Raw genomic sequence first — 121896 nt, 5'->3', positions numbered from 1 at the left:
TCTTAATCAATTACAATAACTTGTAATTATTTTATGGTTGATGTATTTAATTTTATTCTGTCAGTAAATTTCTAAATTAAAATGTACAAACATTTATCATATAGTAGTTAATTTTCTTTCATATTAGTTGTGGATTTCTTCGTCTATAGAGATTAATATCCCAATTTATGATTGTATATTTGTCGTCTCATATAAGTGAGTCACTTTTCTTTTTTCATCCGATCCATCTTTTATTCTCAAAAATTATGTTTAGCCTAGCTCCGCCACATAAAGAGTTTAACCAATTGTTGTCTCTATACCCCATAAAAGCATTTTAGAGACAGTGAAAGCAAAGGTTGAATTCGTTGGTTTGAAAAAACATATTATTATTGATTTAATTTGCTTTATAAATTCAAAAATCGATATATTTGGTAACTGAAAAAAATAACCACCTAGGTACACTCTTTAGAGCCTTGGAACAACAAAGTCTAAACTAATTGGTTCATCAAAGAAGAATTTCGTGGATTTAACCAAAATATATATTCTAAGTTCATTGAGAAATTTGTTTGATAAAAATAGAAAAGAGAGACGAGAAAAAAAGGAGAGGCGGAGTTTTTGAGTATAACTATGATTTATATATGTATGTTTTTGTATGTGTAATTACAAAAATGTTTCTTTACATGGATTTCATAAGCATATCCTACATATATTGGATATGCTTATACAATACAATAATATGGTACTTTTATTGGCAAGAGACAACATTTAGTAGTGTGCTTCTTGATCTAATCAAGCATCTAAATATGTTGTCAAGACCATTCTCAATGCATTCAAAATGAGCTTCCACTCTTTCCAATTTGCTTAGTCCAAATTGGATCTTCTCCATTTCATTAGGATCACACTTGGAAAGGCTGCTTAATGCAGCATCAACACTTTCTATCTCATTCACATTGTCTTGATCTCCACCCTTGTTCACTAATCTTGAAACCAAAGACCATTTGCTAATTGGCTTACAAATTGGAGATGACAAGAAATTCAATACCATTTGGAATACTAAAATACCTATTGTGGCAACTTCTCTTAGGACTCTGATAACAGCTGAGACAAGTTGATCATCAATTTCCATTACATCAACTACTTCCTCGTGATCCATTCTTTTCAAAGCTGTAATTAAACTTTTGGCTTCTTTTTTCATCTTCTTCCTGAATGTGGTGTACTTGTTGATACTCAAATCTCCCTTTTTCCTCCTCAGTGAAGACTGAACATCTTTAACATTTTCTTCTAATTGCGACACGAGCTCCCTTGTTGTGCCACAAATATCAAGAAATCTGACAGATTTATCCAAGATTTCATCGACCCATTTCTTGTTTTGACACTGGGAAAGGGCTTGAAGAGTCGAGGGCAAGTTTAAGAGATCACCCATACACTTATGTACCTCCCCAAAACCAATTAGACCATTATAAACAGCTTCAGCAGTTGGTGAAGCAGAGAATTCCCAAGTTTTAAGCTTGTCTAGCTCCTCTTCAATGTTCTGAGTAGCTGGATGTGATCTGCTTGGCAAACTGATGGATCTTTTATTAGATTTTGATGAAAAACTTGCCATTTTTCCTCTGTTTTTTCTTTGGACTTGGGACGCAAATGTTTGGGAATATGAATTTTCCTTTAAAATTGAACCTATTTATATCAAAAGTTGTGTAGAAAGGGACAAGAAACAGAGTACTCTGTTTTTTTTTTGATTGGCATGTGCCAAAAGAGAATGGGCATTCCCTATTAGTTGGGTGAGCTTATTGTGCCACTTAGCATTATCCTATTGCTTGTTAAGTCACAAAAGATGTCTCAGCAAATACGTGGCTTCTTAATATTGTTTTGGTTGGAAGAGCCATAGTTTGTCAATGACCGGTAACAGCAAAACTCCATTATTAAATTCAGATCAAGATCTGTTATTGCTTATTGAACACCTTTTTCAGAAACTACTTTTAGTAATGTTAGATTACATATTGAAGGGATAAGGAAACTCTAGTGCTACTGTGGCAAAGGTGATACCACTACACGTATGGCTTGTTGGTTACCTTCCTCGCGAGAAAATAAAATTAACAAAGATGGGTCAAAATATCGTTAAACTATTCGAAATAGTTTAAATATATTACTGAATTATATTTTGGCTCAAATATACCCTTTCGGTTAAACTATAGGGTCAAAAATATCATTCTCATTAACATAATATGTTAAACGTCACTTGGATGTCATGTGATATCCACATGGCATGTCACATAAGCCAATAGAATTTCATTTATGCCACGTAGAAAATAAACATACCTCTAAGTTTCTCCAATTTTTTCTATTTCTCTTAGAATTTAGAAACGATTTCACGAAAGAACATAGAACCTCTTTCCCTTAGAACTTATGTATTTTGTGAAATTCTTCTAAGGAAATGGAGAAATGAGGAAAAGGGATTCTATGTTCTTCAGTGAAATCGTTTCTAAATTCTACGAAAAATGGAGAAAATTGGGGGAAATTAGGGGTAAGTTTATTTGTCTACGTGGCATGAGTGGAACTCTATTGACTTATGTGGCATGCCATGTGACATCCAAGTGGCATCTAAATGACGTTTAACCGATTTTGTTAATGAAAAGAATATTTTTAATCATATAATTTAACGGCAAGAATATATTTGAGTAGAAATATAAATCAAAAGTATATTTAAGCTATTTCTAATAGTTTAAGAATATTTTTAATCTTTTTCGTAAAATTAATTAACTGAGTTACTATGATTGGAAGGCCATACACAAATATGTTGCAGATTAATATGTCCATTAACCTAGTTGACCTGTCACATTATTTGTGCAACAAAAACCAATAATTTGCTAATTATTTAATTTGTTCAAGTTATGAGATGGTATGACAAGATCATATAGATGAAGCCACGAGTAAATACTAGGCTCCCTTCCTCCCGGGCATTGCGCCAGTACAACCACCTCATGTGTTAGTTTTTTTAAATAATATTTTTTTCTACAATTTTGTCTGCTACTACATACTTGTCTTAGCTGGAGGAGAGAAATTTTTTGAAACCACAAGGAGACAATTATCGATATGATTATTATTATATTATATTAATCAACTGATCATAATGGAGATTAAGAATAATGAGACAAAATTTTAAATTGTGCACGAATGGAAATTTGGATTTGTTTGTCCATGATAATTAACTTAGCAATCCATATAATATTATATTGTCTAACCTGGAGAGTACAATCCTTTTCTTTATAGTATACTTATAAAGAGTTGGAAACCAAAATAAGCCACAAAAATATAAAAGTTACCAAAATAAATCATTATTTTAGTAAGTAACTAAAATAAGCTTAGTGGAAGAAAAAGTTTCATTATATCCAATAATTTAAACGTTTTCCGTTAGTTTCATAACGTTTATTTTTAATATATAACGGAACTTTTTCTTACACTTTCTAAAGTGGAGTTTTTTCTTCCACTTTATAAAGTGGAACTTTTTATTTCATATTATAAAGTGAAACTTTTTATTCCACTTTATAAAGTGGAACTTTTTATTATATTTTACAAGAAACATATTTTTCACGTCTTGAATAAGCTTTTTCAATGTTGTCATATAAATTATATTGATTTGATATGTCACTACAACGGAAAAAAATATTTCATTACGTATTTTTATTATTTTATTCTGAAAAATCTATTTAAGGACATTTATACATAGTCGGTAGCACCTACAACATAAAGTCTTCTATATTTGTTCAATTCCATCTAAAAAAAATATATTCACAAACACAATGCTAAATATCCAATAAACGTCCGATATCATAAATTTATTTCATCAATTTATAAATGAATGGGTATAAACAGTACGATTATAATTTGATTATAGCCGGAAAATACCCTACTTCATTTTTATCACATGGACAAGTAAATTTTGGAAAGTGAATTATATATAATGACGAATCGTTGACCGACTTTTTAAGGGTTCCAAATTACTATATAGATCAAATCAAGTCAACAATACTTGAAATCTATGCTAGGAAGGAGCCTAAGATTAGTCAACAACGTTCTCCTTTATTAGTCGATGTTCATCCCTAATTAGAAAATTATAATAGCATTGATGAATTTGCGATAACTCAATCTACTGATTTTCCTAAAATGACTCATTACAAAATACTCTTACCGACCGATATGATTTTGATTTAAACAAAACTATCAATGATAGTGATCGGTAATGCTCAATTATTATATTTCAATTATTGTTTGTTGATTTTATCAATTATTTATTAATTTATATTATTTATTATTCTTATTATTGTATATTTTGTAGCGGTTTACCTCAGCAAGATAGGGATATTGCTCCAAGTTATGGACTAAATAATTATTTTGGTTAGTCCTCACATTTTGAAATGACGTTGGGATATCCTCAAATTTTCATGTCTCGCCTACTTTTGACGCAGATGATTATCGCTATGTCTAACACTTATTTTTTAAAATGAATTTTTTATGCAACCATCTTCAAAGTGATTTTTTTTTGGAAACCATGAAAAGAAAAAGGAGAGAAGGTGAAGGTGAAGATGAAAAGGTAACTTTTTATAAAGTGGAAGAAAAAGTTCCGTTATATATTAAAAATAAACGTTATGGCAGTAACGGTAAACGTTAAGAAAATTGGATATAGTGGAACTTTTTCTTCCACTAAGCCTATTTTAGTTACTTACTAAACTAGTGGCTTATTTTAATTACTTTTATATTTTTGTGGCTTATTTTGGTTCCCAACTCACTTATAAACTGCTTAATTCCAAATTAACGCGTTATTATAAATGTATCCCATTTTGTGATGGATGAACTCCTAACTAAGATCACCGATTTCTTCCTGATATTTAATTAAATATTGTTTTAAAGATGGATTTTTATAATAGATTTATTTATATCATTCCAAAAGATTATGGAAGAATATTTTTTTCAAAGAATCAACAAATGTAGAGAAGAATAGGTAATGAGTTATAACTTATAAGTATTTCAAGGATTTGAAATCTAATTAAACAGACGAAGAATCTCGTGATTATATTTTTCACTAATTAATAAATAGATTCAGTGGTTAAGACGAATAACACATACTTTAGATAAATGTGCACGAGTGACTTGTTGCATAGATATTTCCTTGGTCCGTTTAAATACAGCTAATTTCCTTTTTTTAAAAATCAACATATATTACCATCATTCATGAGATCATCATCTCAGCCATGTCCTTTATTTGCACTTCTATCATTTATTAAATGCGTAGGAAATAAATTTTAGAGTTACTTTAAATCATTTTATTTTACGCGGCTCATACAAAAAAGTAATTTTCATTTTTTAACTTATCTAAGTTAGCATATACTAATAAAGATTTTTTTCTTTCTTCCGATATTATAAGTCAAACTCGAATTTCTTAAAAATAATTAAAATAAAGAATATATAGTAAAACGAATCCCTCGAAAATGTCAAAGTTAACTTGAGTAAAATGAAATGATACCACTAGGTTACTTTATTGATGAATCATGATAACTGAAATTCATGTTTTGATCAGTTTATGAGTTAGAAAATTATGTATTTGAGGTATTTTTCTGTTATATATGTGAGGGTATATATACTTGCCAGATTGTTGTTGATGGTAAATTAGAAAAATAGTCAAGAGAAAGACAGGCAAAATTTGTGAGTATAAAACTAGGATTCTGTATGTGTGTAATTACAAAAAAAATTCCTTTACAAGGTTTTCATAAACAATTCCTACAATTACTCGGATGCTTATGATGTACAAGACTATTTTCATTGGCAAGAGACAACATTTAATAGTGTGCTTCTTGATCTGATCAGACATCTAAATATGTTATCAAGACCATTCTCAATGCATTCAAAATGAGCTTCCACTCTTTCCAATTTTCTTTGTACAAATTGAATCTTCTCTACTTCATTAGGACCACACTTGGAAAGGCTGCTTAATGCAACATCAACACTTTCTATTTCATTCACATTGCCTTGATCTCCACCCTTGTTTACTAATCTTGAAACCAAAGACCATTTGCTAATTGGCTTAGAATTTGAGGCTGACAAATAATTTAACAAAATTTGGAAAACTGAAATTCCCATTGTGGCAACTTCCCTTAGGACTCTGATAACAGCTGAGACAAGTTGATCATCCACTTCCATTACATCAACTACTTCCTCGTGATCCATTCTTTTCAAAGCTGTAACTGAACTTTTGGCTTCTTTTTTCATTTTCTTCCTGAATGTGGTGTAGTTGTTGATGCTCAAATCTTCTTTTCTCCTCCTTAGTGAAGACTCAACATCTTTGACATTTTCCTTAAATTGCGATACGATATCCCTTGTTGTGCCACAAATATCAAGAAATCTCACAGATTTATCCAAGATTTCATCGACCCATTTCTTGTTTTGGCATTGAGAAAGGGATTGAAGTGTCAGAGGCATGTTTAAGAGATCAATCATGCACTTATGCACCTCTCCCAAACCAATTAGACCCCTGTAAACAGCTTCTGCAGCAGTTGGTGAAGCAGAGAATTCCCATGTTTTGAGCTTGTTGAGCTCCTCTTCAATAATCTGGGTAGCTGGATGTGATCTGCTTGGCAAACTGATGGATCTTTTATTTGATTTTGATGAAAAAGTTGCCATTTTTTCCCTCTGTTTCTCTTTGGGGAGGAAGAAATACCTCCAAAACTCATCTTATTTATACTAAAAAAAAGAAGCTCCACAGGAAGCGACAAGATACAGAATAGTCCGCTACTATAGCGTTGGGATTGCCATGTGACGAGAGCGTGGGCATTACCTAAGAGTTCGGTGAGCTTATTATGCTTCAAAATAAAAAAAAGGAACTTTAGAAATTAGTGAATTTTTTAATGGATTTTGTCTTCCAGAGGTTGCAACTTGGCTTTACCTAATTGCTTCTAAGAAGATGAAACATGTCTCAGCACATACGTGGCTTGTTGATGTTGTCCTTGGTTCAAAGAGCTTTAGTTTATCAATTGGAAACAGCAAAGCGCCACTATTAAATTGAGATGAAGAGTGATTCTCGTACGACTTTTTTAAAAGATTATATCGAAGGGATAAGGGAAGTCGAGTGATACTGTGGCAAAGGTCACAGTACTATTTAAAATTGTACATTTATTTGTTTGATACTTATCGAAATGGTATTTTTTACCTACTCCTGGTAGTTATGAGATGGGTAATTGGCTGGTTTCTTTCCTCCCGAGTATATATTTCCTACTAGAACATGACTTTATGAGGGTGTCTTAGCTGGAAGAGTGGAACTCTTCCAATATGATTAAAGAAATGAATAATGAAGCAAATTATTTAATTGTGCACGAACTGAAGGCTGGATTTGTGTGTCCATGATAATTACTCTAATTCAGTAACCGGCAGAACTTGTCTAATCTGGAGATTTCATTAATCAATAAAGAGATTCAGTGGTTATGGAGATAGTGACAAATAATACTAATGTTTTATTTAGGTATACACGAGTGGCCTGTTGCGCTGATGTTTCCTTGGTCCGCATCTTCTACTCTGGATATCTGATTAAATTAAAAAAAAAATTATACTATTTAATTACTCATCATAGTTATAATTTGGTATAATTACGGCTTGTGATTAATGTTATACATTAATTATTTGCGTTGTCTTCAAGTTTGTATAATTAGTCACGTTTATATATGTGTGATTCGCCAGAATATATAAATACTATGTATAATATATAATTATGTAATTGATATACATATACAATTCATCTCTCTGCCTTCTCTCACTCGCCTCTCTCTCCCCATTCTTGATCGCCTCTCTCCTTCCTCTCCCAATCTCGATTGCCATATATACAAATGCATATATAATAATATATAATTATTCAACCGATATACATATATAATTCACCTCTCTCCCATTATTTGTCCTCTCTCACTCGCCTCTCTCCTTCTACTCTCGCTTGCCATATATACAAATACATTTGTATAATATATAATTATCTAACCGATATACATATATAATTCACCACTCTTTGCGATCTCTTGCTTGCCACTCTCCTCTCTCTCCCAGTCTGACTCGCTTTTCTCCTCCCTATAAATGTACTACGAATTATAATTATCAAATTATAGCTATGAAGAAAAAAAATAGGCTATTTTTGAGTGACTATATGTTAAAGTTCCTCTAAATTAATGCGTGAATACAGCTAATTTCTTAGTTCTTACAATCCAGTTAAGCAGATGGTCATAATATTCAATTATTATAGGTTGAATCAGTTAATTATCACAAAGAAATACTATTCAACACGTCGAATTAATTGATTGGAAATCCCAAATTAAGTCACCTGAACTCGTTCAGTATAATATCAGGAGGGATGGAATTATAAGGCTTGAGCAATCTTACATCTTTAATTTAGTTTTTGGGGAGTGAATTAGGCACAATGCCTTTGACGTTCTATCAGAGGAGTAATTAGAATGGGTTAGAGTCTTTGGGAATACATTAGCAGTCTGCTTAAAAGGATTCGGACAATCCTAATTTCATGATCTAGTTTTGAGGTTGAGTTACTCCGTTCAACAATAAATCATGAGGATAAAGAGTACTACTGGAATTCATGAGTTGAGTTCGTTGTTTGCTAAGTAGAATGTTACGATGTATTTGAAACAACTCAGCTTCAGCTATATATGTGAAGGGAACAAAAGTTTATCCTTTCATTTTTGTATGGTTAAACTTAATAGAAATATAGACAATAGAGAGAGAGGCACAGCTTGTGAGTACTATAACTTTGATACAACTATCCAGTAAATTTCTCCGTATGAATGTAATTACAAAAATTGTTTCTTTACATGGAGTTCACAAGCATATCCTACAAATATTTGGATATGCTTATGCAATGCAATACATGACCATAGTAGTATTGTATTTTCATTGGCAAGAGACAACATTTAATAGTGTGCTTCTTGATCTAATTAAGCATCTATAGATGTTGTCAAGACCATTCTCAATGCATTCAAAATGGGTTGCCACTCTTTCCAATTTGCTTTGTACAAATTGAATCTTCTCTACCTCATTAGGACCACACTTGGAAAGGCTGCTTAATGCAGCATCAACACTTTCTATCTCATTCACATTGTCTTGATCTCCACCTTTGTTCACTAATCTTGAAACCAAAGACCATTTGCTAATTGGCTTAGAATTTGAGGCTGGCAAATAATTTAACAACATTTGCAAAACTGGAATTCCTATTGTGGCAACTTCTCTTAGGACTCTGGTAACAGCTGAGACAAGTTGATCATCAACTTCCATTACATCAACTATTTCCTCATGATCCATTCTTTTCAAAGCGGTAATTAAACTTTTGGCTTCTTTTTTCATCTTCTTCCTGAATGTGGTGTACTTGTTGATACTCAAATCTCCTTTTCTCCTCCTCAATGTAGACTGAATATCTTTAACATTTTCCTTAAATTGTGATGTGATCTCCCTTGTAGTGCCACAAATATCAAGAAATCTCACAGATTTATCCAAGATTTCATCGACCCATTTCTTGTTTTGACACTGAGAAAGGGATTGAAGTGTCAGAGGCAAGTTTAGAAGATCAATCATGCACTTATGCACCTCCCCCAAACCAATTAGACCACTGTAAACAGCTTCTGCAGTTGGTGAAGCAGAGAATTCCCAAGTTTTAAGCTTGTTAAGCTCCTCTTCAATATTCTGTGTAGCTGGATGTAATCTGCTTGGCAAACTGATGGATCTCTTATTGGATTTTGATGAATAAGTTGCCATTTTTTCCTCTGTTTTTCCTTTGGGGATGAAGAAAGACCCTTCAAAACTCATCTTATTTATACCAAAACTTCACAGAAAGCGACAAGATACAGAATAATTCGCTAATATGGCGTTAAGATTGCCATGTGACGAGGTGTGGGCATTACTTAAGAGTTCGGTGAGCTTATTATGCTTCAAAATATAAAAGAACTTCAGTCATTAGTGATTTTTTTTTATTGATTTTGTGTTCTCACAGGTTGCAACTTGGCGTTACCTTATTGCTTCAAAGTGGATGAAAGATGCCTCAGCACATACGTGGCTTGTTGATGTTACTCTTGGTTCAAAGAGCTTCAGTTAGTCATGAATCGAAAACAGCTAATCGCCACTATTATTATTATTATTATTTTTTGAGATATTAACTCGTCTTTCGTTTTGGGCATTGGCCAGTTGAACCATCTTCCTCTATCATTTGTTAGGTTTTTCATATGTTTTTCTTTCTTTTAGTACTTTGTCTGGAAGAACATGGCTTTCTGAGATTGTCTTAGCTGGACGAGTGGAACTCTTCAATACTTAGGAGACAAGCATCGACATGATTATATAAATAAATCATCTGCTTATAGTTGAGATTAAGAATAATGAAGAAAATTATTTTAATTGTGCACGAATGGAAGGCCTGGACTTGTATGTTTGTGATAATTACTATAATTTATTGTTTAATTCTAAGTCAGCATTTAAAGGATATCAGATCTAATTATTAGAGTTCCTTATTTAGTTAGGTGTGCACGAGTAGCCTGTTGCGTTGATGTTTCCTTGGTCCCTTTTTTCTACTAAGAGAATCCTCAATAATTAATGCTTAACAGCTAATTACTTACAGTCCAGTTCAACCGATGGTCATGATATTCAATTATAAGTAGAATCAGATAATTAGCTCAAATAAATAGTACTTAACATGTCAAATGATCGTAGAATCCTATGCAGGGTGTGACCTAGTGGTCAATGAAATAGTTGAAATTTTAAGGTCTCAGGTTCAAAATTTAGTAGACCTGGTGAGTAGAGTTATCTAGTATTTGATGCAAGTGGGAGATGACAGACATTAATTTAGGTGCGTAAAAACTTTGTTCAGAGATGACATTCATCAAAATATGTTTAAATTCGTCCTTTAATTTTTGTTTGGTTGAAGTTTAATTTTTAAAAAATAAACAGAAAAAGAGGCACAATTTGATATAGCTATATAATAGTAAATTTTGTTGTATGTATGTGCAATTACAAAAATGTTCCTATACATGAATTTCATAAGCATATCCTACAAATAATTGAATAGGCTTATATAATACAAGACAATACTATAGTATGTTCATTGGCAAGAGACAATATTTAGTAGTGTGCTCCTTGATCTAATCAAGCATCTAAATATGTTGTCAAGACCATTCTCAATGCATTCAAAATGAGCTTCCACTCTTTCCAATTTGCTTAATACAAATTGGATCTTCTCCGTTTCATTAGGATCACACTTGGGAAGGGTGCTTAATGCAGCATCAACACTTTCTATCTCATTCACATTTTCTTGATCTCCACCCTTGTTCACTAATCTTGAAACCAAAGACCATTTGCTAATTGGCTTACAAATTGGAGCTGATAAGAAACTCAACACCATTTGGAATACTGAAATTCCTATTGTGGCAACTTCTCTTAGGACTCTAATAACAGCTGAGACAAGTTGATCATCAATTTCCATTACATCAACAACTTCCTCATGATCCATTCTTTTCAAAGCTGTAATCAAACTTTTGGCTTCTTTCTTCATTTTCTTCCTGAATGTGGTGTAGTTGTTGATGCTTAAATCTCCTTTTCTCCTCCTCAGTGAAGACTGAACATCTTTAACATTTTCTTCTAATTGCGACACGAGCTCCCTTGTTGTGCCACAAATATCAAGAAATCTGACAGATTTATCCAAGATTTCATCGACCCATTTCTTGTTTTGACACTGGGAAAGGGCTTGAAGAGTCGAGGGCAAGTTTAAAAGATCACCCATACACCTATGCACCTCCCCAAAACCTACAAGACCATTATAAACAGCTTCTGCAGTTGGTGAAGCAGAGAATTCCCAAGTTTTAAGCTTGGTAAGCTCCTCTTCAATATTCTCAGTAGCTGGATGTGATCTGCTTGGCAAACTGATGGATCTTTTATTGGATTTTGATGAAAAAGTTGCCATTTTTTCTCTCTTTTTTTGGGACTCGATTTGTTTCGGGGATATGATTAAATGCCTTTGAAACACAATCCTATTTATACCAAAATTGTATTAGAAAGCGACAAGAAACAGAGCACTCTGTTTTTTTTAGATTGGCATGTGCCAAAAGAGAATGGGCAGTCCCTTGTTGTGCTTCCTAAAAACAAACCTTTAATGATTGCCCATTCTTTTAATTTTCTTCGTCTTCAATAGGGTTGCCACTTTGCATTACCTTATTGCTTGTGAGTGATGAAGAAAGATGCCTCAGCATATACGTGGCTTCTTAGTATTGTGTTGATTGGAGGAATCATTGTTCTGTCAAGTGGAAACAGCAAAGCGCCATTATTAAATTGACGTGAACATCTTTTGTGGCAGATTTTCATACTACTTTTTTACGCAAAAAAAATGGAATTTTCTAGAAACACGATTGTTGCAGTTTTGGCAAGGTGTATATTATATTTGGAACACGTATGATTTATTGGTTACCTTCCTCTTTTAAATTAATGGTTTAAACCTAATGAATTCTAGTTTCTAATCCATTATGAAAGAGAATTGTCCAGGTTTAGCCACGATATACATATGAGATTATTTTATCAACTTGTAGATATTCATCATCTTTTTATGTTTTTAATAAAATCATCGATTTGGCTTTTTAATATATGATGATTGTAGGTATCACAATGTGGTCATCAAACTGAGCTCCTCATTGTGGGTTATTTGCAGTTTTTCCCTCCATTTTATTTGTGTTATCATTATAATTTATCATAAGTTATGTATGCATTTTTAGACTATGCATCAATTCTAGTAATATAAAAGGTAAAAAAAATTTAAGAATAACTTATTTAAATGATAAAAATTAAAGACGGATGTTTAAAGGACAAAATGTATCATTTTATGCCTAATTATCTTGGTTTGAATGGAAATATTTTTAAGTATATGTATTATACGTTTCATCCCAATTTGAGCTTTACGTCGATCCAAATGTTTACTAATTTTCTTTCTAAATATTTTTCCTTATTTTTCCCATCAATGCACATCCTTCGGAAAAGATAAAATTATTCTGAAAGAAAAATAGATAAAATTCAAACAAAAAAGGCATCTGGTAAAATAATAAAAAACAAGCATAAACTAATAAAGGTATTGTATAATAATAATATTTTAAAAAAAATCATAGGGTACCTAGGTCCCAAGGAAATTAAATAAAAGAGAGATGGAATAGAACAAGCTACACATTTTTCTCCTATCACCATGAAGAAATGCAATGCATAGACAATTGTATGACTATGAGCATGAACAGACAAAAACATTAAACATATATGATTTAAAAAATGTCGAATGAGTTGAATCTGTGTGATGCAAGAAGCAGTACAAGTAAAATTGATATCTATACAAAGAACTTATAATCAAAACACAAGTACACAGCAGCATGTACTCATGTTATTATTATACATGCATGGGAACTTAATGTTAAAGAAGTGAAAAATTGACCATTCACAAATGTCTAGTATGGGTATTGGGGATGGTGGAGCCACAAATTTTATCTATTTCCTATTATAATTAGGAAAACTCAAAAATTGAATGTTTGAACTTACCTAAAGTTTTATATGAATTTTATACAGTAAAAAAAAACAATGTGTTTAAGGTAATTGTTCAACTCTTTCTGCTCGCTCCTCCGTTCTCATACCTATATTAATTACTTATGTGTAGTACTTAATTAATTACATATTGACTAATTTTACATGAAAATGGCTTTTAGTTAACTTCAATTAATCAACATACATGAGGCATGGGCTTTTGGTGGTAAGGGTGACAAAATGGAATTAATATGGACATTATATTGTTGAAACATCACATGAAAGATGGGCTTTGATTTGATCATACAGTTTTACTAGTAAGATACATTGAATTTGAGTATATGTTCAAGTCGATTCTCCTACTAAAATTTCACTATCCCACAATCGTACGTAATTGGCTTATTATTTTTTTTTTCTGGTTCGTATTAATTTTTTTTATTGTCGTTATTTATTTTGTTATAGGGCATTGGATAGTACCAACAAAATCAATATGTTATCATATAGGTTAGCATGGCTGAGTGGTCGACTCAAGTTTTGATTTTGGGTTCAAATCCCACTTCTAACATTTTAGAAATATTTTTTTCCTTTATTAAATTCACAATACTTTAAAACCAATAATCTCAACAATACATTTTTCTTTTTTTTCCTTTATAACTCACAATTTAAAACCAATAATCTCAAAAATACATTTTTCTTTTTTTTTTCCTTTATGAAATAACATTTTTCATAATACATTTTAGAAATATTTTTTTTCCTTTATAACTCACAATACATTAAAACCAATAAATCAACAATACATTTGTCTTTTGTGCTTTGTAACTCACAGTACTTTAAAAACTAATCATCTCAACAATACATTTTTTTTTCGCAATCTTACCTAAAATTCTGTTTTCTTGATGGAATACCATTTTCCATAATACATTTTAGAAATATCTTTTTCCTTTATAACTCACAATACTTTAAAACCAATAATCTCAACAATACATTTTCTTTTGTCCTTTGTAGCTCACAATACTTTAAAACCAATCATCTCAATAATACATTTTTTTGTCGCGATCTTACTTGAAATGTTGTTTTGTTGATGGAATACCATTTTTCAAGAACAAATTCCCTTAAAAGTTAGGTTAACCTATATCATAAAGCCACATTAGAATAATAAAACAATAACTTAACCTATTTCATGAAGCTACATTAGTTTAGAATTACATATACATTAATTTATTCTATATATATTGAATCAGGAGAGCATGTACTTAACAAATACAAAACAAAATGTTCGGCTAAAGAGTAGGATTAATTTGCAATTAGTGCTTGCAATATAATCTCAGTTTTTTTGGATGATGCCATCAGCCATGAGAGTGATTTCGTTGAGGATTAAGTTAATTAATTGGAGAAGATTTGGACAAGACCAAAAGGAAATGTGGGGACATACATTAGCACATGTGTTATGTCTCAAATTAGATGTTACTTTGGCCAAATATTTTTTTTTAGAGAAAATACGTGTTACTCGTAGATAAAAATGTTTACACCAAGATGCATTGTGAAAAGTTTGGTCACACTAATTGCTACTCGAAATGATTTTTAAATTGCGAAATATATCTGAATTTTGATCGAAATTACTGTAATAATATCAAATTTTTGAAAGGACCTTTTACTCCAAATACTATTTAATAATGTATTTCAAATGTATTTATGTGTTCACGTGGACATCATAAATATTGCATCATTATAAATAGTACCTGTCCATTTGGACACATATATACACTTAAAATACACTATTAAATAGTGCAGGAATAAAAGGTCCACCATAAAGTTTGATATCGTAACAACAATTTCGGCCAAGATTGGAGTATTTTTTAGATTCTTTTTCGTTTTAAATTTATTGATCAAACACAAATGATTTCGTGTTTTTTTTAAAAAAAAAAATACCTTTCTGTGCAACAATAGTTGTCCACTATTGACTTACCCACCCTTTAATAAGAAAAAATAAATAATAGGGATAATATTACTATATTATCATTTGATTTTATTAAATTTAATGTTTTGAGAAATTGTTAGATGATAACTAGTATTTAATAGCAAAGGTAAAATAGACATAAAAGATAAATTATCATTTGATGTTCTAAACTGGACAATATTGTCGGCCAACTCTTTTTAATATAGTGGACAACTATGAACGAACTTAGTAATTTAAATTTACTTCAGCTTCCTGTTTACATTTAATTTCGTGATCTGATTTCAAAAGAATCGGTAAAAATTGAGCTGATGAGTTATAAAGTTGTTAGACGAAAAAGATTACATAGAACCAAACAATAGTAGTAATATTATTAGAGTAGAGCAAAGAAGAAAGAGAGCTTCTTCTTTAATTCAGAAACATGAAAACTCTCAGCAATACTCAATACTAAGCAACATAAGCTGCTTCCCTAATTTGAGAAAAAAAATAAACAAGAAAAACTTCAAACTTTTGAAAGGAAAAAAACAACCCATTTGATTGAACATAGGTGTTTATTTGTTTAAGCCAGTCGCATTTTTAACTGCATTAGTCGCATCCTGTGCCTTGGCCTGCATTTGCTGCCCCGCCTATAAACCAAATATAACACATTAGTTTTTTTGGTCTAATAATAAATCAGCTAAAAGTGTATGTATATATCAATGGCCAAATTACCTCCTGCATTGTTTCCCTGGCAGATTGTGCAGCATTGGCGGCCCTGTCCATCATCTGGTTACCTTTTTCCTGATGTAAATATAACAACATATATCACACGTTATCAAGGGCTGAGCTACATAATCTGAATAGAATAGATTCTATTTGTGTTAAATCATAGGTAAATAAGTGAACCATAGTTTTGTTTGTATATACATAATAAATTGTTGCATCCCCTCGATTTGTTATTCTTGCATTTTTTTCCCCAAATTCATTTAGTATTAGAATTTCTGGTTCCATCAATGATCTTCGAGCACGTTAAAGGAAAATTGAATGTTCAAGTAATATCATGTAAATTACCTGAGCTTGGCCCTTGGCTTGGCCAGCTTGGTAGCTCAAGTTCTGGGAGTTATCCATGAGTTTTGGAATAGAAATGGAGAAACTAGTGTTACAGAGTGAGGAAACAAACTCTTTGTCGAAGAAATTATGAATTGCTTGTTGATGTTTTGTTTTAGTAAAACTTTGGTATTTATAGATCTTGAAGTCCATTCAGTGCTCGACACTTGTTAACCTTGGTTGAAGGGTGAGACACATTTCTAGGCCTCAATATTGGGAAGCAGTTAACAAAAAATTAGCCTTGTAGTAATGAAAAAAAAATAATTCTACAAGAATGGGTCTCATTATCTTTTGGATCTGTCATATAGTAAAATATTAATCGAAATGCAAAATAAACAAACTAGTAAAGAGGAATGATTGAACTTTGGTTTAGCATATTTCACTTCCAAATATTACAAAAATTGATGATCAAGAATATATAGGCATATGCTTATAAAAATGTATGCCTTAAATATTAATACTAATGTACAATATCTTCTAAGGAGTAAGGATGTTGAGAAGGCAGACTCTGTTTCTGATTAATAGCCTTGACAAGCACTCTGTGCCAGCCTCAATAGCTTGAAGACCTGTATTTAATATCTGCAGTTTCATCGATACATCAACTTTATAATCGTTGTTGTGAAGGTAAGAACAGAGAGCAAGATCAACACATTCAACCTTATTGATTGTCTTTTCATCTCCCTTATAAGCTATTGATTTTGTTAAAAGCATTTTTGATAGCAAAGACCACCTGTTTTGCTTAGCCTTTGAAGCTGGCGAAGACAAGAAATAAAGTTGTGAACTTTGGACTGAGATGGTCAAGATTGATACTTGTCTTAGTACTCCAAATAGCTTAGATAAAGATTGATCTAAATCAACTTGAGTAAATGATTCTATCTTGTTTTCTATTTGTTTTGGTACTTTGAGGCTCTTGGCTATATCCTTTTTCAATTTTTTTCTTAAACTTATGTAGGCATTGAAGCAACTTTGTGTTGACACTCAATTTTGATCATCCACGATTTGATTAATTTTTAAAACTTCTTAGATCTTAAACAAATGAAAATAATTGATTTTTATCAAAAAAAGTAAAAAAATTCTGCCTTTTCCACATCGTTTTTCAAACAATTTTCAATTTTGCAGCAGTCCCACATCGGTATTTCATCCTTTTTGAAGATTTTTGGATTTCTATATAAACCCACTTCATTCCCTATTATAAGAGAGGAATTTTTAGGGGAAGACCAAATAGTACCCATAAAATTTTGAGAATTCTTGGTTTTATAGTTCAAAATTTTAAAGTGATTTTGTGGTTTTTCGAGTTGAGGAGAGGGAGTCGTCTCCTTCAAAAGCCAAAAGCGTAGTTTCGGTTCGCTGCCCAGTACCAGGTAATTTTTTTTTCTTAGCCTTGTTTTATTTAATTCCCAGTTCTTTTATGCTTTCTATTTATTTGGTGTTCTTAGCTTTGTTTTTGGTTTCCTGTGTTTTACTTTGGTTTAACAGCAGCCAAGAATGTTTTCTGTATTCTCACTGTTATGATTTTTGTTATAAATTTTCCAAGCATCTTAGGTGTTTTGTTTGTGTTTCTTATCCGAGATTAGTTTTAAAGTCTATTGTATTTTGGATTTAGTTCTTGCATTTGTTCTTGTGAACAATTAAGCATTTGGATTCGTATGTGCGCTTTTTTTAGAAATGTCAAATATATTAGTTTAGGTTCTGTTGCTCATGTTCTTCACTGTTGATATTTGTTCAAGTTTTAGGTTGTTAATTTGTTTTGGTATAGTTTTGAGTTCCTTTTGTAATTGTTACTTCAAACTTGTTTTTTTTCAAATATGTGAGTTCCTTGTAGATATAGTTTTGGGAACCATACTATAGATTTTTCTTTAAGTTTGGAAAAAAGTTTTCAAATAACTGCTTCATGAGTTTTATTTTTCTAGAATTCCTAAGCTGACCATTTTGGAAATTGTTCGCTCACTCCTGTTCCCTGTTAAATTTTTCGTTGTTCTCCCTAGTTCTCATATCTTTTCCCTTGCACTGCTGGTCATTATTTCATAGCATATATAATAAAAAGAAAACATAAAAGAGTTGGGAATTAAATAAAACAAGGATAAGAAGAAAAAGAAATTTACCTGGTTCTGGGCAGCGAACCGGAACTACGAGTTTGAAAGAGACAACTCCATCTCCTCAACTCGAAAAAACACAAAATCACGTTAAAATTTTGAACTATGGAACCAAGAATTCTCAAAATTTTATGGGTAAATTGGTCTTCTCCTAAAAAATTTTCCCTTAAAATAGTGAATGAAGTGGGTTTATATAGAAACCCAAAAATCCTCAAAAAGGATGAAATACCGATCTGGAACTGTTGTAAAATTGAAAATTATTTGAAAAACGATGTGGAAAAGGCAGAATTTTTTTATTTTTTATTTTAGATAAAATCAATTATTTTCATTTGTTTAAAATCTAAAAAGCTTTAAAAGTTAATCAAATCGTGGAGGGTCAAATTGGGTGTCAACAGATGCCCCTCTTTGCTTAGGATGGATGAAAGAGATGTGAGGCAAACGAAATTGACAAATCCAATTTGGTCCGACCATTAATTCATTTTCTCCTAAATGAAATTGCCTCTCCCACATCGTTTCTCAAACAATTTTCAATTTTACAATAGTCTCACATCGGTATTTCATCCTTTTTGAGGATTTTTGGGTTTCTATATAAACCCACTTCATTCACTATTTAAAGGGAGGATTTTGGAGGGGAAAACCAAAGAGTACCCATAAAATTTTAAGAATTCTTGGTTTCATAGTTCAAAATTTTAAAGTTTTTTTGTGGTTTTTCGAGTTGAGGAGATGGAGTCGTCTCTTTCAAACTCGTAGTTTTGGTTCGCTGACCAGACCCAGGTAAATTTTCTCTTAGCCTTGTTTTATTTAATTCCCGGCTCTTTTATGTTTTCTGTTTATTATATATGCTTAGCTTTGTTTTAGTAGTCATGTGTTAGACTTCGATTTGACCTTTTAGTAGTTACTAATGTTTATTTTGTTCCTATTGTTTTATTTATTTTTGTATAGTTGAAAATTTCCTAGATCCTTTGATGTTCTGTTCATATTTATCGCCTGTTTTGGTATCAAATATTAATGTGCGTTTCGGCCCTAACCCTTTGCTTGTTCCTATAGTGATAAGAATTCAATTATGTGTTTACACAACTGATTCATACAAATATTGAATGTTAGTTCAAGTCCTCCATTAAGAGTTGTTGCTTCGATTTTGAAAATGGCATGAGTTGTTGTTGGTTTGTCTCTTCACTTATTTTCCGAGATGTTTTTCCAGTAATCTCCCAATTTCATGTCTTTGTTTCTTCATGTTTCACTCTGTGTTTCTTGACTAAAATGTAGACTTCATAGTTAGTGATAAAAGAGGATTCATTAAGATAAGTCTTTCCTTATATATGAAGTTGTCTCCTTTATAAAAATTTTATTAATCGTATTACTAGAATTTTCATTAGTTTACTGTTAATATTCAAGCTTCCCTTTAGAATACTAGTTGCTTATGTTATCAAGGATCTACATCCGTATTGATATTTATTTGTATTCTCTGTTATAATAGTGCATAGGTTAAGATATTTTACTCAATACATAGAGCATTTTCCTATTTTGTTGAAGTCAAGGCAGTGTTTTTTTTTATGTTAGTAATTTTGGTTATTTGGTTTGTTTGATAGCAAATTGTGTTTTGTGTATTTTTGTTTGATAGTAGTTCATTTTTATCTCAGTCTTGTTCAAGACACATGTTATTAATTCATCGTTCAAGGTGCTAATTCTCTTTTATTTGTTTGATTGCATGTGAAATCACTTTCGAGTCCCCATGGACTTCATTCCCATCTCTTGCACTTCTTCCTTGAGCCATAAAGGCTCAAAACATCTTCCTCGACTCGTAAATTCCTTTTAAACAGGTGTACAGGTTGAAAAACAGCAGAAATGCACAGCTGGAAATTGATTACTGGTTCATCAGAACCTGAAAAGTTGCTGGAAATTAATTTACAGGTGTTGAAGATGATGTATACCTGCTGTATACATATTGTATATACTGATATACAGGTTGACAGGCGTACAGGAAGCAAAAATTCGAAATCTGGGTTGATATCCCTCCAGATACACTGCTGAAAAGGAGCTTTCAACTTTCGAAAGTTGAAAAAAAAGGCTGATATACAGATTGTATACACTGATATACAGATATGCTACACCATAAATAGGTGTAAAAAGTGTGAATTGCAGGTTAACATACAGAGACGCCAAATTCATATATAATGCAGGAATAGGAAATGAATACGTGCATAGAATACAGCTCGTATATATTGATATACATCTTTTGGGCAGCGATATACAATTATTAAAACAGGATAAAAAATGGTACAGATACAAAGGCGCTGAAATAATATGGAAAATACAGAGGAATCGCGAGAAATGCGTATTCAAACAAAATACATGGCTCAAAAGTCCAAAATGGAATTGGATGTATATCGTATACATCAGTATACATCATTATATACCTGTTTCTTTTTTTTTCAGGAAAATTGGGCCAGGGCCCTTCAGCAATTTTTAAATAGGCCCAAAAGCCTAATGTTTTTGCAGATTTTAATTAGTTAAGGGGGCCCAAGCCTACATTTTAAAAATCAGTATGGACAGGTGGGCCAAAGCCCAATTTTGATGAATTTGGGTATTTAGCCCAAATTCAAAATGTTCTTTTCTCTTCCTCTTTTATTTATATATTGTTTGAATTAATTAATATTTGGTAGAATTTTAATAATCTCCTAAAGGCCAACCATTTCTTTTATTATTATAAATTTCACTATTTTTTTTACTTAGTTTGTTTTTTATTGACTTTTGTCAAAAGTTTAGGTTATTTCCCGTTAGAAATTTCCTCTAAATATTTCTCCTTATAAATAACAAAAAGAATAAAAAATAGAATAAAATATATAAAACAAATTTTCTCTTTACTTAATTAAAATTTTAAATTTATTTAAGAGTCATTTAGTCAAATCGACGATCAACTGAAGTTAGCGGGCATCCCGAAGGCATAACATCTTCTCGGGATGTACATTTGAACTTTGAACTTTTTTCAAATGATTTTATCTGTTTTGAATCTTTTGAAATTAATTTTAAAGTTTTTCTTGATTTTGTCAAAAATCAAGTGGCAACTCCGTAATTTAGAAAGTTGATTTTTCTTAGATAATAAAATTAATTTATTTTCCGAAACTTAGTCATTTTTACTATTTTTAAGCAAAGAATATTTTTAAACATAAAAACACTCTGTATGCTTTGATTGAAGATCTTGCACTTGCTCCTTCATCATCAAGACTAGTTCCCTCGTCGTGCTACACGAGTCAATTAATCCAACAGAGGCCTCAAGGGCTTCCTCCGCTAATCGTCCCATTTGAATCGCCGGGGACACTAGAAGGTCTTGAACACAATTATACAACTCTGCTAGCCCTACAAGACCTTGTTGAATGGTGTTTAAACTAAAAGGTGTAGTTGTTGAAGAAATTGATGTTGATTCCCATGTTTTGAGCCTGTTTAGCTCAATCTCAACTCTGAGATACTCTGGCTGTGAACGAGACGGAAAGCTAATCGACCTAACATGAGCCATCTCTATATGTTTTCTCTAAAATAGGTTACATTAGGCTTTAGTCCCTTTCTCCTAATACTTATTTTCATATTGAGGATAGTTATATTGGTGCCGCCCCAATCATTATGTGTAACCGGCCTCACTGCCTAAGAGTTGAAATTAGCAAAATGGCATCTTTTAGTAGTTATTCCTACAACAATTCTACAAGTTTCAACATCACTAGCTGGCTTATTATTCTTGCTAGATACCAAAGAAAGCAAACCTAAACATATCTCAATTAGTAAACTCTTAATTTCACCAAGAAAAATACAAAAAATGAAATTACTGGATTTTGTGTTCTTTGAATACAATCTTTCACAATCGTTGTATTGTCTAGAGTTATTCCTATTGCTATTTTCTCAAGAGGGGTGTGTCTTTGGTTCGATTTTTTTTTTTTTATGAAAGGGAGATTTTATTGATGAATATTTGTGTGAAAATCCTATTTATGTCTTAGTTCTTCTCTCTTAAATAATTTTTGAGATTTGAGAGTCGTTAATATGTATTACTCGAACATAGGATAATATGGAGCTTCCTTTGTGTTATATTTGATCGTCAAGAACGTCAGACGCACCACACTTGCTTTGTGTTATATCAGAAGGAACGCTTGATATTGCTCATTAGTCCTCACTAATCCTTTTGGTTAAAAAGTTGTGTACATTATCTTACTATTAATGCATTGATTATTAAATAATTACTTGGTTAAGACCTAATATGATTATTAGCTAGAGCTAGATGATTATTGTAAAACTACCCTCTGAATAATTCAACTACTATCCTGAAACCATTGATCAATAGATCAGTAATTATATAATCAATGTTCGTCTAAACCTTTTGAAGTGTTAATTAAACATCATTAGACATGAATCGAAAACCAATTAGGTGATGTTTAATCAACCGTAAACATTCTTTGTCTTGATGTCTGTCATTATCATGTGATTTTATAATTTAATTATGCTATTTTATTTTGGCAGAAAGGTCGGAAAGCACGTTATTAATAAAATAGAACATAACAATTTTTAATTTAATTAGGTTGACTATCCAGTGTCAGGTGATCGTACATGGCATAATTCTTCTGTACAAAGAATTAATTAGGGACGGTTTTACACCTAAATAGTTGCTAGTATTTCCGGCTAATTAAAAAGAATACGTTGATTAATTAGTGTTAATTTTTTATTATACTTCTTAATAGCATAAAACAAATTAGTCAGCAGAAAATATGGTTTCAAGAAACCATTAACATGATGCAAGGCCATTGGACTGATCATAGTTAATTTGCATGAAAAATAATCAAATACCACAAACTTAAAATAACATAACTTTCAATTAACATTAAAGCCTTTTTGGCCGCCCAATCATATCAATGGCCAAATTTCCTATTCGAAAGTCCAAGAGAGACATATTCTAGCAAGTAGTTAATTTTTTTTTTTTGACAAAAATAGTGTGAACTTTCAAAATCTATAGCTGGCTAATCATTTTTGTTTTAGTACGTAGCAAGAATATACTGAAAACAAATTCAAAGAATTTGAAAGATTTTAAATAGCATGTTAAGAATTTCAATGTGCTAGATTTTGACTAGCTAACATCAAACAATTTTGATTAGGCCCATTTTCTGCGAGAAGATACACATATGGACAAATCCACTGCCACTCATAATATTTTACGATGAAGTGCATGTGATGACAGAAAGGTGTAGCTTCTTCAGGTGACACACTACATTATTTTAAATTCCTATTTCATGGTCCATCACTGAAAAGTTCTACTTCTTGCCATCATTACTCTACTACTAAGGGATGGAGCTAAAAAGATTGAGAGCACGTTTAGATCTATTTCAGTTGTTAATGAAATGAAATAAGAAATACAGGCGTTTTTATCTAACTACCCGTTTTGTTGATCATGGAAATGGATCTACAAAGATACAATTTTGTCCATATGATCAGGTTCAATGTAATTAGGATTGATCACACTAAATTGTGTAGTCATTTTCTTGTCCCTTCATTTAATTATTTCTCCTAGATAAATTCATATAATTAAGACTAACGATGCAGCATTCATCGTAAATCCATGAACCGTAATTTGGACAAGAAAAGCTGAAATAATTGAACATGTTTTTATCAACAATGATCATCTTGTTCCCATGTGATCGTCATTATCATGTGTTTTTTCATAAATTAGTCTTGTACTAATTAAGTACATTGCTAATTGTATTCTCCACTAGACTAGAAAATAATTATACAAAAAAGATCTTGTCTATGGCAATTCAATCTCACATAATCGTACAAGACATAGTCCTTTAGCATGTCAAAATAATAATTAAGGATTCTACTCAAATGGTCACAAATTATTAAAACAGCCAACGCAATTCATGCATGTGGTTTAATTTATCGATGATTATTTGAGCTTAATTCATTGTATTTTGATTATACATTAACCAAATCTGAAGCACTGCTGGCTAAATATCTATCTAATTATTCCAATTATCAGTACACAATTTATTTGCTTTACAGCAGGAATCGATGACAATTATTATTAGTACTTTCAAATTCATGGATCCTGTAAATTAATTATAGCTCATACAATATACTACTAGTTTAAGATATATAAAACCTAAACCCCTTTTTCAGATCATTTTTTTAATCATTAGATTATCATATATGTTATTAATCTAAGTGTTTTAAAAGTCGAAGGCGTGACCACATAGAAAGTTAGCCCATATAGTTTTATTTATCAGATTTTTAAAAAGAATTTTTAAAATAAATAAAAAAGAAGTTAGAAATGCATAATCACAATATAATTTGTGTTATAGATTGGGTATACATCTGAAATGACTAGAAATTATTACTAGCCCGTGACCAATTCATGCTTGGATAGTCCCAACTTAGGAATTGAGAATCGCCACGTACAATAAGGCAGGTTAAAGATAATCGCTAAATATAATTTGAGATAGAAGAAATAGTAAACTAATTAGCTTAGACTTCGTTATGGTAAAAAGATAGAACACAAAGCAAGGAGATGTATCTCAAAGTTTAAGATTTAATTATAACTTTTTCTGAACTATTCATCTTCACTCTAACAAAATTTGTGTATAACCTATAGGTGAACTCTTATATATGTACAAGTAAGAATATGTGTTCTTAAAGCGCTAGAACATTAAGAAATGAAACTCTAGTTTGGATCAATTGCTTATACAAGCTTTCTAATCCAGCTTCAAATCCCTTTATACTTTCATCAAGCATCTGTAATCTCCTTCGTGCAATATTGACATCAACCTCACCATCATTCCTCTTAATCTCTTCGCGAAGATCGCCAAGAGCTATATCAACATTCCCCATTTCATTAAAAAATTGACTACTTTTACAAGAACCTGATTTTGTGATCATCAATTTCGAAATCATTGACCATCCACTAGGCTTAAATTTTGTATCTTGGTAGGATAAAAATACCAAAAGAGCTTTAAAAACTGATCTACTTATTCCTGTTACTTCTCTAAAGTGTTGTTCAGTGTCCAGAAACAGAGTGCATCCAACTCTGTTCTCCATATGTTTCAATTTCCTCAAGTTTTTTCCAATCTCCTTTTTCATTTTCTTCCTTAAGGTTAAATAATTACCAATGTCCCTTTCGATGCTTGAATTTCCACCTTTTCGTCGTAACGCTGATTGAAGATGCTGCACTTGTTCCTTAATAGTACAAAATAAATTTCTAATTGTAGCACACGAGTCAAGTAACTCAAGTGATCCTTCTACTGCCTCTTCTACAAAAGCCCCATTTTGATGTTGAACAAGAGTTTTTTGTGTGCTTGGACACTGAATTAGTTCCTGAAATGAATTGTATAATTCTACAAGCCCAACAATACCAGCCTGAATTGTATCTCCACTATGCGACGACGACGTTTCGGAGTTTTTCAGCTTGTGTAATTCATCTTCAATTTTTAGGCCATTAGGATGTAATCTTGTAGGCAAGCTAATAGATCTAACAGGAAATAATAAACTTTTAGATTTATATGAGATTGCCATTTGTTTTGGAAGAAAGGACTCACTAGTTCTTTTTGATGTAACAAATTAAATGATTCGAGAGTCTATTTATAGGTACATGACTTTTTTTTCCTGGAATTAATTTGTATGTGACAGCTATTAACCTAGGCAACAATTGTTTTTTTTTTTCAGTAATATTGTTACGTCATTAACCAACAATATGCAATTTGTTAGAGAACAATTTTTTATTCCTTGCGTTTTATGGCCTCAGAATTTGCAACGTTTTGACAATCATTAATTAATTGGATGAATTCTAAATTCAATCATTGAGTATAGAGAGCTGTACTATGCCTTGTTTTTCTCCAACAATTTTCTGCAAGATTCCCTTTTTTTAGATTTTAATCGTATACTTGAATTAAAGGATTTTATTTTAACATACATGGGAAATTGTACATGTTTCTGGACATTACATGCATCTGGAAAATTTCGATTGGTTAACACTTAACAGCACTAGTTACCGGTTGCATTGATAAAGAGCTAGCTAGGTATAGGGTTTTTGGTGAACAAGAATCATATAGGCTATAGCTGGATAACATTTTTATGTATATATAATGGGTTTCCCACGTAATTTTGTTCATATTCATTACTCAGGGCTCAAACTAAAAACATCGATGGAGCAATTCCTCTATTGATACCACAATCCGTGTTAGTCAAAATTTGTCTATTTGCTTGTAATGAATGGGTAGACAAAGGATAAGTTTAGGTTATAGAAAATTATGGTATCTTTGAAATTGAGGTGAGGTTGTGTTTAAAGATTATATTTACGTAGGAACAAATAAAGATTTGGTAAGGAGAAGGTCGGCGATTTGTTGGGTGACTAATGCAACAGATGAAAATATAATATACTCCATGCTTCTTGAGTGAACGAACCATTTGTCATTAATTCAATCACAACTTCACTTTTCAAACTTCATTAGACATACAACAAACAAGGGTTCCATGGGATTCAGAACAAATTATATTTTTTTCCATAAATTGGCGTTATTATCAAAAGAAATAAAGATGATGAACCAAGACACCCAATTGGTACACTGAAACCTAAGGATAATAAAGAGAACATGTTATTTTCAGTGTCAGAAAATACAGAGCATAGAACCTTATCCATGTATATGCATATTGTCATTTTGAGAAGAAAAAAAAAAGAGTAAAAAATCATTGCTGTGCAAACAAACCAAGAGACAATCAAGAAGATTTCTTGTTCGCAGATCCCATGAGAACAAGAGACATCAACATGTGACAGAATCATAATCCAAAATTCATGGAATGGAGCAATACAAGATGATGTAGCCTGACCCATTCTAACCAGCCCAGTCAGCCATTTGCTTCAGCTAAACAATTTTTGGGCCTTGAAAGCTGTTTGGGAGTTAAGATATGGTCCAATTTCTATCGTGGAGTCTAGTCTAGAATCGAGACTAAGAGCTACAAAACTACAATAAGCAACAGGGAACCAAACTGGAGAATTGCAGAGTTAAAATGGACTCTCCTGCTTCATTTCAGAAACATTATATCATATAAACTGAAGATGGTCTTCGGTTCTATTCAATCAGCTGCATATAAGGATCCTTCTTCATATAATGGTGTGGTGCTTCCAATCTCTTATAACACACACACAATAACAGGATGGTTCTTTAATTTAGGAGAAAGTTCAATAAAGCTTCTAGTCGGCCAAGCTGAGGAGGCCTTGTGTCTTAAAATGGCAGTCGACCTCTTGGGATCACTTCCTGCCATTCCAACTCTTTGCATTATGAATCAGCTCCTTGAAAGGCCAGTTATTGACCTCATTAGACACCGTTAGGTGCTATACCCACGTTCAGTTCAAAGATTCCAAATAAGAGCACAACTAGACAAGGTATAGTTGGTAAATGCTTTAAACGCTCCCAAGTCATTTGTTCAATCGAGTGTTCTACATTTATTCATTTTCTAAATGAGTGGAAAATAGTTAATGTTCCATACTCTTCTATCTTGAGAATCCTGTTATATTTACAATTAATTCAGACACAGAGTTCCTGCCATATGTATAATAAATTCAAACACTCCTGTGTATTTCATAACATGAAAAAGTACATAAAAAGAATCAAATGATGAGAAGATTTGACTTCTCAAGCTCATAGAGGAGCACTTGGAGAAGTGACAAATCTCGAAGCAAGATTAACAATGCCCATGAATAAGTACAACACTTCAGATAAATCAGAGTACCAGCAATGGAGATCAAATGACAAGTCCCTGCTCTCTAGCCTTCTTAAGCCACTTCAAAGTACTCTCCAATGTTGTATACGCAGCAACATCAGTCAAACTCTTGCTCTCTATTGCATAATCAAAAACTTCATAAGCATCTGCTACTCTGCCATTCCGACAGAGAGCTCTGAGAAAAGTTCCATAAGATCCTGTCTCAAGCTTCGTACCATTCTGTTTCATAACATCATACAGTTTCATTCCCTTATCCAACAATCTTCCCTTACATAACCCATGAAGCAATGTATTATATGTACACGAATTAGGAGCACAGCCCCGTGCTTCCATTTTCTCCAACAAAGCCACCGCCCCTAATGGATCTGCTTCTCTACACATCCCATTCATTAACGAAGTATACGTGACTGCATCTGGAACATGGCCTTCCTCCATCATAACATTCAAAAACTTCTTAGCATCTTTCACCCTTCCCGACTTAGACAATCCATATATCAATGTATTATATGTCACAAGGTCAGGCTTCACTCCTTCCTCCTGCATTTTCTTGTATACACCCAACACTTCACCCCCTTGACTTAACATACAATAACCCTTCATAATTGTATTATAAACATAGCAATCAGGCTTGTAGCCTTCCTCACTCAGAACTCCTAATAATCTAGTCGCTTCCCTAAGATTTTTACTATTACAAACATTGTCAATCATAATTGTATATGTAACAAGATCAGGTTTTATATCAAAACCTTCCCTCATTTCTTTAATAAAGTTATTCATGGTACTCAAAGGCCTGTTCTTGCACAAATGCCTAATAATAAAATTATAAGTATATGTATCAGGGGGAGAGTCTTTGGAGGAAAGTTCTTTCACTAGCTCAATGGCTTGCTCTTCGTGGCCGGAAGAGCAAAGGGTCCTCACAGCAATGTCTGTGGAGACCTTATTAGGAGGGAAACCATTGGTAGTCATAAGATTAAGAACCTGATGAACAGGGGATAAAGAAAGGTCAACAGACTTACAAGATTGGACGAGGAGAACATGGTATGTAAACCTGTCAGGGGAGAAAGGAGGGTGAACCTTGATCATGTGATTAAGGAAAAAGATTGAATCTTGGAGAGTTGAATTGGAGGAAAATGATTGAAGAACTGCATTATAAAATTTGTTGTCTGTAGAGGGGTTTCTGGTACTGGAAATCAGAGAATTGAAAAGGGTTTTAGCATCTGAAAGAGATGTTGAATCAAAGGCTAGAATAGATGATGGAAGCTGGGGTTCAGTAATTGATGTGGGTTTTTTCTTGGGTGATTGTGATTTTTTGGGATAATAATGGGGTTTTGAGGTTGGAGGTGGGGATGGGGATGGGGATGGAGATGGAGTTTTGATGAGAGTGTTTACAGCAAAGTTAGCTGACCTTAAGGAAGGTGGTAATTTCCCCATTTTCTCAGCTGTTTCTTCGTCTTGTTGTAACCACTTCTTCCTTCTGTGAGGACAAAATTAGGGTTCTGCAAGGGTTTATCATTTCGATCTCCGTCATGCCAAAGAAGAAATGCCAAGTACAGATACGGGTCATTTTGGCCCATTGGATTACAAAGGCCCATTTTCCTATTTAATAACCCCTGGCCCACTGGGCCTATCGGGGATTGAAACTTAAAGCCCAAAAAATATCACACAACATATCATACATGGATCAATTTAGAAAAAATGGCACAGCATGATATCCCATTTTACTAATTGGCAACATATAGCCTCCTTTTATTTTATTGATAAAAAAGATTTTCTAAAATCAAATTTTGCAATTAGTAGCCCACATATTAGAAAGTTCTTTTTAATTAAATTAATAATTTTAAAAGGTGGTAGCATGATGTTCTTTTTTATTAGGAAGTGGTTTTTTTCTCCATTTTTTCCTCTTCTATGCCATACATACAGATTCTTTTAAATCATATTTCTTTATTAATTATCTTTTTCATTACTTTAAATAAAAGATGATTTGCTTGCTTGTGTGTTAGTTTTACATATTGAATTCTATAAAAATATTCATTCATAGTTTACTCTTTATCCCTCGCTTTCAAATTCTTGATGATTTGTTGGATATTTATCCATCAATTTTCAACTTGTTAGCTATGTTTAACCCCCTCTTGTATTGTCGTTCGATTTTCTTTTTCATGTTTTTATTTGAAATTGAAGGTTATATCTAATTTAGGTAAAAATTTAGGTAATAGTAATTAATTAATTGTGGGTATCAATAGTCATGTTTAAGAAACTTATCCTATGATTATTCATAAAATTGGAAATTTTGATTCTAATCTTGTGGATTCTCCATCCATAACTCTAAATTTATAATCATGTAAGTTCTTCTCGTTATCTGATTCAGTTTTTGTGTTTACCATTGAGCATTTTATATTTCATCTGCAATCCTCATTTCTGAAGGAAGAATCTGGAATGCATACAATTTTAAGAGAATAAATGCACGGATATGCATACATGATCTTCCTGATTAAAAAAAATTTCAATGCAGTATATACATACTATGAGTGAATGAATACATAAAGTGTTTAATTTTTTAATATGTATGCATTGGACTAGATGACATAGCTATAAATGTATAGTAATGCTAAGTGAATAAATACACCATTATTCTACATATCATCAAGTATACAATTAAATTTTTTATTATCAAATAACGAATAAAAAATATATGAAAATACACAATTTATGATTTTAGGCGGTTATGTATTGTATATATAATTTGGTATGTTTCCGTTAATTTTGTTTTTGAGTGATTTTGGTTATACGGAAAAAAAAACTATAAAAATGTCATTAATTAATTTGGGCCATTTTGTGCTTATTTTTTATTTGTCTATTAAACGCTAATTAATGTTCCGCTATTTATTGTTAATTGTAACAATAAGTTGTATATATATGTCATTTCCTCATCAATTTATAATAAGGGAAATTGTATATAATGATAAACTAATAAATCAAATTAAATGCTATAACCACACTTTGATTTAATGGTGCCCTGTAGCAAAGTGTTTGTCAGTCACCTCTCTCCTTCAAACTCTCGCTCGCCACTCTCCCTTTCTTGCTCAATCTCTCTCTTGCTCCCTCTCACTTTTATACAAACACAAATGTATAAAATGTGTTTTTGTTTGTATATAAAATCTAGAAAAAATTATATATATACATATTTTCGTTTCCCTCTCCTCCCCTCTCCCAGATCTCGCTCGTCACCCTCGCCTCTATCGCTTATACAAAGAGAAACGAAATGTATAAATCGTGTTTCTATTTGTATAAAGCAAGAGAAAATTATATATATACCTGCAAATACATATATCTTCGTCCTATACACTTATAATTATACAATACAAATATTCTCCTGCCCAATTTTCTTTTGTCTTTCTCTATTTCTCGGTCTATACATACAGAAATTATACATTGATTTGTATACAACTGCTTTTTTTGTATATGTATAGTGAATTATACGATTGATTTCTTTGTATATATATAGCGAGTTATACATATGTATGTTTATTATCGAGAGCAATTATGTAAACTTTGTTATATTATAAAATATAAATTTTATATTTTGCTATATGTGAAAATTACTCTAATAATAATTAATAGTAGAGAGAGAAACTACATTTTGTCAAAAAAAAAAAAAAAGAAGAGATTTTAATTGGAAAGCATGTTAGTGCCTGCTATATACGCACCAAGTGGAAATTGAAGAAATACGATAAATAGTGGCTTATTCAATCGTTTAAATTAAAGGTGGTCATCAAATGTATAATATATGTTAATTAATACATCAATTAATGTATATTGAATAGAAAAAAAGTAAACAGTTTATCTAACGAACTATTTGTGTAAACATCTTGTAGAAATATGCACATCATTAGTTTTTTCTTTCTTCTTTTACTATAAATCATATTTATAGAAACGGTTTACTTTTTCAAATAATAAAAAAAAATTCCATTCATCCTTCCTTTATGGAATTAATCATGATCTTCTTTGACCATTTATTGTCTATTTTTCTGTTCATAAGGTCCGTTAATGTTCGCTGATCATTGAAAAAGATAAACTTAAATTATACTATCTAATATTAATTAACATGTAAAGTAAATTCCTCTGATAATATAACTTTGTTTTATTATATAACTTAAATATTTTGGATAACATATTTCTCACCAATCACTATGGCTGGAAGAAGTACATTATTTGACTATGTAGTAGTTTATTTTACTGGCCAAAAGGCGTTTGTTTAGCACAGTCCAAATTGACCCCAGGATTGACTCCAAGTATCTCTTGTAAAACCCAATTCTATTCTCCATTTTTGGATTAGAACCTTTTCCACATTCTATTCCTCCATTAATTATGTTGGTGATTAAACCATAGCCAGAGACACGACCAGCAGACAAATCAGCTCCTGTTGGTCTCCATTTACCAGTAATAACAAAATGGGCCGATGGCTTTGGTCTCTGGGCCGTCATCCAGAACCACAAGGCTGTCTTGAATGAAACGACTGCATCATTTGCAACAGCATCTGGATTGTTTAACAAATCAACTCCTATGGCTCTTCCTGCTGGTCCATAGTTGTAGTTGCTGCATATCACTAAATTCATGAGTTTAGACCCTACTATTATGTGTGGAAAGTAGAAAAAATTAAAACAAAACTTACTAGGATATTTGGATGGGACCTCGACCAAAGTATTTTTTACCAGGAGCACAAGGCCACTGTTGATTTGCAACACAGTAATCTGGTGGGCTACCTTGTTCTTGCTTGAAGCAATATCCCCATGAAAATGGACCATCCGGAGCTGTTCCCCACCCCCCTAATCATCAACATAATTCATACTTTTATATCTCGTATTACATTACTAACAATTGATTTCATACTCGGAAATAACGTTAATTTTATCATGAGAAATTTAGGGGTGTCAAAAGTGAAGCTAACTCGCTCAGAATTTTAATGGTTGGGTTAAAATAATTTGAATTGGATTGATTATCAACTTATTCAAGCTTAACCTATTTGAAAAGATATCTCAATTGAGTCCAACTCAATTTCTAATTTCAACTCGTTTTAAATTTTTTTATTAAGATATGTTCCTATATTGAAGATATGAATGGATTTGTCTATCAATTTGTTACTTTTTTAACAAAAAATTCTTGAGCGGAAATTCAAAAATTGTGATTATAAAAGTTAAATATCAATATGTTAAATTATTGAGATTAATCGGGTCAAATTGGACGAGTCAAGACCCAACCCGTTTTTTAGCCCATTTGAGCTCAAATAAATTTGGGTGGATCAAGACTCAACCCGGTTTCTATTGAACTCATTTAAATATTTCTAATTTCAACCCAAGCCGCTCATTTGACACCCCTGTGTACATGGTTGTGGATGTTAGGTTGCTTAAAAAGTTGTCAATAAGATCTCAAAAGAAAGTGTAAAAATGACTTTTATTTGTTCTTGTAACAAGCTAGGGATAATTACTTAAGAAAATAGTACCGGTTGTTTCAAGAGAAGTTTGTGCCAAAAATGCAGCGATTTCCTTCTTACGAGTGTTGGTGTTTCCAGTAGTTCCAAAAGCAGCAAAGGACCTTGCAGCTGTTATAAAAGCATCATAAGTGTAAAATCCTTTGGCATTACAATTGGCATCATTACGATGCAATAGCATTCTCTCAAATATGTCTTTACTAATAAGAGCACCAACATCTTGTGTCAATCCTCCTCTTGTAGACAACACACAAAACAAAACAAAACCCCAAAACATAATTTTGTTCTTCATTTAGTTTTTACCAAGTTGTGTGTGATTATTTCTGAGTGATGGTAAGTAAGGTTGCTATTTATAGGGAACAGAGAGTGAAATAGGCTTTTCAAAATGAGTAGAAAGAATAAATTTTTGGGTCTGTTTATTCCAACACTTCCACTTAGCTTTGAGTGCAGCATTTGCTTAATTATATATTAAAATCAATTGGATGAATCATTATGGACAAAGTTGGGACTTGGGAGGAATCCACTTAAGCTAGTCTTGGGTAGGATTCCTTACTATGACATATTCTTTGGCATATAACACATAAATATGTCATTTAATTTGACGTTAACTTAAAATTATGTCATTTGCTTATTGAACAAGTAGCACACACTTGTCCAATGTGACATTATATATGTCAAACGTCACGTAGGACACAAAATGTTCATGTAGGAGGACGTCATGTTAGGTAACATATTTTTCATTTTGTAGGTTGTTACAAAAAGAATGACGCAATTCATTTAGCTACAAGAATCACAAACTTAAAGTGAGAATATAACTACAAAAACACTTCTTGCATTATTTGATTTGATATAAACATGTATATATAAACCTTTTTTCATAAACAACATGGTGCACTAATTGAATCTTGAACTATGAAGGTGATTCAGTTCATTCAAGAATAAACTAATTCTATCTTTTTTTTGTACCAATTAGTAGCGTTGTGTATGGATCACAAGTAAACTAGGTGTGTATATAAAAAATGATTCCAAACATCAGGAACTCCAGGAAGGCACCAATGTATACAATCTGCATAACTACTTGGATTTGCCAATTGTTCTTTGGTTAGAGGATCCCAGTGCTTTCTGTATATTGATGAATGACCTTCCTTTCTATATTCAGAAAGTTGAGTAATGTTGAGCAACTCAACTTTGAAACCACTCTTCTCATTCAGTTTCTTGATGACCGATTCCACCAATTTCATCATCTTTGGATCTGAATCTGATCCCCAATACTCTCTATTAGTTATCGGTTCTGTTTCATCGTAGCAGTTCTGACCATTTGCTTTCCCCCAATCTTCTCCCCTGCCATTTTTTATGATTCAAATATATAATTAGTACTCGTACGACTCAATAAACTAATTGAAAGTCAAAATCCAACAAGATGTATATACAATGTATAAAGCCAAAGTCAAAGAATAAAAGATGATTCATGACATGATCTCATATTACACGAAGACTTGTTCGTACTCGGAGCTTGACATCAGCTACAACTTTTTTAATCTTATTTTCATGGACTTCCCATCCCCATGCTTGGTTTCGGTTTACAAAAGGAATAAATAATGGAGGCATTCAGAGATGCAACTAAACAAATTCTTTTAGAAAGGGTTGTTGAAGGCACTAAAGTTTGAAAGGTTCTTCATAAGTGAACTCATTTTGTCAAAACAATGGAGAAGTCCATTATACTACTTTCAAAATAGCTTTAATTATACTGACCATTTGCCTAAACCAACCATTTATCTCCTGATCACGCTTAATTAACACTACACTAATTTGAATAGTAAGAGCAAACTTGAGAAACATATGCTATACCTGTTGTGTGTAGGTGATAAACTAACAAAGAAAACTCGAGTCTTGGAGCGATTAACATGAGTATCCAACCAATCTGCCCATGTCTGTAGCCCCAATTCGTATGTACGCAGCATCCCTAAATATTCATACTTTGCATTTGCACTTTCAAAAGATCCCCACCTGAAATTACACAATCTCCATCATAATTCACGAACATCGATCTTGTGCCTAAAATCTTGAAAATAAGAATCATAATTTTCTTATGAATTGAAAAAGGTTGCAAAAAGTGTACTCACAGAACCTTCAAATTCAATCTCCACCATAGATATGAATTAAAAACTAGCACATCAGCATCATTCCAAATTCTGGCATGTTTTTCTATCGAATCGATTCTCACTATGCGTTCTTCCACACGATGATATGATGGATCGTCGCAATTTGATTCAACTAATAATGGTGCCCAGTAGAAATCAATAGTAGCATTGTACTCCTTCATTAACGTAAAAAAACAAAATTAAACTAATTAGAACTGCAAGCAAAGTTCAAGGAGAAGAACAAGGTAGCGTATTGGAGAAGCAATTTTCGAAACTCACAATAGCTTTAAAGGTGACCAAAGAGCCATTATAGTTAACATATTTGAGATGATTAGGAATTTCTGATTCTAATATGCAGACCATTGAAACCCATTGATTCCTATTGAGTGAATCTCCCACATAAACAACCCTTTTGTTCCTCAACTTCTCCAGCATAGCCGTAGCATTAAATCTTCGCAAAATCAACAACTATAATCAAATACCCAGAACAAAAAGTAGGATAAAATTGAAGAAAAACTGAATAATACTCTACCTAGGAAGGTCACAATCATTGGGTTGCCATTTCCAGTAGAGATAGTCAAGATTCTTTCTCCCAAACTTCTGACAAGCCATTCCATCATCCATGAACGAACAATTTGTCCCATTATACAGAGGGCGAGATTGATTATCAAATACCCATTTACCAGAATAGAAATTACAGCTAGATAACGAGCTTATCTGGGTCTGCTTCTCGACTAACTTTGGAGCTTGACCAATACCTCTGGACATCGACAAAACCGTAAGAACTAAAACTGCAGTGATAGTCACTACCAGCAACTGAAAACTTAGCTGAATACACATTCCCTTGTTCTTTAAACTAGAGCCGAAAAGTACTGGTCTTCCATTCATTTTTTTTTCTCTGCTTTTTCAGGCTTTTGCTTTGGATTTTGCTGTTTGTTCGTCTTTAAAAATGGTGGACATAAGTCATGATTGGCGGAGATAAAAATGGCGAGCTCGTCAAAGAAGCAGCCATTAAGGCTAATTATATTGACCCAAATTTGGGACTTATTTGGAACCAGGTGCTTTTTTTATCTGTAGCAATAACAAATGCCGTACTTCTTTTTATTTATTTTGTTCCATAATCTTATTGAATATTTTATATTAATAAATTTAATAGAATAATTAATTAAGCTATTAAAATTTTATAAAATTACTTAATTTTTAAATCTTGATATGATAATTATTTATTAAATTACGATAAACTAGGAGTATTATTTTAATAATTAAATTTAAAAGTTCACATCAATCAATGTGCTTTTGAACTTTACTGAAAGCGAAAGTAGCTCTCCAATTTACACATTTGTGTAAATTGTTAATGACAAGTGACGACCTAATACTTTGTCGAAGTGGCAATCGACAAGTTGTAGAAGAAGCAGTTAAGGGCAAAATTGTCTTTTTACATTAAGTTAGTTAGGATCAATTGGCTTGCTAAAAGAAGTTATCTAGTTAATTAGAGTCCTAAATGTAGTCAAGCTACTAATTACCCTAGATACTATCTAATCACACCTATGATTACCTAATGTGTAGAGATGTATTAAGTAGAACAATTAGTGTTCTTTTTCCTATTAATAAGGTTTTATTCTTTGATCTCAATTGATGATTACTCATTCTCCATTTGTAATTTTCTTCCCCATTTCATCTTTTTCTGATTTTGGATTTGAAGTTTGAACAAATGCACATTTCAGACCTGTACGTTTGGCAAAGTCCTAAATACACTATTCACTAGTCACGTACGGCTGCTAATTAATTTAGGAAGGCTCTTTGAATATTTCTCAAAATTTAGATGAACTATTGACCATTCATTTAAGTGCCTGATAATAATTAATTAATTTTCTTATAATATTTGATGGTTTATGACTTACAAATCAAAGTTTCTTACGAGTCAATGTGAACTACTACATATCAACCTAACTTTTGGATGAATCAAAGGGAGTCATTACAACGCCAAAACTTGGACGGATAATGATTTTACATGCTACTTTTCAAGAACAAATGAATCCAATTACATTCTTAGTATTTCTGTAAGAACCAAGTCTCATTCTACATGGGTCACAAGTAAAGAAGGTATACATACAAGAAATGATTCCAAACATCAGGTACTCCAGGAAGACACCAGTGTGTACAATCTGCATAACTACTTGGATTTTCCAATTGTTCTTTGGTTAGAGGATCCCAATGCTTCCTGTAAATGGATGGATGTGCTTCTTTTCTATATTCAGAAAGTTGTGTAATGTTGAGCAAATCTGCTTTGACACCACTCTTTTCATTCAGTTTCTTCATGGCTGCTTCCACCAATCTCATCATTCCCGCAGATGATTCCGATCCCCAGTACTCTGCATTAGAAATTGGCTCTGTTTCATTGTAGCAATTCTCACCCTCTGCCTTCCCCCACTCTTCTCCCCTGACATTATATCAAACAACAGTTCTTTGCTTTACATACTTGATATGTTTTACTTGAGTCAAGGGTGTCGAAAACAACATATTCTTTGCATACACTCAGACCCCTACTTGTGGAATTACACTAAATATGTCATTAACATTTGAGTGTGTTTGTAGAATATCTCGAGTCCAAACAGATCTAGCAAAAGATAGATGATAGTAGAAGTTGAAAAAGCTTACAAGTGATACCAACTACTAGTGCCTACTATAGTATATGGGAGAAATTCTGTAGTACGGAGCATTGAAACATTATGGACCCAATGGAAGCATATGTTATTGAGGCTTCATACAATCGACCCTACTAAGTGTGATTGAGGAGTAGCAGTAACTGATATTGTTAAGGCATGTTCAATGTAGGGACAAATGTGGAGAGTCAATTATGAGTTCACGTGATCTCATTAACTTTTCTTCTAGTTCTCGTATACATGTTTAGAAATTAACAAGTATCTATAAATATTTGAAGGACCTAATTATTGTTATAATATATTAACTTGAGATCATTATAGCAACTCATAAACTTCAAATCTAAATGCGCTTCTCAGCAATTAGAAAAACTTTTTTTATAAAGCGTAGTGGGAGAATTATATACCTGCTGTGCGTGGGCGACATGCTAACAAAGAATACTCTTGTTTTGGTGCGGTTGAGATGAGTGTCCAACCAATCTGCCCATGTCTGTAGACCCAACTCGTATGTACGCACCATCCCTAATTGTTCATACTTTGCATCTGCACTTTCAAACGAACCCCACCTGAAATTGCACAAATCACTGTCATTTTATTCCCAAAATCTTGAAATTTAGTACAACTTGTTATGATGGATTTAATGTTGTGTTTACTCACAGAACAGTCAAATCCAGTCGCCACCATAAATAGGAATTAAAAACAAGCACATCAGCATCTTCCCAAAATTTAGCATGTTTCTCTATTGAATCAACTCTCAATACACGATCCTTCACACGATGATGCCAGGCATCGTCGCAATTAGATTCCACCAACAATGGTGCCCAGTAGAAATCAATTGTAGCATTGTATTCCTTCACCAATATAATGTTTGGAAACAAGATCTAAGTCCACAACTTCAATAACCAAAGAACAAACACATAATAATAGTTGAAACTCACAATAGCTTTTAATGTGACCAAAGAACCATTGAAGTGAACTTGTTTGAGATGAGTATGGATTGATGACTCCAGCATGCACACAAGTGAAACCCATTGATTCCTATTGAGTGAATCACCCACATAAACAAGCCTCTTGTTCCTCAACTTCTCCAGCATCGCTGTTGCATTAAATCTTATCCAAAATCATAAATACCCAAAACCCAAATGACAAAAAACAGAAGATAAACAGAAATTTTTTTACTATACCTTGGAAGGTCACAATCATGGGGTTGCCATTTCCAATAGAGATAATCAAGGTCTTTTCTCCCGTAATTTTGACAAGCCATTCCATCATCCAAAAACGAAATGAAGGAACAATTGGACCCATTATAAAGAGGACGAGATTGGTTATCGAATACCCATTTACCCGAAAAGAAATTGCATCTGGATAATGAGTTCAACTGGATCTTATCCCCATTTTCCTTTGGCCTAATAATGGCTCTTGACAGGGACAAAGTTGTGATAAGTAGAACCGCAGTGATAAGTGCTACCATCAGCTGAATGGTTAGCTGAACACCCATTAACTTGTTATTCCAATAGCTCCAGAATAGTATTGGTCTCCCATTCATTTTTTCTGTTTTCAATTTGTTGAAATATGCCATCATTCAAACATGTTCTACTCATACAAATAACAGCAACAACATATTAATATGTCAGTGTACAGGGAGGGTGGTGTACTCATAGCTCTAGAAATTGTTTTGAATATAGATTCTTTTACTTAAATAAATCATAATTTCAGAATTTTTATTTATTTCGCTTATTTTGTCTTTTAGTTCGTTTTTAAATGAATGATTATTTTATTGAAAATCATAAGATTAAAGGATATTTTGAACAAAAAAAAGTTAATATCTTTTTCATTTTATAATTACACGATTCAATTTTTTTTTTTTAAATTCATGTCAAGTCAAAATAGAATAAATAAATTAAAACGTTAAAAATATAAAATCAAATATATATGAAAAGAACATACAAAAAGTGGCATTAAAATTATACGAGAAAATACAATAACAGTAGTAAATAATATAATAAACGAATAAATAAAACAAGAAAATAGTATAAGTATAATTATGAAGTTCCATAATTTTGTTACGCTGCTTCTAATAGTTGAGTGACCTTTTAAAGCAAAATATTAACTTTGGAAAATGACATTTAAGTAGATGTTAACCTTTTATCTTAGATTTCAACATCAATATCGTTCTATATAGGATCACTATTTGAACATGCTCCTACCTGTCAGGATTATAAATAATTTAATATTACAGTAATGGAATCCTTTTTTTGGGGGGGAAATTTCATATATGGCAAACTTATTAGATTAAATAACATTATATAGATATAGTTTATGTAATTATTTTATATGGGTATAGTTTAGTTATTTTAGGTATCTTTAATTTTGTATATAATTTTTTTTTATTTATACAATTATATTTTAAAAAGTGATTTGTAACTGAAGCGTTAAATATGCTAATAATAAATTTAGATAATGCCACAATTTTAGGAAAACGTCCCTTTTTTTAAGCTAAACGTCCAATTCAAAAAAAAATCTGTATATATATATGAACTTACCTTTTTTTTTTGTATATTTATATATGTACATGAATATATTAGTTAAACTCCAATAATAAATAAAGTTAATATATACTAACTTCAATAATTTGTATATAACTACTACAATATACAAATTATAATCACATATGATATTTTCCCATCTATATAACTAAATCCAATTACTTTGTGTACATATGTATATAAAAAAAATAATGAGCCTTTAATATACAATTCCCTACTATCAGCTATTAAAACAGACATGTACATATTAATTTTTGTAAATGTATATAAACTTAATATATACTAACTTCAATAATTTGTATATAACTAATAGAATATACAAATTCTAATCATATATATAAAAAAATTCATCTGTATAACTAAGTCCAATTACTTTTTTGTATATATATACAAAAAACAAAAATAACATAAATATGCAATATACTATATACAATTACTAAACATGCAATTATACTATATACAATATTTAAGTAATATTTTTTTGTATATTGACATCTAATTAACCAAAAAATTGTATCTAACTTTGTGTTTTAATACAGTACCTCATGAATATTATGTTCTTCAGATCCGACAACTTCAGAAGCATTTTCCTCTGATTCAATGTTTACAGCTTTCCTCTTTCTTCTTCCCTGTACTATTTTAATGCATCTAGCTTTGGCATTGTTAATAATTTGTTGAACTGCCGTAGGGTCGTTTTTTTTCTTTGATCTAAGCTCTTCCATTGTTTGTTCTTGTATAACTTGATTTGATTTTCCCAATGACCCTACATCAAACCCAAAATCTTGAGTTAACCCCATTGAAAACGATGGTAAAATGTCAACAACATTGACATGCAAAGGAATACCTCTGGTAATCCTCAAAGATGGAGATAATTCATTCATTGTGTGACCAATTTTAGATCTATGAAGAACAAAAAATCGATTATTTCATCAAAATATATGAAAAAATAATAAACAGAACACATACAAATTTTGAATAAGTAAAAAAAAAGAAGAGGTAAACAACTAAAATTAAGGAGTACTTACGAAATTGACTTCAACTTCGGGAGAGAGTAATCTAATTTTGGACAAAAATTTGAATTTCAAACCGGATAGCTGGAGTATTAAATGTAGGAGAAAAATTTGGAATGTGAAAAGGAGAGAGAAAATTATATACAAAATTAGAAAATAATGTTTTTATACCATTGGTTATATAATAGGTTGTGGACCCCATTAAATATAGCAAACAAAAATAAACTATAACTATATAAGGTAAATAAATTAAATAATACCCCTATAATATAATTAGCTATGAATGTTTGTCATCCCATGTAATTTTCCCTTTTTTTTAATCACTTAAACTGAAATCGTTAAAAGTTATGTTCATCGATTTTCAACCTTGTGAATTGTATTACTACTACTGAGTAATAAATTTAATTAAGTAGGAAGCACATGTGCAAGATTGAAAGGTGACAAAGGATTTGGAATATTTAAAAAGATAAATTAGCTGTAGATGTGGATATATGTGTGTCTTATTAATGGCCAATCAACAACTCATCAGAGCGCCAACAAGAAATTATTCTATTTATTTTTTACTCAAAAGTTCACTGCCTTTTGTGCAACTACTACTAAAAGTCAGTAGAAAGAATACACTTTTAACCCTCTAAATACACTCCCTGTAGCCACTTGAATTATTAAAATTGCTTCCCTCATATACTAGTGCAAATTGTAAATGCAAGAACTACGTAAACAAAGGGGAAATTAAAATATCGATGAGATAATAGTACATGTGGTATATTATGTTATAAGATAAAAGAAACTCTTATTTGTGTAGACAAAATAAGAAACTACATATTCCAAATGGGCATCCAAAATCCCTTATTCATTCAGACATCATCATGACTAAAACACAAAGCTAGGCCTCAGCAAAGTTCCTCTGGTCGTAGCAATCAAGGTTGTCCCCGGGAGCAACATTCAGTATCGTACAATACCTTCTGTAGAATCCAATCCGATCCTCCACTTGTGGATTCTGTCCTTTGCCACATTCAATTCCACCGTTAATTATGTTTGTAATGACACCGTAGCCTGGTTGTCTATTTGCTGATGCATCGGCGGCTGATGGCGTCCATTGCCCTGTGATAACATCGTGGCATGATGGCTTATTGCCTTGTGCGGTCATCCAGAACCATATTGCTGTTTTAAAAGATACAGTTGCATCTGTAGCTACTAAGTCAGGGTTGTTAACTAAGTCTTGTCCAATTGCTTGCCCAGCTAAGTCATAGTTAGATTGCCTGCAAAATTCATTTTATCATCAATAAATTAGTTACAAAATGGAGTTTTTTTCATCTAATATTTCCTAGTTAGAAATGAACTATTTTCCTCTGTTTTACATACCCTGTCAATTGGATAGGTCCTCTGCCATAAAATCCACTTCCCATTTGATTGCCTTCCCTAACAAAACAATATCCTCCGGCAAATGGACCATCAGCACTTAGGCTACCACCTGCAAAATTAGAACCAAATACTTCACTTATTGTAGTGTATATAACGTAAGTCCATTTCTTAAAAACGTTTGATAACTAGACACTTTGTGTTACAATCAGGGGCAGATCTATGTACAATTATGCTAACATTGAAACCAAGCTACTGTTCAAACGGTAGAGCATCTAGAACCTCAAAATCCTGGATACGGTCAGTCCAATTTTGTGTACTTACATGTTGAACAAATAACAGTAGTTTGGTGTAAGAGCCAAAATTACCAGTAGTTTCATGAGAAGTTTGACCGAAAAAGGCAGCAATTTCCTTCTTACGCGCAGTATCATCACCGGTAGTACCAAAACCTGGAAATGAATTGGCTGCAGCTATGAATGCATCATAAGTGTAGAAGCCCTTGGCAGGACATCTATCATCGTTTCGATTCTTCAGCATCTCGTTGAACAAGTCACTTGTCACAATTGTACCAACATCTTGTGCAAAGCTTCCCGTTAGGAACAACAAAAAGACACAACATAATACCATTTGTGATCTCAAAAACTCCATTTCTTTTTTGCTTCTCTCTGTTCTTTCTTATGCATTAGATAGTGTTTACTGAATTAGTAATTGTAGGTGGGTATTTATAGAGATCAAACTTAAAGTGAGCATACACTTCTCCACTGATTTCAACAAAATTGTTGTAATTGTCAAGTTTGCTTCTTCGTTTCGGTCATATACGTGTGTCATCATAAATGGCCGAAACAAAAATAGATGCACAATTTTCTTTTCACCTATAGTAACCTAGAAGAGGTAGATATGAAAATTTGAATTTAATATCTCAAAAATAATTCAACTATGTGAATTTATGTTGTACACTCGTATTAACTGAATTCAAATATCACCCTTAGTTTGTTTGTTTTTTTACGTGGTGAAATTAAACTGAGTTTATCTTGTAAAGCAAAGTCTACTCATTATAATTTATCACTGTACGTAATCCCTATTTGTTACAAATTGTCGAGTTCTGGAATATCAAAGTTGGCTACGTAATGAAGTCGGTACAAGACTTTTCCAACTGAAGTGATTTCTAGTATACGCCAAAGTTTTTTTTTCCCCTCAACGGTATAAGTCAAGTCTTGGGAGCTATATTTTCCGCGCACATTCAGGTGAAAACCATGATGTGATTTCAAATAAACGAGTCGAGCTGAATTTTGTTAATGTTAATTTGAAACAAGTCAGAAAATTTGGGTTGCATGAATAGGACAAAATTGTTTAAATAATGAGTCATAGTCTAATCAAACAAATAGTTTATAACTTTTGCTATTTTTTTTTTATAATTTGTTTCAAATTCTTATTACGAATGCATTTACGTCTTAAACAAATAAAAAAAACTTTAATTATTTTGATAAAATTCCAAATTGGATCAATTTAAACTACATATTCTTACAATTTTTTGATGGACTAAATTATACCGACCAAATTAAATGAACAAGTTATTAATTCGTTCAAACTCGGATAAGTCATCTTTCCTTGCCTAATTTTATGTGTGATTTTGCTATAGAAGTCTTTAGAAGTCAAGACGTTAATAATCGTAGTTAGGCTTTTACTAGTCCTCTAAATAGTTTTCAAAAGTATAATTACAAGTTTGGCAGGTTTGAAAATAGCAAAGATTGTCATAAGTTGACAAATTAAATTTTTCACCAAAACATGAATTGCAGAGAAATTCATGTATCTTTAATCAAAGGTCAAAAAATCATGTTGGGAGCTTTCCTGAACCTTGCAATATGTGAATACATATTTAGTCAGATAATATTGAAAGAAAAAAAATTATCCAATTTTTCCCCTGATTAGTCTAATGATTGATCTTTCCACCAAGATTAAGTCTTAACCATTTTCCCTCCTTCGTAGACCCCCATATTTTCGTACTTTGTTTTGTCTTGTTTAACTTTTATATATAGTCTAATTTATAGCTTCTTGATCACAGAAGTCCTTGCATAATTTATTCTCTTTCTTTTATATGTATTAAAAATATTGGTTTTTACCTATACGGTATGGGTGGGTGTCCATTTATTTTAAACAGGATATGTCACCGTTGCTAATTTTTTGCTTGATCTATCATCATTTGGTTTGACTCTGAATACATTACAATAAAAATAATTATTAGCGATAATTAATTCTTAATTGTCACTAAATATTTAGCGGTATATGTCAATCTTTGTATATGCCTTAAAGTCCTTAGCGACATTGGTTCTAATGACACTTAATTAATGTCGATAATGCTTAAACACTTTTTATTAATGTCAATATTTAATATCGCTAAAAATTATTTTTATCGTAGTGATAATTTTTATAACGTGACAAAAATGATCAACGTTAAGAAGAAGATTCAAAGCTGAAATCCAATCATCTTTGACCATGACTGGAGTTGAATTCGGGAAAACATATTTACCCATCAAGTTTTGAAATTCAACTTAATTTGGAACTAAAATAAAAGTGTATTTATTTTTTTCAATTCAAGTTACTTATCAAAACTAAAAAAGAACAACTTCAATTTTCAAAATAATATTTCACTTCAAAAATAAATTATTATTTTTTAAAAAATAAAATCACAATAATACATGATCAATCTCCCACTAAATGTGTTGGATAGAATGAAGCAAGTCCGAATGTAAATTGTGGCCCATGTAATTAGGTAGTTAATTTAATTAAACTATACATATCTCTACTGGTGACTACCAAGTCTTCTCTCTATACTCTTTAATTCATTAAGACATTTTCTCCTTTTTCACTTCCTACTGCTTCTCATCCTTAGAAATTAGAACATTTTTAATAGTTACTCAGTTCAAAATGATTCAACATAATTTATAACAAAAGATCAAAATCATATAACTTTAGTATTTCTGAAAATAAACTTCCATTTTTCTAAATGGGCATACAGAATCCCCTTATTGATTACATCCAAATATAACTTATAGACTTCACAACGTAATACATAAACATAATTTGCATTCTCTCTCTATATATAAATAAAGACGCTTAGCCCTGGGCGAAGTTCTTTTGATTGTTACAGTCCAAATTTTCACCAGTAGGAACATTCAACATACCACAATACCTCCTGTAAAATCCAATTCGACTTTCCGCTGCAGTATTCGGACCCATCCCACATTCAAATTGACCGTTAATGATGTTGGTAATGACACCGTACCCTGGAACTCTATTAGCTGCTGTATCTTTAGGGGATGGCGTCCATTGTCCAATGATAACGTTGTGGCATGATGGTTTATTATCCTGTTCTGTCATCCAGAACCATATTGCTGTTTTGAATGATATTATAGGATCTGTCGCAACTAAATCAGGGTTGTTCACTAACTCTTGTCCAACACCAATACCTTGTCCAGCTCGTTCGTAGTTAGATTGGCTGCATAAAAAAGAATATTACTAATGATTCCAAATGTTGATATTCTATTGAATTGTCTTACTGTGTCAATTGGATAGGTCCTCTGCCATAGTATCTGTCTGACTGCTCTATTTGCTTAACAAAGCAATATCCTCCAGTGAATGTTCCTGCACTACCACCTGCAAAAGAGCGAATGATATAATTCAATTGTTACCTATAAATTACAATGCTAAGAAGGATGATCCAAATTACCATTAGTTTCGTGAGATGTTTGACCGAAAAAGGCAGCAATTTCCTTCTTACGTGCAGTATCATCACCAGCAGTACCAAAACCTGGAAACGAATTGGCTGCAGCTATGAATGCATCATAAGTGTAGAATCCTTTGGCAGGACATGCGTCATTGTTCCTAAAACTCAGCATTTGTTCGAACAATTCCCGCGTTACAATGGAACCGGCATTTTGTGCTAAAGTACCTGTTAGGAACAAGAAAAAGAGACAAGACAGTGCAACGGGTGATACAATATTGAACTTCATTTTTCCTCTGGCTTTTTCAGTTGAAGAGTGTTTACTTATGTGTGTGGCTACTTATAGTGATTAGATTAAGACTTTTCCACCAACAATGTTAAATGATATTTTGTACAAATATGACTATTTTGTAGTTATCAAGTTTGCTTCTTTTTGGGGTCATTGACGTGTGTGTCATCATAAATGACCGATACAGTGAACAAAAATCGCAGGGGAATGAATAGATACAAAATTGTCATCATAAACTGCCTAACACAGAGTAAATCAAATCTAACTTTACTTTGTCTCTTCGGGTATATCTGATAAAATTGAAACAATACAGATAAATTATCACGAAAGCTACGCAAGAATAATACACACAAATAAAAAAAAATCTAATTTTCGTTTTTCTCTTATTCAACGGAGAAGAATCGGCATAATAAAATAGGAATGTTTATTAAAAAGTGGGGTGTCCAACACGTTGATATTTCGTTAAATAGGTCACAAATTTATCTTTTATAATCAAGTGTAGTTAATAATTTAGTCATTTGGTGTGAAGGATGACACCAAATAGTCCTTAAATTAAATTCTAGTGTCACTTAATTTATTTTTTAGTATGAAAGATAGGAATAACTTATACACAATTAATAATAAATATCACGATAAGTTATTCTTCCCCTTAGATGGTTTAGTAATCTCAAGATAAATTATTCAAAAATAGAGGAGGTAAAATGACAAAGATATCTCATTAAACTCTTTTATACATCATTTTTCACATTTATCTATATTAACATTATTTTTATTATAGAATATAATAATGTTTACAAGCTTCACTACTCCTTATTCTTAGATTAGATAATTCTTCACATGTTTCTGTAAAAAAAAATATCTAATAAATATATTATTATCGATTAATTTATTTGACTAATTCTTATATTTATTTATACACGTATAATTTCTCATAAATCCTTATGTACTTTAATTATTAACTTATGATGGATGTTCTAAATAAAAAGAAAGTTTTATTTTTAAATATAATCAATTAAACACTCAATTAAAAATAATATTAACATAATTTATTCTATCATAATTAATCTCAATATAATTTATGTCATCATAATTAATCCCATCATAACTCGTATTTAAATCAAATAACCCTAACAAAATCCATGCTTGTGGACAAGAGTGTATCTTACTGCTTCTAGAAGAGGCCATTTTATGTGTAAGACTTTTCAACATGAAGAAATAAATTAATAGTAAGTCATCAATCTAAGTCTTTTAGAGCTACATTTTCCATACACGTTTAAAACTTACAAACCATAACTTACGTTTGCCGTTTACTCCCGCTTCCCACGGAAGTCATAGTCAAGATAACATTCGTTACATATGCTCTTACGTGGGGTAAAACGGTCATTTGCTATTTTGCCCTTATTTCGTATCTGTCTTTAATTTTAATTTCTCCGTAGAAATAACTTTTCCGCTGAGAATAAGATAATGTTTTTGCATCATGATAATCCACAACTCACAAGTTAGGCCTATAATAACCTTAAAAAAATTAGCCCCGCTAGACCTAAATTATAATGGGAAATATTGAAGATCAACTCATTTGAAAAACAACAATTACATATAAGTCCCTTAGAAAGGGAAATTATCATTTTATTTATTTATATATATAATAAATACATAATTATTATTTTGACCTAAATTACATTCTATAGATATTGATGATCGATGAAAGTATTCTTTACTCATTCAACTATTCCTTACAACCTTAATTTCATGCTCAAATAATGTTCACTTGCTGGCTACGTACATATTGCGCACAAAAGTAATTACTACTTGACAATAATATTGTACGGTAAAATCATACATGACTTAGTCATCGGTGAAGCTAGGAGATCGATGAAGGAAAATCACACTAATCTTTTTGAAGCTAGAGGGTCGACAAAGGAAAAGTTACACTTTTTTTTTCCATATATATATATATATATATATAAAATAGATGTTAAATGTTTAATAATTTTTTTTTGACTACGGAGTTGGTTAATATATATATATATATAATAGATGTTAAATGTTTAATAATTTTTTTTGACTACGGAGTTGGTTAACAACGATATCTTTTTCTTTTTTATCCATCATGTGGGGTTGTAAAAATTAAGATTAGATGGCCAATTCTGAGGCCTTGTTTTAGTTTGAAAACACCATTTGAAAAGTAAGGAAAATAGTCACTCTGTAATATACAAACAAAAATAATATTATTTAAAATACGGAAGAATTATAAAATCATATGTATATTGTTGTGATATTATAGAAATTTCTTGTTTAGAAATTAATCAATAGTGAGTGACTCTATAAGAGCATATATTTTTTATGGTATCACTAAGGTTTTTAATTTATATAAATACATTATAAATAAAAAATATTTATCATTTATAATAGTAATATTTTATTTTTACTTGATCACTTTTAATATATTTATAATACATTTTTAATTCATAACACAGAGAATAATTTGTTATTTCACATATAATACAAGTTTTATTATGGATAATACATTTATCACACATTTTAATACATCTATAATACAATGTGTCAACTTCTTCCAAACAAACATAATATATTTTTAAAAACAGTTATAATACATACATAATGCATACTTAATTCACTTTTAATACATATTGCAAATTTAACATGATATTGCTATAAATGGCAATGAATAAAAAGTAGCGCTAAAATTCGTAATTAATTATTAAAAGACACCAATTCAAGTAATTTTTCTTTCATAAATTATTCATTAGTGAATGATGCTATGAGCGTATGTTGATTCACTATTAATTAAGTAAAATTATAAATCTTAATGATACGAATACAATATATGATATACGATACTGAATTAATATCACTTAAGCAAAATTAGTTGAGAGTATATTGTGTAATTTTTTAGTGGGGTATTAATATAAATGGATATATTATTTTGCTTTTATGAGTTTGCTTAGTTTCCTATATTTAGGGGTGCTTATTGGGCCAGGAAATGTCGCACTAATCACACTCTTCTAAAGTATTAGCCCAATTACGATCCAGGTTTTAACCCAACTTTAATGGCCAGCCCAACATTAGAGAAATATTGCAGCTTTTTATATAAATTTATAAGTTTTGTGATTTTGGTGAATATGGCCCTTACTAACTCTCTCTTAAACATAATGTTCTTAATTCCTTGCTACTTTTCAATAATTACAAGTAGTAATAAAAAATTATTAGGTATTCTCCCAACTAAAATTTGATGTGGTAATTTGAGATATGACTGTTTTTAGCATGAAAAGTAATAAAGAGCTTGCTAAAAATGTGATTTACATTTATCTCAATAAATGCATTATTAGGCTAAATCAATAAGGACACCATTAGAAAATAAATTTATTTTCATACAATCAAATTAAGGAATAAAAATGTTTTATAAAATATTTACTCCTTCCGTCTTAATTCATGTAATATTTTTCATTTATTGACCGTTAATTTGGCTGGGGTGGGTTGGACATGAAAATTGTGAGTATTTGAACAAATAAAATAATTTTTGTTCTCAAAGTGAAAATGATATTTTGGATTGAAATTGTGTTCGGCCATGAATACAAATTGAAGTTGTGTTCTAATTTTTTATTAGTAATTTAGAGTGAAAAAATATGAAAACCCTTTTTGTTTTTGATGTTTTTTTCAAATTTCAAAATTGAATTTGTCAAATGTGTTTTTTCGGAATCCAACTGGAGAAAGAAAAAAATAATAACCAAATGCCCCTCTAAGATTTTTGAACATAATTAACTCAATATTCAAAACTAAATTCACATATTCAAAAACTAGACATGAAACACCCTAAGTCACCATTTTTAAATCTAAAAAAAATGATGAAAAAAAGTACATTTTAAAATATTAAACAATTAATTTAAATGTCTAGAAGTGAAAAGTGCTGCACATAAAACTTGACAGATAAAGAGTATAAAAAGAAGTTCTTTTCTAATGTTCATGTTGTATATAACTATATATTAACAGCGTTTTAGTGAATTAAATTAAGTAGCACTCACATGTACAGCCATATCGAGAGTGGATTATAACTCGGTTTAGCATATGTAAATCGTATTATTGATGATTACGGAACTAAGCAAAGCAATTAGCTTAAGGAAAAGTTTATATTATATTATTATTGATGATGACAGAAGTAAGCAAGCAATTAGCAATCAGCTTGACGAATGACGATGAAGTCATTTTCTATTAATTAGCCTAACTTTCAAGCTTTATTTTCTTTTAATTGTTAAATAACATTCCTTAAAATGTCTGATTCATTTAAGCCACGTCAAAACGCGCTCTCAACGAATATAAAATAATTTATATTATTTCCACATTGCATAATGCGCACAAAATTAAACTGCTAATGTTGTAAATATAAATTAAATAATACTAAAGTAGTATGGCAATAACATTTCGAAAAGTAAATGTTGGTCGTCCAATTACGTCTAAAGCTAACTTTCAAAGTTGAGTTAGATCTAAAATATGTTTCCTTCCGAAAATGAAGTAGAATAGATGGGCGGAGTCGGGGTCGATCTAGGTGATCGTTACGCTGTTCATGGGAGCTTCTAGAGAAGCTCGATCGGATATAAGTTTGATCGAATCTAGTACTTTTTTCTCTTCAAATAATGTGTTTATACTAAGAAGTTTATTGAATATATATGAATATTAAATATAGAACAATTTCATTAATGCTTGAACTTATAAAATTCAGATGTTATAATGTTAAAATTTTTGTTTCGCTTATGAAGATATTCACCTGAACTTTTTCGACAAAAAAATTACACTGTATATTTAAGGTTATTTTTTTTTACTTTTTAAATCATTTCATATGTAACACTCAATGGTCAACGATCGCAGTAATTATTCAAAAATTTTAACTTGGAATTCCAAATTCAAATTCCATGTAATATATTTTTATTTTTTTATCCTTGATGAAACTTTGGAATCCACCGCTAGGTGAAGTCAGAATTCAAATTTAATGAGTTTTGCCTTTTAAGATGCTATATATAGCGTGTCCATTTGGAGTGAGTTTGTGGAGGAAAAGATGGAGGGATTGGTAGTTTGCCCTGCAAACCACGTACCATTGACACCTCTAAGTTTTTTGGAACGTGCTGCATTTGTTTACCGCAAAAACATAGCCTTAATTTATGGAAACATAAGTTATTCATGGGAAGAATTACATGGAAGATGTATCAACCTTGCATCTGCTCTTTCTCAACTTGGAGTTTCATCTGGTGATGTTGTAAGTCTAATTTCATCCTTTCACTTGCTCCTCCATCTTCAATATATATTTGTGTACTACACAAACATATTTATTCTGCTCATGCTTCAGACAATCTGAATAATTCTATATACACATATATAGGTGCGCCATTTATATAGCCGAGAGTAGTTGCACTTGATTTATCTCCATTCAAGATCTATGTTTTTTTTATTTTCTTTAAACTCTTTCGTAACATAAATATGATTAAGAACTCCCTGACGTGAAAATAATATTTTACACGTATAAACTAGACTAGAATTAGATCTAGTTCTTTGGACTTTAAATATACTATGATTTTGATCCTTTTAATTTCATGCATGCCAATTATTTTCTTTTAAGGCAAAAGTTAATTAGTAGAAGTGAGCCATTAGAGACTTGATATATTAACCAAGTCAACAGGCGCATTCATTCACCCAAATTAATTGATGCGTTGAAGAAGGGTTATTAATTATCATTTTTTTTTACGTTTACATTTACACTTATAATAAAAAGAAGAATCGACAACAAACTTTAATTCCTCCACTTAATTCTTAGTTGATAAAAGCATAATAATTATGTCCCTTGCGAAGATAGACTTGACTTACGTATATGGTTCTACTTCTCTCATATTTATTATCTCACGCATTGACTTGACCAGCTAGATGTTAAAGAATGAAAAAATTCATATCGATAATTAAAGAAATGAATGGTTAGATTTAAATAATTCTCTTATTTGAGATAGTTTTTAGGGTATGACTTACACCTAGCTGTTAGAACCAAATTTTAAAGTTGTCCACGCTTAAAATGTTCAAAAACCTGAGCTTGAGGTGGATGTTAAAGAATGAAAATTTTTTCATCGATGATTAATGAGATGAATAATCTTCTTATAAATCTAAGACAATTCTTTATCCTTTAAATTAATGTTTAGAGCATGATAAGTCCAAGATCTAATTTTACACTAACTACTTTATTAGTAAGTCATTGTATAAGATTATAGGAATATATGTTGAGGGGTCTTTTTCCATTAACAAACCATTTCTTGTCTTCTTACTACATATTCGAAACCATTTTGAGTGCTCATACTTGTAATAGTAACGACAAAACAGCCCCCTCGAGTTTCATTGCTCTTATATTTCCTTTGGCTTTCTCTCTATAAAACTCTGGAAAAACGTTCATAACTTGCGTAATGGTGTCAAAATTAGGGGCTGAATGAGGACAAATTCACAATGTCACGTAAAAACGATTAGTTAATTATAAGTCATGTAATATAGTAATGTAATTAGATGAAAATTTGTGTTGTCTTAACTCACATACTAAATATGTAATGAACACATAGATTATATATACTATATATTATAATATATACTAAGTACTAACAATATATATATATATATATTTATATATAAATTACTATTTCATGCTTTAAAAACGATAAAAATAGGAGCAATCATGTGTAACGGTGTGAATACACGTTTTGACTTCTTTTTTTCTTGTTTGAGTGCTTTATTATTTTTAAGAAAAAAGTTTCTATTTTCATTCTTTTTTATTTAACAAATGAGCTAGACCACAAGTCTTCGTCTCAAATTGTAATTAAATACGTGTCACATCAAATTTAATATTTTAGAGCAGAGCATATATGCACATGATGATACACCTTGAAGGGGGAATTTAATTCTTTTCTTATATTAGTGTTATATTATAATCAAAACTCCTTAGTACTTGTATCTTTTTTTCCCTCATTCTGCATGAGCCTGTCCTGGCTGTGATTTAAAATTGTACAATTTATTGACTTTGTCACGTTTAGCAATGTGTTAAAGACCCACGTTATGAAAAATAAATAAATTGATGACTAGGTACAATTGATATGCGTAATTACGACCAGAGGAAAACATCTAGATACATGGAACTTGCTCAATAGTACTAAATAAGTCAATGGACTTAAATATTGTTTGGAAGCTCTCTCGAAATCATATTATTTAATTTAGTTTGACATAAATATTGAATATACATAGATAGTTTGTTATGTCTCTCGTATAACAATGTTGGGGATGGAATATGGATGCACAATTAAAATTACGGTGTAACCTAATAGTTTTAGCTCTTTCTTATATACATGTTCAAATTCTAGTTAGTATTAAATTCGAACAGATAATACTCATATGTTCATTATTATTTTATCTAGTTAATATTAACAAATCAAGAAAGAGTTATTATTTACTTTTAATATCACTTTTCATCGAAAATCTTAGTAGCTCAATTGATTGGCTACTTGAACTCTCAGCTTGTTGATAAAAATTTGATTCTCCATATAGTAATCTACTCCCCATTTCTTTTTCCCCTTCCCCTTCCCCTGCCTTCAATTTTCCTTTTTTTTTCTTCTAAAAAGATAATATATATCACTCTTCATTGAATAATACAAGTTCTTAGATTATATTGTGAATCCATAAACTTCAAATTCTAGTTGTTACGCTGAGTCCAAACCTTCTTTCGTTTTTCTCTTTGCTCTTATTTGTAGCTTATATTGTCATACGTAACTAATTAAAACAAGCTTAATTTATGCGCTTATTAATCTTAACTAATACAAACAGGTGGCAACGGTGGCACCTAATGTAGCAGCACAATATGAGCTACATTTTGGTGTACCAATGGCTGGTGCAGTCCTTTCTGCACTCAACACAATGCTAGATGCCACCACATTGGCTCAAAAACTCCAACAATTGGAGGCCAAAATCATTTTTGTATACTCTGATTTCATTGAACTAGTGCTTCAAGCACTTGCCATTCTTCAAGAAAAAGACAAATCTTGTCTAATTGTCTTAATCCATGAAGGAAACAATGTAACAAAACCACCAGTGTCATCATCAGGGCCATCAAAAATTCTGGATTACCAAACACTTCTTGAAATGGGGCAGCCTAATTTCAAGATTATGCATCCGAAAAATGAATTTGATCCGATTTCGATCAATTTTACTTCTGGATCAACAGGGAAGCCTAAAGGGGCTGTGTATAGCCATAGAGCTGCTTATTTGAATACAATTGCTGACATTTTTCGATACGAAATGGGAAAAAGCCCTGTTTTTCTCTGGACAGTGGATATGTTTCGATGCAACGGGTGGTGTCTCCCCTGGACAATTGCTGCTTTGGGTGGCACTAATGTTTGCCTAAGTGAAATCAATGGAAAAGACATTTTGGATGCAATTTACCTTCACAATGTATCACATTTTTGTGGTGCACCAATGATTCTTACAAAAATTGCAAATGCTATGGGCATAAATCAGCCTCTGTTACCTCACAAAGTGAACGTAACAGTAGCAGGGGTACTGCCACAGCCCGAAATTCTGATCAAACTCGAAAAGTTAGGATTTACTATCAATCATGCATATGGTATGAGTGAAGCACTTGGTCCAATGATATCGATGCCTTGGAAGTTTCAAGATGAGCATTTCTCCAAGTCAAATCAAGACGTGGATGTGAAAATTCGTGAAGGGGTTCACAACATTATGATGGAAGAAGTTGATGTAAAAGATCCAGAGAGTATGAAAAGTGTACCAGCAGATGGAAAAACCACAGGGGAAATCATGTTTAGAGGCAATGCTATGATGATGGGGTACTTGAAAGATTCATCAAGAACTGAAGAAGCTTTTGAGGGAGGGTGGTATAGGACTAAAGATCTTGGTGTTAAATATGCAAATGGGAATATAAAGTTGAAGGATCGCGCTGTTGACGTAGTCAAAACTGATGGGAAAACTATAAGCACACTTGAAATTGAAGGTGTTTTGATTAGGCATCCTATGGTTTTGGAAGTTGCAGTTGTAGCAAGATGTGATGATGTTCTTGGAGAGACCCCTTGTGCTTTTGTGAAACTGAAAAAAGGGTGTTTTATGACTGATGAAGAAATTATCAAGTTTTGTGAAGATTGGCTGCAGGATTACATGGTTCCTAAGGCAGTAATCTTTGGTGATTTACCATTCAATTCTTCAGGGAAAATACAGAAATTTATACTTAGGGACAAGGTCAACAATGCAATGAAGTTGTGTCTACAAGTTGGGTGCAACTCAGTTGGCGAGCTGCCCACACCTTCATCCTAGTGGTGGGGATTCGAATTTCGATATATTCCCTCCCCACCATAAAAAAAAAAAAAACATTGAAATATGCATGCCTTAATAAAAATTGTCCTTTTTCAGTCTTGCAAAAACATTGCTCATGATCCCAAATAAATTTATGTATTTGGCATGAATTTACTTGATTGGAACTTTGTTTAAAAAGTTAATTTGACATTAATAATATTGAAAACTTTAAGTTTTTTTTTTTTTTTTAATTATATTATAAAGGGATAATTGTTTAAAATGACAAACTAATAATGTAAAATAAATACAGTAGCTACCGTTTGATTTATTTGTATTCCATAGCAAACTGTTTGTCAGACGCCTCTCTCCCTCATATTCTTGCTCGCCACTCTCCCTCTCTCGATCGCTCCTTGTCGCTCGCCTCTCTCGTTTTATACAATAGAAATGTATAATAAACTCTGTTCTCATTTGTATAAAGCGAGAGAAAATTGTATATATACACATGCAAATGCATATATTACATATATTTTCGTCCTATACACTTATAATTATACAATACAAATATTTAACTACCCAAGTCTCTTTTGCATTTCTCTCTTTCTCGTTTTATACAAATTCAAATTGTATGTAATTTCTCTCTTTCTCGTTTTATACAATTCGATTCAATTGTATATTCCCTGCCCAAGTCTCTTTTGTCTTTCTCTCTTTCTCATTTTATACAAATTTGAATTGTATATAATCGTCCTATACACTTATAATTATACAATACAAATATTTCCGTGCCCAAATCTCTTTTGCCTTTCTCTCTTTCCCGTTTTATACAATTCAAATTGTATATAATCTCTCTTTCTCGTTTTATACAATTCGATTCAATTGTATATTCGTTGCCCAAGTCTCTTTTACCTTTCTCTCTTTTTCGTTTTATACAAATTCAAATTGTATATAATTTCTCTCTTTCTCGTTTTATACAAATCAATTTATACAATTCGATTCAACTGTATATGTATAACAAATTATACATATATATGTTTGCTATAGAGCGCAATTATGCAAATTTTGCTATAACATACAAATATGAATTTTATGTTTGCTATATGTGAAAGTTGCCCTATTATAAAATGGATAAATGATAGAAATCTCACCTTTAAGTTCTCTTATTACCATTATTCCCTATTATAAAACGGATAAATGATAGAAATCAGATTAATGTATCAATGCATCAAATTAATGTATCTCGCGCACCAAATTAATGTATCATCATGTATAAATGTAAATCAAATCAGTGTAACATGTAAAAAATGTAATGTATCTTATTTAATGATTAATGTATCTCACGCGTCACATAAATGTATCAACGCTAATGGTAATTTTATCTGTGATTATTGTCCTTCGCCCTTGTAAAAATAGGAAAAACTACATGTCGGTCCAATTGGGTTTTGGACTTTGGGTGGATCTACCCACAAAAGTGACCAAACTCCTGTTGTTTCAGTCCAATTTGCTCTTTCTTTAAAGAAATTTCTTTCCTATTCATTATGCAATTTCTACAAATACAATAAAAACACCAATTCAATTTTTCCTAATATACATCATCATAACATTCATAAAACTAAAGATCATAACCCAAAAAAAATGTATTTTTTTGTCAAATAAACCTGTAGACATAAGATATACTAATATACACCCTTAATTATACAACGCAAAAGTACCATACAATATTTGAATGAGAAAAGTAAGTGTTGACAATGATATACATACAAAGACATTTTGCCTCAGTTGTTATGTTTGAACTTCTTAGGCTCTTGAGAGAAAAATAAGAAATTGGAAAAAAAAAATCAGAAATAACAAAGATAATAGACACAATAAAGTTTAATAACTATGATTTCGGTGATTGTGTTTCATAGCTATAATCTTACTTATTATGGAGGTTGTGGTTTATATATTTCACTTGTGAATATACAAACAAGCTCACCATATGCAAAGTTTGTATTTCTACATTTAGAAATTTTTGATAACTCCGTTTGTATATTTAGCTAGCCAGTACACAAACATGGTAATTTATTATGATTTTTTTCATAAATAGTATACAAATGGTTAAGATAAGCATATATGAATTCTAATTCTTTACCATCAGGAATCGAAGTATACAAATTTAATTTTATACATTTGGTAAACTAAATAGCAAAATTTCGCCAAACTATAGCCTCAGATTAAAAATAATTTAAACTAAAGCTATATTACATAATATACTCTCAATGGACCATTGCAACATGTGGATTTTTTTAGGTTTTTTTTTTTTTATGATGATCAATACTCAGAGAGCGGAAGAACTTTAAGAAATCTGATACCATGAAGAAATCCATGTAGATTTCTCATGTAGAGAAATCAAGGATTGTATAATATATTGATATGTGATCATTATTGATGAATTAATCATATTGATCAATAATGATTTTATTGATATGTGATCAATTGTTGATGAATTGATATGTGATCAATTATTGATGAATTGGTGAATGATAATGTTAAGTACATACTCTTAATGTAGGAGAGAATTGTAGAGTTTTAAGTTAACAGTACTTAGAGTCTTATTACAATACATATTACTACTATAATAATAATAATAATGTAATTATAAATAATCTAATCCTAGTTGTACTATAATCCTAATCATAAATATACTTCTAGACGAAATATAATCCTGATTAACATAGATAGTCTAATCCTAGCGTAACTCTAATTCTTCACCAGTGTTGTAACTCGCCAGTCAGCTTCGTTAGGCATGTTCCTTCGACATGTTCCAACCTCAGCTTCCTTCTTCATCAACACTTGATGTAGACAAGTCAGTCAACTGCGCTGACCCTGTTCCTTTGACATGTTTCAATCGTTAGTTTTCTTTTTCTTCAACATCTTGAATTCTATTTGTTCTACGTACATTGGGACACAGGAAGTAATAAGTATTATTTAAAAATTAAGTAAAAAACTCTCTAATTTTTATTTATATCATATAAACTGACATTAAAAGAATAGATATTAGGCTTGTGCTAGTAATAATGATAAGCTTCAAAGTGTTACCTTTCGTCTTAAACACGTTAGACCATATATTTAGTACTTTGGGGCAATTATTGATTGCAAAACTTTATTTATCATTTTTATAAGTTTCCTATATAAGGCAGGAAATTGTCCTAAATTGACAACTTTACAATTCATTTCACAAGCGATTAAATTCTCGATCAAGAGAGACATGAAGGCAATTATTAGGTATGGAGTATTTCATTTTTGACAGAAAAGGAAAAGAAAAATATCGTCAAGTAATTAGCATTATTAGAATGAACATTTATGATCGTCCATTTATTGATAATTTATATCAATAATATCATTCAGATTAAAATAAGTTTCCCCACAAAGCTATTCCAAAAATAAATAAAAATAAAAGAAATAATTTAAGAAACCTACTTTCAAGTCTGGCTTCGGTGGCGAAGCTAGAAATTTTACGAAGCGTGTCCAAATATTATATAAGTATTTTTTTCTATAAATAGATGCATTGAAAAAAATTAAAAATTAAACTACATAATACTAATATTACTTCTTTTTACGAATAAATGTTCCAAAATTTTAAAAATCAAACTACATAATATTTAGTTTTAATATTTGTGTTTAATTTAATATAAAGTGAACGAATAAAACAAGAAGAAAAAAAGAAAAAGATGGGAGCATTAAGCATAAAATGAAATCATTTTTACATTTCAAGCTTTCACTAATCTCTGGTGATGACAACAATAACGAAACACGAATAATAGACGCAAATCAAATGAGGGGTTCTTTTTGTTTGCTTTTAATTGTTTTACAGAAATAGTTTAGATTTTGTTTATTAATTTTAAATTAAATAATTACATTTAAGTTTTATTTCAAATTTTAATGACAAGAAATAAAAAGTCAAATTCATTGAAATTCAATTAGCTACTAAACCTAAATTTTTAATTAAGAATGTAATTAATCAGTTTAGACAATTAAAAAAATAAGTTAATGGATAATAAAATAAAAGTGTTGTATTTAAAATGAAGTTATACTTCAAATTTTAATGGGAGGAAATAAAGAGTCCAATTCATTGAAATTCAATTAGCTTGTAAACCTAAATTTTTATTTAAGAATGTAATTAAATTAGTTTGGACAATTAAAGAAATAAGTTATGGGTAATAAAATAAAAGTGTTGTATTTAAAATTAAGTTTTATTTCAAATGTTAATGGGAGGAAATAAAAAGTCAAATACATCGAAATTCAATTATCTAATAAATCTAATTTTTTAATTAAGAATGTAATTTAATTAGCTTAGACAATTAAAGAAATAAGTTAAACAAATTTTAATTAGCTAGTAAACCTAAATTTTTAATTAAGAATGTAATTTAATGAGCTTAGACAATTAAATAATGAAGTTAATGAAATTTCAATTAGCTAGTAAACCTAAATTTTTAATTAAGAATGTGATTTAATTAGCTTAGACAATTAAATAAATAAGTTAATAAATGATAAAATAAAAGTGTTGTATTTAAAATTGCAGTTGTGGGAATTCGAACCCATGTGCTCACAATGTCCAATTTAATTTTTTTAATCGTTACAAATAACATTTTACTTGTATATATGGTATAATTTCCGGCAAAGGGTGTTCAATTGGACACTCTCGAGACACTGTAGCTCCGCCATTGCCTGGCTTCACTGAAAATAAGAAGGTTTATATAATTATCTAGATCTATCAATATAGGCTAACCTATCCCATCCAGGCTAATCATGCTTTGACATTTTACAGGTCAGGCCAGGTTAGCCTATTTTTGGTGTGGTCGGCCCAACCCACAATACGGGCTACAGGCTTGCCGGCCAGCTTACTTTTAAAAAAATTATATTTTTTTCATAATTATTAAATTAAATTATAAATTATAATTAAAAATATTATCATAAATATCAACAAAATAATATTACATGATGTTAATGTTATTCCTTGTTATTCAAATCTACAAATAAAATTATCTTTATAATACTTATAATTTTTTCAAGTAAAAATATAAATAACTAAAAAGAAATATTAACTTAATTGTTTTGAGTTTGGACTTTCTTTAATTTTAAGTTTTAATCTTATATTATATTTTTTAATTATTTTTTATTGACCTACGGACCGATCCTACCGATATTTCTTAAGCTCCACAAATCAGTAAACTTATTCGGGCCGAAGTAAAAAACTCTTTTCTTGAATGAGCCTCAAATATCTTAGTCCACCCATATTAAATCGCTTGTTAAGTCAGATTAGCCCAACGAACCTAAACTATATTGACAGCTATAATTATCTCCATACATTACAAGATGTTATGTTTAATTGATGTATGACTTTGTTTAATTGTTTAACATTCACACTCGTTATAATTTTTGCATTTAAGGTAATCAATTGATATTACAAGTGCAAATATTGAGTAACTTTTTATTTGAATTCAACCTTATTGCAAAGGGTAAACCAACAATAAATCAATAATATAATCGACGTTTAATACTATATTTAGGGTTGTTCATGGTTATGGTTAACAACCAAATTAAATTGCAATTCAAACCAAATCAATTAAAAAATTGGATATTTGATTTAGTTTAGTTAGGTTTGGTTTTTAAATTTTGAAAAATCCCTACTATTTGATTTGGTTTTGGTTTTACTAAAAAGTGCAAAAATAATCAAACCAAATCGATAAATTAGATACATAAATTTTATAATTATTTATATATTATTGCATAAATAAATTAAAATTATTTTGTTAAATTTTAATTAACTTTAAGTCTTTAACTTTACTATTTTCTCAAGTCAATAATTTAACCCAAGTATAACAATCTCAAATCCAAGTCCATCAAAATCTAGTTTAGTCTTTATCTACTGTACTTCACATAAAATAGTCAAATTTTCTCTTAAATAAAACACTTTGTTCGTGTAATGATATATCTAATATTGCTTAATTGTTTCACCAAATCGACATTAATTTTTTTTGTAGATTGTTCATGTACTTAGTGTTTGTGTCTATCGAGATACGTATATCCTCGACAAAATTATTACTTTCAAACCAAATAAACCAGAAAAATTGAATCAAACCGATAGTAACTTTTTTTCGTTTGATTTGGTTTGATTTTAAATTTTTAAAAATCGATTAAAATTAATCTGATTTTAATTTTAATCAATAATAGATCCAAATCGAACCACGAAAACCTCTAAGTCTATCTTAAAACGAACCAACTTCAGGCCTAACTTAATATTGTCAAAAAGTCATATAAGGTAACAATAACCCATTCAATCAATATGTCATTAATAATTTACTTTACTACTTACTGTTTAATAGTAAATTAAAATGAAATGATTTAACCTAAATAACTTTATTAATATAAATCATCTTTAGTAAATAATTAACTTACCTACTCTATCATTATATGCAAATAGCTTTATCAAGAATAAATAATTAGGAGCGTGCGAATCGCTAAACCGGTCTATGCGGCCAACAATTTTTCAAACATACTAGAATGTTCAATTTATTAATTCACTCATCATATTTTATACGTTACCATTACTTTTATCAGCCATTCATTTTTTTTATTTTTGAAAGTACTTTAGCATAGTTTTTTTAATTTAATCATCACATGAAGTTTAAATTTAGAGATTATTAAATTGAACTTTTTTTTATTATAAACTGCAAAACATACTTTTATTTTTTTAATGATAAGTGTGAAACTGTAAATGAGAGGCAAAGTAAAGTAAAAGGTATTGGTTTAGTCTTTTTTTTTTAAAAGAAAAATATTAAAAATATTTTTAAACTTCACACAAATTATTAATTTTATATATACATAACAAAGTGATTTCAAGTTTAAACTTTTGCGAAAACATTATATTTTTAATAAAAATATAGAAAAATGTTTAAAATACCTCAAAGTTGATAAAGTAATATAATTAGTCCGAAATATGGTTATGATAGAAAGAAATGGAGTAGTAGATAGGAACCAAATTTTATTTTTTTGTTATGATAAGAATGGAAACAAAGAGGAATACGAGTCAACACATACCTTCTTCTTTGCTGACGATTTGTTATTATCTCAAATGTTAATCCTTCATCTGCTCTTCTATTCACACTAGCCCCAATTTCTTCTTCTTCTTCTACAATAACAACTGCAAATATGACTTCTCCCTCCATCTTTCTAAACCCTATTTTTATTTCACTAATAATACCCGTTATTCTAGGTACGGTTTTCTATCAACTCGATTCCTTCGACCCGGTTTCTTATCCGACCCATGTGCTCTCTACTGACCCGCCTATTGTTGCACCAAAGCGCAATAACCAGGTGCTCCGTGGCTCCGAAAACATCGGAGTTAACCAGCTATTAGCACCCGAAGACGTAGCCTACGATCCGGAATCGGGAGTTATATACACTGCGTGTGTTGATGGGTGGGTTAAAAAAGTGAAAGTCAACGAATCGGCGGCGGATTCCACGGTGGAGGATTGGGTTTTCACCGGTGGCAGACCTCTCGGGCTTGCTCTAGGACATCACGGCGAAGTTATCGTTGCAGATTCAGAAAAGGTCAATTTTCTTTTTCTTTTTCTTTTTCTTTTGGGAAGAAATTGTTGATTAATAAAGGAATGAAAAAAAGTCTGACATACCCTTGAGCACATGCCCTTAGTTATCGATGTATACCCTACCATTATAATTTGTTACTTATTCCTATGTTTAGTACATGATCAGAAAATGGATATATTGATTGATGTTTTATTTTGAAAATATTATTTACTGTTTTAAAAAGGATGATGTTATTTATTTTTTAATATGCTTAGAAGGAAATAATTATTTTTTTTGGCAACACTTTAATTTTAAAGGACATTTTCACATAACTTTAATTTAGAAATACGTTTTTTTTTAAACTCTGTTTCAAGTTAGGTTTCATTTGTTTTCATTAAGATTTAGAGGTTTGAATCTGAATACACATCTGAATATTAAGAGTTGCATTAAGATTCAGGTGTTTTGATCTGAATATTAAAATTTGATCTTTAAATCTAAACATTTTTTGTTTTCAATAGCTAAATGTGCATGTGAAATTAACATTAATTAATAAAATGTCATAAAAAAAATTATTCCAATACATCAACAGTGTTTACAAGAAAATTATTAATATAAGAAAATACTTGAAGGATATATGAAATCTTACTAGTTCAAGAGGGAAAAAATGGTATTTGATTGAGAAAAGAGATTTTTTTTTTTTAATTATGAGATAAAAAGGCACACTCAAAGCAGAAAAACGATGATTTATTATTTGATAACTTATCAAATGAATCTTGTTAAGAATCTCCTACAAATCTGATTCATTCAAACCTCTTCATACCCATTAAGAGCCTTTTAAAAAAATAAAATAAGTGAATTTAATGTAGTGAATTTGAATGATTCAGATTAAGACCTAAAAATCAAATGTAATTAATAGGCTGAATTTGAATGATTAAGATTCAGATCTCTATTAAGTGCAGACAAATAAGACTTATACTAGGTTATTCTTTTTCAAACGATTTTGCAACGGTGGAAGTATTACTATCTAATAATGAAACTGATAAATATGGAGATACATTGGTTACATTAATGGTAATTGTTCAATAAATTACGATACAGAGGTAGCATAGTAGACAAATAATAGTCACGCGTGAAATTGCACGCAGGACTATTTTGTTTTGATGGTATGACTACAACGGAAATATAAAAATCACACCATTTTCGAGTGATAACAGTGAGATCTGAAGACAAGATATCTTAATTCCTCCGTATTTACACTATTTTGATATCAGTTCAGTATAAAATAACCTTGTATAATTATTTAGAATGAAATGTTTAAGTGTGACAGGGATTATTACTCAACGTTACTTCTGAGGGTGAAATTAAAGTGCTAACAGAGGAAGCTGAAGGCCTGAAATTGAAATTGGCAGACGCTGTAGACGTTGCAGAGGATGGAATTATATATTTCTCCGATGCTTCTTACAAATATAATATCGAACAATACATTTATGATTTTCTTGAAGGAAGACCCCATGGAAGATTGTTAAGTTATGATCCATCAACTAAACAGACTAAAACGCTACTTAGCAACCTGCATTTTGCTAATGGCGTTGCAGTCTCTCCAGATCAAAATTATGTTATCTTCTGTGAAACTCCTCTGTAAGTACTCTTCATATTTTTAATTTACTCAGCAGATATGTAGAAAAATACTTCTCATTTGCCATCTTTTTTTTAGGAGGAAATGCAAAAAGTATCATATAAAAGGCGAAAAAAAAGGATCCGTGGATATGTTTGTTGATAATTTACCTGGATTTCCTGACAACATTCGTTACGATGGTGAAGGGCATTATTGGATTGCATTTGCCTCGGTTAGTTTCTTCATAACATTTAAATTTAATGTGTTCAACAGGGTACACTGCTCTCTCATATTTTGTTTCTGATAACTTGAACAGGAAAACACATATTCATGGGACTTGACCCTAAAGTACCCATTCATCAGAAAGATAATGGCTATAATGGTGAAATATGTTGGACAACCAAAGACAGAGAAAAATGGTGGTGTTTTATCTGTTGATTTACAAGGAAATCCACTGGAACACTATTATGATGAGGATTTGACAATGGTGTCAAGTGGCATTAAGATTGGTGATCATTTGTACTGTGGCTCTGTTAAGTCTCCGTATATACTACGCCTCAATCTCAAACAATATCCTGCCGTTTAAACTTCATAAACAAAAATGTAAGTGTTTGATTTCAAAAAATAATGGGTGTATTTGTTAGTACAAGTATATTCGTTCAATTTTGCATAAGATTTCCACTATATAAGATGTGTAAGTGTTTTCTTTTTAATTTATTATAAATAATAATAAGAGTCAGCATATGCAACTAAATCATGATCTTCTTTTTGTATGTATTTAATTCTATGAAATTTAATAGGATAAACATTTTTATTGAAATTCTTTTTTACACCTTTGGTAAAAAAATAAATCAATCAATATTTTTAAAAATATTATAAATTAATATACTACTAAGTATTACAAATGATTTATTACATTTAAACATGTAAATTGTACAATCTACTTTGCTACTTACAAATTATGTTAAATCTACTTAGGTTAAATAAATTATATCCTCTCATTAACAAGTTTCAGCATGGAATAAATGGACTGCACATATTCAAATTTACCTCTCCATTTTAACTATATTTTAAAATTAATTTGAACTCCATAAAGGGCAAAAACAAAATATTTTCCTAATGACCAAGTGACATATTAAAGCAAGAGTTTAACAAATAACAAAATTGTTAAATTTCAGATCATACGGCGCCAAATTTGATTTTTTTTCCTTTTTTAACCGAAGGATTAGCAAATCTTTGAGAACTGATTTTTCATATTGTTTTTAACTAATTAATAGTTTTTTTCTTTGTCTCGATTTATTATGACAAGCTTGAAATCTTAAACTTTTTAAAATAAAATTTATATATTTAAAAATTAAAATATAAATTAAAAACTACTATAAATGACAGACAATATAAAAGATATAAAAAAAAATTGCAGGAAAAAATAGATTTATTTAAATATCAAAACTTGAATATCCGTAAAGATGTAATATTTCTCTATTATTATTATCTCTGAAAATCTAGTTTCCTTAACCATGTAGGGATGCTATAACCGAGTTCAGCTTGTAGTGGGAAAACCTCATTAACCTAATCTAAGTAATTTAAACCTACATTAATCCCTTCTTATTAAAGTTTGTTTTTGTTCTTGTCTAATTTTATCTTCCTTCTTGCTCTACTGTAATTTTCTGCAAAAGATGTCTCTCCCGGACCCGGTACAAAATAACTGTAGCTTTTGTGACCGTTATGAACTAGACATGTATCGGGACGACAATATCATGAATAATTGGGATTGGTCCGGTTGTGGTGAAAACGTATTCTACATCGAATGTAAAGTTGATTATGTACTCGAAAAAATTGACAACGATGATGAAAAAGTTGTTCATGAACTGATTGAGTCCGCGGTGAAACCTTATGTATTTAAATTTGATTTTTTGACACAATGCAGAATTAAGGCACGAGTAATTTGCAATATGTTAGGTATCTCTGAAGACTCTGCTTCTGATGTAGCTGAACAGGTTTCAACTTTTGCTACATCACAGATAAATGATCCTCAAAATAGTGCTAGTAAAATTGTGCCTATAGTAATGTCGTTTACTATTATTTATGTTCAACAAGATGGTGAAGATATTAATACTGCTCGTGCTCGTGTTCTTCTCAATACCAACACCGAGTTTCGTCTTCCTCCCATTGTTCCTCCTCCTAATCCAACAAACAGAGGTGTAAATCCATTTTCGTTTGAAATATTGTATAGATGGACTTTAAAACATGGTGATCCAGTACATCCTATGTGTTCCATCTGTATCAATGATCCTTCCCTTGGAGAGACCATAGCAATCTTACCGTGCTGGCATTCTTTTCACTTACATTGTATCATCAAATGGCTGGAGATAAACCACCGATGCCCTATGTGTCGTTGGTCCTTTTCAAAAAAAATAGCAAATATTGGTACTGATAATGCCCCTTTTGACTAGTAAGTTTTAGTTTAATGAGCATATCATGATATGTTTAGGCTTTAATTTGCAGTGTTTGAATCTACGGATGAAAGACATAAGTGTCCTTCCTCATTCAGTTTCATGTTTTGGTATCCGTTGAATATGCATTATGTAATTTATATTCTTTTATGTATCTAGTACCATTGATTACTCCACTTATTTGCACAACTTCTGCAGCAATTTGTTTGTTGATTTTGCTTTATGTGTATGTGCCAATCCTTTAACTCTTTTAAGCAATAAGCTACACAAATACAGTAAATGTTGTTCCAATTCTCTTTAGTCGAAAACACTGGATGAAGAGAGATTGTCAAGTTAATCAATTGTACACACTGACAATGCTTGAGCCTTTTTTATTCATAGAAAAGCTTTGTTATGTATGACCTCAAGCATAAGATTACAAACAGAAGAGCCAAGAGTTAATGTTGGAAATTTCTAAACAAGTGTTACAAGAATAAGGCTTATAGTCTCAAGTACTCTTCAGACTGCAATCTCTCTTTTGATTTCACAAAGACTGCCTAAGGCTTTTGCTTTTTCCCTTAGGACAAACTTTTGTATCTTGCCCGTAGAAGTTGTTGGTAGATCTTCAAATATGACTGTCCGGGGAGCCATATAATGAGGCAAATGATCCCGACAATAGTTGATTATATCTTCAGAGCCAAGACTAAATCCTTCCTTCAACTTCACGAAAGCACAAGGTGTCTGCCCCCAGTGATCATCTGGTCTTGCTACTACAGCTGCTTCAAGGACTGCAGGATGACTGACCAAAACTCTTTCCACCTCAACCGAGCAAATATTTTCACCTCCAGAGATTATAATGTCCTTCATCCGGTCCTTAACTTCTATGTAGCCATCTGGATGTCTCACAGCAAGATCGCCAGTATGAAACCATCCACCTCTGAACACTTCTTCTGTTGCTTTAACATTTTTCAAGTATCCACTCATCACAGTGTTCCCTTTAATCATAATTTCACCAAGGGTCTTTCCATCATCTGGAACCATCTCCATTGTATCAGGATCTCTTATGTCAATTCCCTGCGTAAAATAGTGCTCCACTCCTTGTCTTGCTTTCAGAGCAAATCGTTCATCAGGAGGTAATGATTCCCACTCTGGCTGATGAAGGCAAGACATACAGGGACCATGAATCTCTGTGAGACCATATATATGAGATACCGAAAAGCCTAACTCCTCCATCTTGGAAATGATATGAGGAGGCGGTGGTGAACCACCTGTCGTTATTTCAACCTTGTGAGGAAGTGGTTTGCGGTCACTTCTTGGTGAATTTACAATCATATTCATGACCGTTGGTGCAGCACTCATATGTGTGACCTTGTGGAGGGATATATTCTCAAAAATGTCCTTAGGAGAGACACGTCTTAGGCATACATTCGTGCCACCAAGTGCAGCCACGCCCCAAGTAAGGCTCCATCCGTTACAGTGAAACATTGGAACAGTCCAAAGATAAGTAGGCATAGAGCCCATCTCATGAGTATAAGGAGTTGCAATAGCATTGAGATATGCACCTCTATGATTGTAAACGACTCCTTTAGGATGTGACGTTGTCCCAGAAGTATAGTTGACACTAATAGGGTCAAATTCAGTTAACGGCCACTTTATAGCAAAATCATCGCGCCCACTTGCCAGAAGAGTTTCATATTCATGAACATTGGGAGCAGCAACAGGAGGCGGTAGATTTTCAGGATCAGGGATTAATATTAGAAGAGGTTTTGTTTTAGCATCTGCAAGAAGATCCAGTGCTCCTTGAGCAACATCAAACAACTGCTGGTCAACGAAAATGATCTTAGCTTCTGAATGCCTCAGGAGAACAGATACCATAGCTGAATCATGACGTGTATTCAACGTACAAAGCACTGCTCCTGCCATTGGAACCGCAAAATGCAACTCTTGCACTGCGGGTACATTAGGAGCCAGCGTTGCAACCTATTCAAGCATTTACACTAACAACCATGAGACATCACAGATTTAAAAACTTTTCATATGTGATCAAACTAAAATGTTAGTAGAAGTTTATTCCAAAGATGAAAAAGTTTAGCCATATACTATTAACCATTCATTTAGACGTAATATTCTAAAGCGGAGAAATCGAACTTACAACATCACCACGAGAAATACCCAACTGAGACAGAGCAGAAGCCATCTTTAGACATCTATTATGAGTCTCTTCCCAAGTGAATTTAACAGAAGAACCATACACAACAGAAGTCCTGTCTCTAAAAACCTTAGCAGCTCTGTCCAAGAAACTAATGGGTGTTAAAGGGAAATAATTAGCTGAACACCTCATTAGTCCCTCCATGGATTCCCATGGGTGAGTTTCAACATTCTCATGAATAATTTGGGACAAATAACGAGACCTCTGACTCAAAATGGGGTGAACTCGAACTCTGTTTAGAGCATGTAACAACCCATTCAATCTTGAAATATTGAAAAAAGGATTCATGATAGATGAAAATGAGTGAGTGAGCGAGCAAGCAAAAGTTAGCGTGACGGGATTTTATACAAATACATGTCTAAATAAATAATAAATACGTCGATAGTATTTAGGAGTTACGAGCATGAAATTTCTGACTGAATGTCAACAAGCTCTGTTTACGCCTCCGTTATCTCTATTCACTTTCACTTATTTATTTTTATTTAAAAATTATCTTCAACGCTAATTATTTATTCTCTAAATCATTACAAATTACTCCTAATTTATATCGAGTCCATTGTTGGGAGATGGCAAAAGATAATATTTAAGAATATAAATTAAAAGTTATTTTCTATTATTATTCTTTTGATTATTTTCAAACTATTCTCTTTAAAAAATGTAAAGTAGTTAAAAATTTTATTAATTAAGAGTAAATATGAAAAATATCTAATAATATTCTTTATCGAGTTATTTGTTCGAATAGTGAATACCTCTCACTTTCAATCTAAAATTTGTAAATTCGAAACTCTAAGAGAGCAAAAAGAGCGAAAGCTCTTCTAGGGAGGACTAAAAAAAAAGTCATTTGTATTTTTGCCCCTATTTAATATTATTCTTTAATGTTTTCTCTCACAAGATATAACTATTTTGTGAAGTATAAATTTTAATTTGTATATAATAATGGTTCATAAAAACTGATGCATCGTTGAGTATAAATTCAATCTCAAACAACACAAATTAAAGATTAACTCGCCAAACCGTAACATTAATGTATATCCCCCCACACACACATCCCTCCCTATGACTCCTATATATTCAATTTTGTCAGCTTACAAATTATAATATAAAACTATAGCATAAATACTATTTGTCTGTTTCAGCATTTGCAAATATTTATTTGACTGTGATTATTTAATCTTCTTTTCACATAAAAATTATTTAGCTTTTTTAAAAATGAAGTTTATGCCCGTATTCAACTGTTTGGACAAATTGTAAGAAAAGGTTTTTGGCAATATATTTTGAAAAAATAACAGTTAGTATATAAAAGCAAAAAAAGTTCGATAAGTTATAGTAGTTATTTTAAAGATGTATGAGTGAAAAAGTACGTTAACTTGGAATTCGTTTTAATTAAAATGTAAACAAATCATAAAAAGATGAAATACGCTTGAAATTGTACATAGTTAAAGGGATATGCTTGAAATTAGGCATCATTTTCTAATACGTCGAATTTGTAATGTTGAAAATTAGATAAATTATATATAACAACAGATAAAAGATAGATTTAATATTCCAAGATTTTGTCTCTGTGGAGGTAATTCTCTTGCAAAATGAGAATTGAATGATAATTCACGATGAATTAATGCCTAGTATTTTTTTATTCTATAGAGGTAGCTTTATTTATTACCAAATGCTTTCTTTCCCCTTTTAATTAAGTTATGCACCCTGATATTAATTAAAAGTTGGGGCAACGAAAAAATTATATTAAAATTTTAAATAGTTAATTAACTGAACAATTAGAATTTTCAATTAAAGAAAACAAAGAACACAAAAAGTACTACAGAGTTGACTTAATAATTTAAATTTTGAAAGAAATATTTAATTTTTAAAAAGATATAACTAAAATATTCATAAATTTGTATTAGCATTTTATAATGAATATGTTCCATGAAAAATCATAACAACAAACATAATTAATATAAATTTGAACAAAAAGGAAAGAAAACAAATGAGAAAATATCATTTATTTGTATACGAAAAATTACTATTACGCTTGTAATCGAAAATGACTATAGAGAGCAAGCTCGAATAAAAAATATATAAAATATGTATATAACAATATAAATTTTGATTAAAAATGAAATTTATTACAAAGTTATAAATAATAGGCGTTTTAATAAAATATAAAATTTGATATAATTTTAGAGGGGAAATTTTTTTTTATTTGTCAAATATATTGCCAAGTAATCTGTGGCCAAAGGGCCCACAGAAGAAAGAACCAGAGTTGGTTTTATGTATGCTATAGTAATATTTTACAATCCTCCACATTATCTCACTTTTTCAATTATTTTTTTCATTTTTAGTTTAACTTCAAGGCAAGAAACAATAATTTCAACCATTTTTTTAATAAAATGACTTATATTGAATGTCCAAAGATGATAACATTTCCTATTCTTTTTTATTGAAATTGGTTACATCTCAAATAGTATAATAAATTAGATTCTATACAACAATTATAGGGTATTGTCATTTATTGGATCTTTGTACCAACTACATCAAATCTGCCTGACACAAAATGCCATATACCAGTGATAATTTTTTATTTTAATAATTGGAAAGGACAACTAACAAAATGATAAAAATCAAGATCAAAGTAACAGAGTCCAGTCTAATGTGTTTAGGATTTTCTTGCTTTTATTTTGCCAAATTCTAATATAGTTTATAAAGTTAGAAGCTTGGATGATAGTGTGTTTTTAAAATTAAAAAAAAAATTATTTATGATAGATATTTAATTTTGTTTTGTTTCTAAAATTCATTTAACTTTATCAAAGTTAGAGGATTTTTAGATAAACTTAAAAGCTGGTTAAACTTACTTTTAAGTCAGTTTTTGACTTTTGAAAGTGATTGAAAAATATAAAAATAAGTTTAAAAAATTAAGTGAATAAACAAACTTATACTATTTAATTAATCATCATAGGTATAGTTTGATATAATTACCACTCGCAACTAACATTATACATTAATTACGTGGGCTGACTTCGAGTTTGTATAATTAATCATGTTTGTATATGTATAATTCGTTAGGATATACAAATAAATATGTATAATATACAATCGTTTAGCCTATATACATATACAATTCACCTATCTCCCACTCTCTGCCCTCTCTCGCTTGCCTCTATCCTCCCTCTCTCAATCTCACTCGCCTCTCTCCTCCCTCTCCCAATTTCGCTTGCCATTTATACTAATGTATATGTATAATATACAGTTATATACAATTATATATATATACATTTCCCCTCTCTCCCATTCTCTGCCCTCTCTCGCTCGCCTCTCTCAATCTCGATCTCCTCTCTCCCGTCTCCCTCGCCTCTCTCCTTCCTCTCCCAATCTCTCTTGCCATATATACAACTACATATGTATAATATACAATAACCAAGTTATTAATTTTTCTAAATTTAGATTTGTTCTTCAATATAACACAACGTCTTGTTTCCTTGAGACTAAAATAAATCTAATCAATATACATATACAATTCAGCTTTCTCCCACTCTTTTCCCCCTCTCTCTCGACTCTCTCCTCTCCCCTCTCTCTCTCTCATTTTCGCTCGCCTCTCTCCTTTAAATAACATGTAGCTACAAATTGTAATTATAAAACTATAGCCATTAGAGTAATTAATTATTTTTAAGTAGCTTTATGTGAAAGTTTCCCAATAAATTAACTTAAGTTAAAAATGATCAAAAGTAAGTTGGATAGTGTTTGATAAAATTAAAAATAACTTAAAATAAATTTAAAATGACTTAAAAAAAAGTTTAAAACCAAAAGTAGGCATCTACTTATTTTTTTATTTTTTTTAATTTAAAATTTGACTATAAATATTTAACTTTGAAATATACTTTTTAAGGTCAATACGAGCTCTTCGTTTTCCTAGTCATTTAGGCTGAAATATAATTTTGATACTTATGTAATGATGTGATTGGTAAAATTTTAGAATTTTGTTAATTGAAAATAGAATTAATATTTAAATTTATTCGAAACTCAATCTATCATAATAACGAAAAAAAATTGATAAAAGATTAACATATACGAAAGCAAAAAGTCCTACTTTAAAAAGAAATTTCTCAAGATAATTTTCATTTAGGTTATCGAATTGGAAAAATAAAATTTGAATCTTGAGGTTGAGAAGTACATTACTGATTTTTAAAACTAAGCGATGAGCATAAAAACTAATTTTCAGAATTAACCTAAAATTGATAAAAATTTCGATTTAAAAAAAAAGCATTTATAAAATCTTAAAATTTAATGATTTCAAAAAGGAAGAGCTATGTTTTTACTATAATTCTTCCCAAATCTTTTTGCATACACTCCCTTACTTCCATCATTTCATATTTAGTTAATTTTTTTAGGTGTTTCACATTTTTTTTAAAAATCAAGATATAAATTAAACTTAATTTTTTATTTTTAACCTTATTATTTATTATTAAATTTCTAATTAAAATAACTAAATATTATATAATCACTAATTTCAATACTAATTAATAAAAAAATAAAATTAAAATAACACTCTAAAAATAATTTTAAAAATTCAACAATTAAAGTAATTTGAAAAATAAAAAAAATAAAAGTACCTCAAAAGTTAATTTAATATGCAAAAGAGGAGTATTATGTTTCAAACTCGAAAACCAAACCAAGATTTAAAGTCAAAGGTCAACAAAGAGGTGCTACTTGCGAGCTCTTTATGCAAACTGAATTTTAATGAATTGTGTTCCAAATAAAATCAATATTTATTTCAATTTCCTCAAATATTTTATTTTAAAAATTATAGCTGACACGTCATTAAATAGGTAAAAAAAGAAATTATATTTGCACCTAAAATGACCATTAAAGCTAACTAGGCAAAATTGAATGACATTTCCAAGTTATATACTATGTCTGTCTAGTTAGTTGCCTTTTCTTTTTCTTTTATAGTTGTCTTTAATTACTTGTCTATTTTGATCAATCAAGTAACGATATTTTTTTACCTATTATATTCACAATTAAATGAGTAATTACTTTAAAAAATGTAAAACTTTTCATCCACTTCATAATTAATAGGGGTAAAATGATAAACTTATTCGTCATTAATTATATTCTTAATAGGTGTGTCAATTCAAAAGTGAATAAGTAAAAAGGGACAGAGAACAAAATAATTTACCATAATTGAACAGAGGAATAAATAATTGGAATTAAAGTTGATTAGCAAAGAAGATGTCACGTACAAAATATGGGGATTATTAGTTGCATATCATTTTTGAAGAAACTTCAATCTTCAAAACACAGTAAACAGAGCAATTTGCCTGTAGCTTTGGAGAATGTTGATTAATAATAATTATTATAGTAGAAAAAGAGAAATCAAGCGTTTCATTCAGAAAATACTGCGCTGTTGCATATGGAGATGTTGAAATATTAATGTTTGTAATGAGGCAAGTTATCCTTGCACAAGTTATGATTATTAGAACTATCCTTAAATGCACAAGGTGATCCATCATCATCATCTGGTCTCGCTAGCATTGCACATACATTTGGTGTTAATGTTATGAAAATTATCTAAACCATAACATTATAAATGCATCAAACATAAAAATGAATAGAGCCTACTGGAATTGATCAGAAGTAGAAGAATAATGAAAATTAAACTTCATTAGCAAAGAGATACACCATGTCCAGCTTGTACAACATAGAGATCATTAGCATACACCTTTTGAGGAGACTTCAATCTTTAAAAGGTAAGAAAAACAGATTACAGCATAGATAGAAGTCTTTCAGTTGTAGAAAATTAGAAGAAAGAGAATCGGACAGCAAGAAAAACGGATTTCCTTCAGCAAAGACTTCCCAAGGCTCTGGCTTTCTCTCTTAGAATGAATTTTTGTATTTTGCCTGTTGAAGTTTTAGGGAGATGTTGAAATATGACTGTTCGAGGTGCCATGTAATGAGGCAAGTTATCCCTGCAGAAGTTGATAATTTCTTGCTCACTAACATTTGAACCATCCTTCAACTTCACAAATGCACAAGGTGTTTGCCCCCAGTGATTATCTGGTCGCGCAACCACTGCTGTTTCAAAAACTGCTGGATGACTATACAAAACTCTTTCCACCTCTATTGTGCTTATGTTTTCTCCACCAGAGATTACGATATCTTTCAATCTGTCCTTAACTTCTATGTATCCGTCTGGATGTTTCACAGCCAAATCACCACTATGAAACCATCCACCTTTAAAAGCTTCTTTTGTTGCTTCTTCATCTTTCAGATATTCACTCATTACTGTATTCCCTCTAAACATAATTTCACCTATTGTTTTACCATCTTCTGGTACTTTCTCCATTGTAAGAGGGTCCATCACATCCACTGCCTCTGAACAAAGATGTTGCACCCCTTGTCTTGCTTTCAGTTTGTACTTTTCGTTTGGTGGTAAAGAATCCCACTCAGGCCTCCACAAATTATATGTACCTGGACCATATGTCTCTGTTAGTCCATATAAGTGATGTACTCGAAACCCCAGTTCCTCCATTGAGCAAATGATTTGTGGAGGTGGTGGTGAACCACCTGTCATTATGTTAACACTGTGAGGAAGTGGTTTTCTATCGCTTACCGGTGAATTCACAAGCATGTTCAGAACAGTTGGTGCCCCACTCATGTGTGTGACCTTGTGTTCTGCTATGTTTTCAAATATGTCTTTTGGATATACCTGTCTGAGGCAAATGCTGGTGCCACCAAGTGCTGCTAGACCCCAAGTCAGGCACCATCCGTTGCAGTGAAACGTTGGGACGGTCCAAAGGTAAACAGGCCATGAACTCATCTCATGAAGCAGAAAGGTAGCAATGGCATTGAGATATGCACCCCTGTGACTGTAAACAACCCCTTTGGGTCGCGACGTTGTTCCAGAAGTATAGTTAACACTGATAGGATCTAATTCACTTGTTGGCCACCTTACAGAGAATTCGCTATTACCACTTTCCAGGAGGCTCTCATATTCGTAAGAATTCGAATTAACAATAGTAGAATAAGAATTTTCAGATTCAGAGATCACAACAAGAAGAGGTGGTGTTACTTTTTCATTGACAAGAATATCTAATGCTCCTTGAGCAAGTTGCAGCATGTGTTGATCCACAAATATTACCTTTGCTTCAGAATGTTTCAGCAGTACTGATAACATAGCTGAATCATGACGGGTGTTCAATGTACAAATAACTCCTCCAGCCATTGGTACAGCAAAATGTAGCTCTTGCATTGCGTATACATTTCGAGCTAATGTTGCAACCTACACAAACAATTTCAAAATCTATGAAAATGACAGAGTAAACCATTTAAATTCACTACATCGACAAGATTGGATCCGACTCTGATACAGACTAGTGAACCTAATTTAACCTCAAAAGCTAGTGCATGTAAGAAGATCAAATTACTCATCACACAAGGATGAGAGACTTCACAATGTATTTCTATTAATTAAATAACATTCTTATATATATCATGTTTTCTTTCGAATTTAACGAAATTTTTATTAATTAAAAATAAAAAATGTTAAAAATTCAACATAGAATACAATGAACGGCTATATTCATTTTTAAAGGTATCGAAAACATTTTTTAACAATGAAGCACAATATATAAACCAAATAATTACTCGAAATCAAGAAGATTGAGTTATTTTAATAAAATAATGTACTTGATAAGAAAGAGACCTGTCATCGATAAGTAAAAAAAAAAGAATCCTTGTACTATAATTTTTTGGTTATTATAATAGTTGTACTAAAGATCCCCAATTTTGGATCACCAATAAATCTATACAAATTTTTTCAAATTTAATACCGGCGTCCCCATTAGCTTTTTTTTCTTCTGATGAATGATTACAGTTGAATGTGTTTGGGTGATCTAGTTTACAAAATAGCTGGTAAATACATTATATACGTATATATTTCGATCAAATTGATAAACAAGTTGATGCGAATGATTTAGAAAAGCTTACCATATCCCCACGAGAAATGCCAAGCTCAGATAAAGCAGAAGCAAGCTTTATGCATCTGTCATATGTCTCTTCCCAATTATATTTCACAGAAGTTCCGTCAATAATAGAAGTTCTTCCTCTAAATGCATTTGCTGCTCTCTCCAAAAAACTTATAGGTGTCAATGGAACATAGTTTGCAGCTGAACATTTAAGTAAACCCCGCGACGATTCAGTTTGAAGATCCATCGATACCTGCATGCACATATAATGGCGACGCTTCTGATGAATACTTGTCGATTCAATTTGTACTGAGTTTATACTGCATATGAAATTTCTTGTTACGCCTGAGTAACTCATGATGCCGGTAATGGCGTTTCCTGAGAAAGAAGTGATGGAGTAATATCGAAGAGTTAACACATGAAACAATTTCACATTTTATAGCAAAGGGGACATAATATTACAGTTGGCAATTATTTGTTATTTCTTCATCGTGATGGTAATGGCTAGTATTATAAATTAATTAAACCAGCAATTAATGCTCAAACGTGGGCTGAACCGGATATGTTGGGATTATGCAGCCACAAGTCAACCAGTGAGGTTATGTAATCTAAAAATTACCTTTCACCGCAATCAAAAATAAGATAAAAAAGCAATTTCAATTCGCGGCTTAATATATAATATATTTTATATATCTATCTATTTAAAATTTATTTTTTTCACACTATTTAGAAGGAAATTATACAATTATTAGTTTTAGGTAAGATTTTATCAACTCAATACTGAAAAACATCATTTAAATGAAACAAACAATTATTATATGTATTGTAAATATAGTGCTATAAGTAATTAGTTGATAAATATTAAATAAAAAGATAAAAGTAACAACCATAGAATTTGACTCAAGAAGTTGTACCTCATTTTAATATGATTATACTTTAGTAATGCTTGAAACTAAAATTTAAAAATAAATAAAAAATAATTTGTAATTCAGTTTTTCCAACACTTTTCACTATTAGTTCTTATTTTTAACAGGTACAAAAAATGTTAAAGTGGATAAAATAATTTATTTTAAAATTTTTTATACTTTTTATCATAAATAATTAATTTTTCTATAAAAATTTTAACACATAATTTTATTTTACAAAAATTTGAGAACCCAAAACTTGGTGACTAAGGCAAAAGCCTTAAATGGACATAGATTATGGTAGACAGGTAAATAGACCATCATCCTAAATCAAAGAGGTGTTGAGTTTGTGTTTTTCTTTTTCTTTTTTTTGCTATAAAGTCGTCTTTGTTAGGTAGCAATTCAGATTTAGTTGGGCTTCAATATAAGTATCGGACATGGATGCAAAACCAAAAAAAAAATAAAAAAAATGCGTGAATAAACCCTTACATCACTATTTTTTTATATGTCTCATTTTAAGCAAAATGGCGATATTGATCTGGAGTATGTCCACTTGAACAGATTTAATTAAGAGGAAGAGGTGATTTTAGTTCCTGTATTATTGTATAATTTTAATTTTAGTTCATGTGTTATTATTTGATTATGTACATTTAACATTCAATTATGTGAAGTATGTGGTTTTTGTCCTTGAAACTAACAAAAGAAACTCTTTAATAAAATGATTATTTTAAAATATATACAATAAAATAAATTAAAGGGTTGGTGATTTTCTAAAAGCTCGTAGAATTATATATGATATATACAATTTAAAATAATTATTCTAATTGTATATTTTTAAAAATACATAAAATATAAGTTAAATGTTATATATGTAATCTTCAAACATTTGGAATCACCAACCCTTTATTTTATTTTATTTTCAAATAGTCATTTTAATAAATAAATAACTTTAAGCGCACGCTTTAAATAATTGAAAGTTAATTTTCCGTAATCAAACAACACTGGAGACTAAAATTAGAATCATACAAAAATGCAGGGATTAAAAATCACTATTTTCCCATTTAATTAATTAAAATATCAAAAAGGTGCATCTTAGATTTGGTCTTTCTCTTGAAGTAGAAAATAACGAACACAAACAATAACAAAAGGGATAAAAAGGTTAAGGTACGAATCAGCAGTCATTTCACTGTAACCACGGAAAAAATAAATATTTTTAAAAACAAAGGAATGAAATGACAAAGAAAGAGAGAAATAAAGAGAGGAGATTCCACTACACATGGCAGAATAAAATAAAAACAGATCTCAAATAAATAATTGAAGAAGAAGAGGGCATGCATTACCACTGCTCACAGAGAAATTAAAATATCAAAGATCAAAGAAATTAAACACAAAAAAATAGGTCACATGTATCACCACGAAGCAAAATTCAAGTAATATGGACAAAGCAAAAAGTGATCTTTTACAGGTTCTTATGCACAGGGCGCGGACAGCAGTCATGCATCCATTTTGAATTATTAACCAATGAAAAAAAGATAATTTAGAATTGTAGCAGCAAATATTCTCAGAAAGTTAAAACAAAATTGCAGCTGTGCAAAAAATAGGCCAAGTAGATCTCTGGACAGTGAATAATTCTCCTAAAAACTTGACGACTGTCAATTCCGATTAGTCTAAAGCAGCTATAATTGCATCAACAACTTCTTGAGTAGAGCTATCCCCTCCAACATCCTTTGTCCTGAATTTTCCCTCTTCTATTACATGTCTTACAGCAGTTTCTAAACGATCAGCATATGACGGAAATTCAAGATGTCTCAGCATCATTGCTGACGACAGAAGAAGCGCCACTGGATTTGCTCTCTTAAGCTTCAATATCTTTTCATTGCCGACATTCCCAGCGGAAGCACCTTGCTCAAAAACTGCTTGATCAGCGCCAACATTACCTGAGAGAACAACAGTCCTACATTATGTCTCATACACGGCCTAATACTTGAGGAGGAAACGCTGAGAATACTTTAAGTGTTCCCTGATAAACACTATAAATGATCTGTAGAATAGAGAAGGATGAGGCTTTAATCTTTCTTCCAACAAATAAATTATCAACAAGTACTGATGAGCATACTGGTGATGCCTCGCGAGAAGAAGCAAGCACTCACAAAAAGGGTTCTACTGCACTTTGTTAAGTATTAGCAACTAGTCTGAGCTGTCCCATATAAGCAAAAGAGCATTAACCAATTCAGGAACCAACCAGTAATCAAATGGATATCATTATACTAGAAGCTTCTTTATCAACACTTCTACTCACAGTCATGGAGGAGGGGGGAAAGAAGCGATGTAGAGACTTTGGGTCAAGCATCACAATGGTTCACCCGCACCAGCCCCATTGGGAAGTTGGAACTTACAAAGTCCTTTCAAGAGATATTGAAACCACAAAAATAATTGACCAGCTGCATTTACATTGGACATGCTAACTGAGTAAGCCAACAGTGAAGTTTGGAAAAACATAAAGATCCATCCAATAGAAAAATGAAGAGAAAAAGCAACACAGAACAAGGTAATTGAGATGCAGGAGTGAAATCCCACTAGTGGGGCTTGGAGAGGGTAAAGTATATCAAGACCTTACCCCCTTACCTCATGGAGGTAGAGAGGTTGTTTCTGAAATATCATCAACTCAAGGAATGCATATCAAACAGGTATCGAAGAGAAAATACAAAGTAAAAAAGACATAGCAAATAATAATGAAAACACACAAAAAAAGAACAACAAAATAATGTGAAAACTGAGGCACAAGAAACAACAGTTAGTAACAGAAATTGGAGGACAAGGACTATGTGGATAATGCTAATACTATCCACAGTGAAAATGTGTTGTTCACCTTAGTTACCCATGTTCTGAGCCTTCTCTGCACCTCCAACAAATGAGAGAGCTAGGTTATGTGAGCTCCGGTTTTCAAACTAAAAACATTTGTTAAGATGACCTAATCCCTAGTGTAACCAAATTTCTTATATTGAAATTCTATATCCTCCTCTACTAAATATTGTGCGACTTCAGCTATTCTCTAGCCCTCAGATAATCAACCTCTGCAGACGACTTCTCTGTTCTAACCTAATGTGCATAAGATTGTCTAAATCTGATACTCTTGACCGATGAATTTTTTGTAGTTAGGTTATGTATTTGCAATCTGAGTCTGCTTAACCTATGGCATGACTGTGTCGTAATCTCAATCTGCAACGATTTCCACTACCTCTGCCTTGATTTCGCAGCACTAATGTCAATCTGGTTATACTGAAGTCCAACAGATGATGCGCCCATCCACTGTATTTCTTTTTCTTTTCAAGTACCTCAAGTTCTATAAGATATGATTTTTCTGTCCATTTAGAGAGTTTATTGGATCAATTTTCCATTCTTATTGCAGTATAGCTAGACTTAAGCTACCAAGAAATCAAACTACAAAGGAGTTTGCTCATTTAGCTGCCAGAAAGTTTAACAGGTTTAGATCACCAGAATTATGTTTGATGAAATGTGAGCTACATATTAGACACCAAATGAAGGGTATCTTAACTAGTGAAAATCTTAAGATCAAATTGTCATCTATAGACCAAAAAAAGACAGCTAATGCCAGCCAAAGTCAATAACTTAGCATAATAGAGAGATGTAAATAATTATATATATATATATATATATATATCAGAAATTTACCTCCTGGCATGACTCCTGTGCCACCAGCTATGCCAGCAGCCGTATTTGCAATCAAATTTCCATAGAGGTTGGGAGTCACCTACATAATTGCAATTTCTTGTACTTCAGCAACAATCTTATCAGCGATGTATCAAAATGAGGAAAGGGGTTAATAAAAAGAGGCAGAATAGAACACTAAAACTTGCTTCTGGACCGATGCAGGAAAGCTGATGACTCTTAATCTACAAAACCCACCATGAGAAAGACAAGGGGAAGATACCTGCCTTAGCTAATCTTAAATGTTTTTCCATCCATACTTTCTCAGTGATATTCTTATTTTTATAAGGTAAGCTTTTATAGATGTATGACAAGCAACAAAGGCTTGATGGAACATTGAACCAGTTACAAGCTTCGGTCAGTTAAAACAGAGTGTGTAAGGAGTTAAAACAAAGTAAAGCACGGCCTCACATTCTAAGTAACATTTATATTTGCCATTTTATACAAAAAGAAAGAAAAAGAATACATTTAAATTTAAGACTATGTACGTTCTCTTGTTTGTGTTGAAAAATATCCTCTTCGAGTAGTCCACCAAATAGCTGCCGGGATAGCAATACATAATTCCCTTTCCTTTAAGTTGCACTGAGTGACGCAAGCATTTTTTACCACCAATCAAGCTCACTGATTCATACTAATAGTTTCTTGTGCTTCGGTAATTGTATTATTTTGTTGTATTTACTGTTCAGCATGCTTTGTTATACTTTCACATCCATTACTTCTTTTTCTGGATTGCTTTGATTTGTTTTTGCTTGAGCTGCGGGTCTATAGGAAACACCCTCTCTACCGCTGAGTGTAGGGGTAAGGTTTGCATACACTCTACCCTCCCCCTTCCCCTCCCCAGACCCTACTTTGTGGGACTACTTTGGTATGGTGTTGTTGTAGTCGAGCTCGCTGATTCATATTATTTACAAGAAAATCAAAGAGGACGCTCGGAAATCCCAGGTGCAAGATTATTCAAGTTGTAGAAGGAGAAGGAAAAAGACTCTTAATATTTTTGCTGACATTGTCATTTGGACTTTGTTATTTCATCACATCACTTTTCTCAACCATTACCAGTAAGAACACAAAATAAGAGGTCAAAGTAGATGCTAGAGACACGCTGCCAAGGGTAGGCCCTTTGACTACGTAAGCAACTCTGTGAAGACACACTTTCCAATATCATTTGCGTGTCGTTAATCCATAGCCGAGTACCATATGAACTAGTCTCATAGCATCTTCAAGGAATTTTTGAACTTCAAAAGTCAAGCTAATTATCCAACTACACACAAACAACAGACAGGACAAGCTCTCAGTATGCCCATCCTCTCCTCAATGATTACACAAGATTGATAGCACTCGCCATTAGACTTCATTTTGTGATAAACTTATCTGACACCATTAGATATCAGATTTATAAAGGAAGCTAGAATTGAAGGACTTAGTAAAAGAAAAGCCAAGGAAGCATATCCCCATACCATGACATCAAATTGCTCTGGCCTTGAGACAAGTTGCATGCAGCAATTATCCACAATAATCTCCTCATACTGTATTTCTGGATATTTAGCTGCAACTTCCCTACAGGATTCTAAGAATAGACCATCTGCAAGTTTCATAATGTTGGCTTTGTGCACAGCTGTGACCTTCTTTCTTTTGTTCACATGAGCATACTCAAACGCAAATTTTGCTATTCGTTCTGAGCAATATTTTGTTATCACCTGGAAAGGGAACACATGAAAGTATGGGATGAAGCAAGTTGTGGAACAGGAAAACTTTACAGACGATTTGATATAATAAGAACCACAAAGGAAAATTAGTGAAGAGAAAAAACAACTCTTTCATAGAAGAGGAAAGAAACGAGCATAATAAGAATATCATTAAACCACATAGGCAGAAATTGGTAATGTTACAACAGAAAGAATGTTATAAAGAAAATATCATATGTCCATCTTGCTAAGCTGGCCCATTTCTCTAACGTTGTGACCAGGTAAAGATAGCTCTAACTATGCAATTCTTCCTCATGCACAAACCAAGATCAAACAGGTTCAACTGCAACTGACAATCCATACACTTCACTCAAGATTACATCGTCTATCAAGCATATTCTATACATGGTAATAATGTCATAAAATGAAGAAGATATGCAATGCTTCTGAAAAATTGCACCCTCCAGCATAAGGATGGAGCGCAAAAGGTACTCCTCATTTAATCAAATAATGTGCACTGTGCCCAACATGGGGCCTGCCATAGCAGCCATACTAACCTATTAAGGAATCAGGGGTTTGTTGTGCCCCCTACTGTCATACATAGGGCCTTGTGCACACTACCCAACAAAGGGGCTAAACATGACTATGATCTAAATCGTCAAGGATAAGTGCACATTTGGAACACCAAATAGTTACATCCTTTTAGCAATTTGAGGATTCAGAGTACCCAAATGTACATGAGAGCCATCTACACGTCCAATCCTACTTTAAAAAGTAAATGATCCCATTTTTTAGATACAGTAAAGTTGGATACAACAACAAAAACTATGCCCAATCCCATACTAGTATGAGTTGTCTATATAATCCATCCGAACCATCTGGACCCACTTCATTGCAATAGTCAATAAAGGCTCCTGAAAGGACAAAATTGTACCAGCATGACTCTAGGCATTTTGGCATCCTTGTGTTTGTCTTAGCTAAACACACATGCCTATTAAGAGAGGTCCTTTGGACAGCAACCTAGGTAGTCATTTTCTTAACACATTCAATATTCATCAAAATTTAAATTCAATGCGGGAAAAGTTTTCACAAAGCAGAATTAAGCAAAAGATTACGAATCTAACAAACTCACTTCACATACTAAAATAACAAAGTTCTCAAAATGAAAATTGCTGTACCTTAAGGCTCTCAACGACACCAGGAACAACCTCATGCTCAAGGCCAGCATACTCTCCCTCAGTATTCTCCCTAATCACAACAATATCCACATCCTCATGCCGCGTAGGCAACCCTGGCAGAGTAAAACAATGCACAATGGAAGCGTACAAATCAAGCTCTTTCCTCATTTGCACATTTAGCGAACTAACACCTCCGCCAACCGGAGTCCTTAGCCCTCCTTTCAGACAAACCTTATTCTTCTTAATCGAATCAATTACTTCCTCCGGCATACACTTCATATCACCACGCACTTCGTATCGCTCAAAGTAAACAGGTGCCTTCATCGCCTTCATCACCTGTTCGACTGAATCGGTTACCAGTGGACCAACGCCATCGCCTGGAATCAGCGTGACGGCTCGCGGCGAGACGGTAGAGGTAAAACAACGATTGGTCGATTGTTGGATGAGTTGTTTTAGGATCGGAAAGGATTTCCGAGCCATAGCTATTTGATTTTGATTTGTCTTGAATTCTTCAGATTGCGAATGACTTTAAGTCGCCATGAAAGGGCAGTGAAGAAAGTCGAAGGAAAAAAGGAAGTGGAGAGAGCGGTAGCAATGCGCGCCACATTTTGCGTGAACCGCTGAAGAATAGCCGGTCCATCTGACCAAACACCACCTCATGTACTCATGGTTCATGGACTTCCAATTTCTACATTTAATTTAAATAATTTTTTTAAGGATTAATTTTTATATAAATTATTAATTATTATGATTTATAGTATTTTTTTTTCATAAGTTTAAAATATATAAATTTCTGAACTTTTTATGCATTAATTTCACAATTAAAATTTGAAATTTTAAAATGTGTCACATAATAACTTACGACATAATAAGTAATTTAAATATGTAAAGACATAATTTTAATCATATTTTTTATTGTAAATATAACTTTATAAGAAGTTCATTTAACTCATAGAAATATAAAATTTCATTAACAAAAAAAAAAGGGGCAAATATGAGGGAAAAATTATACAATTATCTTAAACTCTGTACAATATAATTATTCTAAACAATAAAAATCAAACCTTAAAAAATCACTTAATATAGAATAAAGGGACAAGTTTTCTTTTCATAAAATAAAAATAAAATCTCATGTACCATTAAAAACATTTCACATACATTAAAATGAAACAAGTACTAAATTGTTTATCAAGCAAATGTAATATATATCATTGCCGTTTATTTAGTTGGGAAAGTTCAAATTTATTAATATACTATTTGATATTGTTCAAATGTATCTGTCGTTTTTTTTGTATGCTCATATTATTTCGTTAGCAAATAGTTTCGTATTTGCCCTTTGACATTAATAACACACCAGCAGCGTGAAGTAGATAAATTATATATATTCGAGTACTTACAAAGTTAAAATTTATCCTTCAACTTTAATTTCATTATGATTTAGAGTGATCATATCTCAAAATTAAGTAAAATTAGTAAAAGAAAAAAATTATTCGGTATTCGATATTTACATTGAAAGACAAACACGATTTTGTACTCAAGTAGACTTCAATTTGAGACTTTTTGTTTAAAATGATGGATTATTTATCAGTTGACCACAACTTCTCTTAGTGAAAGAATAATTGTTGATTGAACTTAATTGCCCCTGCTAGTTGGGCCACAAAACCTTTTGCTTTGACCCACTGGATTCTCGGCCCAAAGAACAATTTTTTCTGTAAAAATTAAGCAAATCACATAGTCTAAGATAGAAATTACTTTCTCTCCCTACTCTTTCACTATTTATCAAAAATTCCTATTTTTATATAATTTCGGATACATAATATTGCAGATCGATACTTTAATTAAAACGGACGGATACTTAAATTTTTAAATTGTTATTACTAGTTTACTGCTTAAAAAGGGATTAAAAAAGAAAATTATAATTAACCCCACGAATCACACAGATGTTTAACAATTTTACCAATCAATATTCATAAAACCTCTAACTAAATTAGTCATTTTTGAATTAAAAATTGTGAAATCTTCTCATTTTTCTTCAAAAAAAAAGAGTACAAGTTTGATTCTTTTTTATAGTTGTTTTTTCATTTTATTTTCTTTTGGTTTGGGATGTTGTTTTGGCTTCTTGAACCTTTAATGTCAAAAGAGATTATTATTTTAAATTTAGTACAATTGCATCTATGTATTACTGTGTTATGCAGTTGCAAAGGAATCAATGTCGGACAAAAGTGATTGATCATTTTCGAATTGTGTCTTGAAAGAAGTTGTCTTACCAACAAGATACAAAAGAATGTCCAGTAGATCAAGAAAAAAAAAAAGAAAAATCTAGATGAAAAACTAACATCAAACATTAACTGTTGTGGGCTTTGTGGACAAGAAGACCACAATCAAAGAACTTGTATTTCTTCCCAAAAGAATCTTGATCAATACCTTTTTGGAGTACTTTATTTTTTCAGATCTGATAATTTTCAAATTATAACATTTCTTTTCATTGTTACAAATGTTTACTTTAAAAAAGTACTCTTAGCTTACTAATTTCAATCCAATAAATTGTAATGATACGTTTTTCAGTTTTGCCTATATCTATTTATTGTTAATTTTTGATAAAGTGAATCCTAGTATACATATGTATATTATTTTGTGTTTGATATAAAGTTACTTATAAAATATAAGTCGTATTGGTTAAATAATTTAATGTATATGTAACTGCTTATAAGTACTGAAAATGCTATTAAATTTCATTGATTTGTTTAACATAATGAATTTGATACTTAATTCTTTGAATTTTTTGTATCGAATAATATAGTCTCAAGTACTGTAAATGTACCGGATGAGAGTTGTGATGTGTATATGATAAGAGACATGATGTTAAAAGATACTAAATATATTACACATTTAGAGGATTGGAACAATTGTAAATATAGAGTATTAGGTTTAATTTTACGAGGCACATCAATTTGTGATGTTGAAAGCATGATAAATAATAATTGTGTATCATATACTTAATATACTTTTTTGGTAAATTTGTATAAACTTATACACATCAATTTGTGCTATTGAAAGCATGATAAATAATAATTGTGTATCATGTACATAATATATTACTTGACAAATTTGTGTCAGCTTATAATGCAGTATCAACTGTAGTCATTTCTACCAAAGGTACTAAATATATTGAAAATTAACTGATTTGTATCAAGTATAAAAATATAGTAATAGGTGTTGTGATACATACAAATTTTGTTATATAAAAAATAATGGTGTATCATATACAATATAAAGGTTTGAAAAATCTTGTATATGCTAATAATATACTATCAATTATATATTAATTGTAATATACTCTATATTAGAATTAATATAAAGTATAAATATATGATGTATAAATACTTATAATCGTGTATGATATACATAATTTTTTATATTTTGTATCAGATAATATATGATGTATAAAATACTTATAGTAGACAAAACTAACAAGGTACTAACAATATCAATTAGTATATTCAAAATAAATATTTTTTGTTAAAAAAACTGTAAAACTTGAGAAAATGTAATTTGAAAAATAATAAACCCTCCAAAATATTAGTTAATGTATTTTTTTAAAAGAAAAATGTTTGTGAATTGTATATAATCACCAATCTATATGAACCAAGTCATCTTATTGTTGTGGAGTGAAATAGCTCTTCAGCTTTAGTGGATCATCGCTATCGCTAATATATCCCACCTTGACCTTGTCGAGATCGTACTTTCATAATATTGTTGCATATCTTGTGCGAAGGTAGTCATTTCGGGAATCATTGGATGGATGTTGACTTTATCGCTAAAAAATTCAGCAAAGGCAACTACAAATATTCAACCGTCACTATAAACATTCTACATGTACATTATAAAAATAAACTAAATTTGAACAAAAAGAGTTAATTACATGATACTTTATAGCAAGTACAAGAATCCTATTGTTTAGTTGATACAATGATAATAATAGTAACGGATACTAAATACCAGTTGATGATATTTGTTTCTGATACTAAATGAAACATCATATATTCATTATATTTTATTTAAGTATCATGGTTAACTATTTTATAATATTATACACTATTCTGCAAATTACATCTCATCAAAATAATTTATACTATATAGTTGATAGATTAGTGACAATATATCAAAAAACAAAAAGAATCAAAATTAGAATTTTGTATATAATTTCGTAGGATTTTAAAGAAAGATACAAAATAATATGATAATGTATCATTGTTGTCAACATATCTAATTTTTTTCCAAAAATAACTCACCCGAGATGAAGTTCTTCCACATTTGCTTTAAAAGATAAGTTTCATCGTTCTTCGACTTCGTCTTCTAAATATTATGATTCGTCATTGTTTTTGAATCTATTTTCAACTCAATCATCATCATTAGAATCATAATGAGTTGATTAGATCTATTTTTATGAAAGTTTTCATCATCAAAATAAAAAACACAAGGTACCATACTAATAAGAGGGAGCAAAATTCATATGTATAAGAATATTGTAAATAAAAACAATAACTTTTTTTTATAAAAAAAACGAAATCTAAAGAACTGGAAATAAAAAAACTGATGAAAAAATAGTCCTACCTCGTTAGGAACTTGAAATTGATACACTTTAGAGAGAATAGATTTGAAATTAAAAATTGAGTGATTGATGTAATTGTTGATATATGGGAGTGATTTTAGGCGTAAAAATAGGAACAAAATCGTGGATTGAAGGGATGTGAATACTGTATCTGAAAAATGAGAGAAAAAGAGGAAAAAAGAGATTTTTGAAATATTTTGAAATGGTAGGGAATTTTAGAAATTATGGAAAGAAAGATTCTATAGTTAAGTAATTTCTCCAATTCTTTTAGCAACGTTGAACGTTTCGGACACCATATAGTAGCCAATAATAGGTCAAATGAACAATAATGTGATTGAAAATCAATGTATGAGAGGTGAAGTTAGAAGCTTAGATATGAATTCTGTTGAATTATGTATTTTTTGTTCAAACAATATATTTGTATAAAGAAACTTATTAAATATGTAAATCCGTCTCAATCTAGGATGCAGGTACAACACACTTGATCTATATAACACTTGTTTAATGTAAATTTTTTTGTTCACTTTCAAGATGAATATTAGGATTATAGAACAATCTAAATACATTTAAAGAAGAACTCCATCGAAATTACAAACAAGTCAAATATAATGAGGGAGAAGCTTAGTAACTACGCTGATAAATTGACTTGTATTTTCACTTTATTTGTAAAAATTCAATTCCCTACATTTTATACAATGATTTGTATACAAAACGTTAAAAAATATGTTTGTAGTCTTGAATGACATAAATTTTTCTACAAATTAAAAGGAAGAGAAAAGATATAAAGTGACACCTGAAAGTTGTTCCGAATTTTCAAAAAGACACTTAAACTTTATAAGCATCCTATTACCCCCTAATCAATTCTGAATTGATATTATTACATCATTTATTGTCCACCTGACATAGAGAGTGTATGCACTATCTTAAAGAGCGTGAAGCAAAAAAAATGAATATAATTTTATTTTTACAAGTATTTTGCTATAAAATACACTTTCTTATTTTTCTTATTATTTTAACTTTTTCTCCTAATTATTTTTTCTTTTTCTTTCTTCCTTCTTCTTCAAAAAATCATTTTCATCTTAATTGAAGATCCTCACTTTAAATGTCACTTTTTATCACAATTTCATCTCCCCTTTTACTACTATTAGTTTAACTATCTCCTTAATTTAAGACTATATCTAAACATTATATTACATTCGAACCATTTGATAAGCACATTAGATTTCAAGATGATTAGTAGGTATTATTTAATTTTTTTAATCCAAATTTCAATTATACTTTTTCAAATTTCGGAGAATTATGACTATTTCAAAATTATCATTTCTAGTTTTGAAAATATATGAAAATAAGCTAAATTAATGAGATGATTAGGGAGTATCATATAGTTTTTGTTTTATCCGATTTCAATTAAATTCTTTTAATTTTTGAAAATTAATTTATTCTTTTAAAATTATGATTCTAATTTTGAATTTATATGAAAATGAGTAGTTGATGATACTTCAAATTTTAAATTATTTAGAAAAATAATTAATTTTATTATCAATAATTTAGTAAAGTATAAATAATATTATGAATACAATTTGACCGGAGAAGAAGAAGATTAAGAAAAGAAAAGAAAAAAAATGGGAGTGAGATTCAATTTTACATGAGGGGTGGAGGTGAAGAAGAAAAAAAGAAAATGAAGAAAGAAATAATCAAAATTAAAATCCAAAAAGTAATAGAGAGAGAAAAATAAAAAATAAAAAAAGATAAAAGAAAAATTTAAAATGAAAAAGAATCATTTTTAATTAAAATAACACTTGTCATGTATTGATTGATGTGTGAATACACTTGCTTCTTAAAAATTTAATGCTGATCGAAAAATAATATAATAATATCAATTTATAATTGTTTATTGGAATAATAAGACAATTATAAAGTTAGAAATGTTTTCTAAAAAATATGAGACAAAAGGTATTGTCATGTTAAAGGCGATTTTCAAGCAAAGTCTTGTGGCTATGAATCTCCATTCATTTACTCTCTTTTTCTCAAGAAAGGGCGAATATTCCAACATTTTGTTGTACTATATATGTCTTCTTGTGAATTTCTTTTTATTCTATTTTATTTTATTTTTTATATATTACTATATGATTCCATGTATTTTAACCAGCTCAATTACCTTTCTAATCTAGATCTAGAATAATAATTTCTTCAATTGCCTCTTTTTTAAACCAGGCACAATAATTTAGTTTACTTTTATTTTCTAAAACGTTTTGGGTCAATTTTATGTCAAGATTTAAATTTGTTTTGCTTATAATTTTTGCCAGAAAAAAAAAAGAAAATTATATTTTTTGATCTACTTCTCTTTTTACTGCATCATAGTAAATTCGTATATCTATTTATTTGTAAACTATTAAAGTGAGCATTAAAATCTTATTCTTAATGACATGACTTTTATGAATCCACTTGATTTAAAAGTTCATTTTTTTACCCTAAAAAATAAATACAAATTAAATTATAACCACAATTCATTTAATTTTTGTAAAAAGAATAATTATTGTAATCTGTGAAGTATATAATAATGAAAAACCTAAATATACAATTTAAGCACCTAAATAACTCCTATATAGCAATAATTTGACTTTTAACCAACTTAGCAATAGAATTTTTACAAAATAAAACATTAGTAAATCGAAAAAATGATAAACATATGATTCTATAATAAGTAAGATTTGAATTCCTTGTTTTACTCTATTTTGTTCTACTAATATCTCTCTCTCAATTATTAGTTAATGCCTTTTTCTCTAACCTCAAATGGTTGTATTTATTTCAATGGAAGTTGGTATATTAAATTAAACTCCGACTCTTTAAAAAACTAAATTAAACTCCGACTCTTTTATATTTCTTTTTAAAATCGACCCATCACTCTCCATTATGACAAGATTCTATCGTAATCATTCTCATTAATATATTCATTATCCTTTCAGATAATGGAAAGAGATAAATACAAAATAAAACCTTTTTAACCAAAGCAAAAAAATAATAAAAAAGTTATATGTAAGACAAACTAATATATCAAATTAATTGCTATAAGCGCCCTTTGATTTAATTGTACCCCGTAGCAAATTATTTGTCAGTCATCTCTCTCCCTCAAACTCTCGCCACTCTCCTCTCTCGCTACATCTCTCGCTCGCTTCCTCTTACTTTTATTCAAACATAAGTGTATAAAATCTGTTTTTATTTGTATAAAGCGAGAGAAAATTATATAATACATATATTTTTGTTCTAATCTCTCCCCTTTCCCAGATCTCGCTCGCCATCTTTGCATCTCTCGCTTATACAAACAGAAATGAAATGTATAATTGTATTTTTGTTTGTATAAAGCGAGAGAAAATTGTATATACACATGCAAATACATATATTTTCGTCCTATACACTTACAATTTTAGAATAAAAATACTCCCCTGCCAGTTTCTTTTGCCTTTCTCTCTTTATCGTTTTATACAAATTCAAATTGTATATAATTGCTCTCTTTCTCGTTTTATACAATTCGATTCAATTGTATATTCCCTATCCAAGTATCTTTTGCCTTTCTCTCTTTCTCATTTTATACAAATTCAAATTGCATATAATTGTTCTAAACACTTATAATTATACAATTCGTTTTATATAAATTTTTGTCCAAGTCTCTACTTCGTTTTATACCATTCGCTTCAATTATATATGTATAGCGAATTATACATATATATGTTTTGATATGGAATGTAATTATGCAAGCTTTGTTATAGCATACAAATATAAATTTTATATTTGTTATATGTGAAAGTTGCCACAAAAATTGTGTGTATCCAAACGGAGTATAGTAATAAAATTGATTAGAAATTATATTGTAGTTTGACGTGATAGAGAAATAATGGGAGCTTCTTTATGTCAATTTGTAAATTTAATATTAGGGAACAATTCTAACTAACGGACAAATTAAGAAAATGGTTTTATATTAAGGTGGTTACGTGATAATGTTTAATTCTTGAAGTGATTGATATATTTTAGTCTAACAATGCTAGAAGTACGTTGAAGACCTATTAAAATTTTACAATATGTTAAAACAAATATTGTTTTGCTTTAACTTGTTAAACTAGGCATGGAGTATAAGATTAAATTATTGAAACTTTATTATAACCTTAGGGGGAAAAAACAAAAGGAATCGTGACTTAAGAGGAAGAAACAAAATTATAATTAACTTATTTCTAAACAAAGAAATATGTGTAAACTTTGAATAAAGGTGAAAGATATACACTTTTTTTGTTCTAGTTTATGTAACGTATTCGATTAACATTAAATGTAAGAAATAAAATACTAGAATTATTTAAAAATATAATCTAACATAAGTGATAAGTACATATTTGTGTCATTGTAAATAATTTTTGCAAAAACTAAAGGGACCAAAACTAAATAAACAAAACGCATAATACATAAATATGTCCTTTAACTTGACTTCAAATTATATTTATGTCCTTCAACTTCGGATGTGTATAAGTAGACACTTAAACTTATATAAAATTGAACAAATAGACACACATGTCATTCTACATGTCATTTTTTGTCCTACGTGGTATCCTACATGTATTTTGTCATGTAAGACTCATGTGTTTATTTATTTAAAAGTTAGACAGTTAAAGTGTCTGTATGTGTATTATAAAAGTTCGAGGTTAAAGTTAAAATTTGAAAATCAAATTTAGAGTCTAATATATGTGCTATGTATAAACAAAATATTTATTACTAAAGGATATATTTGGTACTGAAATACAAGTTGGAATTTATTGATTTTTTTTTTTTTGGGTTTTCTGATGATTGGCAAGTAAGCAAATAAAAATTGTTATATCAAGCATATTATATATTATTGAATTAAATACTATTGAGTGGGGGTGGAAGGTGTGCTATGTTGGGAGTAGATAAGAGACAATTTATATAGAATTAACATTTTCCTATTTTTACTTTAAATTTGTTTTTTTTAGAAGTATCTTTAAATTTTATTGTTCATTCAAACATAGATTTTTTTTTTTTGAAAAATATAGTTTCAATCCTACCAAACACATCCTAATTTAAAACGGTTATATCATTTATTTTTTAATTTGATAAAAAAAAATTATATTACGTAAAATTTAGATCGGAGCACTTAAATAAAAAAAGCTAGTTTATTTTTTAAAATGCTAGTAAATTCTAAAAGCTTTTTTTCATTTTTCCTTCAATATTTAATATCGTATTGAAACCTGACTGTATTAAATTTTATTTCACGTAGAATCTCAATTGAGAGAAAAAAAAATTATTAAAATCTTTTTATATTCGAAATTTAAATTCGAAACGGATAAATGATTAACGGGGAGCAGATGTTTTGGTATTCCTAATGATAATGATGATACGAAAAGATAAAAAGAGTCCCTACTAAAAGGAGTTTTGGCAGGGTCATTGGTGGCACACGTGATGGCCACGAAGGGACAATAGAATAAGGCCATGTTCATTTGTATCTAGTCCAATAAACGTCCAGGTACATTAACAATACTCCCCTAACGTCTACCTAGTAGTATACTTTAAACAGTGTATCATCAATTTCATAAACGTTTTGTCTTGTTACTGATATTTTAATACTCCCTTCGTCCGATATTGTTTGTCATAATTTATATTTTTAGAATCAAACTATAAAAATTTTGACTAACATTTGAAGATGTATTTTTTCATCATATTAATATTCAAAAATTTATAATTTATAGTACTTTTCATATAGTTTTAAAATATCTATTTTTTTTGTTTAAAACATCAAATTAATATGATCTAATTTATTTTTTAAAATTAGTCAAATTAACTTTTGATAAGCGTAACATAACAAACGTTTCCGGACCGAGAGAGTAACTTATTTATTTAATAATAGTAGTATTTGTTTCTTTTTGAATACTTCTCAAATCACTTCTTATGGCTCCACCACCCAACATTGATCATTGCAAATATTATATATCCCTCTATTTTTTATTTTTTTTATATATACACATATAATATATAAATCAAATCAGTTTTATTAGTTCGTATGATTTTACGTTTCATATTTTTAATTATTTTAATAAAAATTAGAATTTAGACATTATCTTTCTACATATAAGAGCTTAGTTAGATCGTTACTTTTTCAAAACAATCTTCATTTGAGGATACTACTTAATAACATGTCTAAGATCAAATTTTGATTTTTTTTTTTGAATAATTCAAGGGAAGGCTGTAATAGATATTGATTCTAGAAGTTTATTAAATCAATTTATCGAATAAAAAAAAATATACATCTATTTATTTGATTTAACCTAGTTCACGAGAAAGAGTTATAGGGTTGGATTTATAATTTGTAGGATAATTATAGAATTTAACTATTTACGAATTTATAATCTTTCTTTAACTAGTTAAACATGAATATCTTTTGAGATTTAAATTTAAATTATTTGTTATTATGTTTTGATATAAAAAGAAACTTATTCTTTTGGATAATTTTATATATTATAATTAATTAAGTCTTAGAGTGTGTTTGATATAAAGGAATTTTTTCATGTTTAGTTGGAACAAAAGTTTTGGAAAATGTTTTTCAAATTATCTTATTTTTCTCAAAATTAAAGAAAATGAATTCCCTTCAAAAATTAAAAAAAACATTTTTCAAAACTCTTATCCAATTTGAAATTATATCTTTTTTTAGGGAAAACAATATTTTTTTTAAAAAAATTCAAATTTAAAATTTTATTTTTTTTATCTTATCCCCGACCCTCACTCACCCACCACCGGCCAACCCCCCCAAAAAAAAAAGTAATTTTATTTTTTCAAAATATTTTGAACTTCAATTTTTTATTTTTAAACTCCTCCCCCGGCCAGCCCCCCACCCACTCCCAACCCCTAAAAAATTAGTTTTCTTTTTTAAAAATACTATAAAATTCAAATTTTTATTTTTTCACTCCTACTCCCCTCCCCCACCCCACCCCCAATAAAATTATTTTCAATTTCATAAATTATTTTCTATTCTAGTAAAAATAAAAGATGTCATTATTTTATATTCTACCTCGACCAGTGACATTTCATCAGTTGCTAGCTATTTACAAGTAATTATTTTATATTTGAAGTATCCTAAAAAATTATAATATCTTTATTATCATACCTTTATTTAATATTTTTTTAAAATTAAATTTTAATAAATAAACGTAAATTAATTTATTTTAATTAATCAATAAATACTTTTTTTTATATTAGTCAAATTCATATTTTTAAGATTAATAATTTTATTTTGCTATTAAAATAAGATGTCATGTACATATTAATTTTATGAAATCAATAAATATTATACTTTTTAATATAAACCAATATATAAATAAAAACGAACATACGAAATAGAAACAATAAATAAATAAAATTCGTATGGTCGAAAACACGGCAGATTTACGTCTTTCTAAATCAACCACATCGAACCCCAAAACCTAAAAGATAAAAAAAAAAAAAAAAAAAAACCCAAAATACATACATAGTATAGTGCTTAGTGTGTATCACAATCTATCATATTCTTCATCTCTTCTCTCTTAACACTTGATAATTGCATGCATCCTATAATGGAACCCTAAAACTACGCTCAAAACTCGTAAATCAAAAAATGGCTTGTTCTTGTTTGAGCGACGATACTTGGTTCGCTCTTTCTCAAATGCGTACCACCACCACCTTACAGGTCGAAGATCCACAAATAATCGGACCCAATTCCCCCGGCATGCCCGAGTACTGTTTAGAAAAAGTTTTCCCCGTTTACGCGGTTGGCGTTTCCGAACCCGACCCGAACTTGATCGTCTCTGTCGCTAACACCGCTTCTACTCTTGGTGACCCTATTTGGGATGCTGTAAAGCTTGAAGCAAAGCTTGAGGTCTGTTTTTTTCATTCTACTTTTTTACTTCTTCTCTTTTTAACTACCACTGTGTATTTGATGTTTTCACAAGAATCAAACACATGTGCAAAGTTTACACAGATAAAAAAAAAGAAATCACGAGTTTGTTGGGATTTGAGCCTGCTTTACACATAGTTTGACCTCAACACAACTGTTTCATTTAAGTTAACAGTTTTTTTTTTTTTTGGTAGAAGTTGTTCTTGGGATTTGATTTATATCAATGGTACAATTGCTAAGAATTTAATATTTTAATCATTTATCCATCCTCGTTTCCAAGTTATTACCTATTCACATGTGCTATAGATAGTTTACTTTTAAATTATGTTGTTCGATCCTTTAAAAATTTCTAACACACATCCGATGCTATTTTAAGAGTTTGAGCAACGTAACTTTTTAAGTCGCATGATAGATTAATTTTCAACACTGATGGTGGTGGATATCAATACTCTATTGTTGGTCTTGGATCAGATGGATGTTTTCGTATGTCCGGTGTTTGTAAGCTTTCATAGTGGAGTTGATGTAACAAATTCGATAGTTTGATAGTGGAGTTAATGTAACAATTTGATGGTGGAGTTAATATAAGAAATTTGATAGTGTAGTTAATGTAACAAATTTGATAGTTTGATGGTGGAGTTAATGTAACAATCGTTTTCAGCTTTTCCATCATCAAGAGAACATGTATAATAAAGATCTGAAATCTACTATGTAAATATAGGTAAGCTGGATTTTTCTCGATTTGTGAGTTTTGTATGGATTTTGAGAATGTGTTTTCGCTGATAGTTTTGTGGAACCATTTAATTTTGTTTCTATTATGCGATTCAGGCAGAGAAGGAGCCAATATTAAGCAGCTTCTTGTACGCAAGTATTTTGACTCATGATTGTTTGGAACGGGCATTGAGCTTTGTTCTTTCCAACCGTCTGCAAAATCCTACACTTTTGGCAACTCAATTAATGGACATATTCTCTGATGTAATAATGCACAATCGGTGCATCCAATGCTCTATTCGACTTGATTTACAGGTGCCCTCGGGATTCCATGAATCTCAAATACATTCTCTCTTTATACTTTTTGGCAAGTATTAACAATTCCTTTTGTCCCTCCTCCTTGTCAGGCATGTAAAGATAGAGATCCTTCATGTTTGTCATACTGTTCTGCTCTTTTGTACCTTAAGGTGCTGTCTTTTGGTCTTTTATTCTATTTAGATGATTATTGTTTATATTTTTGTTTTATTTGTTTCCTATCTCTTTCCCCCATTGGAACCTAATTTTATTACCCTTTCATTTTGTTGAATATTTACTTACAGTTACATCAACTTCTTTTCTAGACACTAACACAGTTGAGATACTAAATCCTATGAACTTGTAAAGGAGCCTCATTAAGTTTACCCTTGGTGTTTATTTCTCCTAAATTCTTAGCTAGGCAAACTATCTTTTAGCAAGTCTACTTCTTATCTTAATAACCTCCATGCTTCATCTCAGTGTTTCTTTATCACCGTTGATTTATATAGAGAGGGATACAAGACGAGAGAATTATGGTTCTCAATCTACTGAGGATTTTGCTTTTCTGATATTTGATTGCGAATTTTTTAGATCCTGATATCAAAACTAATCTGTTTAGGGTTATCATGCTTTACAAACACATCGAGTTGCACATACGCTATGGAATCAAGGGCGCAAAGTCTTGGCATTGGCGTTACAAAGTCGAGTTAGTGAGGTAATCTGATATCCTCTACTTGGTGATAGCCATCATTGTCATTTTCAATAGTACTGACCTATTGCTCTATGTTACTTCATTGTGATTTTGTCACTTCAATACAGGTTTTTGGAGTTGATATACATCCAGGTAATCATTCAGTTTCTCCACCCCACTATCTGCACCAAAAGATATGGTTTCTGTTTTATTCCTGCCAATTAAATTCTCACAAGTTACTTTTGTAAAAACTACCAGTCAATTATCTTATTAGTGGATCTGCATCGATAACTATGACTAAGTTATACCTGTGTTTGCCTATAAAACAGCTGCCCAAATTGGAGAGGGAATTCTTCTGGATCATGCCACTGGTGTTGTAATTGGTGAAACTGCTGTCATAGGGAATAGAGTTTCACTTATGCAGGTGAGTTATGCCGATTCCTATACGTTGCGTGTTGGTGTGTCATTTAATACCTATCTTCTGCACTGTAGATTTCTGATTGAGTGGAGGATAAGATAATTACACTTTTTCCTTATTTTTTATTTCACTTTGCCTTCAGATTAAAAGATCGAACAGAAATTTGAGTGTCATGGTAAAATACAAGTATCTATATGCCTGACAACATTTATTAGAGTTTTCGAGCATACAATGTTAACAAATTGTTGATCAAAATAACTAATAACTGATAGAAAATTCTGTTATTGTAAAGGCTGGTACAGATGTTCTCCTTTGGAGCCTGACAGCAGTGGTTTCCCTAGCCCTCTAAGTGATTGACTGAATCCGGTAGATGTTTAGGAGTACCTTTCAATGAGTGGAGTGTGTTTTATGTTTACCCTATAATTTTAAATTTGCAACTAGAAAATTGGTTTGTCATCTATCCCTTTTCAATCGTTTATCCTTCAACTTCTTGAAAAAATTGAAAAACCCTTTAAAAAATACTCTAGAGCCCCCTACCCTCTCCTCCCAACAACCAATCCTAAAACTCTTTTTAGCAAAACTTTCCTCAACTTCAGTTCCTACATAAGTCAACCCCCCTTCCAGAGCTCTGCCAGTTCATGAGGTGTGGATTGTTTTGCTTGAATTTGTTGTGGCAGGTAGGGTATACCATCTAATCTATGTTGCATGTGATGCAGAGAGTATAGATAGTACAAGAATCAGTTCATTCTTCCACCATAACATAAACGTATTTGTGGACATGAGGGTAATCCTGTCAAAAGATTCTTCACATGAGGTGCAATAGTATAGTTTTTGTGTAGTGATTTCTAGTGATGTCTTGAGGTGGCAACTAGTGGGAATCCTTCTATGTGAACGGAAACGGATTCCTTAAGCATCTGTTACCTAAATAATTCATTCCATCACCTTGAATATCATCAATCTGTACTATATAAGCTGGGAAACTTGTACTATATAAGCTGGGAAACTTGAATCTCATGGGGAAGTTCATACGTCCTCTATCCCGAAGATCGTCTAAATCGCCGTTTTGGTCACTCACAAAGTTGTGTCCGTTTTTCTAAAACGGAAGTAAATAAACTTCGCACAACAAAATGTTTGGTGTTTGTTACACTCGTCAGTATTCTTCCATCTTCTTCTTCTTCTATAACACTATACTCAAAATACAGCTCACATGTCCTTGCAACAAAATACTAAACAAATATTTTTAAAGGCTTGTCCTAATAAGTGCACAAAGTGAAAGCTGGATAAATTGGGAGGGATTAGTTGCATTTTATTTGCCTCGACCAATTTATGGGAGAGTTCTTATACTTGTCATTGGACAAACTTAAACTTTTGAACCCTGTATCGTGTCATGAAATCCATTTAGTGTCTCCCAGGTACTGAGCACGTAATGAGTAGACAGTCTGCCACTGTGAATCTGTGCTCTGACCAGCTTAAACTTTCAATTTCCAGATCCTATTATGAAGCTCATTTATTGCCTCCCAGCTGCTGAGTGGGTTATGAGTAGACTGCAGACACCCAGGCTCTTCCTCTTGTATTTGTATTTAACACAATATAACTGATTATTTTATCCTCCACATCATGTCTGTAGATTCATTATGTGGAGATGTTTGTCAGTATAAATTCTGTTTAGTACTCCTTTTTTCACCTGAATATATTTTGCACAGGGCGTAACCTTGGGAGGTACTGGGAAAGAGATTGGTGATAGGCATCCCAAAATAGGTCAAGGTGCACTGATTGGAGCTAGTGCAACTATACTTGGAAATATAGAAATAGGGGAAGGTGCAATGGTTGGTGCTGGTTCCCTTGTGATGAAGGATGTTCCTCCCCACAGGTTGAGTATTATATATTTAAATTTCTGGTTCATTTGTAAAGTAGTTCTTATAAGCATTGATATACTGGTTGCAATGTGCCGGCCTTTGGTTTTACAGTATGGTGACAGGAATACCAGCAAAGGTGATTGGTTATGTAGATGATCAAGATCCATCTTTAACTATGAAGCATGGTATGTCAAAGATGTTTGCTTTAGTAGTAGTATATTCTTTTCTCTCGTAAATAGTACTGTGGTTAGTTTTATTATGATAAATATGCCACATATGTATGTATATGTCTTCTCTTGCAAGAGTTAACTCATTTGTATGATTTACTTGAGGGATAAGAGGAACAATATGATGGTTTTCTTTATTAGGTTGTTTGGGTCTTGGAGGATGGTAAAAGTGGTAATTCTGACTCTAGAGGTTTTCCTGGAATATCTGATTGGAGTTGCTTTGTTTAAAATAGATTTGCTTGTTTACATGAATAAGGGAACAATAAGGGGGAGAAAAGAGATTCAGCATTTAACCCTCAACATTTAATCCCTTCCCTAAGTTTTAAGGAAGCGGCGCCGATAGGTTTGGAAATATGAGAGAGAGTATATTATTGAGCATATTGACGTTATCCTTGCCATGAATTAAAATAAAGGAGATCCTAGATGGAAACTTAGACTGAAACATGAAGGTGTAATACAATTGGATTAGGTAAAGAAGGCCGAAGGCCATGATCCGTAAATCTTTACTCAATCAAATTATGATGATGTTTGACAAAGTTGAAGTAGAAGTCATAATAAGAAGACTTTCTCGCTGGAATTGTTTCTAATTTCTTTGAATTAGTAAGACTTGACTTATTAGACCCCTGAATTCTCACCAGTCGAATATCCTGATGGCTCATACTTGCTCATGATATACTGAAACATTCCTTTGTAGTTTGCAGTGATTGCTCAAGAGCTACCAACAGGAAACTTTTATTGTCTTCTTCTAACCCTATGCTTAGAAGGTAACTGCTCGTTGCTTTTTATTGTCATATTGCAGATGCCAGCAAGGAGTTCTTTAAACAAGTAGCCATTCGCTGCAAGGAAGCAAGATCCAATGGTGAGATTTCGTTATGCCAGTATGTTGCTTTAAGTAGGGATATATTGCCTTAGTTGGAACAAACCGAGAGTCATCCAGTTGAACTTGAGCGTTGCCCCTACAGCAGCTTTTGTCACATCCCAATCCAATGATAATGATGTTATAGATATTCCCAACTCCAGTAGTGAAATCTTTTTTACTCAAGTTTTTGTTGTATTAGTAGAATGACATAACTCTACTCTGTATCTCTCTTCTTGACAGGAGCGGTTGCTTCAAAGGACGATGGCTCAACATGAGATTGATGAAGATACATCTTCGTTTGACTATTAACCCCCAATTCACTTCAATGTGTGAAAATGATTTTAGTATTTTCACCATCTTTAATACTACTATAGGATTTCTAAAAATAGAAAAAATAAAGCTCCTCTTTAAAGATTGATCATCATTCAATCGACGTGTAATGCCATGTATGTGTGCCCTTTTAAATTATGTTACTGTATTATTTCTTTCTCCAGGAGATTTGTCATTTTGTATATTTGTTTGAATTAATGCTATAACGAAATATTGGAACATACTGTTAATTAATGTTGACTGGATTCAGCACTATGTTTCATGTTGCCATCGAAATAGAAAAGAAAAAAGAATGAGAGGCAAAACAGAGTTTCTATTTTTTTAATTACTGTATTATTATTTTTATGATATGAATATATTCTTACGGGTGTATTTTGAGAAGTTACCCACAATACAAGTTTGCTTTGCCGACAATCATATTTCTTTGCAAAAATTTCATAATAATTCAGTGTAGCAACTTTTTTAGATCAGACGAAATAAAAATATACAAAATAAAGTATAAAAAATTTCCCCCATTAATCATTTACTCAAAAAGAAAAAGAAAAGGGAATTTAGTCAAGATAATCAATATCTTAATGTTCAAACAATTAATTTTATACAAATATTAATTTACATATTTATGGTATTATAATAATTTTAATTATGTCGATCTAATTCATGGCATGTTATATAGGATATTCATTGTTTTCTTTTCTGACTGCATGATGAAAATTTCACTAGGTATTTATAGGACAATGGTAGATAATAACAAATTAATAACCTAAAATGAATATAGTAATTACGGTTTGATTTAATTGTGCTCCATAGCAAACATTAGCCAAAGTTTGTCAGTCGTCTCTCTTCTAAAAATCTCGCTCGCCACTCTCTCTCTGCTCGCCTCTCTCGCTTTATATACAAAAGTGTATAAATTGTATTTCTGTTTTGTATAAAGCGAGAGAAAATTGTATATACACATGCAAAAAAACATAAATCTTCGTGTTACATTTAATTATACAATTTACAAACATTTTACTTCAATTCAATTATAGACAAATGCAAATTTTATACAAATATTATAGCGAAAAAGACCAACGAATTATACAATTGCGAATTATACATTGCAGTGAAATACAATTTTCTCTCGCTTTATACAACAAAAGTATATAAATTGTGTTTCTATTTTTGTATAAAGCGAGACAAAAACATATATCTTCTTCCTCTACACCTATAATTATACAATATACAAATACATTTTACTTCGATTTCAATTGTATGCAAAGTAAAATTTATACAAATATTGCAGCGAATTATACAATTACGCATTATTAATTGCAATGAAATAGGATAGCGAATTATACAATTGCAGCGAAATAGGCTAGCGAATGATACAATTTAGGCCAACGAATCATACAATTATATATGCATAGCGAGACCAGCGAATTATACAATTTAGGTTAGCGAATTATACAATTGTATATATACAGCGAATTATGCGGTTATATGTTTGCTATGGAGCGCAATTATGCAAACTTTGTTATACGATACAAATATGAATATTTTGTTTGCTATATGTGCAAATTATATATAAATTATATGTAATTATACAATTTTTTTATTTTTAGATGAGAAATAGAAACGCAGATAGTATGTGGGAAGGTGTAGCAGGGAAAACGTGAGACTGCAAGCTCCCCCCCCCCCCCCCCACCCCCTACGCGATCTCAGAATTTTTCTTCCCCTGCTTTTTCTTTGCGGATTATTGAGATTTTTCTTTCTCGATTGATAGATACTCTTCTCAATAAAGGGATTTATTTAGTATTAGACACCGTTTCACTCTTTTTGCCGCTTGGACATTTTACAAGCATCTAGATCTGCAGTTCCCCACTGCTTCATCCATATTACTTCTCAGGTCAGCCCTTTTAATGCTTTTCAATTGTATCTAAAATGATGCTTTCTGCATACATTTTTTCTGTTGTGTTAGTGCATTGCTAAAATTTAGTTAATCGTAGGATCTGATTGATACTGTAATCTGCACCTCTTTAATTTCATTGCACCAGAAATGTGAATTTAACTGTTGAAGTAAGCCTGAATTTCTCTTATCCAATTTTCTCGAATTTCATTTTCTTTGCGAAACTGGTGATAAACCTCAACTGCCATCGGGTTTTCTGGAAAAAAAAATGGAGGAGGGGGCAATTTCTACTAAAGCTACATTGGTGTGATCAATGTGAGGTGGGTGATACAGAGAGAGTCTATTATGATGTTTTGAATCTTGTACTAGCTTCGGGTTAATCAAATTAGCTTGACGGTGGATCTTGCTATAAAACTTTTATTTACTTACCAGAATTTGGCATTCAAATGTTGATATTTTTGAAGCCAATGTTTGTGTCTTTTTATCTCGATTCTTTAATTTCAATGCGGAGTTGCGTGATCCATATTAGTGGATTATTTATTTTGTGTTTTGTGATGGTTACTTATTGCAGTTGATGGATGAAACAGTTTAATCCCTACTTCTCAGAAGCTAAAGAGGAAATAATGGAGGGAGATATTAGTAGTGGGGCTGCAGATAATCACACGGAAGATGCTAGCAAAACAGAGGCACAGTTCAATAGCTTCAATATTGAGAGTGATCATGTAAAGGATAACGGAATATGTGAGAGTCACGAACATACAGGTGATAGCCATGATGATCTTGTACAAATGCTCGTAGAACTTAATTTCCAGAATGAATATCTGAAATCTCAGATTGTGGGATGGCAAAGCATCAACATATATTCTGATGACTCTGGTCAACAAATTAAAACGGCTGCACATGAAAATGTGGCAAGTGATAATTCAGAAGACCTTAATGAGAAGATCGAATCTTTGAATAGAGAACTTTTAGAGGAAAAGCAAACACGAGGTGCTGCAGAGGTAGCACTAAAGCATCTTCAAACTCTATATTTGGAAGCTGACACAAAGGCCCAAGAGTTGTCTGTCAAAGTTGCTGAAGGTTGTGATTTGCTTTGACTTCCATTTTCTTCTTCATGTTTGTTGAATTCAACATCAATATGGAACTCGGATTTTATGATAAGTTCTAAATGTTGGTGATGTACTTCCATTGTTAGTTGCAGATTTTTTGGTTTTCCTTTTTTAGTTTCAGTTGACAAAGAAGATATGCTATTCTGAAGTCTATAAATGGTTTGTTTGAATAGTACAAAATAAGATGGATCAGGAAATAAAAGAACGTGATGAGAAGTACTCAGAGCTAGACTCGAAGTTCAACAGACTTCACAAACGGGCAAAGCAGCGTATTCAAGAGGTGCAAAAGGTAAATTCTGAGACTATCCTCTTTTATTTGATATGTCTGATGTCTTTCATCAATTTTTCATCAAAACTTGGTCAACTTTACAAAAGGTGTTTTACTTCTACAAAACCTTCCGAGTTCTAGCAAAACCTTGTATAGATAACAATATATTCTACAACAACAAATGAAACTGGAGAAAATTTTTGATTATAGATGGTTTTCATCTCCTTAAAATGTTACTACTCTTTTCTTTCTGAATCGTCCGAAGATGCAAATGAGGCTTCACTTCCATTTATCTTTCTTCCTTATATCCATCTTCATTGCCCTTCAGCTTCTTGCTGCTTTTGCACTAGGAGTCACCCATGATATATTGAATAGGGAGTACCGATTTTAATTATGACATGAAACTACCTGCTAAAATAGACTTGAAAACTGCATTTTATCTTAATGTCCAAATGTAGTTCCTGTAGGATTGGGTGACTTTTGGTGAGGACCATATTTTGTAGGTTTTTCCTTTTCTGGTATACCACTTGTATAAATCCATGATGACCTTGTTATTATCAATGAAATCTGTTACTTGATAGAAAAGATGCAATTAAATTTGGACATTAAGATAAAAATGTGGTGGACAAGTTATTCAAGTTGTACATTAATTGCTTACATCTTTTTTAATTTTTAAAGAAAGAATTACGATAATTAACTATTTTTTGTTGCAATTCTGTTTCTTTAGGAAAAAGATGATCTTGAGGCCCAGTTTCGTGATGTCAATGAGAAATCTGAGCGCGCATCCTCGCAATTATCTGCATTGCAGCAAGAGTTGGAGCGCAGTAGACAACACGCTCAGGAGGCACTGAAAGCAATGGATTTGGATAGGCAACAGTTAAGAAGTACAAACAACAAGTATGTCCTCCTTGTGAACTTAGTTGACACTGCTTCTTCACAAGTGATTTTGATGGATTATCTGTTTATTATTTGGATTAGATTTGAAGAAAAAGAAAAAAAGAACAAAGAGATATCATCAGAGCTACCTGTCGAACAACTTCTTGATTGAGCTACAAGATTACCCCTTGAGATCCTCAAGTGTCCATATACTAAATGAGAAAATAACCTTTTAACATAATCACCTAACATTTTGTCAATTTATCTCATCTTTTTCACGTTCGAATTGCTTGCAGTAATGATATGATATGTTTTTTCTCTTTTTTGACGATGTCAAGTCTTTATTAAATAGTTGCATCAGGCTTTGGAATTGTCAGTTTTGTTTAGATACCAAGCTAGTTCATGTCAACTCGTCCCAGATGTTCTATCGATTTTGTCATATCAATAATTCAGTATTGCTTTTCTAAATGTGAAATTTCTTTTGGATTTTCTTGTCATAAGATGCTTGATTACTTATTTTCAGTACACAAATTTGTTAATTTTTAGGCTCAGAGACAACATTGAAGAGCTGCGCCGTTCCTTGGCACCAAAAGAGAATGCTCTGGAGGCATCACAACAGGCACTTCTAGAGAAAGAGCAGGTGTGCAGCTGTGAGAAAGTTCACTTATTGTATCAAGTTAAATGCCTATAAATAGATAGTGTTGATTGTTTTATGGCTTCCTGAGTCAATCTTATGCCCTTACCTGTCTTCTAAGTATTTCTTAAATCCTTTTGGTATTTGTATTCAATTTTATTTACATAGGTGGTGAAGCTCTAAGTTGAAGCAGGAATATACGCTGGCACATGGGCATTACCACCTGACGCGCACACACCCGTGAAAAAAAAGGGTAGAAAAGAAGAATTAGTTGAAAGTTTTCAAACTAGTAAATAGACAAGTAGATCTCCAAAAACCCATTAAGAAATAGAGCAAGTTGATTTGGCAGTCTGGCATTTATAACTGATCTCTCCCTCCTTATATTTGTTTCTTTTGTAAGAAAATTGTTGGTAAGTTAACTATTCAGTTTTTTTTGTTCCCTAGCAAAAGGGCATCTTTAAAGCTCTTTTAATTTGTAAAAAGATTTGTCTAAGACATTGCTAGGAGAGTATAATTTGTCAGCTGCCGCTCTAAGATGGTGCCCGAGAAAGCTTGTTTTGAGCATCTTTAAAGCTCTTTTAATTTGTAAAAAGATTTGTCTAAGGAGACATTGCTAGAAGAGTCTGCTGCGGCTCTAAGATGGTGCCCGAGCAAGCTTGTTTTGAGAAAGGCAAGATGAAAAATAAAAAAAAAATAATTTAAGAAGAAAATTAACTAAAAAATAAAGCAGTGGACTGCAAATAACTGAAATTAGTGAGATAATTCTCATGTCAATCAAGTTAAGAACTGTTTTAAATCTCTAAATAAGCAATTTTAAGTTTCTAATTCAGATACTTGCTGGTTTACACGTACTAAATTCTAGTTTAATGTACTTGTTCACTAGAATATTCATGCATAATGTTTTTTTAAAAACAAATTTTTGCATCACTTTATCATCAATATTTATAATTTTACTCACTTCAAGATAGAGCCCGTCGGTAGTCGCGTTAGCTAGCCAGCTTATTAGTTTCTGATTTTAGTGTTGTTTCCTTGTGTCATTACGGATAAATGTATTTTATTCTTTTGAGATCTAGACAATGTTAATGATAATTGTTCTCATTTGAGCAAGATATCCAGTAAAAAGAATCCATCTTCCGGGTTACTTTTCTAGTATTTCCTTACTTATTGCACTCCATGTGTGGTGACGTTTTATGATTTCTTGTGTTTTGCATTTAGTCATCTAAAATAGATTGCCAGTTGCCTAGCGGGGTTCGGATTCAAACTAGTGTGAATCTCTGCAGACTTCAAGTGTAGATGGAGTGGACAGAGTTTTATTCCAGAAGCAAAGACACGTTTTATCTTTTAAATGGACTTGTGTGCTTTCTCGCTTTAAAATGGATAAGATTAAATTGAAGTTTATCAAGGTCTACAGAGATGCTTATGGTATTTTTCAAGGAGAAATAGATAATAATTTGAGGACCAGGAATCTCATGTTGACCGAAAAGGCTAGAAATAAAATGGTTTTTCAATTATGAAACCCAGGATACGTGTAAAGGTTCATGGCAAATTGTGGATATCTTTGGCCTATGTCTAAGTTCTCTCTTGATACAGCTCTTGAACTTAGAGGATCTTTGCTGAACCTTGGTTTTGCAGAAGTTAGAAGAGATGCAAGCATTACTGCAGGCAGCAGATGAGAAGAGACAAGCTTCAATTGAAGACCTCTCTTCAAAGCATCAGAAGGTACAAAGGCAGTATTACTGTTGCCCTGGTGCTTTAGCTTCCTTCTTTAGTTCTGACCATTTCTTAAATAAATTCTCTTTTACATCAGCAAAAAGAGAGTCTGGAAGCCCAAATTGCTGAGGCATTGGCTGAAAGAAGCAAAGCAGCTGAAACAATCTCATCTCTGCGGGTAATGATTCTATTCCCAATTGTACACAGAGATGGAATAATGCAAGCGATATAAACTTCATCTTGCTCATATATATTTTGATAATTTAATGAGGTACCGATGATCTGAAAAATGACATCTAATGTATTTCTTGCTCAGTGGATTTTTGGTTCCACAACGTTCTCAGGATCCTGTTTATTATGTATTAGTTGTTCAATTTAGTATCTTCTGGATATTTGGAGCTCTGATCGTGCATTGTTCCTTGTAGACTGTGGTTGCAGAGAAGGAGTTTAAGATTGCAGAGATGGATGCAGCTTCCACTGGTGAAGCAGCAAGACTTAGAGCTGCTTTTGAAACAGTTAAAGGAGACATTGTTCATCTGAAAAGTGAACAAGTATGAGCTAACACTTCTCAATTTGACCTTAAAATTCATTCGGAACGATTCTTTTCGGAGCATGTCGGTCATTCAAACATATATTATTCCAAGACTATGAGTTGCTAAAGTTCCGCTCCTTTTTTGAGATTGCCAATCTGAAAAGGAAGTTTCTGCTTCACTGGCAGTCAAGCACCAGATCACAGGCTTAGTTGTTGGGAATCCTAAATTATACTTGTTACTCTCTGCTAACCAATATGTCTTTACCAACGCATGCCTTTCTAATTGAATAGAGGTAAAAGTGGTGGATAAAAGTTCAAAATGTTAATCTTATAAAGAATATGTTGCAGTTGCTCCTTAGCAGTCATCTTAATCTTGATAAAGAGCCTGTTTGGGAATATAAATATATCCTTGGAATTGCCCGTTTTGATTAACAATTTGATATGTCCCCATAAGGGTCGATTCCCAATCTCCCCTGATGTAGTCTTTCATAGTAAAATTTGATCGTATGCGCATTATAACTTGTGCTTTGGTCAAGTGTTTTGTGTAATGGAGCAAATAGCTGCTCTAATTAATTTGGCATAAACATTTTCTAAATGATTTATTCTCGTCTCTGGTAAGATGTTTAATCTGCTTTGTTTGGTTCTTACTTCTGTAATGTTTTGATGCGTTTAGGAGAAAGAAAAAGAGAGTTGGGAAACCACCTGCCATTCACTCAGAACAAAGCTGGAGATTGCTGAGAGTAACTGCATCCGTGCCGAGATTGAAGCGGCCAAATTTAGAAGTATAATTCTGTATACTGGTTAGTTACCTTGTTTAGGCGATGAATTTGGAGCTCATACTTGTATTGACATTGTAGGTCAACTGGAGTCACAGTTATCTGCTCAGTCCCAGGTATTAAACTCAAAAGAGGCTGAATTGATGGCGGCCAAAGAAGAGGTGATCTCTTATTTAACTTATCTGTATTTCTCCTCTCACAAATGTTTAGGCCCCATTTGTTTTTATAAGATTATGACGTCGTAATGTGTATACACGTTTAGATATTTAATATTGTATCTAGATCTTAACGCTGAAAAACTAACATTGTTTTTTCAGCATCTGAATGTGGATAATTTATCTTTATTTTAAAGCTAATTAATAGATAGAATTTCAAGTAAATTACTACGAATAAATTTGTATCCACAAAATGTTGGAAAATGTTTATTTACGGGGAGTTAAATAAATTTTTTATTTGATGAATCATACTCTAAAAAAAACTAGAAAGAAAGGTAGGTGGTGATCGGCAATAATAGTTGTAAGGTGGTGGTGGTCATGATTGTATTGGGGAGATTGCCTATGATGGTTGTGCAATGGTGTCCGGTTTTGGTCAGATAGAAGTTAGTGGTAGAGGTGGTTGGTACTGGTGGTTTGCGAAGGAGGCGGTTAGTGGTGGTGACTAGTTGTGAAGGTGCTTGGTGATTGTGGTGGTGACCGGCTATGGTGGTTGCGCAATGGAGGCTGGTGGTGGAGGTAATTGGTTAGTGGCAGTAGTTGACTGTTGTGGAGATGGTTAGTCGTTGGTATCAATGCATATAGAACTTGTATTGATGTCTAGATATCGAGATCCTCCTGAGGTGACAGATTAATTGGATATTGGCATTCTCCCAACTTCTTGGCAAAAAGATTATATATCAATTGGATCTATGCACTTCTCTTATTTTCTTCTTGAAATATGTGCACCAATTGCATATTTGACATTTTACTAAAGGAATCATTTGAAGCAAGAAAAGAAACAAAGAATCTGCAAGTGACACATATAATTTTTTTCGCCTTGACTGTATGGTATATACTGATTTAAAGTTATTGAGACTTCAGGTAAAGATTTTTCTTCCAGTTGCTAGACTGTGCAATGATAGAATCTGGCAAGTTTAGGATGTTGAATGGCTCTTTTTAAGATTAATCTAGGATGCTGAATAGTGTGCCATTGACTTCAATTATTCCTTAAGAGTTTGGTACTAGGGAGTTTGTTGCATGAAAAGTGGCTAATATAATTATGGGAAAGAAGTAGCAAAGGTTGACACAAATATTCTTTGTTTTATGTATCTCATGATTTTCTCTTCAATGGTCACTTGCAGATCAATCGCACTCAAAGTGAGTTTTCATCTTACAAGGCTCGTGCTCACGCACTTCTCCAGCGAAAGGATGCTGAATTGGCTGCTGCTAGGGACAGCGAACAACTTAAAGCACTGGAGGAAGCATTGAAGGTATATGCTTTTGGGTGTAACTAGTGAAATGCTTTGGCTTAATAGTTTAACATTAAGGTCATTTAATTGTTGCTAAGACATCAAAAAATTTGCTCTTTCAGGAAGTGGAGAAAGAGGTAATGTCAGTCTCTTCTGAAAGGGATAGAGCCCTTCAAGATCTAAAGAGCACCTTAATTAATCATGAGAAGGAACTTTCGGACAGGTAATCTGAGTTTGATGACTTGTTAGATGTTCACCTGAACACAAATTATACGCAGTTCATTTTTGGGGTGTTTTTTCACAGATTAAACTCACAAACATTGACATGGACACACTCTTCAGTTCATTTACACCCTCGGGCAAAATAGTTTTAAATCTAACTTGTAGTAGTACAGAGTTTTTACAGATTTGATGTAGCTTTCATTTGCTGAAAGAGAATGAATTGACACACTTCTCCATTAAATCATTTCCAGAGATGAAGCTCTTCGTGCTACAGAGCAACGGATCAGAAGCATGGAAATGAAGTTCAATTCTGCTATTTCTGCTCACCAAAAAGAGAAGGAAGCATGGGAAATAAGCCTTCAAAATGTAGAAGAAACATGGCGATGTAATTTCTTAGGATGATATAATAATCAGCTTTCTATTCTTGAATTGCCATTTATTCAGCTTCCAAATGGAAAACTAATTCTAGATACTGCTTTGCAGTGAAATGTGATGCATTTAAAGCAGAGAGTGTGGTTACCTCTGGTGATAATGTTCAAAAAGAACTAGATGACCTCAAACAAAGCTGTAAAAAACTGAAGGTGTGATTTATAATTATCAATATCATCATAACACTTTTTAGTTTGGTGACACTGAGTTCTTTAACTTGTAGGAAGAGCTTGATTCTTTTCGTGACCTTGCTGATAAGATGATTGAGGAGAAGGACAATGAAATCTCTAGACTTCTAGACGATAACGAGAACCTTCGCCACAAACTTCAGTCTGAATTTTTAGTAAGTGTGGAGCAGTCTCCAATCACCTATTCATGAATCTGCTTGAGCAATCACCTAGTTAACATGTGTATTTAAGCATTCTTTTAAAATTGTGATTTTTCTTCTGCAAATATCAGGCCGATCGCAATGGCAATTCCAATACAGGTATGAAGATCTTCAGCACCTTTTAGCTTATTCTACAGTTCAAAATGATATTCTTTGATAGCTGCTTCAGTGACTAATATTGCTCTTTGAAATGATTGTACAGTATATGACAAGCAAGATCCTCTGAATTCGACTACCTCAGCTGCTGATCAGCAGATTCTGGTATGGACAATTTTCTAGTTACATTACTGTGCAATATTTTCATCAGTTACTGCAAAGGGGAAAAAGAAAATCAAAGAATGAGACAGAGATTAGTACAAGGGGCAACAGTTTTAAAGTCCAACCCAAACATGGTCTGGCATGCTTTATGCTTTAGACATGTCCTTTTTCGCCTTAATATACACCATCGGGACACCTTTAGCCTCCAAACGCCTCAAGAGAACATCCCTTGGGACTTTGTCATAGGCCTTTTCAAGGTCAATGAACGCCATATGAAAGTCCCTCTTCCTTTCAATATACTTCTCCACCAATCTCCGCACAAGGTGGATGGCTTCAGTAGTCGAAATCCCCGGCATGAACCCAAATTGATCCTCAATAATGGACACTCCTTTACTGTTACCTTCTCAAAAAAAAAAAAAAAATTGACACTCCTTTCCTCACCCTCATCTCCTCTACTCTCTCCGAGACCTTCGTAGTGTGGCTTAACAATTCGATACCCCTCTAATTGTTATAGTTTGGATATCACCGTCGTTCTTGTACAATGGAACCATTATACTTCATCTCCACTCGTCGGGCATTTTTTTCCGTCTTGAAAATAGTATTAAACTACCCAGTCAAAACCACTCGACACCTGCTTATCTGTTATATATATGAAAGAAAAAAAAGTAGTATTTGAAGTAAAGTCGAAAAAGAATATTTGGAAATTGAAGTCGTCTCTGGACATGCATTTAACCTGGGAAAAAGTTGAAATTTTGTGAATGGATGTGGGTTTTCACTTTAATTTAAAAAACCCATCTTCAATTTTTTCCAGAAAATCAGTCCAATGTATAACTAAACAGTGATTTGAAAGAAATATAATGAAAAAAAGGAAAAATAATCCGTGGACAAACCGCTCCTTAGTTAAGAACATTAGTTTTTAGCATTCAGAGACTTCATTTCTGTCTCACGCCACTACTTAAAACTTCTTGACGCTTCAGGTCTTGGCGAGACAACAAGCACAAAGAGAAGAAGAGCTTGCTCAGTCACAACGTCACATTCTAGCCCTTCAAGTAAGTTATTTGCTCCGAGAACATCAATATTCTTTAGAGATAGTTCCCTCATTAGAGTCTGATGTCTTGATTCAGGAGGAGATAGAAGAGCTTGAACGTGAAAATCGTCTCCACAGCCAGCAGGTATGTCTTTAAATAAAAGTCATGTGTCTGTCATGGCTAATTCTCTTCTTTCTTAGGGACTGGAGGGTGGCTTGAGTTGTTTAGCCATGGGCATAATGTTTGAGTGGGCTTAGGCAGCTGGTTCTTGGCTTAGACAATCATATACTATGCTGTCCTTTTACTTGGACTTCTTCTGATTTGTATTCCCTTACAAGTTTGCCTTAATGAGTGCAGGAAGCTAAGTTGAAAGAGGAGCTTAGGAATATGGATAGATCACAGAAGAGGGAAGGGGTAGATCTGACGTATCTTAAGAATGTCATTTTAAAACTTCTCGAGACAGGTAACTTTTCAGTGTTGCAGTGAAAAGGTTTAAAATTCAGGATTTTTTTAGTTGAACTAAATGCTTCCGTAGGAAATTATTTACATCATAAGTTGCTTGTGATAAATATTTCACAGGTGAAGTGGAGGCTCTATTACCTGTGGTTGCAATGCTTCTTCAGTTCAGTCCTGAGGAGGTGATGTTCTTGTTTCCAGTAGTAAACTACTGTTTTCATTTCTAAAATATTGGTGATCGTTATGACAATATATCTCAGTAATATTCATGAATCTATTAGGCCTACTCCGTTAAAATAAATACATTTAAGACTTATTGTGACATGGTACCTTTTAGCTCATATGGCAAGAGCAGGTGTATGTATTTGCACTGCAGGTATAGAGAACTTAATTAATCATCTTATTTTGCTATTAATTGCAAAATCTGGTTCTATCAAATGATTAGAAATTGAAAATGTGCTATAACTTTATTAGATTTCAAATAAATTAAATTGGAAGGCATATGCAGACAAATCTTTTTGTATTTATCGTTCTCATGCTGATATCTGTTGATTATGATATATCAATAGTGAGTAAATGTATTAGAGTGTAATGTAACCTGAAAATCTCATGAGTCTACTGATGCATTTGCAGATGCGGAAGTGCCAACAAGCCTATCGCTCCTCCATAGAAGCTCAAGCAAGCCCGTCAAAAGATACATCAGGATCGGGGAGCTCACTGTTTTCTAGATTCTCATTCTCTTAACAGCCAATGAGGGCTGCAGAGATGCTTCCCAAATGTTGTCTTATCCAGCTTCAGTAGATAGTCTGTAGCAGACGTGGAAGGAGAGATACAGTAGAGGAATGTTTTGTGTTCTTATGTAATTAACAAAGAAATGCAAAAGAAGAACAAAACACAAAAAATGAGTAGGCATCCCTTGTCGTTCTTCACACGATATGTATATCAAAGGTATTTCGTTCTTCCTTTTTTTGTTTAATTGAGTGCAGAGAGAGAAGGAAGAGCACATTTGATAGAAATTGTAAAATTTTTGCGTAAGGAAACCAATTGAACTGATGACTTCCCTAGAACTTCACTATTAAAAATAACATCTTTGGAGTATATATTTGCCATACTTTTAGAAGAGCCACTACCACCTTAACTTCTTCGTGATTATAGTTTTTGGCCTCCCAAAATCTCAGAGGAAAAACGATGATCTCCAAATAAGTAAAATAGCAAAGGAACTTGAAAATTTTCCTTCAGTATCTGTAGTTCGAATTTCTAATTTGAATTGCAATAGATGTGATAAATATTAAATACATAATTTGGTGAGAATTTCTGTGATTGGCTACCAAGTAGTCCTTTGCAGTTTCCATCAACATTCTAGAGGCAAGGAAAGTTGGTCTTGAGTTGTTAGTATTTAAATATCTAAAATCAGGAAGATTTAAACAACTTGGTTTGAACTTGTAGACTGCATCTTAAAATATGAAGCATTGACAATAGCACGTCACTTGTAAAGATTCCATCACTGTCAAGTTTACTAGTTGAGGTTGGTGAGATAGACAACGATTGGTTACTTTAATGTTATTAGTATTCGACAAATAAGTTTTACTAACTTGAATTTAGTATATTAAACTTCCAATACACTTCACTTTAAGAGGTTGAGGTTTGTAACTTATTCCACCAATACACATTCATCATCTACTTCTTTTACTCTTTTAAAAATAGTGCCAAGTTCTGAAACACAAATAATTGTGGCGTTTCTCTTTATACGCCCTTCCAACCAAAAAAATGGTTCTTTCGACACTATGCAACAAATTACAAGTCAAACAGAGGGGAATCTCAAAAGTGAGTTGCTCTTATCATCAACAAATAACATGACAAGAAGAAATTTCAACCTACTTATTCAACCATATTCCTCATAAAATGGAGCGAGTGCTGCTCAACAATGAAACCAAAAAAAACAAATTGAAAATACTTCTTCATTAAACTTCTAATAGGACTAAGTAATAGTTTCCATATTTCTAAAAACAAAAACTTCCTAGAAGTACACAAGAATCAATAGGACTAACACATACTCAAGTGTTGTCATTCAGACTCTCTCTCTCAACTCAAATAAACCAACAGAACATAAAGGCACAAAAAAACAGAAAATTATAAAGGGTTGCAAATATTAAAATAGAACAATATAGTTTTAACCATGCTTAGCTTGGAACTCCTTCATGAAAGCTACCAACTTTTCAACTCCAGCCAAAGGCATAGCATTGTATATTGAAGCCCTCATTCCACCAACAGACCTATGTCCCTTAAGCTGCACCATCTTCTCACCAGCAGCTGTCTTCACAAATTCAGCTTCCAATTCTGGTTTAGCCAATGTAAATGGCACATTCATCAAAGACCTCACTGATTTATCAACTGGGCACCTGTAAAATCCATTGCTAGAATCAATAGCATCATACAAAATCTGAGCTTTCTTCTGATTCTTCTTCTCAACCTCTACTAATCCACCTTGATCCAACAGATCTTCAAACACAAGCCCGCACATGTAAATACCATAACAAGGGGGTGTGTTATACAACGAATTGTTCTCAGCATGGATCTTGTAATCCAACATCACAGGTGTACTTTCCTGTGCATTTCCAATCAAATCTTTCCTTATAATCACAATGGTAACTCCAGATGGACCAACATTTTTCTGTGCACCAGCGTAAATGATACCAAATTTAGAAACATCTACTGGTTTTGAACAGAAATTCGAGGACATATCAGCAACAAGAATGGTTTTCTCGTTAAGGGGTGTTGGGTAATCTTTGAATTCAACCCCATGAATAGTTTCATTGGCGCATATATGCAAATACTTGGCATCTGGGTTTTGTACCAACGAATCAAAATTCGGGATCTTGGTGTATTTTTCCGATTTACCACTCCAAATGACATTCGGTTTGCTGTATTTAGCTGCTTCTTTGAAAGCCTTATCACCCCATGAACCGGTGACGATGTAATCAACGGCGTCGTCCGGTGAGCAGATGTTGAGAGGAATGGCGGCGAATTGGGTGGTGGCCCCACCTTGAAGGAAAAGAACGGCGTATTCATCAGAGATATTAAGAAGGGTTCTCAGATCTGATTCTGCTTTTTGAATAATGGAAAGGAATTCTTTTCCACGGTGGCTCATTTCCATAACGGACATGCCGGAGCCCCGCCAGTTAACGAGGTCGGCTTGGGCTTTTTGTAGGACATTTTCCGGGAGCGTGGCGGGTCCGGCAGCGAAGTTGAAGACCCGATCTGATGAGGTGGTAGGGGGTGTTTGGAGGGGAGTGGTAGTTGTGGAGGCGGCGGCTGAGCAGGAAATAGACATAGATTTGTATGTAGAGGTTAGGGTGGTGGTGGAGGGGAAGGTGGCGATATGGGTGGCGGATTTGAGGGTTTGGTAGTTATGGCGGGTGGTTTTGTTGTTAAGGAGGAACGATTGGGTGGTGGCAGCTGACATAGCCATGGCCGCAGATTGTTTGTTTGCCTTTTTCTTCCCTTTAGAAACTGTGTGTAGAGAAGGTTGGGCGATGCAGGGGAAAAAGAAGAAGTTGGTGTGTTATTTATACAGCAGTAGTAGGGAAATGCGGAAAATTAACACACATAATCGTTTAACAGTCGGACAAGAAATAAATTATTTATGTATTTAACTTTTATGTAATTTACAAATATTTGGTGGATAAAATAAGAAATAAGTAATTTAAACATAAAGTTAATATTACATTTGATTGGCTATATTATACATGAGATTGTATGTATAAGTTATGGCAAAATCTATAAGTTATTATAGTTATATGAATTTTTAAATTATCAATTAAACATCGTAATTATATAAAAATTTATTTTTTATTCAGCTACCAAACGATTTCTAACTATACAATTCTAATTACCTATCAAACGATCTCTAAAGGTGTGTTTGGGACAAAGTGAAATGTTTTATATGAAAATATTTCTTATTATTTATTTTCTAATATATCATTTTCCTTTCGTCAACCATAAGTGATATTTTAATCTTTTATTTTGTATCGAATTAAGTTGCAATTGATCTTATTCTTTTAAAATATCCTTGTTTTTACATTAAAAAAAAACTACTAACTAAGCATAAGTTGGTAAAATTATATTTTTATTTTTTAGGATTGAGTAATTTTTTTAAAATTGTATTCAAGCGAAAAAGTACTTAAAAAAATAAGTACACAAATAGAAAACACATCCCCACCCTCAAATCAAATTAACATAGTCAACTAATACTTGTATAAAGTAGATTCGGTGTTCTTTGTTTAGTAATTGTGGAATAGAAGATTCCCACTAAATACTAATATTATTATATTACTACTAAATTTTAGTATTATATTCCAATTTTTTGAATAACTAGATCTAATAATATGCTTCTAATTATTTTTAAAAACATATTTTATAATATAATATAAATCAAGTAATGTATTCTATTCTGGTTAAACTAATCAAATTTTGTTAAAAAATTGGTTAAATTTTAAATTTGTTAAATACATTACCGAGTCAACTTGTTTATAAACCAAATTAAATTATTTAGAATTTTGGATCAATTTAGCTCATTTTGGACTTTAGGTAACTTAAATTGATTAGCAAGTACTTAACGAAATATGCTTTTTTTCTCCCTAAATTGATTTAACTCATTATAACTTAAAATTAAATTATGAATCATTATTATTTATTCATTTATGAGTAATTTTCTTAGATAGTCAATCATGTTTAAGAAATTAATTAAGAGTATCACTTATGTTTGTCTCAAGACTATAAATATCACCTAACTTTACCTATTTTACTCAAACTATACTTGACACAAAAAATACATTATCTCTCTCCTATTAAAATGTTATGTCACATTATTTATTTATTTCTAATTAAAAAGGTTATGTTTTGAACCTATTTAAACGTTAGATTACAATATATATTTTTTAAATATTATTTTTTATTTATGTTTTTTGAAAATGTTTTGTCTTTTAGATATATAAAGATAAATTTTAAAAATGAATGGAAAAAAAGTATCCCGTTTCTATAACTAACTACTAGTGGAATGTCTTACTATTTTCTAAAAATATGTTTTTTAACTTTTTAATGATAATTATTATTTTTTACTATAAGTTTTTTGATTAATTTTTTAAATAATAATTATAGTCTTTTTATGGTGCGCTTTTTCTTATCCTATTTAGATAGATATTTCTACGTTCCATTTGGTTGAAGCATTCCCTAAAATCACTGAAAATGTGATAAATATAAAAAGACATTACAACTTTTTATAAAATAATTCAATTTTCAGTTTTCATTTTTTAACCTTAAAAATTAAAATTTGAAGCATTTACATATCTGTTATTTTTTTCCCCTTATAGCCATTACTGTTTTTATAAAAAAAAAATTAGTTCAATTTCATTTTTTTCCTTTAAAAATGAAATTAGAGGTATTTAAAAATCATCTATTTTTGCCGTTACAATTTTCTTTAACAAAAGAACTTTTATTTTCTATTTAAAATAGCTATATTAAAATTCCTGTTTTTTTAATTGTATTTTTAGTGCATATTTTTAAAATATTTTTTGAAAAATTAAAATTCTTAAATATTTGTGGTGCTGACATGCGACACTTTTTACTTCTCCTATTATATATATATATATATCTTTTTAAAAAAATAAACAAATCCACATATTATATCAATAAAAAAAATTACATTAAGAACTGTAATATG

General features: G+C 31.4%; 20 protein-coding genes, 3 long non-coding RNA genes and 1 pseudogene across 26 annotated transcripts; 5 read left to right on the top strand and 19 right to left on the bottom strand.

Moving 5' to 3' along the window:
* Positions 1-724: 724 nt before the first annotated feature.
* On the bottom strand, positions 725-1582 carry LOC104645770 (uncharacterized). Its single transcript, XM_010318153.2, has one exon. It carries the CDS (start codon positions 1580-1582, stop codon positions 725-727), a length of 858 nt encoding a protein of 285 aa, XP_010316455.1.
* A 4091-nt stretch (positions 1583-5673) lies between these two features.
* LOC101268643 (uncharacterized) lies at positions 5674-8406 on the bottom strand. Its single transcript, XM_004233704.5, has one exon. It carries the CDS (start codon positions 6649-6651, stop codon positions 5791-5793), a length of 861 nt encoding a protein of 286 aa, XP_004233752.1. The 5' UTR covers positions 6652-8406; the 3' UTR covers positions 5674-5790.
* Positions 8407-8910: 504 nt separating this feature from the next.
* Positions 8911-9768, bottom strand: LOC104645771 (uncharacterized). Its single transcript, XM_010318154.2, has one exon. It carries the CDS (start codon positions 9766-9768, stop codon positions 8911-8913), a length of 858 nt encoding a protein of 285 aa, XP_010316456.2.
* Positions 9769-11101: 1333 nt separating this feature from the next.
* On the bottom strand, positions 11102-11959 carry LOC101243667 (uncharacterized). The gene has a single exon (XM_004233705.3). The coding sequence runs from the start codon at positions 11957-11959 to the stop codon at positions 11102-11104; it is 858 nt and encodes a 285-aa protein (XP_004233753.1).
* A 3884-nt stretch (positions 11960-15843) lies between these two features.
* LOC101251243 (stress-induced protein KIN2-like) lies at positions 15844-16708 on the bottom strand. The gene is made up of 3 exons (XM_004232498.5): positions 16553-16708; positions 16214-16282; positions 15844-16128 (listed from the first exon to the last, which is right to left on the bottom strand). Exons 1-3 carry the CDS (start codon positions 16607-16609, stop codon positions 16054-16056), a joined length of 201 nt encoding a protein of 66 aa, XP_004232546.1. The 5' UTR covers positions 16610-16708; the 3' UTR covers positions 15844-16053.
* Positions 16709-17785: 1077 nt separating this feature from the next.
* Positions 17786-21409, top strand: LOC112940941 (uncharacterized). Its single transcript, XR_003245387.2, has 2 exons — positions 17786-17949; positions 20502-21409. It is a non-coding gene; the product is annotated as an uncharacterized lncRNA (long non-coding RNA).
* A 432-nt stretch (positions 21410-21841) lies between these two features.
* LOC112940884 (uncharacterized) lies at positions 21842-22195 on the bottom strand. Its single transcript, XM_026029118.1, has one exon. The coding sequence runs from the start codon at positions 22193-22195 to the stop codon at positions 21842-21844; it is 354 nt and encodes a 117-aa protein (XP_025884903.1).
* A 3030-nt stretch (positions 22196-25225) lies between these two features.
* On the bottom strand, positions 25226-27379 carry LOC101244551 (uncharacterized). Its single transcript, XM_004233707.5, has one exon. The coding sequence runs from the start codon at positions 26221-26223 to the stop codon at positions 25345-25347; it is 879 nt and encodes a 292-aa protein (XP_004233755.1). The 5' UTR covers positions 26224-27379; the 3' UTR covers positions 25226-25344.
* Positions 27380-28257: 878 nt separating this feature from the next.
* Positions 28258-29994, bottom strand: LOC101251536 (pentatricopeptide repeat-containing protein At2g17670). Its single transcript, XM_004232499.5, has one exon. It carries the CDS (start codon positions 29857-29859, stop codon positions 28450-28452), a length of 1410 nt encoding a protein of 469 aa, XP_004232547.1. The 5' UTR covers positions 29860-29994; the 3' UTR covers positions 28258-28449.
* Positions 29995-32551: 2557 nt separating this feature from the next.
* LOC101251839 (basic endochitinase-like) lies at positions 32552-34349 on the bottom strand (annotated as a pseudogene).
* Positions 34350-34725: 376 nt separating this feature from the next.
* LOC101252137 (protein trichome birefringence-like 34) lies at positions 34726-37136 on the bottom strand. Its single transcript, XM_004232500.5, has 5 exons — positions 36587-37136; positions 36334-36505; positions 36037-36230; positions 35762-35920; positions 34726-35254 (listed from the first exon to the last, which is right to left on the bottom strand). Exons 1-5 carry the CDS (start codon positions 36940-36942, stop codon positions 34903-34905), a joined length of 1233 nt encoding a protein of 410 aa, XP_004232548.1. The 5' UTR covers positions 36943-37136; the 3' UTR covers positions 34726-34902.
* Positions 37137-38044: 908 nt separating this feature from the next.
* LOC101244835 (protein trichome birefringence-like 34) lies at positions 38045-40406 on the bottom strand. Its single transcript, XM_010318155.4, has 5 exons — positions 39899-40406; positions 39653-39824; positions 39372-39565; positions 39122-39280; positions 38045-38494 (listed from the first exon to the last, which is right to left on the bottom strand). Exons 1-5 carry the CDS (start codon positions 40294-40296, stop codon positions 38143-38145), a joined length of 1275 nt encoding a protein of 424 aa, XP_010316457.1. The 5' UTR covers positions 40297-40406; the 3' UTR covers positions 38045-38142.
* Positions 40407-41812: 1406 nt separating this feature from the next.
* LOC138342235 (uncharacterized) lies at positions 41813-42187 on the bottom strand. Its single transcript, XR_011215057.1, has 2 exons — positions 42105-42187; positions 41813-42023 (listed from the first exon to the last, which is right to left on the bottom strand). It is a non-coding gene; the product is annotated as an uncharacterized lncRNA (long non-coding RNA).
* Positions 42188-42984: 797 nt separating this feature from the next.
* Positions 42985-44272, bottom strand: CHI17 (chitinase). The gene is made up of 3 exons (NM_001247471.1): positions 43998-44272; positions 43633-43741; positions 42985-43529 (listed from the first exon to the last, which is right to left on the bottom strand). Exons 1-3 carry the CDS (start codon positions 44254-44256, stop codon positions 43154-43156), a joined length of 744 nt encoding a protein of 247 aa, NP_001234400.1. The 5' UTR covers positions 44257-44272; the 3' UTR covers positions 42985-43153.
* Positions 44273-46570: 2298 nt separating this feature from the next.
* CHI3 (chitinase) lies at positions 46571-47660 on the bottom strand. Its single transcript, NM_001247475.2, has 3 exons — positions 47357-47660; positions 47187-47283; positions 46571-47125 (listed from the first exon to the last, which is right to left on the bottom strand). The coding sequence occupies exons 1-3, from the start codon at positions 47637-47639 to the stop codon at positions 46744-46746; spliced, it is 762 nt and encodes a 253-aa protein (NP_001234404.1). The 5' UTR covers positions 47640-47660; the 3' UTR covers positions 46571-46743.
* Positions 47661-51317: 3657 nt separating this feature from the next.
* Positions 51318-57211, top strand: LOC101252453 (butanoate--CoA ligase AAE1-like). Its single transcript, XM_004232501.5, has 2 exons — positions 51318-52908; positions 55497-57211. The coding sequence occupies exons 1-2, from the start codon at positions 52711-52713 to the stop codon at positions 56994-56996; spliced, it is 1698 nt and encodes a 565-aa protein (XP_004232549.1). The 5' UTR covers positions 51318-52710; the 3' UTR covers positions 56997-57211.
* Positions 57212-59517: 2306 nt separating this feature from the next.
* LOC104645772 (uncharacterized) lies at positions 59518-64190 on the bottom strand. The gene is made up of 2 exons (XR_739904.4): positions 64050-64190; positions 59518-59834 (listed from the first exon to the last, which is right to left on the bottom strand). It is a non-coding gene; the product is annotated as an uncharacterized lncRNA (long non-coding RNA).
* On the top strand, positions 62987-68782 carry LOC101253341 (protein STRICTOSIDINE SYNTHASE-LIKE 6). 3 transcript variants are annotated; one of them, XM_069294506.1, is made up of 5 exons: positions 62987-64562; positions 65866-66176; positions 66253-66385; positions 66470-66756; positions 68113-68782. In XM_069294506.1, exons 1-4 carry the CDS (start codon positions 64161-64163, stop codon positions 66737-66739), a joined length of 1116 nt encoding a protein of 371 aa, XP_069150607.1. In that variant the 5' UTR covers positions 62987-64160; the 3' UTR covers positions 66740-66756; positions 68113-68782. The 3 variants fall into 3 exon arrangements, with proteins under 3 accessions (XP_069150607.1, XP_069150605.1, XP_004232552.1); XM_069294504.1 differs by having other exon boundaries at positions 68081-68782; XM_004232504.5 differs by lacking the exon at positions 68113-68782 and having other exon boundaries at positions 66470-66907.
* Positions 68783-68939: 157 nt separating this feature from the next.
* On the bottom strand, positions 68940-71199 carry LOC101252738 (butanoate--CoA ligase AAE1-like). The gene is made up of 2 exons (XM_004232502.5): positions 70738-71199; positions 68940-70565 (listed from the first exon to the last, which is right to left on the bottom strand). Exons 1-2 carry the CDS (start codon positions 71080-71082, stop codon positions 69105-69107), a joined length of 1806 nt encoding a protein of 601 aa, XP_004232550.1. The 5' UTR covers positions 71083-71199; the 3' UTR covers positions 68940-69104.
* Positions 71200-76428: 5229 nt separating this feature from the next.
* On the bottom strand, positions 76429-79233 carry LOC101253043 (butanoate--CoA ligase AAE1-like). Its single transcript, XM_004232503.5, has 2 exons — positions 78772-79233; positions 76429-78064 (listed from the first exon to the last, which is right to left on the bottom strand). The coding sequence occupies exons 1-2, from the start codon at positions 79105-79107 to the stop codon at positions 76625-76627; spliced, it is 1776 nt and encodes a 591-aa protein (XP_004232551.2). The 5' UTR covers positions 79108-79233; the 3' UTR covers positions 76429-76624.
* Positions 79234-81035: 1802 nt separating this feature from the next.
* On the bottom strand, positions 81036-86918 carry LOC101253647 (isocitrate dehydrogenase [NAD] regulatory subunit 1, mitochondrial-like). The gene is made up of 4 exons (XM_004232505.5): positions 86244-86918; positions 84838-85077; positions 83348-83426; positions 81036-81591 (listed from the first exon to the last, which is right to left on the bottom strand). Exons 1-4 carry the CDS (start codon positions 86721-86723, stop codon positions 81317-81319), a joined length of 1074 nt encoding a protein of 357 aa, XP_004232553.1. The 5' UTR covers positions 86724-86918; the 3' UTR covers positions 81036-81316.
* Positions 86919-98251: 11333 nt separating this feature from the next.
* LOC101253958 (serine acetyltransferase 2) lies at positions 98252-104396 on the top strand. Its single transcript, XM_004232506.4, has 10 exons — positions 98252-98761; positions 99605-99802; positions 99895-99954; positions 100401-100496; positions 100601-100625; positions 100802-100896; positions 102594-102760; positions 102858-102931; positions 103773-103832; positions 104073-104396. The coding sequence occupies exons 1-10, from the start codon at positions 98501-98503 to the stop codon at positions 104105-104107; spliced, it is 1071 nt and encodes a 356-aa protein (XP_004232554.1). The 5' UTR covers positions 98252-98500; the 3' UTR covers positions 104108-104396.
* Positions 104397-105755: 1359 nt separating this feature from the next.
* LOC101254258 (protein GRIP) lies at positions 105756-117230 on the top strand. 2 transcript variants are annotated; one of them, XM_010318158.4, is made up of 22 exons: positions 105756-106047; positions 106635-107127; positions 107330-107445; positions 108152-108321; positions 108847-108940; positions 110567-110653; positions 110742-110822; positions 111070-111195; positions 111850-111958; positions 112034-112113; positions 113289-113417; positions 113519-113619; positions 113870-114003; positions 114102-114199; positions 114271-114390; positions 114507-114534; positions 114638-114696; positions 115671-115742; positions 115818-115865; positions 116079-116184; positions 116301-116359; positions 116811-117230. In XM_010318158.4, the coding sequence occupies exons 2-22, from the start codon at positions 106671-106673 to the stop codon at positions 116919-116921; spliced, it is 2385 nt and encodes a 794-aa protein (XP_010316460.1). In that variant the 5' UTR covers positions 105756-106047; positions 106635-106670; the 3' UTR covers positions 116922-117230. The 2 variants fall into 2 exon arrangements, with proteins under 2 accessions (XP_010316460.1, XP_004232555.1); XM_004232507.5 differs by having other exon boundaries at positions 106619-107127.
* An 891-nt stretch (positions 117231-118121) lies between these two features.
* Positions 118122-119885, bottom strand: LOC101254553 (phosphoserine aminotransferase 2, chloroplastic-like). Its single transcript, XM_004232508.5, has one exon. It carries the CDS (start codon positions 119644-119646, stop codon positions 118348-118350), a length of 1299 nt encoding a protein of 432 aa, XP_004232556.1. The 5' UTR covers positions 119647-119885; the 3' UTR covers positions 118122-118347.
* Between the last annotated feature and the right edge of the window lie 2011 nt (positions 119886-121896).

Source organism: Solanum lycopersicum, chromosome 2 (genome assembly GCF_036512215.1).
Source record: "Solanum lycopersicum chromosome 2, SLM_r2.1".
NCBI classification, from domain to species: Eukaryota; Viridiplantae; Streptophyta; class Magnoliopsida; order Solanales; family Solanaceae; genus Solanum; species Solanum lycopersicum.
The sequence above is the reverse complement of the archived record's forward strand: the minus strand, read 5'-3'. Positions and strand labels throughout refer to the sequence as shown.

Coding starts and splice junctions, on each gene's coding strand:
- LOC101243667 (XM_004233705.3), bottom strand. CDS start 11,959: ATGGCAACTTTTTCATCAAAATCCAATAAAAGATCCATCAGTTTGCCA.
- LOC101268643 (XM_004233704.5), bottom strand. CDS start 6,651: ATGGCAACTTTTTCATCAAAATCAAATAAAAGATCCATCAGTTTGCCA.
- LOC101253647 (XM_004232505.5), bottom strand. CDS start 86,723: ATGGCTCGGAAATCCTTTCCGATCCTAAAACAACTCATCCAACAATCG. Junction 85,078..86,243: donor GTGTCGTTGAGAGCCTTAAG/GTACAGCAATTT, acceptor TTCCCTTTCCAG/GTGATAACAAAATATTGCTC. Junction 83,427..84,837: donor CAGAGCAATTTGATGTCATG/GTATGGGGATAT, acceptor GCAATTATGTAG/GTGACTCCCAACCTCTATGG.
- LOC101244551 (XM_004233707.5), bottom strand. CDS start 26,223: ATGGCAATCTCATATAAATCTAAAAGTTTATTATTTCCTGTTAGATCT.
- LOC101251536 (XM_004232499.5), bottom strand. CDS start 29,859: ATGGGGAAATTACCACCTTCCTTAAGGTCAGCTAACTTTGCTGTAAAC.
- CHI17 (NM_001247471.1), bottom strand. CDS start 44,256: ATGGTATTATGTTGTGTCTTTTTGTTGTTCCTAACGGGAAGCTTTGCA. Junction 43,742..43,997: donor AACTTCTCATGAAACTACTG/GTAATTTTGGCT, acceptor CTAATTTTGCAG/GTGGTAGCCTAAGTGCTGAT. Junction 43,530..43,632: donor GGACCTATCCAATTGACAGG/GTATGTAAAACA, acceptor TGAATTTTGCAG/GCAATCTAACTATGACTTAG.
- LOC101252453 (XM_004232501.5), top strand. CDS start 52,711: ATGGAGGGATTGGTAGTTTGCCCTGCAAACCACGTACCATTGACACCT. Junction 52,909..55,496: donor GAGTTTCATCTGGTGATGTT/GTAAGTCTAATT, acceptor TAATACAAACAG/GTGGCAACGGTGGCACCTAA.
- LOC101252738 (XM_004232502.5), bottom strand. CDS start 71,082: ATGAATCCTTTTTTCAATATTTCAAGATTGAATGGGTTGTTACATGCT. Junction 70,566..70,737: donor GTATTTCTCGTGGTGATGTT/GTAAGTTCGATT, acceptor ATGCTTGAATAG/GTTGCAACGCTGGCTCCTAA.
- LOC101251243 (XM_004232498.5), bottom strand. CDS start 16,609: ATGGATAACTCCCAGAACTTGAGCTACCAAGCTGGCCAAGCCAAGGGC. Junction 16,283..16,552: donor AAGCCAAGGGCCAAGCTCAG/GTAATTTACATG, acceptor TATTTACATCAG/GAAAAAGGTAACCAGATGAT. Junction 16,129..16,213: donor CCAGGGAAACAATGCAGGAG/GTAATTTGGCCA, acceptor TTTGGTTTATAG/GCGGGGCAGCAAATGCAGGC.
- CHI3 (NM_001247475.2), bottom strand. CDS start 47,639: ATGAAGTTCAATATTGTATCACCCGTTGCACTGTCTTGTCTCTTTTTC. Junction 47,284..47,356: donor AACATCTCACGAAACTAATG/GTAATTTGGATC, acceptor GCTCTTTTGCAG/GTGGTAGTGCAGGAACATTC. Junction 47,126..47,186: donor GGACCTATCCAATTGACACA/GTAAGACAATTC, acceptor TTTTTTATGCAG/CCAATCTAACTACGAACGAG.
- LOC101244835 (XM_010318155.4), bottom strand. CDS start 40,296: ATGATGGCATATTTCAACAAATTGAAAACAGAAAAAATGAATGGGAGA. Junction 39,566..39,652: donor TGGTCACATTAAAAGCTATT/GTGAGTTTCAAC, acceptor ATATTGGTGAAG/GAATACAATGCTACAATTGA. Junction 39,281..39,371: donor CGACTGGATTTGACTGTTCT/GTGAGTAAACAC, acceptor GTGCAATTTCAG/GTGGGGTTCGTTTGAAAGTG.
- LOC104645770 (XM_010318153.2), bottom strand. CDS start 1,582: ATGGCAAGTTTTTCATCAAAATCTAATAAAAGATCCATCAGTTTGCCA.
- LOC104645771 (XM_010318154.2), bottom strand. CDS start 9,768: ATGGCAACTTATTCATCAAAATCCAATAAGAGATCCATCAGTTTGCCA.
- LOC101254258 (XM_004232507.5), top strand. CDS start 106,626: ATGAAACAGTTTAATCCCTACTTCTCAGAAGCTAAAGAGGAAATAATG. Junction 114,391..114,506: donor AACTTCAGTCTGAATTTTTA/GTAAGTGTGGAG, acceptor TGCAAATATCAG/GCCGATCGCAATGGCAATTC. Junction 114,535..114,637: donor CAATGGCAATTCCAATACAG/GTATGAAGATCT, acceptor ATGATTGTACAG/TATATGACAAGCAAGATCCT.
- LOC101252137 (XM_004232500.5), bottom strand. CDS start 36,942: ATGAATGGAAGACCAGTACTTTTCGGCTCTAGTTTAAAGAACAAGGGA. Junction 36,506..36,586: donor AATGATTGTGACCTTCCTAG/GTAGAGTATTAT, acceptor GATTTTGCGAAG/ATTTAATGCTACGGCTATGC. Junction 35,921..36,036: donor AGATTGAATTTGAAGGTTCT/GTGAGTACACTT, acceptor GTGTAATTTCAG/GTGGGGATCTTTTGAAAGTG.
- LOC101253958 (XM_004232506.4), top strand. CDS start 98,501: ATGGCTTGTTCTTGTTTGAGCGACGATACTTGGTTCGCTCTTTCTCAA. Junction 99,955..100,400: donor CTGCTCTTTTGTACCTTAAG/GTGCTGTCTTTT, acceptor TAATCTGTTTAG/GGTTATCATGCTTTACAAAC. Junction 103,833..104,072: donor CAAGGAAGCAAGATCCAATG/GTGAGATTTCGT, acceptor TCTTCTTGACAG/GAGCGGTTGCTTCAAAGGAC.
- LOC101253341 (XM_069294506.1), top strand. CDS start 64,161: ATGACTTCTCCCTCCATCTTTCTAAACCCTATTTTTATTTCACTAATA. Junction 64,563..65,865: donor TCGTTGCAGATTCAGAAAAG/GTCAATTTTCTT, acceptor TAAGTGTGACAG/GGATTATTACTCAACGTTAC. Junction 66,386..66,469: donor ATTGGATTGCATTTGCCTCG/GTTAGTTTCTTC, acceptor TAACTTGAACAG/GAAAACACATATTCATGGGA.
- LOC101254553 (XM_004232508.5), bottom strand. CDS start 119,646: ATGGCTATGTCAGCTGCCACCACCCAATCGTTCCTCCTTAACAACAAA.
- LOC112940884 (XM_026029118.1), bottom strand. CDS start 22,195: ATGGCTCATGTTAGGTCGATTAGCTTTCCGTCTCGTTCACAGCCAGAG.
- LOC101253043 (XM_004232503.5), bottom strand. CDS start 79,107: ATGAGTTACTCAGGCGTAACAAGAAATTTCATATGCAGTATAAACTCA. Junction 78,065..78,771: donor GCATTTCTCGTGGGGATATG/GTAAGCTTTTCT, acceptor TTGTTTGTGTAG/GTTGCAACATTAGCTCGAAA.